The 144179-nt window shown below is 45.8% G+C and overlaps 3 protein-coding genes across 9 annotated transcripts; 2 read left to right on the top strand and 1 right to left on the bottom strand.

The window, feature by feature from the left end:
• Window positions 1-5750: 5750 nt before the first annotated feature.
• LOC120056979 (paired box protein Pax-6) lies at window positions 5751-21219 on the top strand. 7 transcript variants are annotated; one of them, XM_039005311.1, is made up of 13 exons: window positions 5751-5763; window positions 8965-9018; window positions 9910-9933; window positions 12577-12707; window positions 13081-13122; window positions 13213-13428; window positions 13979-14144; window positions 18002-18160; window positions 18309-18391; window positions 18525-18675; window positions 19069-19181; window positions 19556-19691; window positions 21134-21219. In XM_039005311.1, the coding sequence occupies exons 1-13, from the start codon at window positions 5751-5753 to the stop codon at window positions 21217-21219; spliced, it is 1374 nt and encodes a 457-aa protein (XP_038861239.1). The 7 variants fall into 7 exon arrangements, with proteins under 7 accessions (XP_038861239.1, XP_038861246.1, XP_038861254.1 ...); XM_039005318.1 differs by lacking the exon at window positions 9910-9933; XM_039005326.1 differs by lacking the exons at window positions 9910-9933; window positions 13081-13122.
• Window positions 21220-28979: 7760 nt separating this feature from the next.
• On the bottom strand, window positions 28980-120078 carry elp4 (elongator acetyltransferase complex subunit 4). Its single transcript, XM_038995787.1, has 10 exons — window positions 119901-120078; window positions 119086-119121; window positions 112112-112233; window positions 107787-107918; window positions 106392-106540; window positions 102244-102328; window positions 97098-97286; window positions 85162-85270; window positions 81805-81911; window positions 28980-30234 (listed from the first exon to the last, which is right to left on the bottom strand). Exons 1-10 carry the CDS (start codon window positions 120076-120078, stop codon window positions 30103-30105), a joined length of 1239 nt encoding a protein of 412 aa, XP_038851715.1. The 3' UTR covers window positions 28980-30102.
• Window positions 120079-120169: 91 nt separating this feature from the next.
• LOC120056970 (mitochondrial inner membrane protease subunit 1-like) lies at window positions 120170-141740 on the top strand. The gene is made up of 6 exons (XM_039005301.1): window positions 120170-120232; window positions 132288-132400; window positions 132490-132578; window positions 132734-132860; window positions 139133-139243; window positions 141603-141740. The coding sequence occupies exons 2-6, from the start codon at window positions 132296-132298 to the stop codon at window positions 141672-141674; spliced, it is 504 nt and encodes a 167-aa protein (XP_038861229.1). The 5' UTR covers window positions 120170-120232; window positions 132288-132295; the 3' UTR covers window positions 141675-141740.
• Window positions 141741-144179: the final 2439 nt, after the last annotated feature.

Raw genomic sequence — 144179 nt, 5'->3', positions numbered from 1 at the left:
ATTTACACTGCGCTTGACGCGTTGTAATTCCAACAGTTTAGTAGGAGTGATATAAACCATCCAAATGGTAATTGTGCATATTTCTTGAATAACCAAATAGCCTACCAAACCTACACACATTTTAGCCTGATTATCATGAGACTACGTTATATGATTATCACGAGTCTACGTTTTCACGGGTCTACGTTATAGTCTACGTTATATGCTTACTTTTAGCTCAAGTAAGTTATTTGAAAGTTACCCAATTTGAATTGAACTTTTATATAATAATTAAGGCAAATAAAACGATAATGTAGCTTTAAAATTGTTCACCGTTGATTGAAAATGTGGTAGCCTAAGCTTTAGATCTTTAACTGAAATAGGATTTTCAATATATCAGACATGTTCTCGTCTTCAACCCGTTATTTAAAGGCCTCCTCCTGTGCATTTTATAACATGCAATTACAGTGTGATCAACGGTCCATTTCGTTCGAGCTTGTCGTTAATAAGTGGAGTACCGAGCCCTACGCACCAAGGTCAACTTGTCGTGTTAGTTGTTATTGGTGACCGCGTTTCTCCAGCTGCCAGGCCGCCGAGAAGCGCTGTGACACCATCACCTCAGAGCAGACCGTCTTCTGCCAGGAGAGGGCTTCACCGTCCATCCACACTCCAGCCTTCTAGCGTCCTCACGCCACAATCCCTGCCACACGTCAATCAAGGAGCTAAATTAGACAACTGAGATTACGAATTCACCTTGTAGGACTTTTCACTTAAATGCCTCACTCAGTGAACGTTTGTTATACAAGTTGAAGTGATGAGTTCCAGTCTATAACTAACTTTACGCAGAGAAAGCCATTGTAATGTTGAGTACACTTTCAGCATCTTTAGGCCTACGGCTGGTATTTTCACTAAAACAATAATTCCCAAGTCGCTTTAAGAAATTATCATATTATATTAATAGAGCAAAATCTATTTTATATCAAAGTTTATTGGTCCCTTACGCAGACGTTATCGCGGGTCCAGCGAAATGCTTATAAAATGCTTTTTACGCACACATATATAGGCTTACTGTATGTCGTGTTGACATAATTTCCCTTGCAGCCCAGAGCCTGTAATGTCCATTTCAGTTCCCTCAGCTTAGAAGATAATTGTTTTGGGATGAAAGCAAACCATTATTCAACAACAAACTTTAGGTTGATCCTAAAATGTATTGTATTTGTTTGCAGAATTCAGCTGGTTAGTGTGACGTGGGAAGAGGTACAGTGATGCCCTGACAGTAAAAGACAGCTGCATTCCCGACGGCACGAGCTCCACCGCACAATATGTCACAAAAAGTACATTTCTGAATATCTTTGAGCCATGCAGAAACCCGAAGTAGCCTGGAGTTAGTAAAATGGTTGTTGGTTTAAAACCGAATGGTGTGTAGGCCAAATTCGTTTGTTAACTTGCAAAAGCTCTTTTATAATGAATTATACGTTTTAAAATCTAATTTGGTGGAGTGTCTTCGAAGACATTTCGTTTTGTCGAATTTTCTGTGAAATAAAACATACAATGATGTTAAATAATCTTAACACAAATAATAATAATTATTATTGTAACAACACCACATTATTATAGATAGGCTAAATATGTTAGAACAATATATAGCCTAATCTAAATAATGTTATCTCCAATAATATTGGAGTAATTCAGTGCAAATGTTAATGCCAATGTAGGCTATATTTTAATGTCATTAGGCAGTAACTAGAAAATAATTCATATATTAATGAATATCCCTATTAGTATATTTTTCTAATCAAATGTATTTTAACCACAAAGGATAGTTATTAACTTTCGAAAAAATATGAAACAATTGGCAAATGCATTAATTTTCCATTTATTCTACGCTCATTGAATTGTGTCTGCTTGGCTCAGACTTTGTACTGTAATAGGCCTACAGAGGGAAGGGTCAGTGTCCTGCAAAATCACAGAGAATGTGGAGTCGCTGAATGATGACAGCTCCCTCTCATGGAAGACTCGTCCGCCTGCCTGCTCTACAATTAGAGAAGTATTGAGATGATAAAGCACTCTCTGCCGGTCCCAATGGCTCAACGGTCCCCATGTCCCTCAAATCTCGATAAATCAATGGAGGCCAGCGCGCCCCTCTCCGCTTTGTTGATGTTTTCTAATAGACCTCCTTCTCTCTTTCTCTCTCGCTCTCTCTCTCTCTCTCTCTCTCTCTCTCTCTCTCTCTCTCTCTCTCTCTCTCTCTCTCTCTCTCTCTCTCTCTCTCTCTCTCTCTCGTATGACGTCAGCCGTGTTCACCCCTCCTCCCTCCAATGATTTTTTTTCTCCAAAGTTTTTAGAGGGGCCTCAAAGACCACTTTGCCTCAGGGGAAAATAGCGAGCAGATTAGGATTTCTTTTCAGGTCCTTAGGCATTGCTGCTAATCCGAATTGGGCTAATTGCTAGTCTGTATACAGTTACTCGTTTTACTACATTTTCACACTTACCCCGAAGAAGCTTCCCCTTAAACAGAGAAATATATATATTTGCACTTCAACGAGCACATGATCGTTCAAAAGGAATGATTATTTATTGCTCTATTTGATCTGGAACTTCAAGTGAGTCAAGAAAAACGAAACGTTTCGTGAGTAGAAGAATGGAGACAACGCATATAGCACTCGGAGCGGATTTACTTTCCCAAATAAATCAATAATCTATTGGACGTATAGGCTATTGTCTGCAGAGAAAACAACTCGACACACTCATCAGGGACTCTGTCTTTCACTGAAGCGGGTTAGTAGTGAATTTTCGTCAGCTGCAGACTGCTTACAAGGGGATGGCTATTAAATTAGAATTACAATGTGGTGTGGTTACATATAAATGTCACTACTAGCAGTGTCCTTCGTAGAGGCCTATATTTTGCCTATAAATTAGCATAAATGTGATGTTATTCACTTTTGAAAGTTAGATTAGCTTAATCATATTTAAATGCATATACCAACATAATTCATAGTCGGTTAAAACATTTGATTGTTTATTTTTTATGATTCGTTGAAAAACAAACATTAGGTTACACTTTCAACAACACGAATCACGATTGTGTGTGCGGGATTTTGGTGCATTCATTAAATCAAAACAAATATTGTAATTAAATAGGGTTAACAATGTTGTCATGCATTTGGGTTCTAAGTGTTTGTACTGGCACAAAGTGTGCACCTGCTGTAAGTACAACATATTCACTCTATTCTAAAAGTATCAAGTGCAAAGTTTGGCGAATCTGGCGAATCTAACCAATATAGTAGATTGTTTTGCATTCTGCACAGTTTCCACAATGTAATTTCTTGCAACAACGATGTATGTAAACATGTGTGCTGGTGTGTCATCATGTGGCTGTAGTATAAAACTGTTCTACCTTACTAGCTGCACACGCACTTTTAGGTTTATCATAAGCTGCCAATTCCTCTATTATCAGAATAAAGTTTCTCTGAACAAGATACTCATTAGACCATCAGGACTAATCTTCATGTACAAACACACAAACACAAACACACGACCCCAAAACAAAGTCAAACACAGAAACAGAAAAAAATTATCTAGTCGAATAGGCCACCAGCTTCAGTGACTAAACACAGTGGAGGAGAAATGGGACAAAATGGTGGGTTAGTTTACAGCTTGTTTGGGGAGAAAGTTCTGGCCGAAGTGTTGTTCTTGTTCCTCACCGCAGGACTCTGGGTGACAGTTTGTGCTGGTCCTCGCGGCTCATTATCTCGCGCGCCCACTGAGGGCCCCATTCAGCCCCCCCCCCCCCCCCCCCCCCCCCCCCCCCCCCCCCCTCTCCCTTCAGGCAGCGTCGTTTGTCTCCTCATTGAACCCGTAGTTAGGAATGTGATGGTTGTCAGGGAGCCCTCTTTCACCTCCGAGGTAGTTTATTGATGAGCTCTGACTTTTTCACGTCAAAGGAAGTCAAGTGTAGGCCTCCCTCCATTACTTCATTTCATGCTCTGCACTCTCCAAAAAAGAGACCCATCCCATCCCCCTCTCCTCCTCCGTCTCTCCATCTCCCCCTTTTTGTACCCCAATTTTGCTTTGGGTTGGCTCCACACATCCAAACAGCTCGCATCCCCTCCTCCACCGGGCCTGGTCCTTTGGAATAAGCGACGGGGACTCCCAGCACTGAGACTGGTGCTTCGCAAGCTACGAGTGTAAGCTTCAATACGGGCTCGGAGGGGTTGCTTTCGAATGCGCTGAGGTGTGTCGTAATGGCCGATAATTAAACCGGTGCAGTTAGGGAGCGTGTGGTCATTGCTGACCAGTCATTTGCTTCACTTTATTTACGCGTGTTATTTGTCGTCAGGTCATAGGAGTGACATCACCTTGCCTTGCAAATGCGTCCATAACAAGCAGCAGAGCTTGCCTAAAAGCAGGGGCCCTTTACGCATGGTGGGGAACCGTGTGTGTGTCGGTGTGTTTACAATGACCATGACAGGCTGAGCAGTCAGAAGGTGATACCAAACAGTCAACAAAGGCACGTGGGGAAAGTTTGCGTTTGTTTTCAGCGAGTAGGCGACATTAGTGGTAATTTACAAGTGTACTTAATACACAAAGTAAACAGTTTCCCCTTTAAAAGCCACAGCTGTCAATGGGGAGCCCTCCTCAGCTCATTTGTCATTAGTAGTGGCCCTGATCACCAAGGGCCAACTCACTATGCACTCCAGGGAGACACTTCACAACCGTTGCAAACAGCCATGCAGAGCTGTTGACAGAAACTCAGAAACTATTTGTTTTCATGCAGACCCAAAGTAAATATGAAGTTTGTTCCAAGATTGCATTGGAAAAATGAGTACGGAAAATAATAGAGGCTGCACGATAGCAATACGCCTAAAACAAAAGAAAACATTTATCTGTAGGCAAATTTCCCACGGAAATAGGCACAGCCTACGCTCGACAAGGCAAGAACGATTTGAAATCAGCTCCGTGGACAGAATGTTCCATTCATGGAGCTGACTGCTTTAAAATGCGTCCACATCCTCCGTTTCCCCCGCGTCGTGCACTCAGGTTTAGCTGTAAAACATGCCTGAGATTCCCACCACCACGGAACCAACCCGGCCTCTGCAGAGACTCACCAGGCCTTTGCTTTCTATCCAATGGGGATCTCCGAGGCAATCCAGTTTCTTTGCATAGTAGGGCAGGCAATATTCAGATAGCGAGGGAAAGAGAGCGAGAGAGAGGGAGAGAGAGTGTGAGAGAGAGAAAGAGGGGTATTTGCATGTGTCTGCTGATTAGTGGGTTTGGAGACGGGTCTCTCTTCTCTCTCGCTCGGCCCCATTTCCCGCTTTGGTGGAGGGGGAAGTGTTTCCTTGGGGGCCGATGATGACAGAGGTCGAGGCAACGCACAGAGCACAGCAGACCAGAAACACATACAGTAATACACTTGTACCATCACCAATCAGCATAGGTGTGTTCTCTCTTAGCCTCCAACCCCCTCGTCTTCTCCAATTCTTTCCCTCCCTCCCCTTCTCCCGCTCTCCTTCTCTGCCCCACTCTCTCATTCGCTATCTCGCTCACTCACACGAGCGCACATTCTCGCTCACTCCGCGGTCCTGACATCTGAGCTCACTGTCAATCTCTGTCTCCTTCGCAGGGATATCCCTTCCGTCTCCGCTGAAGATCACTGGAAAACTATTGTTTCCTCTTACTGAAAAACCACCACAATAGACGGCCCTGCATTTGTTCTCTTTCTGTGGCACGGAGAACTATTTGACAAGGACTTTTGACAGCGGCGCAGGATGCCTCAAAAAGGTGAGAGTGGATATCTTCCCAGTAAAATATTGTCTGTGCATTTCAACCCAGTCTGCAACCCTGCAAACATGCATAACTTAAAATAGGTTAGATTTAATGCAGAACAATCAATAATTGAAAACGAATATATTATTATTATTGCGCCATATGCATCTCCCAGGCTGCAGACTAGTATCGCTAGGCTATAGGTTGGAGTTTGTGTAGCAAGTGTAGCCCCTACTAGGCTGCTTATATTCTACTCCTACTCTGAAGTTGTAGAGTGCGATTTGAAGCGGCATTCGGGCTGGCTTTCCTGTTTATCTGATGTGCTCTTTAATGATCGGTTGTGTTGGTGTTTACGGATAGCTTAATGCTTATTTATGACAGCAAAGAGTAAAAAGTCACGTTAGGCCGAGACAGTGATCATCGTGGAGAATGGGGAGCAATGACCCGTTGAGGAATGGTGTCAGTTTGATTCATAGACAGCGGAGTCACCCAAGCGCCTTCTCTGAAATGCTCCAAGTATACGGTGGGCCTATTTATTTCTCCTCTTGTTTGCGTACCAAAGAAAATATACCTCAAATGTTACTTTTCTTCTAAGCAAGTGAAGTATTGTGCAGAAATAGTTACAATTATCACTACAGGTATTTAAGCGTGCCTGCAAGTTACTAAAATACTTCAAAACGTTTTAGAATTAGAATACAATAAATCAAAGCATTCATACTAAAAGGCTAAATACATAGCCTATTATAATATTGTCATATTTATGTTTTTATCAACATAGAAAGTATATCTGCACAACTCAAACATTTTTAAGATAGCGTCACGTTCACTGATTCTAAATAAATAAAACTGTCAAACGAAAGTAGCTGAAAGTTAAGCCTATATTTCACTAATAGCCTAATCATAAATGTTATGGTTTCATTTGTGTCGTTAAATTAACATAGGCCTACTACCCCTTACAAAAACGGGCTAATAACCCAGTATTACATTAAAGATAACACTAAGATGCTTAGTACATGTAAATGCATAGTGCTCACAACTTCCTACCGAGCCATTGTTTGAGATCGTAATGTATTTCTGCATGTGAATGTTGTGAACTCAGGATCCAGCTGCCTGAATAAGCATGTTTAATTAAGACGATTGTTGTTGATTGTTGTTACGGATTAGGTACTACTAAAGGAAAATAAATTCAGATTAGACCGTTGTTAACCTCAGCAACAACCGCAGAGTTTTCGACACTAAGTAAATGATTAACTAGGCAGATTATGTCTATACTGCTGAATCGCAGTTCTCCAAATATTTAACAGAAATATTGTTTTTAAGGCAGAGAGGAATTGAGGATTATTTTACCATTCGCCACTTCCGGGGCTGTTGTGTGTATTGTTGAGAGATTTATTTTGCATTGGTGGGTTTGTACTTTTACGTAGTTAAAATATTGGAATGAATGTGGAGGAATCTAAATTAATGAGTTGAGTGCATTTGCATTGTAAAAAATTAAATGCATTGTTTTCAAGACTTTTGGTCTTTTCAGACAGCCTACTTCTAAGAACAGGACTGACGTGAAAAAATATCGGGTAAATTTCCTCAACAAAAAGTATTCCTCCGTTTGCAACACAACAATTGTTACTGTTAACAGTGTTCTGATAAATTACAAAATGGCATTGGAAACACGTTGTTTTTGCAATAGGCTACTTTCTCCAGAAAGTAGGTACTTGTAAGTCTCACTTCTCAAGCCAATTCATGTTTCCAAATCCTAGGTTCGGGTGCAGTACACACATGCCCACAACAGGGTTGTTTTTGCGTAAGGAGACAAAATTAAACTTCAGACTATTCCTTCACCGGCCCCTTTTTAACCGTCCACTTGAATAGGTTCTTTATTGCGTTTGTCTTTTCTGATTGAGCTCCCCACTGAGCTGTTGTATCTTTTTACAACCGCCTAACAACCGGCACCAGCTACACCATTACCTCCAGATATTTAGAACAAGAAATTACTTTTCCATTTCCCAAAACGTAACAAACAAATCCCACATTGGGCTACGGGGACCCGAGGTCACGGTCATCCGCTGTGCCAGTGAGAAGGTGTTGTGTGTATGGTCCCGGAGGGGGGATGCCTTCGGTTCTTTGTATTCTGGAGTTGTTGGTACGTTTAGTGGGAAGATGTGTTGCTAGTTGTGGAGGCCGAGTTGTGCGGCCCCGGGTTTGGGTATGGTGGTAGAAAGGGGTGCATTGTTGGGACTCCGGCAGGCTTTGTATGCGGCCTCTACCCCCTCCTGGTTTGTACTTTTGCAGAGCATTGAGGCGAGGTAGACAGCGTGTGTCACTGTACACATTGGGCGAGAGGGTCTAGATTTTTGTATAACTAGAAACAGCCTCTGTGGCCGTTGCTTTATGTTTAGGCCTGTTTATAAGCCATCAAGTAGAACAAAAAAAACATGTCAAGGAATCAGAAACAGGTGATCAATAAACCACGCACGTGCCAACGAATAGCGATGGTTTTGCCAACGAATAGCAACCATCGCAACTCGACATCATTTATTTATTTTACCTTCTTCAATTAGGCCTAATTTATTTATTTTACCTTCTTCAATTAGGCCTAATTTATTTATTTTACCTTCTTCAATTAGGCCTAATTTATTTATTTTACCATCTTCAATTATGCCCATTAAAGTGCCCGTTTCTTCGAACTTCAGGCTGCACAAAATAAATACAAAAATACAGAAATATAAATGCTCTTATATGAATAACACGCCAAATCGACAGTAGCCTATTTATTAATTACAATTCTAATTCAATAATAATTTTTAGTAGTCTTTACTTGTAAAATGTAACACACAGTCTTCGCTAGGGCTGTACTAATATACTGTTTTGCTTTGTCCTAGGGAGACATTAAGATTGGCTAAATTGTTTTAAGCCGACAGTCAACTCTGTTTCCAGGCAAGTTTAATGCTAAAATATATATACAATGGGGATGTGCCAATTCACATGGATTATGGCTATGTGGAATTTATAATTACAGAGCAACATTATGATTGTATTGCACCAAAGTATCCGCCCTAATCGCCTTGGAATTCGAAGTAACTAAAAGAGAAAAAATACGAAATATTTTTTTAAAAAAGAGAGAACATTTGTGAATTGTAATTCTTAACTTTGAATAGCCATTACATTGTAATTATGCTGATACTAACATTGTTATCATTGTTATTTCCTTATGACGCATAGAATACCACAGCCAAGCCACGTGGGAGTCTGGCGTAGCCTCGATGATGCAGAACAGTAAGTGGATTTGCATATTGTTGTTTTTAAACTTTGATACTAACCGCAACTACCCTTCTGTCTTTATGGTCCCCTTAACATAACTTACCCTTAACATACTCCTTAGCATATAAGCTTTATTTTTACTTTTTTCCCCACAGTTTATGATTTGTTTTTAGTTTCAATATTTTAAATTCTGTGTCGCTCTTGATGTTGTTAATTTAGCCGTATCCTTGTGTTTATATGTAATGCATGTTATATGGCCCCTTCCAGACCGCAGAGCTATTGAACATTGACAGTTATAGTCTAATTATATATCCTCCATTAATCTCCACAGATTGTTTTAGTTTTCTGCTATGTGCACAGAGAGAGAAAGAGAGAAAGAGAGGGAGAGAGAGAGAGAGAGAGAGAGGGAGAGAGAGAGAGAGAGAGAGTAGAGGGGGGAGAATTTTCTTTCCGCTTGAGTTGGTATTAAATAATTGCACAGCCGTCTGCATTAGCTTTAGAGCTGACTGCCAGGCTGCGTACACTATTAGCTGGGGCGGAGAATGGGAAGGCAAAGAAGGACGAATATTGATCATGTCTAATGTAGACTAGTCTCCTCATGAACAGTGCCGGAGTTAGAATGTAGATTCCCACATTATCATAACAACAGAGTAGAACTGTACATATTGGCCTAAACTCACTGCAAAAAAACAACAACATGATAAAACATGATATTGTCTTGCATGGGCGCCATAAAGGAAAGGTGACTGTGTGTTGGCCTCTATTGCTTCCTAGTCTGTAGTGTGTTATTACTTGTCTGGATTGTTTATCATAATGGTCCATATGAGTTGCTGACTGGCGAAATGAACTAAACCATAAAGGATGAAAAGTAACGTTATTTTCTCTCTTGTCTTGCTGCTGGACTAGAGGTCTATGACATCTGTGATGAAGGTGTGTGGAATGATTTCCTCTCTGCTATTCTCCTCACCTTGATGACGTGCATGTGCTGTAACACCTGCCTATATAGTCACATTTTAATCTGTCTGAATTCAATGTACCTATAGCTAGATCACGTGTAGGGCATATTGTTACCTTGTTGTAGGCCTAGGTTATATTTGCAATGCAAGTAGGGAATATGATATTGTTCCCTATAAGGGAAAATGACAACATGCAGAACAAAAGGCTTGAATGTAGGTCAGATTAAGTAGGACAATTGATACAGGAATATTTCATTGAAGACTATTTAATTTGTATCATAGTTTTTTAAACGTCTAAATACATAGTCTATTGGATATTATTTTGAACAATATGGGAAGCCCATTATGCGTCATATAGGCCACCTTGGCATTACCCAGTGCTCTATGCGCTGACAAATGGCTTACTCACAGATGATGTTTGCTTGCCAGTTCCCCTTTATTGAGATGATGTTTTAAACGAGGCGTCGTTAAAGCTATGTACAGCCCCCTCTGCTCCTGCTTTGCCTCAAATTGATGTTAATGGGATGCTCCCCTGGCTTGGCTTGTGATTTCTGGTGCGAATGGCCGAGGAGATATCATTGGGCCCGGTTCTATGTGTTGTTTAAAGGTCGCCGCGGCCTCGGTGGCTTTGTGCTAACAACTCCTGGGTGTATATGGAGGGGAGCGTCCAAATTGACACCATATGTTTTCCTATTAGTCGACTAGTAATAGAATACAAGGCGCATAATCAGCGCCAGCGGGCGAGATCGACGCTGCTCGCCGTGGGGAATTGGGCACATGATTAAGACTTAACCTTTGGAGAGCTGAAATTGTATGTGATATCCTTATTTGACGGCTTTATCGATCCTATGGATGTATATGATGGTTATAAATGTGTTGAGGTGACGGTGCAACCATGTAAACCCACAGCGAACCGCTGCTTAGCGCGGACAGGTTCATTTGAGAGTAAAACGTCTATTAATTCCACTTAATCCTGGAATTACCAAAGAGCCAGAGGGATGATAATGGATTTGCTATTAATCAAGTCCACGTTGGATAAGGATCATTGCACATAGTGGCCTAAGAGCAGTGTTTAATTATGTTAAACAGATTTATTTTCACTCAAAACATGGCTTTTAATTGGCACAAAACGTGCGTAATGCGTATTGTTCCCATTTATAGCGCACATACAACGTATTCCCAAACAGATCGCCCACTGATTGCACACAACAGGATTGTAGTGGCTGGGAGGATTTGTTGCCAAATACAAACAAGAGAAAAAAACCGAGATGTCAGATTTAATATGTTGAGAATCCAAGCGCGCCCTCGTTGTTGTGCCCGCGCGTCGCCCCTGGTCACCTTAAAACGAAGCTTCCCTCGAAGGGTAAACGAGTAGCGTCCAATTTTGTCTGAGTGATATCCAAATCCAGACAGAAAGGGTCGTTTTATCGTGCTACTATTTGTCGTGACGATGCGTTTTTCAAAAGCAGAGCTGTGTCATAAAGTGACATGCCTGCCACAAGTGCTCCAACTGATCTTTTCAATTAGCCTTCCCATGCATGATCCGAGGCGACTTCCGCCTATTTCCAGAAATTAAGCTCAAACTTGACGTGCAGCTAGCTTTATTTTAAAGACAAATGTCAGCCAGCCTCATCACATTTCCCCCCTCTTCTATATTTGGAGCTTATTTATTGCTAAGGAGCCTCTGCTCCCGGAGTCAATGTAGCAGGCGGCAGCGCAAGAGAAGGCAGCGGAGATCTGGAGCACAGTAAGACACTCCGGGGAGGCATCCGTCCCATTTGGCTTCAGGTTTGCTGACTCTTTCCATGCTTTAATCAACCTCCTTATCGACTACAACCTACCTCTTAATTAAGTGTTTTAAAAATACTTATATTTGGATAACATTTATTGAGGTTTGTTATATTTGAGGCTACCTAAATGGGTGGTGTTTTGGTGTGCTTGTGTTGAAGGTACATTGGCGTGTTTGTGTTGAGGGTACATTGGTGTGCTTGTGCGTAATAGCACACTGGAATAGCGGTGAGGAGGATTGGGGGATTTAATTTCGAAGTTTGGGGATTTAAAGACGCTGAATTTGGGGTTGGCTTGCTCACTTGGCGAAATAATGCTGGACAACTCGCGTATGACTGAATTCACCTTTGGATAGCCGATTTCACCTTTAAATAGCTGATTTCACCTTTGGATAGCCGATTTCACCTTTAAATTGCTGATTTCACCTTTGAATAGCTGATTTCATCTCAGTTGGATGGGGATGTTTTGGTCCAGATCATTGGATGCTGTTGACACTTCCCGTGCATGTGTTGATTCAAGGCTATTGCATTACAGTGACCATTGTCTAGAGTGCTGATAACAATGGAACAATAAATAACTATTAGATATTCATTTTGGGGATAATTGTACTATTAGACTATCTGCATGTCCTTCATTCTAAATGTAGCGTTTTGTTAATTCCTCCCTTCAACGTTTATGTTTCACCTTTGCTCTGAAAGCTAGCCATCTGAAAGGAAAAGCATTACCTGACTCACTGCTATTTTGTTATAGAACATATTGTTGTGATCATAACCTTGTTGTTACATTGCAACCGTAGCCTATAATTGGGCTCCCCTTTGTCTCTGTTCAGGTCACAGCGGTGTGAACCAGCTGGGCGGTGTGTTTGTTAATGGTAGACCGCTACCGGACACCACCAGGCAGAAAATCGTCGAACTTGCTCATAGTGGCGCGCGGCCGTGCGACATCTCCAGGATTCTGCAGGTGACCAGGACATTCTTTCTGTCTGGTGCAGGAAACCCTAGCTTTCAGTGTTTCATTTTTTATTTTTTTTAAGCTACCACAAAATAAAACTAAACAATGGGATTTTAAATATAAGAAGATGATGCATGGTGGAACTTTTAGTTTTCCTTACTGTAGCCTTTTTATTTATTTAAAAACGTTTTTCGACAATTGTTGGCTGTAAGAAGGCCAGACAAAGCCTAATTGCTTCTCATTATAATCTATATCCTATTCAAATAACATTAAGGGTAACATATCGTAAGTAGGCCACCACTTTCCCCCCTAAGAATAGTTGCATTTTAGAAAGTGCACACTGTTATCCTATACCATTTAAGGCATATTTTTTTGTTTATAGACCCATGATGACTCAAAAGTCCAAGTGCTGGAAAATGAAAACGTAAGCTTATCATTGTTTGACGTAATCTTCAAAATTTCGCAACTAGTCTTAAATAATGTATGTGAATTGTGTCTATTGTTTTCTATCCAGGTGTCCAACGGGTGCGTGAGTAAGATCCTTGGCAGATACTATGAGACTGGCTCCATAAGACCGAGAGCGATCGGAGGCAGCAAGCCGAGGGTAGCCACTCCAGAGGTGGTGGGGAAGATAGCGCAGTACAAGCGGGAGTGCCCGTCTATTTTCGCCTGGGAGATCCGCGACAGACTGTTGTCGGAGGGGGTCTGCACCAACGACAATATACCCAGTGTAAGTGCAGTGAGTGTAAGTTATGAGCATGATTTTTTTTACCACCTGAAATGATTTCTCAGAGACGGAAAGCATGCATGATTATCAGCCAACCATTTAGTCACGAGATCATGACTGCGTTATATGTGAAAGACATGCATTACGTATTTCCAACAAATGGTTAGTTAACTTGTAGAGACATTCATACATTTCATTATTTATATTTGATTCGTTATTAGCTAATTTTGCACCACATAGGGCCTACATGTAAAATACAATTGACAATTGTTGATGTTTATAACAGGCATATTTTCAATGTTTGGCTAGTTATTAAAATGTATTTTCTCAAATATTATTTGGAAACGCTCTGTTTACATCTTTACTCCCAGCTCACTTGTCAGGATGTGACGTATGTGTGCGCGCGCGCGTGCATGTGTATATGTGTGCACCATAGACATTAATGTTTGCACGCTCACAGTGCTCGCATGCCTACACACTATACCGGCGGTGGCGCGCATTTTTCAATCATGGCTGGCGCTAATCAAACCGTTCCGTTTTGTTTGTCTTTCAGGTGTCGTCGATAAACAGAGTCCTCCGCAACCTGGCTAGCGAGAAGCAACAGATGGGCGCAGATGGCATGTATGACAAGCTGAGAATGCTCAACGGTCAGACAGGAACTTGGGGGACACGGCCCGGCTGGTACCCCGGAACTTCAGTGCCAGGGCAGCCCAACCAAGGTGAACCTCAGTCACTAATAATTTGACAATGAAGAAGCCTATAGATATAATTACATTTGCGGTATTCGTGAAATCATATAATTATCTCACCATTATCCGAATGTAGGCCTAAAGACTAATCACCAAATTGTTTTAATGACCTAAGGGTCATCAGGGATGTAATGCTATATTGCAAATGTTAGGCCTATACCCTGTTAGGCCTATACATTTATTTAACTAGGCAAGTCAGTGAAGAACAAATTCTTATTTACAGTGACAGCCTACACCGGCCAAACCCGGACGACGCTGTGCCAATTGTGCGCCTCCGTATGGGACTCCCAATCACGGCCGGTTGTGATACATCCTGGATTCGAACCAGGGTGTCTGTAGTGACGCCTCTAGCACTGAGATGCAGTACCTTAGACCGCTGCGCCACTCGGGAGCCCAAGCCATAGTTTTCAGTGGATTTTGGGCATTTGCTTATAACACATCAATCATTTAGGATGATTGGATGTCGTTTATGATTGGTCAGCATATCAAGCAGTTATTGTCAACATGCTTTGATGCCTTTGGTGGACAAAATTCCCAATTAATCATAGAGTAGTCGATTAGTGAACGGCCAATTAATCAGCAGTCTCAATGCCCACACTGTCTCCGATGGGGATGTGCGTGACAGAGGCCTGGCCTTTCAGCGGAGGTGTCCATCCAACAACCCGCATTTCCCTCCTCTCCTGGCAGGGAAAAAAAGCCTGAGGATCCGTGTGCGGCATATCAGTACAAAGGAATGTTTTCCTTCACACGCAAGGATTGGTTATGGGAACGGGCTCGCTATGTGTAATTGCTCATTAGAGAGAGCTTCGTCTCTCGTTATGGTGAGGTGAGTCTAGTTGAGGGAGACTGATGGAGAAATGTTCCACAGGAGACCACTGGACACGGGATGACAGGCGGAGCGATTAGCCAGGAAAACATGAACGTTACAAAGATACATGCTTATGTTCTAGTTCTTTTTGTGTGCTCTAATAGACCCTTGTGAAATACAGAGCCTGAAAGAAAACAAAGTCATTGCACCTGCTCAGGGCTGGGTAAGAGAAACAGTGTTATAATTCGATAAGCATCAAGATATGTTTCTGCACAGAATTTAATTTGCTTTGAACATAAAGGCCTTTTGATTTAGTCTTATGTGGTCATAACCTATCTTTTTTCATGTTTATTTTATTTGTATTTTTTATAATGTACAATAAACTATTGGCTTACTTCCAGAACTAGACATAGTTATTCACTATGTTTACACTCTGTTTGATTTAATGTCGTTATTGATACTAATAATAGTAAGCTATTAATAATAGCAATATTATTAACAATATTATTATTAATAATAACAATAGGCCTAATAATAACAATACTGACAATAGGCCTAATAATAATAATACATTTTTATAAGGCTTTGAATGCAATCTTTTTAGGCCCTTAATGCAATATTGCTTTTCAGTTTCTTCGATTGAAAATGAAGTGACATGGGCATTTACCTCCAATTGAATTGGGAATTGTTTCCAGGAGTTCATTTCAGGAGATCCATAAGGTCTAAGCCATACGGGAAGGGTCTCTGAGGAGAACAAATATGGTCCCTGTCAAACAACAGCTACGCAACAGTGGCTAAAATAATGGTTACAAGGAGTCTGACAGGGCTTGAAAGGTGACAACTCTATCTAGAGAGTCTATCTGAATAAAACTCTGTGGCAATTCATTATTTCTTCTCTTTCTCTCATTTCGTTCTGATATGGTACTAAATCCCGTCTGTAGAATTTAGACCACTCACTTTCTCTTTCAGTTTAATCGGTTTCTTAAGTGTTTTTGATCCAGTCTCTGTTGACTGAAAGGTGCCGCTATCTCTTTCGGCTCTTTTTCCGCCCCACTGCCCGAGACACAGTGATACCAAAGAATGAGTTTATTTCCCAGCGCTTTTTTAAAAGAAAACAAATCCCAAACCTAGCGTCAGTGGGTCTGGCGGAGGGATCATGGGCCGCACATTCACTCCTTTTTGTGGATTATCCTTCGAGAAGAAAGACAAAGCGCTGAGTGGACGGACACAAGCTACATGAAGAAAAAAGTTAATTTATTTCAAAACGATTAAGACATTTTAAAAAGAGACATTTTAATAGTCATAATCCTATTAACACATTAATGTCAACCGAAAACAAATCCAGGCAATTATCATTATGTGCTATAATTTAGCACTTGCTAGATGTCTGTGGTAGTATGTCTAATTCATGGGCTATTTAGTCTAGGCTACCACATTGTTATCGGCCTAAATCTAAAATATGACAGGTGCCTTATGGTGAATTTGCTTACATAACATGCAATGTCATGGTAATTTTGTGCGTATTTAAACTGTTGTTATGCAAATAATATTACAACAAATGTTTTATGTAATCTCCCAGGGGGCAACTAGCCTGGGTCCCAGTCTGTTTTGGTAACATTCCACTCCTTGTACTCCGTGTCGTATGCCAAAGATGTTTAGCATGACTGGAGTGGAAAGAGTGGAATGATAGCTACAAAGACTGGTACCCAAACTAGTGGAAAACATTCGATCCTATACATTTGTTTAAATAGGCCTATGGATATGTTAGAGAAGAGTAGCCTGTCGTGACTCCAATGTAAGTAATGTCATGTCCGAGACTACCCAAGCTAAATTGGTAAACTCAGAACATTATCTGTATGCAGGTGCACCTCACGAAACGACTGGTCAAATAGCGTTACACACATAAAACCCGACATTCTCCAAAAGCAGCCCTTCATTTCTTCATTTCATATTCACTTCTCGAAGGGATAATGATGTGCAAAACCAAGACAGGCATTAGTCAATATGCCTGGTCCCAGAACAGAAGCCCATATAGGCCTACCACGGACAACCAGGAGCCGTGAATAGATAGGCCCTATTCAGCTTGTACAGGGGGTTGCATGCTCTCTCCTCACTCATTTGTTTCCAATTTAAGATAGAAATTTTGACTGGCGTTTAGCTGGCCGGGGGACGTGATTAATGATGCTAGTGGATAAGGGTTAACACACTGAACTCAAAGCTCTGTTGACCGGGATCCTCGTGCGCACAATAGTTCACCAAAGCACAGAGAGAATCCTTTTGTCGCCTCGTCCGATTGAGCTGCTCCATTTTCCTCTGGTGATATTCTGCCCACGAAGAGTTCGCTGTAGCCACCTCTCGCTGTGTGCACAGAGTTTAATGGTTTCCCTTACCCCGAATGGCATTGTTTCATTGTGAAAAGCACCTCCTTCTATTCAAGTGTTGGTGGTCACCTCAATGGCTATACGAAAGCCCATATGGGGACGGCCATTGAGGCATCGCAACGCTCCTAAAAGGGGGAGAGAGTTTGGGCCTGAAAGGAGTTCGCCACATCTAGTCACATTTCTCTTAACCCTTTGAGCACATGTGCCATTGTTGAGAGGTGATAAAGGATCTAAGTTTACGCAGCATTGCTGAGCAATGGTCTTTTTCCCACAATATTTTACAAATAACTAGTCGGTCTTTTATGGCTATTGATGTGTCTGAAAACAAGCAGAGATCAATATGTTAGCTAGATCATTCATCCGTCATCATTCAATGTCCGTCCTCAGTCGGTGTTATGCCAGCTAGGCCTACAATGACAGCTTTTCCCTATTCTTCTAACAGGTAGCTTTTAACGGGAACATATATAAATATAACAGAACCGTAGAAATGAATTCCCTATGGGCTATTGCGAGGACGACATGTTATTTTTTGCAGTTTACTTTCAGAACTATAAAATTAAATAAACAATATATTAACGCATGCTTTTGGAGATGTAGTAGGCAGGCCAATTCCTATTTGTTGATTGATTTATTTACAGATGGCTGCCAGCCACAGGACGGTGCTGGAGAGAACACAAACTCCATCAGTTCGAATGGGGAGGATTCTGACGAGACGCAGATGCGACTCCAACTAAAGAGAAAACTCCAGAGGAACCGCACGTCGTTCACACAAGAGCAGATTGAAGCACTGGAAAAAGGTGAACTTGAATTTACAAGATATTCATATTTTAATGTAACGTCTAATTGAACGAATAGCAACATTCACCTCAGTAGCTTACACATAATTCAATTACAACAATATGTTCATAGCCTATACTAAAGATCCGTTTTCATATCCTATTCCAGAATTTGAAAGGACTCATTATCCTGACGTTTTCGCGAGGGAAAGACTGGCAGCGAAAATAGATCTGCCTGAAGCAAGAATACAGGTGAGCGGACACATTTTGAAATATGCATTGCACTGCATCCCATTAACATTTTGCTGCTTGGTCTGAAAAAGACACACAAGAATCCATGAAGAGCCTACATACGCGACTAATGTATGATTGACCTGTTGCGCAGGTGTGGTTCTCAAACAGAAGAGCGAAGTGGAGGCGGGAGGAGAAGCTCCGGAACCAGCGTCGTCAGGCCAGCAACTCCTCCAGTCACATCCCCATCAGCAGCAGCTTCAGCACCAGCGTCTATCAGCCCATGCCTCAGCCCACCACACCGGGTAAGCACGACACTCATATAACATCCATCCATCCACAGTGGGACACTTGTCAACATTAGGAATATTTCAGTAGGCCCACCACTCATTTCAACGTCAGACAGCTTAATTATAGACTAACATAGGTATAAGTGATATTTTTCTTTGATATAAAGTTGAGTTGAATAATAACTCATCATATGCTTCAAATGACAGTTGATTAAATAATTTTTGCTGATATAGGCTACTTTCAATGGTTCATTGGTTAATCATGCATGTAAGCAGTGAAAAACAAAACCCCCTGAGCTACCTGTCAAGGAGGGCGTGGCTTTACTCACACTATGCTCCCTGTCTGCCATCACTGAATGTATGAACCGTAACCCATTTGAACCAAACATTTCTCCCCTTCTTCCTCAGTGTCCTTCACATCTGGGTCTATGTTGGGCAGACCTGACACGGCCCTCACCAACACGTACAGCGCCCTGCCTCCCATGCCCAGCTTCACCATGGCCAACAACCTGCCTATGCAAGTAAGTCAACAACCAGGTACTAACTAACCCTGACCCTGTTCTGTCTGCGTTAACTGTGTCAACAAATGTCTAGGTTGTGCTCTCGTCTGAAATGTGCAAATAGTACAGTTACAATTGTATTTCAAAAGCCAAATACCATTATCGCCAAGCTAGTTGTAATCAACCTTCGTAGGTATAATGATTCTGTTCTCTTCTAATCCTAAAAACAGCTTGAGGAGAAATCAAAGTGTAGTCAGAAACATTTCTAAATGCCTAAAGGAATATAGTAGCCTGCATCCCTAGCTGGGCATTGCTGTAAGGACTGACTGCTGAGCTGAAGAGGGTATATAGTTGGCTAAGCTAATATATAAACGTTATTCTCTCCCTATCTATAGCCCAGCCAGACCTATTCCTGCATGCTGCCTACCAGTCCGTCTGTGAATGGGCGGAGCTACGACACATATACGCCCCCTCATATGCAGGCACATATGAACAGCCAATCAATGATCACTTCTGGTACCACCTCAACAGGTAGGCAGAAAGTCCATTGTTTCCGAAACACGTTTGGCCATTAGCGAAAATGAACAAATCACGTTTAATCTCTTAGCTAACTAACCATCTGCCACCGAACCTTTAAATAGGGGATGCTGCATAGCCATACACACATTCTCTTTCTTAATTCATGCTCTACATTCCCCATAATCCGCCATTTTCTTTTTTCTCTTTGATCAGACTACAGACACGTACTGTACCTCTACGTTACACACCATTTTCTCTCTCCTGACATTCTAATCTTAGTGCATGAACGCACCCCATTCCATTCCAGCTCAACGGCATAATGTCATTTGAACCACGCTAGACGGAGGTTTTAGTTCCAACCCATTACGTTGCTGTGGAGGGCCATATATACTGGTCATAGTCATGAGGGGTTAATGGACCATTGACACATTTCCTCTAAGCTAAATCGCTAATTCATTTGATTAATTTTCTGTTGTACTCTCTGCGAGGCCTCAATCAATCTAGCTAACTTATTACTGATGTCCTGAAGTGTTAAACAATGTGATTCATAAAGCTACTGTTCTGTGTGCTAAACTTCTTATCGCTGAATACTCAAAGGCTTAGTCCTCTGTGCTTAAAGGCCCAGTGCAGTCAAAAATGTGATTTACTGTGTTTTATATATATTTCCACGCTATGTTGGTATAAAACTGTGAAATTGGGAAAATTATGACAATGTCCTTTTCGTGTAAGAACTGTTTGAAAAGACGGCCTGAAATTTCAACCTGTTTTGGTGGGATGGAGTTTTGGCCTGCCTGGTGACATCACCAGGTGGTCAATTAGTTAATAGACCAATAAGAAAGACAGTTCCAAACCTCTTTGCCAATAACAGCTAGTTTTCAGTCCCAGACTGTCCTAGATAAATGATTGCTTGAGAAATTGCTATTTTTGTTTCTTTTTGAACATTGTAATTGAAAACAATCACAGTAAAATACTTCATTGTTACACAGAAAATGAATTGATATTGAGATAAAAATGACTGCATTGTACCTTTAAGCTTTCTAATGACCTATCCTCTATGGCTGTGTGCTCTGTGGTAAAGCATTCATCAACTCAGATGCTATGTGCTACGGGACTTACCTCTCAATGTCCTATTTGGCGTAATGGTTAGTCTCTCAACATGATGGTCATTTCTCAGGCTAAAGAAATGTTGAACTCGAGCTCTCTTTACCAAACACAGTACAGTACAGAGACACTGGGCCATTTGGACTGAACTCAAGCTCTCTTTACCAAACACAGTACAGTACAGAGACACTGGGCCATTTGGACTGAACTCAAGCTCTCTTTACCAAACACAGTACAGTACAGAGACACTGGGCCATTTGGACTGAACTCAAGCTCTCTTTAGCAAACACAGTACAGTACAGAGACACTGGGCCATTTGGACTGATATGTGTCTCTCTTCCCTCTCTCCTCAGGACTCATCTCTCCTGGAGTGTCTGTCCCTGTCCAAGTCCCAGGCGGCGAGCCTGACATGTCTCAGTACTGGTCAAGACTACAATAGAGAGAAGAGCTACTTCACCCTGTAACCGCTCACCCACCGCCCTCCGCTGGGAGCTCACACACACACGGAGAGAAGTGGAGGAGAGAGAGAGACTCTGGGAGTGCCCTAGGACTACAGGGTGTGGTTGTTTCCACTGGGACAGTGTGTTGTTCTGTAGCTCTTGGCACATATGAGGACTGGGGAGAACAACGATGGGAAGAGAGGGGGAAGAAGACAAAATGTGGACCTCTGTAAAGTGCCCGGTGTTTAACATTTTCATGGAACAAAAACTTCATTTTTTTTTCTCACTTTCCAAGTAATTGTTTCTTTTTTTCTGTCTGTCTCTTGTGTTTGTATATGGCCGTGTGTATGTTATGATGAAAAACCCAGATCAAGTACTGATAGATGGACTGCTAGAAAACCATGTTGGTCTCATGTTTGTTTTTGGGGTAAAGGAGAACCCAAGAGATTTCTGCCATGACTATTTTTTGATCTGCTTACATCGAGACTTTCTACCAGACTTTGCATGGTCTGTGGACTCATACGAAACTGTTGCATATCACCCGAGAGGAGAGCTGTGGGGAACAGACTCAGTGTGTTTATTAAACCTATTTATTGGTCATACTCCTTCAAAATGGACGTCAGCAGAGGAGGACCTCCAGTCAATCCACCCACCTCAGCCTTTTGGGTCGGACTCCTGCAATATCACATGAACTGTATAGTTCTGGGGATTTAACTGTGGTCACAGACAACCACATTATCACATGAATTGTACTGGCCTGAATTGTACAGACAACCACCACTAACAGTTTGCAAAGACAGTGGGACATTCAAGACTTGTTCATGGACTTCTGCTGTGGTGGATGGATTGATTCTAGGTTCAAGACTTGTTCATGGACTTCTGCTGTGGTGGATGGATTGATTAACGGTCCAAGTGAAGAGCTATAAATGCAGAGGAGCTGAGTAAAACAGTTGAATCGCTAAATGGTAGACTGTGTCTTCGATATAATCCAATTTGTTCATGCCGAATTGTAAGTATGTCTTCCCTAGAAATCAAAAGATTTCTACAATAAAAGTACATTTACATTTTTATCCCCCCAAGAATATTCTATAAATGTTTTCTACACATTTTCATGCATCATAAAAATACATTTCTTTAGGTCAGGTACAATTAGTCTCTTAGGTATAGTTGTATTATAGTGTCCTATTGTCAAATCATTTTGTGCAACTAGAAATATTTCATTCCTATAATTATGATTAAACATGCTTGACAAAGTTTGAAACATAAGTGTTTGGCAGTTGTTTACAAGTACATATCAGATTTAATCATTGTTGATTGTAAAACAGACCAAAGCCTTTGTATTTCATCTATTACACAATGTTTTTGTTGTTGAAGATATTAGTCTTGTGTTGCATCATTTTGTAAACATGTGATGTTCTATTACAGTGACCCAGAGTATGTTTGACTGTGGACTAATCCAGCAGTCTTATTTATAATTGAAGACTATGGGTGACTGCGGACTAATCCAGCAGTCTTATTTATAATTGAAGACCATGGGTGACTGCGGACTAATCGAGCAGTCTTATTTATAATTGAACACCATGGGTGACTGCGGACTAATCCAGCAGTCTTATTTATAATTGAAGACCATGGGTGGCGTTTTCTAGCGTCGTCTGTCATGCTTTTTTGAGTTCTGCGATGTTTTTCAAATATGTGTACATAGAACGTGGACACGTATACAGGGTCTACGTCTGAGAAATGCTTTTGAGATGAAACGTCTAAACTGTCTCCTAAATATTTCAATTTAATTTGATTTAAAATGGAGCTTTCTAAATGTATTTTGTGAAAACTATAAAAAAAACTATTTTGTACAGTAAATATAGTGAAAGCTTTTTTCGTGTTATTAATTCTTTAGCCAACATCAAATACGATGCACCAGGTGAGAATAGCTACACAGCGTATTACCACATTCCATTTTGAATGGTACAAAGCGTATTTGTTGTACAACTCAACTACAAATGAGTTGATAGAGAATTTCCATACAAACAAACCAAAGTGGGGCCAGTTCCAACCTGATATGTCTTCCAAACAGCCAAGCCCTATCCTATGTGATGCACGGCCCTCACCGGCTCCACACAGAACACACAGTTTAACAACACGCAACAATGGAAAAGGTCACTCAATTCACCACCACTGCCCCTTATTTTGGTAGAGTTGCAACAATGGAGGGGGAAAAAAGAGGGTTACAGAGAGGGAGAGAGGGAGGAAAAAATAGGAATACTCAGAGTGAGGCAGAGGAGAGATTGTGTGGCAGAATGAGTTATTTTGCTTCACTTGCTGCCACAGCAGGGGGTTGTGTGTGTCTGTGTGTTGAGAGGGTTGGGAATAGCTGGAGGGGGAGGGGGACCTGGAGAGAGCTAGGTCAGGTATCACCTCTGAGTTATTGTTGGGTTGTGTTTGTTCTAACACTAACAGGACATGCAGGTGTTCTATTTGTCGCAGAAAATTAAACTTGTGTATTCAAGTTTTAAAAGGCTTTTCAAGTTTGTAATTTCCACTGTAAAATGTCAGACTTCATTTTCCCTTACAAAAAATGTATCAACCCATACAAAAATGTCCATGAATTATAATCCACATAATTATTCACATTTCCTGTTACTGCAGGATTATTTCCCTGCTGTGAGAAACTGTTAAAGAAAAGAAAATACTGTTTTTATTGTCACTTGTACTCGGTAGGTGCAGTGAAATGTGTTGTTTTACAGGGTCACCCATAGTTGTGCCTTGCTCAAGGGCACATCGACAGTTTTTCACCTTGTCGGCTCAGGTATTCAAACTAACAACCTTTCTGTTACTGGCCTATCGCTCTAACCGCTACCTGCTGCAGATCTGTACATTACACACCACATCAGTGGCTTCAGAACAAACTGTTGTTGAAGACCAATAGAAGCAAATGAAGGTCATGTTAATAACAGAGGTTTTGGGGGGAAGGGGAGACAGTCTCTCTATTCAAACCATTGTTCAGGTCTTTATGCAAACTATTACAACACAATACGTTTGCCCCTCTTCAACACAAGGCTGGAGCAGAGATGTCGTGAGGAGGAGACAGAACAGTTTAGACAGCTGCATTGCCAGAGAAAGAACATCAATATTTACAGGCGAGAGAGAGAGAGCAGGCAAGAGGGATGAGGCTTGAGCGATACAGGTACAATAACATGCAAAAAGAAAAAAAGCATAAATTATAAACAGCCACATGGTACATGCAAGAGCGTGAGTCGCCATTCAAACAGGGCCAAGTCAAATAAAATGTTATTGGCCACATACACATATTTAGCAGATGTTATTGGCCACATACACATATTTAGCAGATGTTATTGGCCACATACACATATTTAGCAGATGTTATTGGCCACATACACATATTTAGCAGATGTTATTGGCCACATACACATATTTAGCAGATGTTATTGCGGGAGTAGCGAAATTCTTGTCGTGATAGAAGTGATAAAATCTACATTTTTCTCTGCCATCTTTGGTCCCACTATGTTTGAGCAGTGACACAACGATCATGGCTTGTTTGTATTGAGTTGGTCTGCACACCCACAACGGCAAACATAAGCAGACTCTCACCCATTCAGAGGTGTCAACCGGATCAGTCACTTTCAATGGAGCAGTACCACTCAGACTTAAGGACTCTCTCTCTCTGAAAGGCAGACGTCTCTGCAGCGTGTTCTGTACAGTATCCTATGATAAAAGCACTCCACTGTTTTCCCATCACTATCGAATATAGGAACACCATATGAATATCTAATTAATGAGCACCTAGCATATGCATTCTCATTAGCACAATTTCATTTAACCCCCTATCAGCCTCCTGCATATCAAGCAGCACCATATAATTAAACCCCCTATGAGCCTCCTGTATATCCTGCAGCACCATATAATTTAACCCCATATGAGCCTCTGGTATATCCTGCAGCACCATATCATTAAACCCCCTATGAGCCTCTGGTATATCCAGCAGCACCATATAATTAAACCCCCTATGAGCCTCCTGTATATCCTGCAGCACCATATCATTTAAGCACCCTATGAGCCTCCTACATATCCAGCAGCACCATATAATTAAACCCCCTATGAGCCTCTGGTATATCCAGCAGCACCATATAATTAAACCCCCTATGAGCCTCCTGTATATCCTGCAGCACCATATCATTTAAGCACCCTATGAGCCTCCTACATATCCAGCAGCACCATATAATTAAACCCCCTATGAGCCTCTGGTATATCCAGCAGCACCATATAATTAAACCCCCCTATGAGCCTCCTACATATCCAGCAGCACCATATCATTTAACCCCCTATGAGCCTCTGGTATATCCAGCAGCACCATATCATTTAACCCACTATGAGCCTCTGGTATATCCAGCAGCACCATATCATTTAACCCCCTATGAGCCTCTGGTATATCCAGCAGCACCATATCATTTAACCCACTATGAGCCTCTGGTATATCCAGCAGCACCATATCATTTAACCCACTATGAGCCTCTGGTATATCCAGCAGCACCATATAATTTAACCCCCTATGAGCCTCTGGTATATCCAGCAGCACCATATAATTTAACCCCCTATGAGCCTCTGGTATATCCAGCAGCACCATATCATTTAACCCACTATGAGCCTCTGGTATATCCAGCAGCACCATATCATTTAACCCACTATGAGCCTCTGGTATATCCAGCAGCACCATATCATTTAACCCACTATGAGCCTCTGGTATATCCAGCAGCACCATATAATTAAACCCCCTATGAGCCTCTGGTATATCCAGCAGCACCATATAATTAAACCCCCTATGAGCCTCTGGTATATCCAGCAGCACCATATAATTAAACCCCCTATGAGCCTCCAAAGTTAACCTGCAAAGTTATCAACAGAGAAGGAACAGAAGAGGGACCGTGTCAACAACACTTGTTGTAGTAGACTAGAGGATGGACGAGGAGGTATTTGTCCAGATTCTGGGGCACACCATGTTGACATGTTGAACACACTGAAGTGAGAAAGAGAAAATAAAAGCTGTCGCCCAATAAGAGGACAGGGAGGAGGAGGATCCAAGGAGGTGATGCATGAATCACAATTTTACCTGTTTGAGAAAGATACTGTGTGAACAAAGAGGTTGGACGACCTGAAATGGACAACACAACGTGTGTTCATTAGAACTTCACCCAGATAGGAGATACCAGGTAACATTACACGTCAGCTTAGATTTCATAATAACTTAGATTTCCAGGCAATTTAGATCACCTTATATTTATCACCTTATATTTCATACCATATATTTTACAACGCCTTATATTTCATACCATATATTTTACAACGCCTTAAATTTCATACCACCTTATATTTCATACCATATATTTTACAACGCCTTATATTTCATACCATATATTTTACGCCTTATATTTCATACCACCTTATTTTAACAGCACCTTACATTTTGCCTCTATGGCCCATTTATTGCCTTACCTCCCTAATATTACATTTTTACACACTTCACATAGATTTTTCTATTGTGTTATTGACTGTATGTTTGTTTATTCCATGTGTAACTCTGTGTTGTTGTTTGTGTCGCACTGCTTTGCTTTATTTTGGCCAGGTCGCAGTTGTAAATGAGAACTTGTTCTCAACTGGCCTACCTGGTGTTACCTTGTATTTCCCATTTGGTCTTCCACAAGGTCCAGAGGGCCACAGTGAATATGTGTTATATTTACTCGCTGTCAAAATTGGCACAAAAATCTTCCTCTATCCATCTTTTTCTTAAATGTTTGATGCTGCCTGACTGTCTAGCTTTCATTTGGGTGATCATTAGTGAGCTGGACACAATCCAGAATCTGTGTGAATGTAGGTCCATGATCATTCCTACACACTTTCCATTTGGTTGTAGTCATTTTAAAGTAGTTAGTCTCACCCCGGGATTACAGTACAGGAACACAGTCATGTGACTTTAGTAGGGCAGCTAGATAGAGACACTGTAGTTACTTCACACAGAGAACTACAGTGTCGTGCATTAAAGTAAATGTATGCAGGCAGAGCCAGACGAATCAGCCTCTCCCCCCTCCATAAGGAGATTTACGTAACCCCTAGTATGCATAATGCAGGGCTCACCATTTCTACATTACAATACAATTTCCCCTGGAGTCAAATAAGGTTGTGTCAACTGAAATATGAGCTGGGACAACATGTGTGCATGTTACAGACAGACCTAAACAACAAGCTTAGTGTAATATTTTAGACTACTTGCAAAAGAAGGCCTCCGGGTTCCATTGCTACTATCGATAGCCTTTCAAAAAACTTCACATCTACAAAATCTCTTTTACCAAACACTTCAGAGGCCATGCATCATATTTATTGTGTCACAAATCTCTGACCACCTTGTATGAAGTCATAGCTTGATCTTTAAAGAATGACCTAGTGACCTTACACCAGTAAATGTGAATTGCTTGGGTGAAACACACACACACACACACACACACACACACACACACACACACACACACACACACACACACACACACACACACACACACACACACACACACACACACCTCATTAAGCAAAACATCCACACCAACCGCAGAAGAGAAACACAGTGACATGTTTTATTTTACATGCTGTATATTCAGTCTTTCTCCATGTCACCATCTGACCTCATTTGTTGTTTTGGTCTTGTCATAGCAGAGCCGCCCATCCAGATAACAGACCTGATGAGCTGTGAAGCCTGCGCCCACATCCAACCATTTACTCCTGGTTGCCCCTAACTACAGATCTAGGATCAGCTTCCCCTATCCAAATGCTCACCTCAACCATTAATAGGGAACAAGCCAGACAGAAAAGATCTGTGGAGAATATGGGTGTTACGATAGAAACGTCCAAAGTTCCCAATAAGCCAGGAAAACAGGCTATGAAACATGGAGGTATGGATTTGTACACATTTATTCAACTTATCAAAAAACATATTTTCAAGATGCCTTTGATTGAATGGTGAAATAGCAGGATGGTGAAATAGCAGGATGGTGAAATAGCAGAAAGGTGTGTTTCATTACAGATATCCCGTTGAAATGATCCCCCCACCTCCTCTCTCCCTGAGACAGGCCCAGTCACAACAAGATGACAGAGTTACATAGAGGGACTTGGATGGAGTGTCGCTGCCTCCTTACTTCAATACAGTCGCGCTACACAATAGCATTTACTAAAATATCAAATGTCAAAGTGTCCTAGTAAAGGAAGGAGGGTGCTAGTAAAGGAAGGAGGGTGCTAGTAAAGGAAGGAGGGTGCTAGTAAAGGAAGGAGGGTGCTAGTAAAGGAAGGAGGGTGCTAGTAAAGGAAGGAGGGTGCTAGTAAAGGAAGGAGGGTGCTAGGCCAATTGAAGGGAAAAGATTGGCGGGCGAAAACGGTTGGCAGGGAAACGGTTGACAATGTGACAGTGGTGTAACAGTCTGCAGAGTAACCATGGGTAATGGGTTGCCATGGCGAAAGAGTCCTAGCGGTTCCAGAGGTCCAGGTGTTGGTTGCCTTTGGCGATGATGGTGAGTGGGGTTCTAGAAGTCCAGATGTTTGTTGCCAGCGGTGATAATGGTGAGGGGGGTTCTAGAAGTCCAGATGTTTGTTGCCAGCGGTGATAATGGTGAGGGGGTCCTAGAAGTCCAGGTGTTTGTTGCCAGCGGTGACAATGGTGAGGGGGTTCTAGAAGTCCAGATGTTTGTTGCCAGCGGCGATGATGGTGAGGGGGTTCTAGAAGTCCAGGTGTTTGTTGCCAGCGGTGATAATGGTGAGGGGGTTCTAGAAGTCCAGGTGTTTGTTGCCAGCGGTGATAATGGTGAGGGGGTTCTAGAAGTCCAGGTGTTTGTTGCCAGCGGTGATGATGGTGAGGGGGTTCTAGAAGTCCAGCTGTTTGTTGCCAGCGGTGATAATGGTGAGGGGGTTCTAGAAGTCCAGGTGTTTGCTGCCAGCGGTGATAATGGTGAGTGGGGTTCTAGAAGTCCAGATGTTTGTTGCCAGCGGTGATGATGGTGAGGGGGTTCTAGAAGTCCAGATGTTTGTTTCCAGCGGTGATAATGGTGAGGGGGTTCTAGAAGTCCAGGTGTTTGTTGCCAACGGTGATAATGGTGAGGGGGGTTCTAGAAGTCCAGATGTTTGTTGCCAGCGGTGATAATGGTGAGGGGGGGTCTAGAAATCCAGGTGTTTGTTGCCAGCGGTGATAATGGTGAGGGGGGTTCTAGAAGTCCAGGTGTTTGTTGCCAGCGGTGATAATGGTGAGGGGGTTCTAGAAGTCCAGATGTTTGTTGCCAGCGGTGATAATGGTGAGGGGGGTTCTAGAAGTCCAGGTGTTTGTTGCCAGCGGTGATAATGGTGAGGGGGGTTCTAGAAGTCCAGGTGTTTGTTGCCAGCGGTGATAATGGTGAGGGGGTTCTAGAAGTCCAGGTGTTTGTTGCCAGCGGTGATAATGGTGAGGGGGTTCTAGAAGTCCAGGTGTTTGTTGCCAGCGGTGATAATGGTGAGGGGGTTCCAGAAGTCCAGGTGTTTGTTGCCAGTGGTGATAATGGTGAGGGGGTTCCAGAAGTCCAGGTGTTTGTTGCCAGCGGTGATAATGGTGAGTGGGGTTCTAGAAGTCCAGATGTTTGTTGCCAGCAGTGATAATGTTGAGGGGGTTCTAGAAGTCCAGGTGTTTGTTGCCAGCGGTGATAATGGTGAGGGGGTTCCAGAAGTCCAGATGTTTGTTGCCAGCGGTGATAATGGTGAGGGGGTTCTAGAAGTCCAGATGTTTGTTGCCAGCGGTGATGATGGTGAGGGGGTTCTAGAAGTCCAGATGTTTGTTGCCAGCGGCGATGATGGTGAGGGGGGTTCTAAAAGTCCAGATGTCTGTTGCCAGTGGAGCCGGAGCCACAGCCTGAGGAGCCCACCATGGCTGTCCCTGTCAGCTCTCCCCGGCTCACACGACTCACCGTCTCTGACAGGTCTGGAGGCAGATGTAGTCTCTGTACACAGAGAGAGAGAGAGAGAGAGAGACAGAGACAGAGACAGAGACAGAGAGAGAGAGAGAGAGAGAGAGAGAGAGAGAGAGAGAGAGAGAGAGAGAGAGGAGAGAGAGCGCAACAGACAGAGAGAGAGGGAGGAGAGGAAAAAGAGTGAGAGAGAGTGGGTGAGAGAGAGAGAGAGAGAGACAGAGAGAGAGAGAAAGAGCAAAAAAGTGAGAGGGGAGATGGAGGGGGAAAAAAGAGGGAGAGAGAGATATTATTTAATTTGTTGACAGAAACACATCAACATAGACAGTGGCACTCTCCACTCCAGTGATGTTGTGGTCACAGAGAGCCCATGTTGGGTGTAAATCAGGGCTCTCCAACGCTGTTTCTGGAGAGCTACCGTCCTGCAGGTTTTTTCTACAAACCTAATCTAGCACACCTGATTCTAATAATTAGCTGGTTGGAGAGAAAAGCTCCAGGAGGGTAGCTCTCCAGGAACAGGGTTGAGAGCCCTGGTGTAAGTGGTTTCAGCTGCTTTAGTACTCCCTTCTGCTCAGCACGGCCAGTGTGGAGGAAACCTGCTAGCGTGTCACTAAATACCTCAGAGAGATTTAGCTCTGTGACAGCTCAGGGGGACACGGTGTGTGTGTGTGTGTGTGTGTGTGTGCTTTGTCAAGGTGTGAATAGAGTAATGTGTATGCGTGGGATTGTACGAGTTTGAGAATTTGTGTGGAGAGTGTGTGTGTGAGTGTGTAACACACTTGACTAGGGCTAATACCGGAGTCATTAGAATCAAACTCTTTAGCAGCAAGAGTAACTTGTTCCCCAGCAGGGCTAATCTTTGGAGCTGCTCTGGGCCAACATAACACAAAGACTAACGTAAAGCCTCAACGCTAACAACTCAACAGGCTAAGAAGGGCTGCCCTGGTCCTCTCGGAGGGTCATAACAACACAGACGCTAGGCTAATGATGCCTACTGACGTAAAGCCTCAACACTAACAACTCAACAGGCTAAGAAGGGCTGCCCTGGTCCTCTCGGAGGGTCATAACAACACAGACGCTAGGCTAATGATGCCTACTGACGTAAAGCCTCAACACTAACAACTCAACAGGCTAAGAAGGGCTGCCCTGGTCCTCTCGGAGGGTCATAACAACACAGACGCTAGGCTAATGATGCCTACTGACGTAAAGCCTCAACACTAACAACTCAACAGGCTAAGAAGGGCTGCCCTGGTCCTCTCGGAGGGTCATAACAACACAGACGCTAGGCTAATGATGCCTACTGACGTAAAGCCTCAACACTAACAACTCAACAGGCTAAGAGGGGCTGCCCTGGTCCACCCGAGGGGTCATAAGAGTGGCCGTTAACGGCACTTCAGGAACAATGTGAAGAGGAGGCGATGAGTCGGCCCAGTGTGTGTATGTGGGGTGGAGTGTTTACGGACAGAGGCTGCTTCTGAGTATCTCTGGGCTGTAAGCGATGATCTCTCTAAATTAAGATTGTGTGTGTGTGTTATCAGAGTTGATGTGTGTTGGGGAAATGAGTGTGTGTACTGTATGGTGAGGAAATGTGTGGGATGGCAGTGCTCTGCTCTCCCCAGTAGAACCTAAACCCCTATAATTTACCTCAGGTGGAATCTACTAGACATCCGAAACCCAGTGGTCCACACCTCCACCCACCTCTCTTAACCCCCTGTGCCTGCCCGACCCTCACCCCCTCCAGCCACGCAGCTTAAGGAGAGCCCCTCCCCTCCCAGAGATCCTCATCTGTCCTCTAATGACTATGTGTTTGGGTACGGGGGTTAATAGCATCACTACGTGAGGAGATGACGTCCCACTCCACAAAGCCTCTGGGGGTGGACATGCACATTCCACTTGGCTACAGCATTATCAGGGCTTCTAGATTGGGGCTTTACAGTTTATCTGATATGGCTCATTTTAATATAACTTTTAACAAGCTAGTACCATCGCCGTTGCATTCAACAAAGTTTGTACTGAAATGTTTTATGTCCTTTCTAAATGTCTATTGTAAAGGGTATTGAGATCTCCCAAATACAGGTTTGAATAACATTGGATTGAAAGGGATTCTCAAGCCCCTCCAGCAGCTCCCAGGTCAGCAGTCAGTCTGTCACATGGACAACTGCACCTCTCCTGTCCGGTGAACACGTCTGTGTTGTCACGGTGAAGTATGTCAGACCATAAAGATACACCAATGACCTACGTGTCTGACAGGCAGCAGCAGGAAACAGGAGGAATCAGAGCCCAGAGGTTATCTATGGGCAGGTAAAGCCTGGTTGAGCCTGGAGACTATAGATGATTAGCAAGAGGTTCATCTGGAGATGCTAAAGTCTAGAGAGGATGTTGTTAAGGCTATGCTTAACCTAAGGTGAGAGAGGGTAAGGACAGACGATGCCTTCCGGAGGTGCCTACAGGAATGGGTGAAGGTCATAACCCCTGGTGATTTAGGTCATTTGATACAGACTATATGAAGTGAGCTGGATTTGACTAAGCATCACAGCACAACCATGATAGATACCAGGCTGCCAAAACATCAGTGATGAACTGTCTTTTCTTTTTAGTGGGAAATAAAAAGCACATTCCTACAACACACACCCACATCATGCTACAGGGCCTCCATATGCCCCCTCCACCCCTGCCAAAACTTTGCCTGTGTGACCTTTCGTGTCTCCAGCTCAGTGGAGTGTGATTGAAAAAGAAAAACAATGCATTGATCAGGCCAGGAGTCAGCCCTGCTAAGTGCACAGCAGCGGAAACTGGGTAGAGAGAAAATCAATGACATATACATCGTTCCTCAGTGGGTGAGGACAGAAAACACATCACACCGTTGTCTGGCTGTCAGACACCTACAGACCTCGCTACCTGCCTGGTGTGTGTGTGTGTGTGTGGGTGTGTACTGTATGCACTGTGTGTGCATGTTTGGCTCAGGGATCACAGACCCCACTGAGCATGTGCGAGGCGGAAGGTCAAACCAATCCAGAAGAGCTGCTCAGCTCCCCTAACGTTTGAGTTCAGGGGCAGACCAGAGCAATCGATGGCGACAAGAGAGGGAGAGGCAGCGTACCAACAGCCCTCCCTGGGGCCTCTGTGACAGCAGGTCTGAGAAGACATCTCAGACTATCAGAGAGGTGACAAACCTTCCTTGATCAAAAGTTGAAGTGACCCTAAATCCATGCATTCACATGGCAGTGACAAAGACATTGCTGATACCCATTGGTATGTAGCATATACAGTATTGGTATAGATTGACAGTGGAATTGCAGTGTAGTTACACACATTGTTTCATATAACTCACAGCTGTGATATAACTTCCCATTAAGAGAAGTCTACGTGGTGATATGTTGGTCAGTGGATGAGAGTGTCCCACAGAGACACAGACAGACAGGAAGGCTCTCTCTGAGCCCTTTATGACCGCCACACTCCATGATGGAAACAAGGACATCCAGAAAGCCCTCTCAGACATAGGGCATGTGTGAGGTTGTGTGTGAACTATTTTCCTGTTGCCTGGCAACCCTCAGGGGGTGGAAAAAGAGAAGGGAACAGAGGGATGGGGTGGGAGTGGACAGAGAGAAATAAGACCATTGGCTGAGTTGGGGAACGGGGGACTCTGTGTGTGTGTGTGTGTGTGTGTGTGTGTGTGCGTGTGTGTGTGTGTGTGTGTGTGTTAGATAGAGAATGTGTGTATGTGTGCTAGCTGGTGTATGTTTGCTAGGGTATGTGTGTGTGTGTGTGTGTGTGTGTGTGTGTGTGTGTGTGTGTGTGTGTGTGTGTGTGTGTGTTAGATAGAGAATGTGTGTATGTGTGCTAGCTGGTGTATGTATGCGAGTGTGTGTTAGCTAGGGTATGTGTGTGTGTGTGTGTGTGTGTGTGGGTGTCCACTCCCCGGTGGCACGCAGGGGTAAAGGTCCCTGGCTTGGCGCTGCTCCACAGCCACAGGGGCTGGCTGGGCTGGGGTCGACACTGCCAATGGGGCGAGGGGTGCGACAAAGCCCCAAACGAGCGCTAAGCACTTCAAATGAGCCCTCGGGGTCAGGCCCAGAGACTGGCTTTGCCTAAGAGGGTTACTAATATCCCCCCACAATGGACAAACCCCCACAGCTTATTTACGCCCCTCCTTACACCCTGCCTCACCTCAAGCCTCAGCTACTGATGGGAGATGGCGTTCGACAGTGGGCATAGCTGGTCACTTCAGATAACAAATGGCGGGTAGAAGAGAATCTCATAACAAAGCATCTCAGAGTAGGAGTGCTGATCTAGGATCAGTTTAGCTTCCTTTAGATTATAATGAGACTATATGGACGGGGGGGAGTCTGATCCTAGATCAGTACTCCTACTCTGAGATGCTTTGTGAATGTAGCATTGAACGCAGGGGGCAGAAAAGTTCTCCAACAGAAGGACTTGTTTGGGCTCTAAGTGTGTTTATACCACTGTATGTAAGCACGTTTCTATGATCCATATAGATCTGATTTGCCCCAAACAGAGCTTAGAGGGAACCAACCTGCTCTCACAAAGCAGCCCTCCTTCAAAGACATTCCGCGTGCGGTAACTCGCTGCTAATGACTGCGGTACGAGGTAATCATTTAACAAGTAATTTAGTCCACATTCATTTTAGTCACACTTCTAAAAGGGCCCTGTGTTTTTTATTTATTCACCTATATTTAACCAGGTAGGCTAGTTGAGAACAAGTTCTCATTTACAACTGCAACCTGGCCAAGATAAAGCAAAGCAGTGCGACACAAACAACACAGATTTACACATGGAATAAACAAACATACGTGTGTGTGTGTGTCACTGTACTGCTTACAACTCTGGGAAACCCAACACTTAGTTGGAACACATGACGATTGGTAGATTGGTCAAGCTGATGTAGGAACGTGCTCAGGGAAATTACATATTTACCATAAACACCTACTAAAATGGATAGGGGGCAGCATTTTCACGTTTGGATGAAAAGCGTGCCCAGAGTAAACGGCCTGCTACTCAGTCCCAGTTGCTAATATATGCATATTACTAGTAGATTTGGATAGAACACTCTGAAGTTTCTAAAACTGTTTGAATGATGTCTGTGAGTATAACAGAACTCATATGGCAGGCAAAAACCTGAGAAAAAATCCAACCGGGAAGTGGGAAATCTGAGGTTTGTAGTGTTTCAACTCTTTGCCTATCCAAGATACAGTGGAAATGGGGTAATGTTGCACTTCCTAAGGCTTCCACTAGATGTCAACAGTCTATAGAACCTTGTTTGATGCTTCTACTATAAAGGAGGGGGGAATGAGAGGGGATTGAGTCAGAGGTCTGGCAGATTGCCACGACCTGGTCACGCACATTCACATGAGAGGTAGCTTGCGTTTCATTGCATTTCTGAAGACAAAGGAATTCTCCGGTTGGAACATTATTGAAGATTTATGACAAAAACATCCTAAAGATTGATTCTATACTTAGTTTGACATGTTTCTACTGACTGTAATATGACTTTTCGTCTGAACTTTCTCCTGGACCTGCCCGCGCGTCATCAGTTTGGATTGTGTACTAAACGCGCGAACAAAAGGAGGTGTTTGGACATAAATGATGGACTTTATCGAACAAATCAAACATTTATTGTGGAACTGGGATTCCTGGGAGTGCATTCTGATGAAGATCATCAAAGGTAAGTAAATATTTATAATTCTATTTATGACTTATGTTGACTCCAACATGGCGGATATCTCTTTGGGTCGATTGGGCTCTGAGCGCTGTACTCAGCGGTGGCATTAAGGAGAAGTTTATCTAAAGTTCCATGAATAACACATGTATTTTCATCAACATTTATAATGAGTATTTCTGTAAATTGATGTGGCTTCCTGCAAATTCACGGGATGTTTTGGAAGCAAAACATTACTGAACAATGTAAACTGAGATTTTTGGATATAAATATGAACTTTATCGAACAAAACATACATGTATTGTGTAACATGAAGTCCTATGAGTGTCATCTGATGAAGATCATCAAAGGTTAGTGATTAATTTTATCTCTATTTATGCTTTTTGTGACGCCTCTCTTTGGCTGGAAAAATTGCTGTGTTTTTCTTTGGCTATGTACTGACCTAACATAATCGTTTGATGTGCTTTCGTCGTAAAGCCTTTTTGAAATCTGACACATTGGCTGGATTCACAACAAGTGTAGCTTTAATTTGGTGTATTGCATGTGCGACTTCATGAAAGTTTAATTTTAATAGTAATTTATTTGAATTTGGCCCTCTGCATTTTCACTGGATGTTGGATGCTAGCGTCCCACATATCCCAGAGATGTTAAGAGAACACACATCTTAAGGGACTTAGAAGGTTTGGTTTGTACTTCCAAGAACATATTATTACCATTCGTGTCACTTGCAAATTGCAAAAAGCATTAGGAAACATGGATGATCCTGATCCTAAATCAGCCATTGAAACTATTACTAATGTGAAAACGCAATCTTAAGAATAACCATTTCATCAATTGGAGTCAGGAAAGTTGGAGTTAGGAACTAAGATTAAACCATAAACACACAATATTATTCACAATAACATAAACAAAACATAAACGCATTCCAACAACTCTATATTTGTGGTGTTGGTGGGGTAATTCCACATTCAAGATGGAGGTGATGGACATCAGCCTACAGTATGTGTAGCTTTGTTCAGTATTCATGAAAAACCACACTGCTCATATATCCAAAACCAATTCCCTTCTCCTTTTCAACATTGGGATGCAGTGCAGCCAGTGTAAAAATATTGGCTGTCCATGACACCAGTCCAATATCCCTCCCATTCCACAACCCAATCTGTCCTTTAGGTCAAGGGTCAAAACCGAAAGAGAAAGTCTGCCAGCTGAAAACGTGTAGAAATGTCCCAGTCATTCACCAGACTTGTTCATTCAGCCTACACCACCAAATCACCTCCCAAAACCTTAATCCCCCACTGCTATCGAGTTACACTACATTGTGTGGGAAAGCATTTGTCAAAGTTAGAGGAACTAGTATTAACTCAGACTAACTCAAACCCCACAGAAATCAGGTGACGTTCTTTTCTATTTGAGGGACAAACTGTCGTCACATTGCAATGGCAATTTCAGAGAATACTTCCGCTGGCCAGACAGAAAACGCAGAAGCCGCTTTAAAAAAAATCCCATTACATTGGTAATTCTAGCCCACCTTGGATATAACAAAAGCTGAGGAGAAGCTCTGCCTTCCTCTTCTTTTGTGCTGGGAGAGAGAGTGTAACAGGATCTCCGGCCGGTCGTGACCTCACAATAACCCTACGACTGAGGACCATTTACCTCACTGTGGCTTGGCTCAGAACCCACCTGCTTTTGGGAATTCTAGCATGAATAGAATATGTGTCAATAAAAAAACCTTTGTTGTTGTTTTATTTCTGTTGTAAAATGTTCTGTTCAGCAACGGAGGTGGACATGACAGTGACTAGCTAACTATGAGCTATTGGTATATTTTAGGAGGTGGAGACAGAAACAGAGGGGACAATTAGGATGGATCTCATGTTTCAGTCATGAGAAGATGCCACACCCTTTCTCTAACTGAACTGAATGTCATCTATTCTCTGTGTCACCTGCCTGTCTGAGTGACCCAAGATATCCCTGGAGACAGTCACAGACAGACGGACACAGCAATGTTGTCGTAAACATCACACTATACTTACAGAGAGAAACAAACTAAAAAGGTCCATTATGTTACTCGTAGCACCTTTAATAGTAGACAAGACTTGGATCTGAGCTGGGTCTTTGTCAGGTCCAACAGACAGAGACACAGACACAGCAACAGGCAGAGACACAGACGGAGACGCAGCAACAGACAGAGACACAGATGGAGACGCAGCAACAGACAGAGACACAGATGGAGACGCAGCAACAGACAGAGACACAAACGGAGACGCAGCAACAGACAGAGACACAAACGGAGACACAGCAACTGACAGAGACACAAACGGAGACACAGCAACTGACAGAGACACAAACGGAGACACAGCAACAGACAGAGACACAGCAGGAGACACAGCAACTGACAGAGACATAGATGGAGACGCAGCAACAGACAGAGACACAAACGGAGACGCAGCAACAGACAGAGACACAAACGGAGACACAGCAACTGACAGAGACACAGATGGAGACGCAGCAACAGACAGAGACACAGATGGAGACGCAGCAACAGACAGAGACACAAACCGAGACGCAGCAACAGACAGAGACACAAACGGAGACGCAGCAACAGACAGAGACACAAACGGAGACACAGCAACTGACAGAGACACAAACGGAGACACAGCAACTGACAGAGACACAAACGGAGACACAGCAACAGACAGAGACACAGCAGGAGACACAGCAACTGACAGAGACACAAACGGAGACACAGCAACAGACAGAGACACAGACGGAGACACAGCAACAGACAGAGACACAGACGGAGACACAGCAACAGCATCAGACAGAGACACAGACGGAGACACAGGAGCCATGCCTCTTCTGCTCAGTGGCTAATGCTTCAGACAGACAAGGCAGGAGGACGAGCAAGGAATATTCTGGGGTAATTATAGTCACGAAATTGGAATGAAAGGGATGGGACTAATTCTGAACAAACTATTCCATTGAATTCAACTTGTTAAAACAGGAAACTGATGAGATGCAATTATTTCTAGAGGGTTTTTAATTTCAAATGGAATGTTTGTGTTTCTCTCGAGTAGAGCTCACTCACGCTCCATGCCTCTGAAATGGAAGATGAAAAAATTGCATCGGTTGCAAATTCAGACACATTTGTCCTAAACGGTGATCATGTTCCTGAAATAAGATTCATTAAACATCACAATTGTGTGAAAAACCTGCCTGAAGCAGCATAAAAGATGTAACTACTAGTGCAAGAGGGCAGACGAAGCACAACAGAAGACAATAACATCATCATCACCCTCTCCCCCTACACCATGGATGGACAACTGGCTGCCCGTGGCCCCCTTTTGAAGGCCCTCAAATCAATCTCAGTCTGGGTCTCAACTTCCTTGCCAGTGACAGTAGTAGAATACACAAGCTGTATTCAGAGAGTTGTTTATACAGCAGCATGTTTCTGGTTGAGCCAGAGACTGAAAAGTCAATCAGTTAGCCCATGTCAGGTAACATTTTTACATTGCTAAGTTAGTTTAGCGGCCAGCGATCTAAACGTGTTATCGTGGTTGAATTACCGGCCAGGGGGCCCCCATTGATTTTCTTAGTCAGTCTCACACAGATATATAATAAATTGTAACATTTCTCTACCCCCTATGGCAAAATGAGTAGAATTGCATGAAATTCTATGTATGTGAGTAAGCAAACCCGCGAGCAACTGCAGCCCCTCATGATGAGTTCAGATCTTTTTGTGGCCCCCACCCCCATCAAAGTTACCCATCCCTGCCCTACACTATCTGCTGGGTTCCTCTGGCCAGCCCCGTCAGTAGCCTTGAGGTAGCTAGCTCAGTCAGTAGCTTTAAGGGGGAGCGCAGGGTCGGGCCATTTTTAGCTGCTTTCAGTTTCATTTCCGTTCTTTTTAGAGGGCAGTGCTAGCTTTGACCTTGGGCAAAATAGTGTTAGGGAGCAATGGGTGAGAGTATGATGACCCCAGTGGGGGAAGAGGAGGGGGTGACGTTGGCGTTATGGATTGGGGCACAGTCAGCGGGTGGCCAGGCAGACATTGGACCCTGGGGTGACATGGAGCCCAGGGACGGTGCAAGACGGGGTGGAAGGGGGTAGAGGGCGCGGGGTACAAACACGTTTAAGTGTTGCCTTCACTTCCAATAGGCCCATAGCAGAGTACATGGCTGCATAGGTTATGACAGCATATCTGGGAGACCTCTAGCCCCAAATACACATTTTAACACTCAAACCATGACTTTGATACCATAGTACTGTATAACAACGAAGAGTAACACACACATCTGGTATGCACATATTTCCCTCTGTAGTCTAGGAATGTCAGACACTGAAATCAGTACTAAGGTTTAAAATGGCTCTGTATAAAAGGATAAAGCGAAGACTGAAAAAGCTTGGACATCCTCGTCTATCCTTCACATCAGGTCAGTCAGCAAGCCTGTGGATATCTTAGTCTCAAACACCACTGTTGGACCATAAACAATGTAACCAGTTTCTCTGTTATCAGTTACAAAGTCTTTTGGCCTTGTAGGTGAATTCACATGGATCATGCTAACATTCCATAGAACTCAATCTCCCACAATGCATCATCCCAGGTTGTGGGTTCAGGAAGCCTCTGCCCTCTGATTCTCTCTCACAGCATCAGTCACCATGAATGAAATACAGGGCAGATTTACTAGGGTTGTTTTATCATGGCTTATTAATGCGTTTCAGTGCACACACACACACACACTGACCTCAGATGTGACAGAGTGATATTTACAATGTGAATTCACTGAGCTGACTCAGGCAACTTGGCCTTCCTAAAAAACATAATTCCTCTCCTCTCCTCTCCTCTCCTCTCCTCTCCTCTCCTCTCCTCTCCTCTCCTCTCCTCGTTCACAAACAGTTTACAGGTATTACGTTTGACAAGTAAAAGGTGATAGTGACTTTACAGTGTCAGATTGGGTAAGACGTTGACCCCTCAGAAGGGGAGAGGACGGCTCTCAGAAAAACACTTATGTGGCACTGATTAAGGACTGGGAAGAGAAGCAGAGAGAATGAGGGAGAGAACGAGGGAAGAGAAGGGGAGAGGGGAGAACGAGGGAAGAGAAGGGGAGAACGAGGGAAGAGAAGGGGAGAGGGGAGAACGAGGGAAGAGAAGGGGAGAGGGGAGAACGAGGGAAGAGAAGGGGAGAGGGGAGAACGAGGGAAGAGAAGGGGAGAGGGGAGAACGAGGGAAGAGAAGGGGAGAGGGGAGAACGAGGGAAGAGAAGGGGAGAGAACGAGGGAAGAGAAGGGGAGAGGAGAGAACGAGGGAAGAGAAGGGGAGAGGAGGAGAGAGGGAGAGAACAAGGGAAGAGGAGGAGAGAGGGAGAGAACAAGGGAAGAGAAGGGGAGAGGAGAGGAGGAGAGAGGGAGAGAAGGGGTGAGGAGAGGAGAGGGAGAGAACGAGGGAAGAGAAGGTGAGAGGAGGAGAGAGGGAGAGAACGAGGGAAGGGGAGAGAACGAGGGAAGGGGAGAGAACGAGGGAAGGGGAGAGGAGAGGAGATGAATGGAGAGAGCAGGAAAGGAGAGGTGAGATGAGGAAAGGATAAGAAAGGGACCAGAGGTGCAGAAAGGTGAGTGTGAAGAGAGGCTAGTTTTCCACAGTAAGTGTGTTCCCTACCCCCTTCCCTCATTGACTCCAAATTGATTTGCATCTATTGAGCCGATATTTTATCCATCGAGCCGATATTTCATCCATCGAGCTGATATTTCATCCATCGAGCCGATATTTCATCTATAGAGACGATATTTCATCCATAGAGACGATATTTCATCCATAGGGTAACCGCTGTCAGAGAGCATCCCAAGGCATTGAGTGCTCTCTGTGTGTGTGTGTGTGTGTGTGTGTGTGTGTGTGTGTGTGTGTGTGTGTGTGTGTGTGTGTGTGTGTGTGTGTGTGTGTGTGTGTGTGTGTGTGTGTGTGTGTGTGTGTGTGTGAGTGTGTGTGTGTGTGTGTGTGTGTAAGTAGCAGTCCACACTCCTGTCCTTTATCCATGCTCAGAAGCGTGATAACCAGCCTAATGAGGCAGCAGCTAGTTCAGCTGTCTAGACAACAGCAGAGGAGGAGAGGAACAGAGGAGGAGGGCATGGGGGGATGAGTAGGTGAGAGGAGGTAAAGATGAAGGGATGGGGTAGAAAGCTGAGGAGAATGAGTGGGAAAGGGGGAAGAGGGTAAGTGGAGGACAAGAGGGGGGAAGATGGCAGAGGCGGGAGAGAGAGGTTGTTCTAAGAGGGATGAGGAATAGAAGGAATGTTCCGGTCCGGAGGAGCAGAAGTAGAGAACAGCAGACAGCTCCTTTCTGGAGAAGACATGTGGAGGAGGCAGGAGATCAGGATATAAAGGGGTTGAGTGTGTGTGTGTGTGTGTGTGTGGTACCGTCTCTTGGAGTGTCTGTTTATGGGATGAATGTCTAAGACCAAGTGTGTGGTCAGTGTGTGTGTGGTCAGTGTGTATGTGGTCAGTGTGTGTGTGCGCGTGTCTATGTGATTGACTGTGGCGTGAATAAAAATGGCTGGGCGCAATCTATCACCAGTTGATAGTCCCCATAAAAAAAGGAGCCCCTTTTGGCTGAGAGGACAGCCCTTGTGGGAACAAAGACCAGCATACTGGGGACTTCATAGGGCTGGCTGAAAAGGTGTTGCCCAGAGCAACCCCATTCACAGCAACAGGCATGCAGGCCACGGTCAGTCATTGGTGCTGACTTGGACCAGCCGGCCCACAGAGACACATTGACCAGGGTGATATTCAGACCAGTAGGCCCACAGAGACACATTGACCAGGGTGGTATTTAGACCAGTAGGCCCACAGAGACACATTGACCAGGGTGGTATTCAGACCAGTAGGCCCACAGAGACACATTGACCAGGGTGGTATTCAGACCAGTAGGCCCACAGAGACATTGACCAGGGTGGTATTCAGACCAGTAGGCCCACAGAGACACATTGACCAGGGTGGTATTCAGACCAGTAGACCCACAGAGACACATTGACCAGGGTGGTATTTAGACCAGTAGGCCCACAGAGACACATTGACCAGGGTGGTATTCAGACCAGTAGGTACAGAGACACTTTCTGTTGCAAAATATTTTTCTACAGTGTGCACTAATGAATGCATCCCAGCATAGAGCCTATGAAGGACAGTGAAGCTAACAGGTTGATAGTGTGAACTCTGGCTTTGAAGAAAGACATTCAGGCTATCAGGCTGACAGTGTGAACTCTGCATCTGTATTGTACCCACTTCAATCTGGCTCAGTTAGTAGAGCACGGTCCTCTGTAGCTCAGTTAGTAGAGCACGGTCCTCTGTAGCTCAGTTAGTAGAGCACGGTCCTCTGTAGCTCAGTTAGCAGAGCACGGTCCTCTGTAGCTCAGTTAGTAGAGCACGGTCCTCTGTAGCTCAGTTAGCAGAGCACGGTCCTCTGTAGCTCAGTTAGCAGAGCACGGTCCTCTGTAGCTCAGTTAGTAGAGCACGGTCCTCTGTAGCTCAGTTAGTAGAGCACGGTCCTCTGTAGCTCAGTTAGCAGAGCACGGTCCTCTGTAGCTCAGTTAGCAGAGCACGGTCCTCTGTAGCTCAGTTAGCAGAGCACGGTCCTCTGTAGCTCAGTTAGTAGAGCACGGTCCTCTGTAGCTCAGTTAGTAGAGCACGGTCCTCTGTAGCTCAGTTAGTAGAGCACGGTCCTCTGTAGCTCAGTTAGCAGAGCACGGTCCTCTGTAGCTCAGTTAGCAGAGCACGGTCCTCTGTAGCTCAGTTAGTAGAGCACGGTCCTCTGTAGGTCAGTTAGTAGAGCACGGTCCTCTGTAGGTCAGTTAGTAGAGCACGGTCCTCTGTAGCTCAGTTAGTAGAGCACGGTCCTCTGTAGCTCAGTTAGTAGAGCACGGTCCTCTGTAGCTCAGTTAGTAGAGCACGGTCCTCTGTAGCTCAGTTAGCAGAGCACGGTCCTCTGTAGCTCAGTTAGCAGAGCACGGTCCTCTGTAGCTCAGTTAGTAGAGCACGGTCCTCTGTAGCTCAGTTAGCAGAGCACGGTCCTCTGTAGCTCAGTTAGCAGAGCACGGTCCTCTGTAGCTCAGTTAGTAGAGCACGGTCCTCTGTAGCTCAGTTAGCAGAGCACGGTCCTCTGTAGCTCAGTTAGCAGAGCACGGTCCTCTGTAGCTCAGTTAGTAGAGCACGGTCCTCTGTAGGTCAGTTAGTAGAGCACGGTCCTCTGTAGCTCAGTTAGTAGAGCACGGTCCTCTGTAGCTCAGTTAGTAGAGCACGGTCCTCTGTAGCTCAGTTAGTAGAGCACGGTCCTCTGTAGCTCAGTTAGTAGAGCACGGTCCTCTGTAGCTCAGTTAGCAGAGCACGGTCCTCTGTAGCTCAGTTAGCAGAGCACGGTCCTCTGTAGCTCAGTTAGTAGAGCACGGTCCTCTGTAGCTCAGTTAGCAGAGCACGGTCCTCTGTAGCTCAGTTAGCAGAGCACGGTCCTCTGTAGCTCAGTTAGTAGAGCACAGTCCTCTGTAGGTCAGTTAGTAGAGCACGGTCCTCTGTAGCTCAGTTAGTAGAGCACGGTCCTCTGTAGCTCAGTTAGTAGAGCACGGTCCTCTGTAGCTCAGTTAGTAGAGCACAGTCCTCTGTAGCTCAGTTAGTAGAGCACGGTCCTCTGTAGCTCAGTTAGTAGAGCACGGTCCTCTGTAGCTCAGTTAGTAGAGCACGGTCCTCTGTAGCTCAGTTAGTAGAGCACGGTCCTCTGTAGCTCAGTTAGTAGAGCACGGTCCTCTGTAGCTCAGTTAGTAGAGCATGACTCTTGCAATGCCAGGACAGTCTGTTCGATTCCCGGGACCAGCCATAAGTATGCCCACCTGACTTTAAGTGTCTTTGGATAAAATGGTCTGCTAAATGGGATATATTGTATTAGAAATACAGCTCCTCTGTGTCTTTCTTAGAAGATTGAATCTATAGATTTGACATGAAAGTGTTGAACATGACAATTACAGATGTATCTTAAACTATGCAGCTACAGTACCCAACGATATGTATGACCCAACAAATAAAGTGATGATACATGTAATGGGGATGATGCATTCATGTGTAGTTAGTTACAGCAATCCAGCCTATGTACTACTGCTAATACTGCTACAGTACTACTCAGTCAGTTCACATATGGCCAAAACACATTACACACAATGGTTGATAGGGGAAACCCTGTTACCATAAAAGAGAGACAGACATCACGTGGGACCTTCCACAGCACAGAGTGCCTTGAGTCTGACTCCACCCTACTCCTCTGGGTAGTGACACTGAAAGGGGAGGTCATGTCTTTAACAGTTCCAGTGAGCTGTGGGAGAGAGGAGAGCTATGAGAAGAGAGATATTAGTCTCGTAGTAGAGTTCCACTGGGATGACTGGGAGCTGGGCTTGCTGTGCTCTACTAACCCACTACACCCTGATCACACTCAGCTAGGGAGACGGCATCCAGTCCATTTATCATCACTACTGTCAGTGATATCAACACACTACCACACGGGATGGAGTTACAGGGTGTAAACTAAGGCAGGGCGGAGTTAAAGGGCGTAAAATAAGGCAGGGCGGAGTTAAAGGGCGTAAACTAAGGCAGGGCGGAGTTAAAGGGCGTAAACTAAGGCAGGGCGGAGTTAAAGGGCGTAAACTAAGGCAGGGCGGAGTTACAGGGCGTAAACTAAGGCAGGGCGGAGTTACAGGGTGTAAACTAAGGCAGGGCGGAGTTACAGGGTGTAAACTAACGCAGGACGGAGTTACAGGGTGTAAACTAACGCAGGACGGAGTTACAGGGTGTAAACTAAGGCAGGACGGAGTTACAGGGTGTAAACTAAGGCAGGACGGAGATACAGTGTGTAAACTAAGGCAGGGCGGAGTTACAGGGTGTAAACTAACGCAGGACGGAGTTACAGGTTGTAAACTAACGCAGGACGGAGTTACAGGGTGTAAACTAACGCAGGACGGAGTTACAGGGTGTAAAATAAGGCAGGGCGGAGTTACAGGGCGTAAACTAAGGCAGGGCGGAGTTACAGGGCGTAAACTAAGGCAGGGCGGAGTTACAGGGCGTAAACTAAGGCAGGGCGGAGTTACAGAGCGTAAACTAAGGCAGGGCGGAGTTACAGGGCGTAAACTAAGGCAGGGCGGAGTTACAGGGCGTAAACTAACGCAGGACGGAGTTACAGGTTGTAAACTAACGCAGGACGGAGTTACAGGGTGTAAACTAACGCAGGACGGAGTTACAGGTTGTAAACTAACGCAGGACGGAGTTACAGGTTGTAAACTAACGCAGGACGGAGTTACAGGGTGTAAACTAACGCAGGATGGAGTTACAGGGTGTAAACTAACGCAGGATGGAGTTACAGGTTGTAAACTAACGCAGGACGGAGTTACAGGGTGTAAAATAACGCAGGATGGAGTTACAGGGTGTAAACTAAGGCAGGGCGGAGTTACAGGGTGTAAAATAACGCAGGATGGAGTTACAGGATGTAAACGAATGCAGAAAGAGAGATGGAAAATAGTTCCAAAGGTGCAATGATACATATGTGGAAATTGAATAATTTCCAGATTTAAGTCATGAAATTGTTGTTAACAGCAAGGCTCCACCTAACACAGGAATAGCTAGACGAGGTTTACCTTGCTGTAAACTACAACACTTCCCAGACAAACAGAATAATACACTCTGAAAACCAGACAGTATAACCCTGTTTTACCCTTCCCCCTGAGCCTCCAAATCGCTCCATCTCTACACCTCCCTTCCTCCATCCATCCTCTCTACCTCCCTCCCTATGGGCAGGTGGCTGGGCTGTGTAAATTTAACCACAGCTAGGAGAGGTGCACCCTGGGTAGATGCTGGACACATCCAGTCACCTTTAGGGTGTACAACGATGTCAGAGGGAATGAGGCATCACCTCGGCCACCTTGTCAAAAAATTCACTGCCTTCCATTCTCGCCACACCCCCCAGCTCCTGAAACCGCCATACATGGTGTTGAGTGGTTTTCCCTTCCCACATTTAGCCTGAAACACACCTGCTATCGTCTGACCCACAGCACTGGCTGGGTGTTAATTGTGAAGCATTATTATGGTAATTAAAACATTGAGACGGAGCCATGGGCAAGTAACCTACTTACTAAAGTTTAAATCAGACAGACAGTGTTAAATGTATGATGTACCCTCTCTGGTCATGACACCTACAGTAGCTGTATGAGGTACCCTCTCTGGTCATGACACCTACAGTAGCTGTATGAGGTACCCTCTCTGGTCATGACACCTACAGTAGCTGTATGAGGTACCCTCTCTGGTCATGACACCTACAGTAGCTGTATGAGGTACCCTCTCTGGTCATGACACCTACAGTAGCTGTATGAGGTACCCTCTCTGGTCATGACACCTACAGTAGCTGTATGAGGTACCCTCTCTGGTCATGACACTTACAGTAGCTGTATGAGGTACCCTCTCTGGTCATGACACTTACAGTAGCTGTATGAGGTACCCTCTCTGGTCATGACACCTACAGTAGCTGTATGAGGTACCCTCTCTGGTCATGACACCTACAGTAGCTGTATGAGGTACCCTCTCTGGTCATGACACCTACAGTAGCTGTATGAGGTACCCTCTCTGGTCATGACACCTACAGTAGCTGTATGAGGTACCCTCTCTGGTCATGACACTTACAGTAGCTGTATGAGGTACCCTCTCTGGTCATGACACCTACAGTAGCTGTATGAGGTACCCTCTCTGGTCATGACACCTACAGTAGCTGTATGAGGTACCCTCTCTGGTCATGACACCTACAGTAGCTGTATGAGGTACCCTCTCTGGTCATGACACCTACAGTAGCTGTATGAGGTACCCTCTCTGGTCATGACACTTACAGTAGCTGTATGAGGTACCCTCTCTGGTCATGACACTTACAGTAGCTGTATGAGGTACCCTCTCTGGTCATGACACCTACAGTAGCTGTATGAGGTACCCTCTCTGGTCATGACACCTACAGTAGCTGTATGAGGTACCCTCTCTGGTCATGACACCTACAGTAGCTGTATGAGGTGGCCATTTGAAGGGTGTGGCTGTTTGGGATTAATAATCTCATAATAACTGAACAGGTCTTTATGTCATGCTTATGAGGCTTCATACAGAGGTTTTGAGTACATGTAATCCCCTGTGAATGACCTTGGTCTCAAACAGATGTTTTTTACAGTAGCCCCAGTTCCAGGTAGCTGTGTTCTCAGCATGTATGGGATCCCATCTGAAGGTCAGAGTAAGTCATAGAGGAGCTGGAGGGGTGTTCAGTGTCAGGCTGGGGGGGGGGGGTAGTTTAGACAGAGGGGGTGGTACTGCAGGTGCTGTCACAGAGGGTTTGTCAGACTGTACTGTATGTACAGGTGAGCAGTACATTATATATTGTAACATATGACACACCAACACACCGGGAACCTAAAGCAGGCCAAGGTCTAGCTCTGGTGTGTTTGGTATGAGTGCTGATTACAATCCACAATCAAAAACAGGACTGACTCTCTACTGTCCAAATGATCAAATCAAACATTGACTTGGAACAGGTGGAATAAACCTGTGTATCACATTGAGATGTACTCCAGATCTGAGATGCCTCCTCTTCTTTCTCCTGACAGATGCTGAGGCAGAGTGTTTTGCTGGGAGATGGGCTTGTTGCCAGGCTGGGACTGAGGCAGAGTGTTTTGCTGGGAGATGGGCTTGTTGCCAGGCTGGGACTGAGGCAGAGTGTTTTGCTGGGAGATGGGCTTGTTGCCAGGCTGGGACTGAGTCAGAGTGTTTTGCTGGGAGATGGGCTTGTTGCCAGGCTGGGACTGAGTCAGAGTGTTTTGCTGGGAGATGGGCTTGTTGCCAGGCTGGGACTGAGGCAGAGTGTTTTGCTGGGAGATGGGCTTGTTGCCAGGCTGGGACTGAGTCAGAGTGTTTTGCTGGGAGATGGGCTTGTTGCCAGGCTGGGACTGAGTCAGAGTGTTTTGCTGGGAGATGGGCTTGTTGCCAGGCTGGGACTGAGGCAGAGTTGTTGGGGAATTACAGTTCTGCCATGGTCACCACAGGGGGTGCGGAGTGGGCCTCAATTACCCAACAGCGGCCCGTTTGATTCAGCCAGGTGGTTTCTGGGACAAACCAGATGAATAACGCCACCATTAGCAACTCAAAGTCTGCCTCTAAAATGAGTCCTGCTACTCCTCTCATACAGGGACTGTCTCAAGGGTGAGTCCACATGAATTATGCTGGAACAAAATGACACGTGCATAACATTAACACCCTAAACCCCTGTGGACAGTTCCCCCATTTCCATTCAAAATGTCCCAGATACATACTGCAGTACTACTGAATGATCTATTATCATTAAGCAGCTTCATTTTCAGGAGGTGGGAAAGAGAGAGAGAGAGAGAGAGGGGGAGGGAGAGGGAGAGGGAGAGGGAGAGGGAGAGGGAGAGGGAGAGGGAGGAGAGAGGCTTCAGTGTGAGCTGTGCAATTGAATTTCATAGGATATGAGGCAGCAAATGGCATGTAATAAATGGGAGGCAGGCAGCAGACTGGAGGCAGGAGACTGGAGGCAGGAGACAGCAGACTGGAGGCAGGAGATAGCAGACTGCAGGTGCTCCGTGGTCCAGACAGATAAGGAAGGTGGTGTAAGTGAAATCATTAGGTACTCTGGAGGGCTAGGTCTGGGGTGGCAGGGAGGGCACCGGGGATAGGTCTGGGGTGGTAGGGGGGGGGGGGGGCACCGGGGACAGGTCTGGGGTGGTAGGGGGGCACCGGAGATAGGTCTGGGGTGGCAGGGAGGGCACCGGAGATAGGTCTGGGGTGGTAGGGAGGGCACCGGAGATAGGTCTGGGGTGGCAGGGAGGGCACCGGGGATAGGTCTGGGGTGGCAGGGAGGGCACCGGGGATAGGTCTGGGGTGGCAGGGAGGGCACCGGGGATAGGTCTGGGGTGGCAGGGAGGGCACCGGAGATAGGTCTGGGGTGGCAGGGAGGGCACCGGGGATAGGTCTGGGGTGGCAGGGAGGGCACCGGGGATAGGTCTGGGGTGGCAGGGAGGGCACCGGAGATAGGTCTGGGGTGGCAGGGAGGGCACCGGGGATAGGTCTGGGGTGGTAGGGAGGGCACCGGAGATAGGTCTGGGGTGGCAGGGAGGGCACCGGGGATAGGTCTGGGGTGGCAGGGAGGGCACCGGGGATAGGTCTGGGGTGGCAGGGAGGGCACCGGAGATAGGTCTGGGGTGGTAGGGAGGGCACCGGAGATAGGTCTGGGGTGGTAGGGAGGGCACCGGAGATAGGTCTGGGGTGGTAGGGAGGGCACCGGGGATAGGTCTGGGGTGGCAGGGAGGGCACCGGGGATAGGTCTGGGGTGGTAGGGAGGGGAGAAGGTACTAGATGAGAGGGTGTATCTACTGAGGAGAAGAGGAGAGGAGGAGGTACTAGAGGTGAGGGTGTATCTACTGAGGAGAAGAGGAGAGTAGAAGGTACTAGATGAGAGGGTGTATCTACTGAGGAGAAGAGGAGAGGAGGAGGTACTAGAGGTGAGGGTGTATCTACTGAGGAGAAGAGAAGATACTAGAGGTGAGGGTGTATCTACTGAGGAGAAGAGGAGAGGAGAAGGTACTAGAGGTGAGGGTGTATCTACTGAGGAGAAGAGGAGAGGAGAAGGTACTAGAGGTGAGGGTGTATCTACTGAGGAGAAGAGGAGAGGAAAAGATACTAGATGAGAGGGTGTATCTACTGAGGAAAAGAGGAGAGGAGGAGGTACTAGAGGTGAGGGTGTATCTACTGAGGAGAAGAGGAGAGGAGAAGGTACTAGATGAGAGGGTGTATCTACTGACGAAAAGAGGAGAGGAGGAGATACTAGAGGTGAGGGTGTATCTACTGAGGAGAAGAGGAGAGTAGACGGTACTAGATGAGAGGGTGTATCTACTGAGGAAAAGAGGAGAGGAGGAGATACTAGAGGTGAGGGTGTATCTACTGAGGAGAAGAGGAGAGGAGAAGGTACTAGAGGTGAGGGTGTATCTACTGAGGAGAAGAGGAGAGGAGAATGTACTAGATGAGAGGGTGTATCTACTGAGGAGAAGAGGAGAGGAGGAGGTACTAGAGGTGAGGGTGTATCTACTGAGGAGAAGAGAAGATACTAGAGGTGAGGGTGTATCTACTGAGGAGAAGAGGAGAGGAGAAGGTACTAGAGGTGAGGGTGTATCTACTGAGGAGAAGAGGAGAGGAGAAGGTACTAGAGGTGAGGGTGTATCTACTGAGGAGAAGAGGAGAGGAGAAGATACTAGATGAGAGGGTGTATCTACTGAGGAAAAGAGGAGAGGAGGAGGTACTAGAGGTGAGGGTGTATCTACTGAGGAGAAGAGGAGAGGAGAAGGTACTAGATGAGAGGGTGTATCTACTGACGAAAAGAGGAGAGGAGGAGATACTAGAGGTGAGGGTGTATCTACTGAGGAGAAGAGGAGAGTAGACGGTACTAGATGAGAGGGTGTATCTACTGAGGAAAAGAGGAGAGGAGGAGATACTAGAGGTGAGGGTGTATCTACTGAGGAGAAGAGGAGAGGAGAAGGTACTAGAGGTGAGGGTGTATCTACTGAGGAGAAGAGGAGAGGAGAAGGTACTAGATGAGAGGGTGTATCTACTGAGGAGAAGAGGAGAGGAGAAGGTACTAGAGGTGAGGGTGTATCTACTGAGGAGAAGAGGAGAGGAGGAGGTACTAGAGGTGAGGGTGTATCTACTGAGGAGAAGAGGAGAGGAGGAGATACTAGAGGTGAGGGTGTATCTACTGAGGAGAAGAGGAGAGGAGGAGGTACTAGAGGTGAGGGTGTATCTACTGAGGAGAAGAGGAGAGGAGGAGATACTAGAGGTGAGGGTGTATCTACTGAGGAGAAGAGGAGAGGAGAAGGTACTAGATGAGAGGGTGTATCTACTGAGGATAAGAGGAGAGTAGATGGTACTAGAGGAGAGGGTGTATCTACTGAGGAGAAGAGGAGAGTAGATGGTACTAGAGGAGAGGGTGTATCTACTGAGGAGAAGAGGAGAGTAGATGGTACTAGAGGAGAGGGTGTATCTACTGAGGAGAAGAGGAGAGTAGATGGTACTAGAGGAGAGGGTGTATCTACTGAGGAGAAGAGGAGAGTAGATGGTACTAGAGGAGAGGGTGTATCTACTGAGGAGAAGAGGAGAGTAGATGGTACTAGAGGAGAGGGTGTATCTACTGAGGAGAAGAGGAGAGGAGGAGATACTAGAGGAGAGGGTGTATCTACTGAGGAGAAGAGGAGAGTAGATGGTACTAGAGGAGAGGGTGTATCTACTGAGGAGAAGAGGAGAGTAGAAGGTACTAGATGAGAGGGTGTATCTACTGAGGAAAAGAGGAGAGGAGGAGGTACTAGAGGTGAGGGTGTATCTACTGAGGAGAAGAGGAGAGGAGAAGGTACTAGATGAGAGGGTGTATCTACTGAGGAAAAGAGGAGAGGAGGAGATACTAGAGGTGAGGGTGTATCTACTGAGGAGAAGAGGAGAGTAGACGGTACTAGATGAGAGGGTGTATCTACTGAGGAAAAGATGAGAGGAGGAGATACTAGAGGTGAGGGTGTATCTACTGAGGAGAAGAGGAGAGGAGAAGGTACTAGAGGTGAGGGTGTATCTACTGAGGAGAAGAGGAGAGGAGAAGGTACTAGATGAGAGGGTGTATCTACTGAGGAGAAGAGGAGAGGAGAAGGTACTAGAGGTGAGGGTGTATCTACTGAGGAGAAGAGGAGAGGAGGAGGTACTAGAGGTGAGGGTGTATCTACTGAGGAGAAGAGGAGAGGAGGAGATACTAGAGGTGAGGGTGTATCTACTGAGGAGAAGAGGAGAGGAGGAGGTACTAGAGGTGAGGGTGTATCTACTGAGGAGAAGAGGAGAGGAGGAGATACTAGAGGTGAGGGTGTATCTACTGAGGAGAAGAGGAGAGGAGGAGATACTAGAGGTGAGGGTGTATCTACTGAGGAGAAGAGGAGAGGAGAAGGTACTAGATGAGAGGGTGTATCTACTGAGGATAAGAGGAGAGTAGATGGTACTAGAGGAGAGGGTGTATCTACTGAGGAGAAGAGGAGAGTAGATGGTACTAGAGGAGAGGGTGTATCTACTGAGGAGAAGAGGAGAGTAGATGGTACTAGAGGAGAGGGTGTATCTACTGAGGAGAAGAGGAGAGTAGAAGGTACTAGAGGAGAGGGTGTATCTACTGAGGAGAAGAGGAGAGTAGATGGTACTAGAGGAGAGGGTGTATCTACTGAGGAGAAGAGGAGAGTAGATGGTACTAGAGGAGAGGGTGTATCTACTGAGGAGAAGGTACTAGAGGAGAGGGTGTATCTACTGAGGAGAAGAGGAGAGTAGAAGGTACTAGAGGTGAGGGTGTATCTACTGAGGAGAAGAGGAGAGGAGGAGGTACTAGAGGTGAGGGTGTATCTACTGAGGAGAAGAGGAGAAGGTACTAGAGGTGAGGGTGTATCTACTGAGGAGAAGAGGAGAGTAGAAGGTACTAGAGGTGAGGGTGTATCTACTGAGGAGAAGAGGAGAGGAGAAGGTACTAGAGGTGAGGGTGTATCTACTGAGGAGAAGAGGAGAGTAGATGGTACTAGAGGAGAGGGTGTATCTACTGAGGAGAAGGTACTAAAGGTGAGGGTGTATCTACTGAGGAGAAGAGGAGAGGAGAAGGTACTAGAGGTGAGGGTGTATCTACTGAGGAGAAGAGGAGAGTAGACGGTACTAGAGGTGAGGGTGTATCTACTGAGGAGAAGAGGAGAGGAGAAGGTACTAGAGGTGAGGGTGTATCTACTGAGGAGAAGAGGAGAAGGTACTAGAGGTGAGGGTGTATCTACTGAGGAGAAGAGGAGAGGAGAAGGTACTAGAGGTGAGGGTGTATCTACTGAGGAGAAGAGGAGAAGGTACTAGAGGTGAGGGTGTATCTACTGAGGAGAAGAGGAGAAGGTACTAGAGGTGAGGGTGTATCTACTGAGGAGAAGAGGAGAGGAGAAGGTACTAGAGGTGAGGGTGTATCTACTGAGGAGAAGAGAAGGTACTAGAGGTGAGGGTGTATCTACTGAGGAGAAGAGGAGGTACTAGAGGTGAGGGTGTATCTACTGAGGAGAAGAGGAGAAGGTACTAGAGGTGAGGGTGTATCTACTGAGGAGAAGAGGAGGTACTAGAGGTGAGGGTGTATCTACTGAGGAGAAGGTACTAGAGGTGAGGGTGTATCTACTGAGGAGAAGAGGAGAGTAGAAGGTTACTAGAGGTGAGGGTGTATCTACTGAGGAGAAGAGAAGGTACTAGAGGTGAGGGTGTATCTACTGAGGAGAAGAGGAGGTACTAGAGGTGAGGGTGTATCTACTGAGGAGAAGAGGAGAAGGTACTAGAGGTGCGGGTGTATCTACTGAGGAGAAGGTACTAGAGGTGAGGGTGTATCTACTGAGGAGAAGAGGAGGTACTAGAGGTGAGGGTGTATCTACTGAGGAGAAGAGGAGAGGAGAAGGTACTAGAGGTGAGGGTGTATCTACTGAGGAGAAGAGGAGGTACTAGAGGTGAGGGTGTATCTACTGAGGAGAAGAGGAGAGGAGAAGGTACTAGAGGTGAGGGTGTATCTACTGAGGAGAAGAGGAGAAGGTACTAGAGGTGAGGGTGTATCTACTGAGGAGAAGAGAAGGTACTAGAGGTGAGGGTGTATCTACTGAGGAGAGGAGAAGGTACTAGAGGTGAGGGTGTATCTACTGAGGAGAAGAGGAGAAGGTACTAGAGGTGAGGGTGTATCTACTGAGGAGAAGAGGAGAGGAGATGGTACTAGAGGTGAGGGTGTATCTACTGAGGAGAAGAGGAGAAGGTACTAGAGGTGAGGGTGTATCTACTGAGGAGAAGAGGAGAGGAGATGGTACTAAAGGTGAGGGTGTATCTACTGAGGAGGAGAGGAGAAGGTACTAAAGGTGAGGGTGTATCTACTGAGGAGAAGAGGAGAGGAGAAGATACTAGAGGTGAGGGTGTATCTACTGAGGAGAAGAGGAGAGGAGATGGTACTAAAGGTGAGGGTGTATCTACTGAGGAGGAGAGGAGAGGAGAAGATACTAGAGGTGAGGGTGTATCTACTGAGGAGAAGAGGAGAGGAGATGGTACTAAAGGTGAGGGTGTATCTACTGAGGAGAAGAGGAGAGGAGAAGGTACTAGAGGTGAGGGTGTATCTACTGAGGAGAAGAGGAGAGGAGATGGTACTAAAGGTGAGGGTGTATCTACTGAGGAGGAGAGGAGAGGAGAAGATACTAGAGGTGAGGGTGTATCTACTGAGGAGAAGAGGAGAGGAGAAGATACTAGAGGTGAGGGTGTATCTACTGAGGAGAAGAGGAGAGGAGAAGGTACTAGAGGTGAGGGTGTATCTACTGAGGAGAAGAGGAGAGGAGATGGTACTAAAGGTGAGGGTGTATCTACTGAGGAGGAGAGGAGAGGAGAAGATACTAGAGGTGAGGGTGTATCTACTGAGGAGAAGAGGAGAGGAGAAGATACTAGAGGTGAGGGTGTATTTACTGAGGAGAAGAGGAGAGGAGAAGATACTAGAGGTGAGGGTGTATCTACTGAGGAGAAGAGGAGAGGAGAAGATACTAGAGGTGAGGGTGTATCTACTGAGGAAAAGAGGAGAGGAGAAGATACTAGAGGTGAGGGTGTATCTACTGAGGAGAAGAGGAGAGGAGAAGATACTAGAGGTGAGGGTGTATCTACTGAGGAGAAGAGGAGAGGAGAAGGTACTATAGCTACTATATTTACAGGACTAAAAGCTAACCTTGGACACATGCACAACTCAAACTTCTGTTCTCATACTGTAGAGAGAAGACAGGGACAAAGCTATTGCAGTGGAGGGTGTGTGAGTAGGGGAGGAGTGAGAAAGGGGGAAAGAGAGGGGAGGAGTGAGAAGGGGGAAACTCAGAGGAGAGGTGATGTTGGGCGAGTGAGGAGGAGGTTTTTTCCCCAACCACGCCCCCCTCATGGGGTGATGTGAGGGGTGGGGCAGGAAGGAGAGGCCAGAGCAGAGCGATCCCTGGATACCCTGCAGGGGTTTGGACAGAGTGCCAGGCACACACCCCCTTTGGCACCTGCTAGACACACCCTCCTCTCTGATACCCATAGCAGTGACATCAGCAGCACTCGTCTCCACTAACCATCCAAGCACACACCCACTGATGTTTGTCAGGTAGGATGTGAATGATTATGGTTCAGCAAATCAGTTGAACGTGACACTACAGTCACAACAAATGAGAACAGACATTTTGTTACAAACTGTTACTATAATTTCTTACGGAAAGACAAAAGGCCAACTAAAAAAAAGCTCACTATGGTGATAGATGGAGCGAGAAGAATGAGAAAGGGGGAGAAGAGAGAGAAATGCAGAGAGCCCTCCTGTACACACAGGAAACTTGCTGAAACTCAGCCTGCTCTAATATTCACTGCTACACATGCTTTAGTGCTCCACTCCTCGCTCGCCTCAGCATGCAAGGCCCCCTTCCACTCTCACACACTTATAACACAATCTCACCACACAAAGTTCTGAGCCACACAGAGAAATGCTAATACAGTTGAATTCGGAAGCTCACATACACCTTTGCCCTATACATTTAAACTGAGTTTTTCACAATTCCTGACTTTTAATCTTAGTAGAAATTCCCTGTCTTAGGTCAGTTAGGATCACCACTTTATTTTAAGAATGTGAAATGTCAGAATAATAGTAGAGAGAATGATTTATTTCAGCTTTTATTTCTTTCATCACATTCCCAGTGGGTCAGAAGTTTACATACACAAATTTTGTATTTGGTAGCATTGCCTTTAAATTGTTTAACTTGGGTCAAACGTTTTGGGTAGCCTTCCACAAGCTTCCCACAATAAGTTGGGTGAATTTTGGCCCATTCCTCCTGACAGAGCTGGTGTAACTGAGTCAGGTTTGTAGGCCTCCTTGCTCGCACATGCTTTTTCAGTTCTGCCCACACATTTTCTATGGGATTGAGGTCAGGGCTTTGTGATGGCCACTCCAATACGTTGACTTTGTTGTCCTTAAGCCATTTTGCCACAACTTTGGAAGTATGCTTGGGGTCATTGTCCATTTGGAAGACCCATTTGCGACCAAGCTTTAACTTCCTGACTGATGTCTTGAGATGTTGCTTCAATATATCCACATAATTTTCCTACCTCATGATGCCATCTATTTTGTGAAGTGCACCAGTCCCTCCTGCAGCAAAGCACCCCCACAACATGATGCTGCCACCCCCGTGCTTCACGGTTTGGATGGTGTTCATCGGCTTGCAAGCCGCCCCCTTTTTCCTCCAAACATAACGATGGTCATTAATGCCAAACAGTTCTAATTTTTGTTTTATCAGACCAGAGGACATTTTTCCAAAATGTACAATCTTTGTCCCCATTTGCAGTTGCAAACCGTAGTCTGGCTTTTTATGGCGGTTTTGGAGCAGTGGCTTCTTCCTTGCTGAGTGTAACGGATGTGAAATGGCTAGCTAGTTAGCGGGTACGCGCTACTAGCATTTCAATCAGTTACGTCCCTTGCTCTGAGACTTAAGTAGGGTTTCCCCTTGCTCTGCAAGGGCCGTGGCCTTTGTGGAGCGATGGGTAACGATGCTTCGTGGGTGTCAGTTGTTGATGTGTGCAGAGGGTCCCTGGTTCGCGCCCGTGTCGGGGCGAGGGGACGGTTTAAAGTTATACTGTTACATGAGCGGCCTTTCAGGTTATGTAGATATAGGATTCATATTACTGTGGATATAGATACTTTTGTACCTGTTTCCTCCAGCATCTTCACAAGGTCCTTTGCTGTTGTTCTGGGAATGATGTGCACTTTCCGCACCAAAGTACATTCATCTCTAGGAGACAGAACTCCTTCCTGAGCGGTATGACGGCTGCGTGGTCCCATGGTGTTTATACTTGCGTACTATAGTTTGTACAGATGAACATGGTACCTTCAAGTGTTTGGAAATTGCTCCCAAGGATGAACCAGACTTGTGGAGGACTAAAATATCTTGGTGTCAAGCAAAGATGCACTGAGTTTGAAGGTAGACCTTGAAATACATCCACAGGTACACCTCCAATTGACTCAAATGATGTCAATTACTCTATCAGAAGCTTCAATAGGCTAATTGACATAATTTGAATCAATCAGAAGCTTCTAAAGCCATGACATCATTTTCTGGAATTTTCCAAGCTGTTTAAAGGCACAGTCAACTTAGTGTATGTAAACTTCTGACCCACTGGAATTGTGATAAAGTGAATTATAAGTGAAATAATATATCTGTAAACAATTGCTGGAAAAATTACTTGTGTCATGCACAAAGTAGATGTCCTAACTGACTTGCCAAAACTATAGTTTGTTAACAAGAAATTTATAGAGTGGTTGAAAAACGAGTTTTAATGACTCCAACATAAGTGTATGTAAACTTCCGACTTCAACTGTACATGCATGAACACACACTCACACACTCTCTCTGACATGTCTTCAGAGGGGTACAGGAAACTCACTTCACTGATTTAAACATAACTCTGTACATTACAGATCTACTCACTCTCTGTGTGATATTTCTGGTGACGACAACAGCTGAGAGGACAAGGGATGAATATGACAGTGGTTTTAAAAAGGTTTTAGAGCCGAGTGTCAAGGGAAGCTGTTTAACTTCCAATGTCCTCAGAGCTTTGCATGCCACGGTGGAAGACAAGGACGCTGGGCTCTGAGATCTCTAAAATACATCAAAGACTCACAGATCTCAAAGACAGAGACTCTGAGAGAAGTCTGATTTCTGACGCTGCGAGTTAAAATCCTTGAATACAATCCGACACGAAAGATCTCGGTTCACAACTAAAAGTCAATCTGATCTAACTTTAACACTTACTTTTGTTGCATTACACTTGTGCTTTGGCAATACACATATGACCTTCATGTCTTAAAGTAATTATACATTAATATATACACACACAGTAGCAGTCAAAAGTTTGGATACACCTACTCATTCAAGTGTTTTTATTTTTACTATTTTCTACATTGTACAATAATAGTGAAGACATCAAAACTATGAAATAACATATGGAATCATGTAGTTACCAAAAAAGTGTTAAACTAATTCTTCAAAGTAGCCACCCATTTCCTTGATGACAGCTTTGCACACTCTTGGCATTCTCTCAACCGTATCACTGCAGAATGCTGTGGTAGCCATGCTGGTTAAGAGTGCCTTGAATTCTAAATAAATCAATGACAGTGTCACCAGCAAAGCACCCCCCACACCTCCTCCTCCTAGCTTCACAGTGGGAACCACACATGCAGAGATCATCTGTTCACCTACTCTGCGTCTCACAAAGACACAGAGGTTCGAACCAAAAATCTCAAATTTGGACTCATCAGACCAAAGGACAGATTTCCACTGGTCTAACATCCATTGCTCGTCTTTCTTGGCCCAAGCAAGTATTTTCTTCTGTATATGGTTTAAAGCTGCACTATGCAGAAATCACTCCATTTCCTGATTGCTAAAATTCTAATAGTTCGCCTAATTTTTGTTTATGTGAAAAAACAAGCAAGTATAGAGTAGAGAATCATTATACCATCTAAACCGCTGTGAAATATATTTTCCATAAGCAAAAATATTGTATTTTCAGCTGTTTGAAGTTGGTGTACAAAACCGAAAGTAAAAGACACAAAAACTAAAGTTAAGAACGGGAAGCAAAGAAATAGCGCCCATAGAACATATTTATGGCTTCTTGACTTGCTTTCAATGAGAATGACGGATCGCCTATTGTTACCTATTGCAGCTTTAAATATGCTACATTTCAGAGACTAATACCTTTGGTCATACCGTTAGTATGCACAGACTCATGCATGCACAAGCACACTAATGTACAGGGTCTCTCCCAACATCAGGCTGTCAGATGGCCATCCCAGCCGAACGTCAGATGGCCGTCCCCGCCCAACGTCAGATGGCCGTCCCCGCCCAACGTCAGATGGCCGTCCCCGCCCAACGTCAGATGGCCGTCCCCGCCCAACGTCAGATGGCCGTCCCCGCCCAACGTCAGATGGCCGTCCCCGCCCAACGTCAGATGGCCGTCCCCGCCCAACGTCAGATGGCCGTCCCCGCCCAACGTCAGATGGCCGTCCCCGCCCAACGTCAGATGGCCGTCCCCGCCCAACGTCAGATGGCCGTCCTCTCCAAACATGAAGACTTTAATAGATGTGACACTCTGGGATGTTTTCACACCATAGTCAGGAAACAGGAAACAGAGGACGACGAAGCAAAACAACTTATACAGAACCAGGGTACAAAGTGGATGAGAGGGCTACACACACTCCTGACTAAAGGTCTCAAGAAACCCCCCCACCCCCAAAAAAATACAAATCTAAAAAACATCCTGTGACTAAGATATGAAGTAACCTTGGTAGTACCAAGTTGGTCCCCTTCCGGGGCTTGGGGCCTGTGTGGGCGGTCTGTCCGCTCTGAGGACTGTAGGCATGGCAGGGAGAGGTGAGCTGTCACCCACCATTAGCATCACCGCAGCCGCTCCGAGAGAGAGGGAGGGAGGAAAAGCTGGATCCTCGCTAACCGCCATCCAGAGCCCATCCCCAGGCCTCAGAACCCTCACGCCTCCAGGGACTGGCTCGCACGCTAACACACAAACACTCCCTCCTCAGCAATTGTTAGTAGTATCAAAGGGTTGTGTGTGAGGGAAGTGAGAGTGTTGGTGTGGAGGAGTGTGTGTGTGTGGCAGGGCTGAGAAGCAGAATGGGGAAGATGTGGAAATGAACAGGAGGGGAGGATAGTTTAGGAGAGGTGTTGCCAACAGTAGGCAACAGCCACACACAGAGTGCTGTGATGATTAAAGTTTAATGTGGGGAGGGTTAGAGGAGGCTTAGATAATGCATTACTGTTGTATTGGAGGTCTAACATAACCTACACTGATTATTATTCAGCTCAGTGGTACACTACCACACATGCACACAGAGTACTAAAGACCCAGATACAGTTCAACCCTCCTACACAGCCACCCTAACCCGCTGACGGGGATTCCAGGGTCACCACTAAATGGAAAGAGGGAACAGTTAACACTCAGTCCATGATTCATAGAAAAGACAGGCATGTCTTCCATATTTAATAATTCACCTTCCTCATGAATGTGTTTACATCTGTATATTCCATCTATATATTCCACCTGTAGATTTAAGCAATAAGGCCAAAGGGGGTGTGGTATATGGCCAATATACAACAGCAAAAGACTGATCATATGCACAACGCATCGCCTGGATACAGCCCTTAGCCGTGGTATATTGGCCATATACCACAAACCCCAGAGGTGCCTTATTGCTATTATAAACTGGTTACCAACGTAATTAGAGCAGTAAAAATAAATGTTTTTTCATACCCGCGCTATACAGTCTGATATACCACGGCTGTCAGCCAATCAGCATTTAGGGCTCGAACAACCCAGTTTATAATCCAGCTGTATATTCTAGGACTACAGACAAACTCCTCATAGAACAGTGGATGATAAACCATGTTAGGATATGAGGAGGAGATGTCACGGTATCAAACTCATTGACTCATGTGTCGGCCATCCACCTCCACTCAAACAATACAACAGAGGAGGAACAACTGCATGTTCTACCTGACAAGTTGAAAACAGTCCTTTTAGAGCCACGGCCTCATAACAGCTTGGGTACCAGTCTGTTTAGCCATCATTCCTCATAGAGTACAAGGACTGGAATGTAGTCACAAAACAGGTTCTGGATTTCAGGCATCATAATAATACTCTAGTCTGACAATCAGGTCATAATATGTCGTCACGCAGCCTAGATATACTACAGATTGTCCTTTCCCCGATTCCTAAATGACATCATCATTATGAATCATTCTATAAAGGAATCATAACACTATGCCAGGAAATACACACTCCTCTACTGAACTGGTTGTGATGTTCATGTGTGTGAAGCTCCACTCCTCTACTGAACTGGTTGTGATGTTCATGTGTGTGAAGCTCCAGTCCTCTACTGAACTGGTTGTGATGTTCATGTGTGTGAAGCTCCAGTCCTCTACTGAACTGGCTGTGATGTTCATGTGTGTGAAGCTCCAGTCCTCTACTGAACTGGTTGTGATGTTCATGTGTGTGAAGCTCCAGTCCTCTACTGAACTGGTTGTGATGTTCATGTGTGTGAAGCTCCAGTCCTCTACTGAACTGGTTGTGATGTTCATGTGTGTGAAGCTCCAGTCCTCTACTGAACTGGTTGTGATGTTCATGTGTGTGAAGCTCCAGTCCTCTACTAAAACTGGTTGTGATGTTCATGTGTGTGAAGCTCCAGTCCTCTACTGAACTGGTTGTGCTGTTCATGTGTGTGAAGCTCCAGTCCTCTACTGAACTGGTTGTGATGTTCATGTGTGTGAAGCTCCAGTCCTCTACTGAACTGGTTGTGATGTTCATGTGTGTGAGGCTCCAGTCCTCTACTGAACTGGTTGTGATGTTCATGTGTGTGAAGGCTCCAGTCCTCTACTGAACTGGCTGTGATGTTCATGTGTGTGAAGCTCCAGTCCTCTACTGAACTGGTTGTGATGTTCATGTGTGTGAAGCTCCAGTCCTCTACTAAAACTGGTTGTGATGTTCATGTGTGTGAAGCTCCAGTCCTCTACTGAACTGGCTGTGATGTTCATGTGTGTGAAGCTCCAGTCCTCTACTGAACTGGTTGTGATGTTCATGTGTGTGAAGCTCCAGTCCTCTACTGAACTGGTTGTGATGTTCATGTGTGTGAGGCTCCAGTCCTCTACTGAACTGGCTGTGATGTTCATGTGTGTGAAGCTCCAGTCCTCTACTGAACTGGTTGTGATGTTCATGTGTGTGAAGCTCCAGTCCTCTACTGAACTGGTTGTGATGTTCATGTGTGTGAGGCTCCAGTCCTCTACTGAACTGGCTGTGATGTTCATGTGTGTGAAGCTCCAGTCCTCTACTCCAGCACACTGTCCTCCTCTCGTCCCAGGACCAACATCCTGTCACTCATCATCACTCACTCTCATATGGGACAAAAGGAGAGTTTGTCTAAGGGAAACACATGGGAGATCACTGCACCACTCCGCAACCCCCCCCCCCCCCCCCAAAAAAAACCTTTCCTTTTGAAGTTTGGGGGGCTGTCCCATTCTATCTGAATAATATAGTGTCTGTAATTAAAGTCCATTCAGGGCTCATCTAGTGGTGTCCTAACTGTCCCCCGTCATCTGCTCTGGCCCTTTCAATGGCCACCTGTGACCTCGGAGAGACGGGGAGACAGAGTGCCATAAAATTCACAGCCACTAAGACGTTCTGGTCAACAGTCAGTCTGCCTGTTCAATCACACTCAATGAGCACTGTTTTATACAGCCAACTCATCTTTAAGATGTTAAGAGACGTTCTTTCTAAATAGACCTTCCTACAGCCAAGCGTATTGAGCCTGGTAGGGGTTAAGAGACTGTCATGATTAAGCAGACAGCAATGTCTCTGTGGTCTCTTTCACTTCTCTTTCTGGAAGACAATGAAACAATGGACCAGCTGGGTTTCTTTAGCCAATGAGGCCAGCACATTGTGGTATTGACTGGGCCTCATTGGATAGCGATAGTACTGAGCTATTGATGATGCAATACAATACAGGATGGAATGCAATCTGTCTCATTGAAACTATACATGTTTATATTGAAGTATAATAATAACTGTTTACAGTAGCTATCAACATTTCCTGAGGTAAAGTTCTACTGTAGTATTTATTATTTTTGTGTGCGAGTTAAACCTGGTGTTCACAACACGATTTGGGCCTTGATTTAGCGGTCCCAGACATGTCGTTGCCTACACGGGGTACGCGGCAGTCACCGACGCTCATTTAATGTGAGCGGGACGGAGACACACTCTGAGGGCTACCAATCCCGTCTTTAAGCACTCCCAGACATCGCAATATTTTCAAACGATTGATTTTGTCGCCACAAAATCCGCAATGCTCTTGTAGTGTGAGATGTGTCACGACAAGTTCTGAGAACGGTGATCAGCAATAGCCAATGAGAGCTTGCCAGAGAAGAAGCCAGCGAGTATCGCATCACCCAGAATGTGTACTCTCGAGCAGGAGCGATGACTACTACTAGAATGGGTTTGTACTTGCCATAGTGTCAAATCGCTACGGCTCTGACAAGCTCTTTACACGCAATGTTATTCAATTCAAAATGTATTGGCTAGATATTTCAACTCTTTATGGCAAGCGTGAATGTCTGCCTGAAAACCTGTATGAGGCTGCCTTGAGCCACAGCTCGTGGTCAAGTGAAGAATCTTGTAGTGTGTGACACATCCATGCCACACGGTTTAGGGTGCCACATGGTTTAGTGTGCCACATGGTTTAGTGTGCCACATGGTTTAGTGTGCCACATGGTTTAGTGTGCCACATGGTTTAGTGTGCCACATGGTTTAGTGTGTCACATGGTTTAGTGTGCCACATGGTTTAGTGTGCCACATGGTTTAGTGTGCCACATGGTTTAGTGTGCCACATGGTTTAGTGTGTCACATGGTTTAGTGTGCCACATGGTTTAGTGTGCCACATGGTTTAGTGTGCCACATGGTTTAGTGTGCCACATGGTTTAGTGTGTCACATGGTTTAGTGTGCCACATGGTTTAGTGTGCCACATGGTTTAGTGTGCCACATGGTTTAGTGTGCCACACGGTTTAGTGTGTCACACGGTTTAGGGTGCCACACGGTTTAGTGTGCCACACGGTTTAGTGTGCCACACGGTTTAGTGTGCCACACGGTTTAGTGTGCCACACGGTTTAGGGTGCCACACGGTTTAGGGTGCCACACGGTTTAGTGTGTCACACGGTTTAGTGTGCCCACCACTACGTTGGCAAGACAAAACAACTACAGGAAAGACGGTTGTTTAATGTGAGAGGCTCAGCGATGTTAGGATTTTAAAAGTAGTGGAGTGTCTGCCCAGAATTAGCCTATCCAAGTCCAGCTAACCTTTGGCTGAGGAGATGGGTCACACTGTCCTCCAGTCAGCTAAAGACAAAGCTCTGTTATGAAGGTTCCAAACTAGACGTTATTTTAGCCACATCTTTTCCGGCCGGCTGAATACGACCAAACTAAACAGAAACCTCTGAATTGTGTGTCTCTCACACACACACACACACACACACACACACACACACACACACACACACACACACACACACACACACACACACACACACACACACACACACACACACACACACACACACACACACACACACACACACACACACACACCTGACCCCCCCAGGACACAGCAGTGAGAGTGTGGGAAAGTTATTTTTAGGGCAGAAGCGGAGAGCGTTCCTGGGCTTTGACTCTCCTGCTCCAGATCAACATTCCACCTTTGAACCGCTCCGACTTCGGCCGTTTGTGCCCATGATGACAATTTCTCCTTTCCTCTTAGGAGGGAAAACTATTAGGGGGCGGGCACAGGGGTGGAGGGGATCACTTTTTTGGCAAGTTCCATTCTCTCCGCTAACGTGTTAATTAGGCACAACTTAAAAACACAGACAACGTAACTTACTCCAGTTGTAATAGATGGATTCATTGGTTTGTTCATATTCTGCATTGGAAGTCCAGTTACCCAGCAGACGTAACAGCCCACGTTACCCAGCAGACGTAACAGCCCACGTTACCCAGCAGACGTAACAGCCCACGTTACCCTAACAGACGTAACAGCCCACGTTACCCTAACAGACGTAACAGCCCACGTTACCCTAACAGACGTAACAGCCCACGTTACCCAAACAGACGTAACAGCCCACGTTACCCTAACAGCCCACGTTACCCAGCAGACGTAACAGCCCACGTTACCCTAACAGACGTAACAGCCCACGTTACCCTAACAGATGTAACAGCCCACGTTACCCTAACAGACGTAACAGCCCACGTTACCCAGCAGACGTAACAGCCCACGTTACCCAAACAGACGTAACAGCCCACGTTACCCAAACAGACGTAACAGCCCACGTTACCCAAACAGACGTAACAGCCCACGTTACCCTAACAGATGTAACAGCCCACGTTACCCTAACAGCCCACGTTACCCTAACAGATGTAACAGCCCACGTTACCCTAACAGACGTAACAGCCCACGTTACCCTAACAGCCCACGTTACCCAGCAGACGTAACAGCCCACGTTACCCAGCAGACGTAACAGCCCACGTTACCCAAACAGACGTAACAGCCCACGTTACCCAAACAGACGTAACAGCCCACGTTACCCAAACAGATGTAACAGCCCACGTTACCCAAACAGACGTAACAGCCCACGTTACCCGAACAGACGTAACAGCCCACGTTACCCAAACAGATGTAACAGCCCACGTTACCCTAACAGACGTAACAGCCCACGTTACCCTAACAGCCCACGTTACCCAGCAGACGTAACAGCCCACGTTACCCAGCAGACGTAACAGCCCACGTTACCCTAACAGACGTAACAGCCCACGTTACCCAGCAGACGTAACAGCACACGTTACCCAGCAAACCACAGACCAGGGGACTCAAACAGGTCGTTCGCCAGCTACCACGCAGCCCACATATGAGTAGCTCACCAAACAATTCTCAAAGTACATGCAATTATCACATGTTCCACTGCAAATTGTTATAAATAAAAGCTCCCAGCTACTATCTAATCAACGCAACAATGACATTATCCCACCCCTGGTTAGCCACTATTGGCTTAAAAAGCCAAACCTAACAATATTTGCCAATCAATTTCCAGCCCGTCTGTCTGGGTGGTGCGCGTGCTTGTCCATCACTCCGTGTGTAGCCTGTCGATGTGACAACCATCTTGTGGGTTGACAGAAATACTTCCCCCAAAACCGTCTCAATTAAATGTTAACTGCAAAGTAGGCTTACCTGGCAGAAGTAGATCATGAGGAAGTAAACTTTGCCATGAAATGAGCAGCAGCAGTACAGAACCATCACATTAGACTCACATTCCTCACTCTATAGATGCACAATTAAAAGGGCCAGAGGTGCGATTAAAGGGTTATTACACCATAAAAATGTTAGTTTTCTTCCAGACCTAAAAAATAATAAAGGTCTTCAGATGTGATGTAAACATTCACATGGACTCAGAAAATCACATTTAGTTGTTTCTCTATGAACAATTGTAATTTTGAAAGTGAAAAACCAAACAAATCTAAAACCAGGAAAAATAAAACAGAGAACATAATTATGGAAAAAAAACAGAACTTTGGTGGGGAAAAAATATATGAACCATTATTTTAACAGGTATATTGACAGAAAACATAGTGCACTACTTTCTCTTGTACACTAATGACCCAGGGAAGAGTTGCAGAGGAGAGAAGAAAGGTTTTTTTTTTTGCCTTAGAAAATAGTAATAAACCTTTCCATTTCCCAAAGACACTTAGACACAATGTAAAAGCACCAGCAGGGTTCTACAGTAGCTACTAGTCACTACCATTATGCTAATTTAGGGGTCTTTATGAGATAGCCTCATCCCCTGTCTCCCAGCATCACTACACCACACACACAACCCCCCCCCAATCAACCAACCACCCTCCCTGGTTGTTGTACTTGTACTCTCATCCTAATCCGAGTTGAAGATCGCTATGATCGTTTAATCTGGTCTGAATCGGGCTAGCCCAATGTAATGTAATGGATGGTGCGCACTAGACGCGCCCTGTTAAGGGTTCACTGCTCACCGCTGCAACAGCTTCACTTCCAGGGCCAGCTCAGGCAGACCACAGCCTTACACAGTCTGGCAGGAGGGCAGCACATACGTCTTACTAGGTTATTATCCCACCATCTTGTTTTCATATCTGCTGCTCGTGAGAAGTTTGTTTTGTGTTGGAGGCTGGATGTAGGGTAGCATGTCTGGCAACATTCCTGTCTCATCCTCTATCTGGAGTTTGACTGGTCTAGACTACAACAAACACTAATACTGCTGCTCCCTTGTCGGGGGAAGACGGTAAGTGATGTACACTACCATCCAAAAGTTTGGACACCTATTCATTCAAGTCTTTTTAATTTTTTAAAACTATTTTCTACATTGTAGAATAATAGTGAAGACATCAAAACTATGAAATAACACATACGGAATCATGTAGTAACCACTAAAAGTGTTAAATAAATCTAAATATATTTTATATTTGAGATTCTTCAAAGTAGCCACCCTTCGCCTTGATGACAGCTTTGCACACTCTTGAAATGCTCAACCAGCTGTCTTCAAGGTAAAGGGTGGCTACTTTGAAAAATCTAAAATATAACATATTTTGATTTGTTTGACACTTTTTTGGTTACTACATGATTCCATATGTGTTATTTCATAGTTTTGATGTCTTCACTGTTATTCTACAATGTAGAAAATAGTAAAAATAAATAAAAACCCTTGAATGAGTAGGTGTGTCCAAACTTTTGACTGGTACTGTAGATAAAAGAGTTGTGTTCTACCCAATGTCATCGCTCTCAATGTCACCTCTAAACTTGAAAATGTTCCCTGACAGGATCAACAACCCTCCCCCCTCCCCATCAGTCTATCCATAATCCAAATATCCATCATGTACATCTAATGTGTTTTTGGTCAATTAGAGCCCTCTAGCCATACTGACTTCCTGGAATGTTGGGATTCCAAAGACTCACCCACTTAGCAGAGGACTTAGAGCTGATGGCCATTTCACTTCACTGTCCTAGTCAGCAGACACATTACATGCTACTCAGGAAGTGTTACATGTAGACACTCTTACACAGTCTTACCTAAACCCTGTAAGGCACAGTCTCTCTCATGCAAACACAATGGCAGAATACTGTACATAAAAACCTCATATACACGGACATGGACAGACAGATATTACACACATACACACTGCATTCAGAAAGTATTCAGACCACTTTCTACACATTTTGTTATGTTACAACTTTATCTGAACATTTTCTTAAAACAATTTCATAAATCGACACACAATACCCCATAATGACAAAGCAAAAACAGGTCCTGACTAGTCTCCCAGTCCCCGCCGCTGAAAAACATCCCCACAGCATGATGCTGCCACCACCATGCTTCACTGTAGGGATGGTACCAGGTTTCCTCCAGAAGTGACGCTTGGCATTCAGGCCAAAGAGTTCCATCTTGGTTTCATCAGACCAGAGAATCTTGTTTCTCATGGTCAGAGTCCTTTAGGTGCCTTTTGGCAAACTCCAAGCGGGCTGTCCTGCCTTTTATTGAGGAGTGGCTTCCGTCTGGCCACTCTACCATAAAGGTCTGATTGGTGGAGTACTGCAGAGATGGTTGTCCTTCTGGAAGGTTCTCCCATCTCCACAGAGGAACTCTGGAGCTCTGTCAGAGTGACCATTGGGTTCTTGGTCACCTCCCTGACCAAGATCCTTCTCCCTCGATTGCTCAGTTTGGCCGGGCGGCCAGCTCTAAGAAGAGTCTTGGTGGTTCCAAACTTCTTCCGTTTAAGAATGATGGAGGCCACTGTGTTCTTGGGGACCTTTAATGCTGCATAAATATTTTGTTACCCTTCCCCAGATCTGTGCATCGACACAACCCTGTCTCGGAGATCTACGGACAATTCCTTTGACCTCATGGCTTGGTTTTTGCTCTGACATGCACTGTCAACTGTGAGACCATATATAGACAGGTGTGTTTCTTTCTAAATCATGCCCAATCAATTGAATGTACCACAGGTGGACAACAATCAAGTTGTAGAAACATCTCAAGTATGATCAATGGAAACAGGATGCACCTGAGCTCAATTTCGAGTATCATAGTAAAGGGTCTGAATACTTATGCAAATAAGGTATCTGTTTTTTATTGTTAATACATTTGCAAAAATGTCTAAAAAACTGTTTTTGCTTTGTCATTATGGGGTATTGTGTGGAGATTGATATTGAAATATTTTGTTATTTAATCAATTTTAGAATAAGGCTGTAACGTAACAAAATGTGGAAAAGGGGAAGGGGTCTGAACACTTTTCGAATGCACTGTATATCAGAATACTGTATATAAAAACCTACTGCATAATAAAAGCAGATGGGAGAATATTCACACCATACATCCAATTGGTAAGTATTCAGCTGAGGGGTCCGATCGCGTGCCACGGACTCACCTACAACACGACAGGGCCTGTGTGCTTCGAGGTAGAGGAAGAGTATGAATTATTTATGTGGACTATTTTTCAAGGAGTCCGTTCCGATCCGATTGTGACTCCCAAGACAGGCTATAGTTCCTTTGGCAGATGTGTTGGCCATGTGACGAGTCCTTGTAGTTTTCATGTAGGGTATTGTAGTTTTAAATAGTCTGGCTACTGCGATTTTGATCACTAACCACGTGTCCATCCACAGTTTCTATGTAAAATCATCACGTATATAAAATCAAATCACGACAGCTGTGATGGAAACAGGAAGTTTCGGTACAATTTTATAAATGCAGACAGATCATTTTTTTGTTCGACATGGTGGGATCTTTTTGTGTCTGTGAACTTAATTATGCGTGGAATGGCGGTGGAAACGCCTTTATGAGCAAATATTGATCCAATAACCATCATATCGAAGTAAACTTGGAGTCACACGATTATATGGTGTGTGGTCCTCCCATTACGACTGGGGAACCCATGCAGTTTATTAGGCTACAGATGAAACTCACAGGCTGGTGAAAGAGCACGATGATCTTGATACTCCTTTTCAATACATATCAAGAGTCTTATTCTGGTGACATGATGATCAATGCTTGACTGCCGCTTGACAAATAAAAATATTCTCGCTATTATCCAGAATAATCTCATCACGTAGACTAGCCTACCCAAACTGTATCTGCTGGCTAGAGCGCTTGTGCCAAGACCAGAGTGGGTACATTGGCTATTTAACGCAACAGGTTTTGTGACAAAACTATCCGTAGAGTTCAAAATGGATGGAAATGCATTGAACTTTAGATTTGAATTCGGTAGATGAAAACTTGGGCGATAAAGTACATGTTATGTGCACTACGTCATCCTGCACAGCCTTTTATCTACCAGAAGTCAATTTGATGGAAACATCTCTGGTGGGAAAATGCCCATATTGTTTTCATGCAGATTTTTAGAATATCTACATGAAAATGTGTAATCAATTGGATGGAAACCTAGCTGGTGTTTTATTTACTTCCTGTGTCTTGGCTGGACTACATTGTACTGTAAATGTCATACAGTGTGTACTCTATTGGAGTCAATATTGAATGACCCAGTTCTACAGTACAGTCTATAAGGCTCAGCTCTCCTCAATGGGAGCTTTACTACTACCACCATGCATAACCTAACACACATGCATAGAAACACACAGATAGGTACTCAGACATGGAATACAAACAAACTCAAACATTCACTAAGTCTCCCTCCCTCTCTCTGTTTAGAGCCTCTGAGGAGCCCTCATTTTTAATTAGACCTGACCTCAAAATCACTTAACAGCTCCTCTCTGTTTCCACCTCACCCCCCTCTTCTCCATCCCCATCCCTCACCCCCTCTTCTCCTCCCCCATCCCTCAGCTCCGCCCATCACATATGTCCATTAACACTCCTCCCTCGGCACCCACAGCCTTATACAGGGGGGCGGGGGTAGAGGGGTGGGGGGCAGAGCATGTGAGCGGAGCAGAGCAAGGAGCAGAGCGTGCCCAATTTGACTGGAGTGTGGAGGGAGTTTCCCCAAAGGCTGGAGCGTAGGCCATTAGCGCTCACTTCCTCAAGGCATGCCCAGGCCCAGCATGCATTTGTAGTCTACTTGTGTGCTGCTATAGCCTCTTGCTTTAGCTACTGTCATGGAGTTCACTAAATATTTTCATTAAGAAACTGATAAAACACACAGGTGCTAAAACAAGGTGACTTACAAACATGAGGACCAAGAGCAAGAGAGGGAGTGTGGTGATGTAGTGTCCACAACTAAAGAATCATTGTGGAATCTGAAAAGACACATCCAAAAAGCATGATGGTGTACTTACTACGTAGACATGCTAACAGAAAGGAAGGAGGTGGGTAGCTAGCTAAGTGTCATTGTAGCAAAGTATTTATAAACACAAAATCAGATCTCTTAAAAGTTTCGTTCATTTTCGTTTTATTATCTATTCAATAGGCCATCATTGATTTTGGTCCAATAGGCCTGGCATATTACCTCTTTCAAGGAGCTTTCCGTTTTGATAGGGTTATTTGACCTAAAATCCTTTAGGCCTACCTACAGAAAGAAAACGAACAACTACGCATCCTTCCCAGCCCGACAAGAGCGGCCCGAAGGGTGTTTAGCATCCCCTGCTCTAAAAATTCATTCAAAAGGCACTGAGCAAAATAAGATATTTTTTTGTTTAATTTCTATTTCATTTTAAGTAAGTCACAGGCTATATGGGCAATTTATAGACTATAATGATTTAATACAACAAAATGTTTAAATGTTGAGAGCTTAATGTCCCTGCCAGTCTATTGTGTCACACTTGTAAATGCTTCATAATGTATTTATTTTGTAGGCTAACGCCTTGAAATAACATAGCCTAAATAATTCATTTTCGTTCCTTCGTAGACTTCATGTCTGGCTCCTGACCTATTAGAGTGTTTATATGCTGTTTAATATGACATGTAGCCTATTTGAAATGATGAGAGTCACCTTTTCCTGTTGTTTATTAAAATACTTTTCATTCAAATCATATGGTTTGGTTTCAATACCTCAAAACCAAACGGTATGTCCAGGTAGTCACAACAGATGGGTGTTGGTTAAACTGTGATTTTAATGGAGCTATTTGGAGCGTCAGTTTGGTTTCCTGTGAGTGAGGAGAGGTTGGAAAGGACGTGGAGCGTCAGTTTGGTTTCCTGTGAGTGAGGAGAGGTTGGAAAGGACGTGGAGCATCAGTTTAGTTTCCTGTGAGTGAGGAGAGGTTGGAAAGGACGTGGAGCGTCAGTTTGGTTTCCTGTGAGTGAGGAGAGGTTGGAAAGGACGTGGAGCGTCAGTTTGGTTTCCTGTGAGTGAGGAGAGGTTGGAAAGGACGTGGAGCGTCAGTTTGGTTTCCTGTGAGTGAGGAGAGGTTGGAAAGGACGTGGAGCGTCAGTTTGGTTTCCTGTGAGTGAGGAGAGGTTGGAAAGGACGTGGAGCGTCAGTTTGGTTTCCTCTGAGTGAGGAGAGGTTGGAAAGGACGTGGAGCGCCAGTTTGGTTTCCTGTGAGTGAGGAGAGGTTGGAAAGGACGTGGAGCGTCAGTTTGGTTTCCTGTGAGTGAGGAGAGGTTGGAAAGGACGTGGAGCGTCAGTTTGGTTTCCTGTGAGTGAGGAGAGGTTGGAAAGGACGTGGAGCGCCAGTTTGGTTTCCTGTGAGTGAGGAGAGGTTGGAAAGGACGTGGAGCGTCAGTTTGGTTTCCTGTGAGTGAGGAGAGGTTGGAAAGGACGTGGAGCGTCAGTTTGGTTTCCTGTGAGTGAGGAGAGGTTGGAAAGGACGTGGAGCGTCAGTTTGGTTTCCTGTGAGTGAGGAGAGGTTGGAAAGGACGTGGAGCGTCAGTTTGGTTTCCTGTGAGTGAGGAGAGGTTGGAAAGGACGTGGAGCGTCAGTTTGGTTTCCTGTGAGTGAGGAGAGGTTGGAAAGGACGTGGAGCGTCAGTTTGGTTTCCTGTGAGTGAGGAGAGGTTGGAAAGGACGTGGAGCTCCGGAGTGGTATGCAACCACCGCTCCATGAGCTGGATTTCCGAACGCTCAACGCCGCTCACATACTCTGGTGAGGTACTCTGGTGCGGGGTAGACCAATAAGGCGTTGTCTTGAAGACGTTTTGAGGACACGCTATGAGACATTAGCCTGCTCTCCCACACCTCTGGGGTCCACCGTCTCATCTTCAGCTTCCTCTCATCACCACTCCACTTATTACTCCTCATCCCTTTCTGTCCTCTCTGCTCTCGTCTTCCACCCTCATCCCTTTCTGTCATCTCTGTCCTCTCGTCTTCCACCCTCATCCCTTTCTGTCCTCTCATCTTCCATTCCTGGACATTAACCCACATCTTCCTCCTTTACTTTCCCTTTCATCCTCTTCTTTCTCAACTTCAATTTTTCCTCTGGTTCCCCGTAATCTCCCCCTCTCCTCTCGCTCACTTCCTTCTATAGTCTGGAAAATAACCAAACTAAAACTAAAAAACCCTCTTCCACTGTTACTCCTCCACACCTAGCTGACAGACAGACATCACAGAGGATCTGCCTGTCTCACCTCTCTAAGAGGGGACTCATTTGACACAAATCCCCTAGTCTCATACTACAGCTGACCCCTGACCTCTTACCCCGCCATGGCACCCCAGTACCCCACCGGGGGGTTATCCATCAGTCTGAGGGGTCACAGCAGGGTAAGAGGACTTCATTGGGTAAGTCTCACATTCTACAGAGCTTCGTCAGGTGAGGTGAGCAGCCTTCATTGTGAAACTGAATGACTGACAAGTGTGTGAGCGTGTGTCTAGTATGAGTAAAGTATGACTGAGAATGCACACTATTTGTAGGTGTGTTTGTTTTTGTCTGTGTCAGTGTGTAAATATGTATCTGCATGTCACACCACAAGTGTGTGTGAGTGCGTGTGTCAATCTGGTCTTAACACCTAGCCATCTACCTGCTCAGACATGGGTTAATTCTGCCCTAAGGCATTGTGGGTAATGACCGTTCGTCAACTGACACCTGAACTTTTCAGGACTACAATGGAAGCCACGGCAACCTTATCACGGAACCTGTCTCTCCACCATGACAACGAGTGTCTGTCAGTCTGTCCAGACTAGGGGTTATGTTTCAGTTCATATAGGGTTTAGCTATAGGGTCGACATCAGGGCTGGGGTCAATTGCTTTCAATTCACTCAATTTAGGTAGTAAACTAAAATCCAGTTTACTTACTGAATTGAAATACAATTGATCCCAACTCTACATAGGGTTTAGGAAGTACTGGACTAATAGACCCAGTCACAGAGGTTAGCAGGTCCACTCATATAAAGACAATGGTATGGTAAAGACGGCAGGATCTTGTCTTGGTATACAAGGGATCATTGTTTGGCATGGTGGTGTACTGTATCTCTCTGTGTGAACATAAAACCACATTTCCGCGTTCCTGAAGTGCAAGCTGGTTGAAACGTGAGTTGCGGTTTCTAACGTTACTCAGAGCTCCTTTGCTTTGTGAGGTCGTTATGACGTGTCGCTGTTGCTATCCTGTCTGATCTAGAGCTGTCAATCACCTGTCAGCGTTGTCCATCAGAAACTAAGAGCGAGAGAAAAATAGAAAGGAAAGAGAGAAGGACAGCATGAGAGAGAGACACCACTAGAGAGAGACACCACTAGAGAGAGACAGATGAATAGTTGAAGGTAGAGAAGGAGAGACACCACTAGAGAGATAGACAGATGAATAGTTGAAGGTAGAGAAGGAGAGACACCACTAGAGAGATAGACAGATGAATAGTTGAAGGTAGAGAAGGAGACACCACTAGAGAGATAGACAGATGAATAGGTGAAGGTAGAGAAGGAGAGACACCACTAGAGATATAGACAGATGAATAGTTGAAGGTAGAGAAGGAGAGACACCACTAGAGAGATAGACAGATGAATAGTTGAAGGTAGAAAAGGAGAGACACCACTAGAGAGATAGACAGATGAATAGTTGAAGGTAGAGAAGGAGAGACACCACTAGAGAGAGACAGATGAATAGTTGAAGGTAGAGAAGGAGACACCACTAGAGAGATAGACAGATGAATAGTTGAAGGTAGAGAAGGAGAGACACCACTAGAGAGATAGACAGATGAATAGTTGAAGGTAGAGAAGGAGAGACCACTAGAGAGAGAGACAGATGAATAGTTGAAGGTAGAGAAGGAGAGACACCACTAGAGAGATAGACAGATGAATAGTTGAAGGTAGAGAAGGAGAGACACCACTAGAGAGATAGACAGATGAATAGGTGAAGGTAGAGAAGGAGAGACACCACTAGAGAGATAGACAGATGAATAGTTGAAGGTAGAGAAGGAGAGACACCACTAGAGAGATAGACAGATGAATAGTTGAAGGTAGAGAAGGAGAGACACCACTAGAGATAGACAGATGAATAGTTGAAGGTAGAGAAGGAGAGACACCACTAGAGAGATAGACAGATGAATAGTTGAAGGTAGAGAAGGAGAGACACCACTAGAGAGATAGACAGATGAATAGTTGAAGGTAGAGAAGGAGACACCACTAGAGATAGACAGATGAATAGTTGAAGGTAGAGAAGGAGAGACACAGATGAATAGTTGAAGGTAGAGAAGGAGAGACGCCACTAGAGATATAGACAGATGAATAGTTGAAGGTAGAGAAGGAGAGACACCACTAGAGAGATAGACAGATGAATAGTTGAAGGTAGAAAAGGAGAGACACCACTAGAGAGATAGACAGATGAATAGTTGAAGGTAGAGAAGGAGAGACGCCACTTGAGAGATAGACAGATGAATTGTTGAAGGTAGAGAAGGAGAGACACCACTTGAGAGATAGACAGATGAATAATTGAAGGAGAGTGACGGAGGGAGAGAGAGACACAGATGAATAGTTGAAGGAGAGTGACGGAGGGAGAGAGAGACAGAGATGCAGGTAGAGAAAGAGGCTGAGCTGCCGCCCGGGGCGGACGTGTTCTGGAGTGATTAGTTGGCTTGGTGTGGGACGTCACACAGGGCTGGGAGGGAATCTCATCGCTATCTCACATGCCAATCAACATCCCTCTGGGACAGTTGTCCAACGGGTCACAGCCACGCCGAGACACGCAGACGGAACGCAAAGGTAAACACACACACGCACACACCTGGGGTGAGGCAGTGACTCAGCAGAAATAACCACCGCACTCCCACCATGCATTACCCAGAATGCCAAGCGCCAATCACAGCATGGAGAGCGTGCAGAGCATTACGTAACAATGGGACAACGGCTGATTGCATGTGAGGTCCAGGCTGTATCACAACCGGCTGTGATTGGGAGGCGCACAATTGTCCCAGTGTCGTACTTGTTTGGCCGGTGTAGGCCGTCATTGTAAATAAGAATTTGTTCTTAACTGACTTGCCTATTTAAATAAAAGTTAAATAAATGTTTGATTGGTTTGATGGGCGACTGGTGACGTCATGAGAGATACTCTGGAAATTCCCTCCACACACAATACAGATCACCACCAGGGAATTTGATTGGCATTTCATATCGTGTGCTCACTTATGTCAACATGTGTTGTAGCCAGTTTGACCTGACCTCTTTCCTCTCCCTCTCTTTTCTACTCCATGTCTTACTTTTATTAAGAGTGCTGCCTGTCATTCCCAAGACAACCCCACACAAAGCCTGTCCCTCAGACAGCATGCAGCAGTACAACACCAGTCCCACGACGCTCAGGGAGGAGCCCAGCAGACATACAGATCCACTAAGGAGGGGAATTAAAAGCCTGTCCCTCAGACAGTATACAGCAGTACAACACCAGTCCCACGACGCTCAGGGAGGAGCCCAGCAGACATACAGATCCACTAAGGAGGGGAATTAAAAGGCTGTCCCTCAGACAGTATGCAGCAGTACAACACCAGTCCCACGACGCTCAGGGAGGAGCCCAGCAGACATACAGATCCACTAAGGAGGGGAATTAAAAGGCTGTCCCTCAGACAGCATGCAGCAGTACAACACCAGTCCCACGACGCTCAGGGAGGAGCCCAGCAGACATACAGATCCACTAAGGAGGGGAATTAAAAGGCTGTCCCTCAGACAGTATGCAGCAGTACAACACCAGTCCCACGACGCTTAGGGAGGAGCCCAGCAGACATACAGATCCACTAAGGAGGGGAATTAAAAGGCTGTCCCTCAGACAGTATGCAGCAGTACAACACCAGTCCCACGACGCTCAGGGAGGAGCCCAGCAGACATACAGATCCACTAAGGAGGGGAATTAAAAGGCTGTCCCTCAGACAGCATGCAGCAGTACAACACCAGTCCCACGACGCTCAGGGAGGAGCCCAGCAGACATACAGATCCACTAAGGAGGGGAATTAAAAGGCTGTCCCTCAGACAGTATACAGCAGTACAACACCAGTCCCACGACGCTCAGGGAGGAGCCCAGCAGACATACAGATCCACTAAGGAGGGGAATTAAAAGCCTGTCCCTCAGACAGCATGCAGCAGTACAACACCAGTCCCACGACGCTCAGGGAGGAGCCCAGCAGACATACAGATCCACTAAGGAGGGGAATTAAAAGCCTGTCCCTCAGACAGCATGCAGCAGTACAACACCAGTCCCACGACGCTCAGGGAGGAGCCCAGCAGACATACAGATCCACTAAGGAGGGGAATTAAAAGCCTGTCCCTCAGACAGCATGCAGCAGTACAACACCAGTCCCACGACGCTCAGGGAGGAGCCCAGCAGACATACAGATCCACTAAGGAGGGGAATTAAAAGCCTGTCCCTCAGACAGCATGCAGCAGTACAACACCAGTCCCACGACGCTCAGGGAGGAGCCCAGCAGACATACAGATCCACTAAGGAGGGGAATTAAAAGGCTGTCCCTCAGACAGCATGCAGCAGTACAACACCAGTCCCACGACGCTCAGGGAGGAGCCCAGCAGACATACAGATCCACTAAGGAGGGGAATTAAAAGGCTGTCCCTCAGACAGCATGCAGCAGTACAACACCAGTCCCACGACGCTCAGGGAGGAGCCCAGCAGACATACAGATCCACTAAGGAGGGGAATTAAAAGGCCGTTCAGAATAACCACCGTGTCTTTTATGGACCTTATCAATCTACAATGGAGAGGAGAGGAGAGAGGGAGGTGAGGGGAGGAGAGGGCTTTCAGAGGGAGGAGAGGAGAGGAGAGGGGGAGGTGAGGGGAGGAGAGAGGGAGGTGAGGGGAGGAGAGAGGGCTTTCAGAGGGAGGAGAGGGGAGGTGAGGGGAGGAAGAGGGGGTGAGGGGAGGAGAGAGGGCTTTCAGAGGGAGGAGAGGAGAGGAGAGGGGGAGGTGAGGGGAGGAGAGAGGGAGGTGAGGGGAGGAGAGAGGGCTTTCAGAGGGAGGAGAGGGGAGGTGAGGGGAGGAAGAGGGGGTGAGGGGAGGAGAGAGGGCTTTCAGAGGGAGGAGAGGAGAGGAGAGGGGGAGGTGAGGGGAGGAGAGAGGGAGGTGAGGGGAGGAGAGAGGGCTTTCAGAGGGAGGAGAGGGGAGGAGAGGGGGAGGTGAGGGGAGGAGAGAGGGAGGTGAGGGGAGGAGAGAGGGCTTTCAGAGGGAGGAGAGGGGGAGGTGAGGGGAGGAGAGAGGGCTTTCAGAGGGAGGAGAGAGGAGGAGAGGGGGAGGTGAGGGGAGGAAGAGGGGGTGAGGGGAGGAGAGAGGGAGGTGAGGGGAGGAGAGAGGGAGGTGAGGGGAGGAGAGAGGGAGAAGAGGGGAGGAGAGAGGGAGAAGAGGGGAGGAGAGAGGGAGAAGAGGGGAGGAAGAGGGGGTGAGGGGAGGAGAGAGGGAGGTGAGGGGAGGAGAGAGGGAGGTGAGGGGAGGAGAGGGGGAGGTGAGGGGAGGAGAGAGGGAGAAGAGGGGAGGAGAGGGGGAGGTGAGGGGAGGAAGAGGGGGTGAGGGGAGGAGAGAGGGAGGTGAGGGGAGGAGAGAGGGAGGTGAGGGGAGGAGAGGGGGAGGTGAGGGGAGGAGAGAGGGAGAAGAGGGGAGGAGAGGGGGAGGTGAGGGGAGGAAGAGGGGGTGAGGGGAGGAGAGAGGGAGGTGAGGGGAGGAGAGAGGGAGGTGAGGGGAGGAGAGGGGGAGGTGAGGGGAGGAGAGAGGGAGAAGAGGGGAGGAGAGGGGGAGGTGAGGGGAGGAAGAGGGGGTGAGGGGAGGAGAGAGGGAGGTGAGGGGAGGAGAGAGGGAGGTGAGAGGAGGAGAGAGGGAGGTGAGGGGAGGAGAGAGGGAGGTGAGAGGAGGAGAGGGGGAGGTGAGGGGAGGAGAGAGGGAGAAGAGGGGAGGAGAGAGGGAGGTGAGAGGAAGAGAGGGAGGTGAGAGGAAGAGAGGGAGGTGAGAGGAGGAGAGAGGGTGATAAAGAGTACAGGGGTGATAAAGGGTAAGTATAAAGAGTGGAAGTCCCTCCTCTCCCGCTCTCCTCCTATCAGAGACGATAACTCCCTGATTAACCACTATAAGGCCAGAGTATGATAAGTTAATAATAAGATAATGATACAGTAATGAGGGACAATGATGAGTTTGACAGAGGAGAGGCCCTTCATCTGGAGAGAAGAGCCACAGAGATGGATTACAGTAAAGGAGAGTGAATCTGTGTGTGTATGTGTGTGTGTGTGTATGTGTGTGTGTGCGTGTGTGTGTGCGCGTGCGGCGGATAAAGGCAAGGGCAAGAGGGGAGGGCAGCTGCACTCGAGTACTTGGATTGGGGGGGTCTGAGGAGGGAGAAAAGCGAGGGAGGAGACAGACACAGAGGGCCTTAATGGAGGGGCTGGCTAGAGAGGCCAGAGGGTCAGGGAGGGGTTGAATTAGCATAGTCAAACCTCTAATGTCAGGAGAGCTCAGTCAGGACCACTGAATATCTACAATAGAGACTGAAAATGACAGATTCTGTACTAGGTCAGTCTAGTGACGGTGGTGTGGTGTGTACCAAAGAGCCATCGCAGTGCTTGACAGAGTCCCAAGATTTAACTTAACACCTGCCAGACCCTGGTATAATTATCTCATCAGATGTACAGGCGTATACACTGCACTATCCACACATTCCATACTATAGTAACAAAAGTAGTCAACAATAACAGGAAGTAGGTGTCATAGGGGCCTGATAAAGGTCCATAGTAACTAAAGTACTCAACAATAACAGGAAGTAGGTGTCATAGGGGCCTGATAAAGGTCCATAGTAACTAAAGTACTCAACAATAACAGGAAGTAGGTGTCATAGGGGCGTGATAAAGGTCCATAGTAACTAAAGTACTCAACAATAACAGGAAGTAGGTGTCATAGGGGCGTGATAAAGGTCCATAGTAACTAAAGTACTCAACAATAACAGGAAGTAGGTGTCACAGGGGCGTGATACAGGTCCATAGTAACTAAAGTACTCAACAATAACAGGAAGTAGGTGTCACAGGGGCGTGATACAGGTCCATAGTAACTAAAGTACTCAACAATAACAGGAAGTAGGTGTCACAGGGGCGTGATACAGGTCCATAGTAACTAAAGTACTCAACAATAACAGGAAGTAGGTGTCATAGGGTCCTGATAAAGGTCCATAGTAACTAAAGTACTCCAGAACACAATAGTCTTTCCTCATCTCCTGTTCATGAGCTGTTTCTTCTCTGGTACCTTTGAAGTTGCTCGGCAGTAGGTGTGACAACACTGGTGTATAATCCATAGTTTCACCTTTCTCATTGCCAACCGATAGCTGGAGAAAGTTAACAGAGACTAGTGAAGCGAGGCTAACGCCAGAGACAATTCAAAATAACCATCAGCACTTACTGTGAGCCATGCTGTGGACAGGAAGAATGCAGAAGAAATGTAATGCAAAAGGTTTTAAATAAATCATTACTTCTGTTCTCAATGGAGATCTGTAATAAGTTAACGCTTTCATTAAATGATAATATGATTTGGCTGTTGAGATAATGTGCTTTTTCTCTGCGTGTATGAGTATGTGCCTGAATGTGTATATTTGAAAGACAGCGTGTGTGAAAGACAGCGTGTGTGAAAGACAGCGTGTGTGAAAGACAGCATGTGTGAAAGACAGCATGTGTGTGTGAAAGATAAAGTGTGTGTGTGAAAGACAGAGTGTGTGTGTGAAAGACAGAGTGTGTGTGTGAAAGACAGAGTGTGAAAGAGTATGAGAGAAAGCGTGTGAAAAGATAACAGGATATGACACTTGTTTGTTTGCTAGATTACGTAACCACACGCTCCAGCGGGTTGTTGTGGCGGCAGAGGCCTACCTCAATGGTGAACTGCTTCCTCTTGAGTTTGAAGGCCAGGTCCTTGTTGTCGGGCAGATCACACACCAGGCAGTTCAGATAGGGCAGCTGACGTACATCTAGCAGACCTGGGAGAGAGGAGGACAGAGGGAAACCAATTTGGATAAAGGACAAAGTACACATCATCCATGGGTGCATCTCAATAGTCAAAGTGGCTTCCTCAATTGTCTCCTTTCCTTTCTCTGCACTGATGTGGAAACAAAGTGGATTGTGAACAGGTTATACCTGGAAGGCATTCACCACCTTCCTTAAACCTATCTTATATTTTCAGATCAGATGTGGACATGGGAAGAGGAAGTCACTATAGACTATTGAGATGCACCCCTCATGCACCAAAGGAGTTGTAATTGCCAGTTATGTGCCAGGCCCTCATAGACCTCCTATTAGGAGGGAGCTCAGGAGACAGGTTCCTTCGCCCTCCATGTTTCCCTCTCTCCTTTCTCCCTCCCTCACTCTATCCTCCCATCCAATCAGGAGCTGCAAGATTCAGCACTTGAAGCACTCAGGCAAAATGTTGTGATTATACTCAAGTAATGAGGCAGAACAAGATAAACAGGGACTTCTATTCCAGGGGACAAACTAATTGAGTTCTTATTTCAGGAAGGAAGACCGGCAGGCTGGAATGACTGTGTGTGTGTGTGTATGTGTGTGTGTGTGTGTGTGTATGTGTGTGTGCTGTAGGGCTTGCTATACATAATGTTGTAGATGGGAGGGGTGGTGGGCGAGAGGAATAAATAAGGTCTCTTCCTATGAAAAGTGAACCTAAGAAATTCTCCCTCCCTCCGTCCGTAAAGTGACATTTCATAAAACTGGTAAGCAGAGGCAGGGATGGTACAAAAGGAGAGGAGAGAATGAGAGCAAGAGAGAAAGTGAGAGAGAAAGAGAGAGAGAGGGGGGAATAGATGGAGAAAGAGAGGGGGATGGTGAGTTCTCTCCTCCGTGCACTTGGGTGATTTCCTATCGCCTGATTCGCTGTGACAGCCATCCCAGCATGCTTTGAGCAGCCCTGAACTGCTGCTACAAAACGCACACACACAAACACACAATGAACACACATTTGCGAATTCTTAAACAGAGGATGTATATTTTGATATAGGTCAAATACTGCCAGTATAGTTAAATATCAGATCAACATCTTTCTAACAGAGATTCAATCCTCAGCTGTGTATTATATAGCTGTGTATTATATTGAAGTGTATTATTGTGCGGTGGGTGAACACAAAGCAAAACAATAGCGGTCAGTGGGACAGGTTAGGGACGTGGGACGTGGCAGCATGTAAATAATACATTGTGTTGGAGGAGAAACTAAAAGATGCCATTTAATCACTCTTCATCTGTCTCAACTAGGGTTGACTAACCAGACTGAGAGGAAAGGAGGAATAAACCAAAGGAAATTAGGAATAAACCAGAAGAGAGGAGGAGAGGAGAAGGGGAATAAACCAGAAGAGAGGAGGAGAGGAGAAGGGGAATAAACCAGAGGAAAGGAGGAGAGGAGAAGGGGAATAAACCAGAGGAAAGGGGGAGAGGAGAAGGGGAATAAACCAGAGGAAAGGAGGAGAGGAGAAGGGGAATGAACCAGAGGAAAGGAGAGGAGGAATAAACCAGAGGAAAGGAGGAGAGGAGAAGGGGAATAAACCAGAGGAAAGGAGAGGAGGAGAAGGGAAATAAACCAGAGGAAAGGAGGAGAGGAGAAGGGGAATGACCCAGAGGAAAGGAGAGGAGGAGAAGGGGAATAAACCAGAGGAAAGTAGGAGAGGAATAAACCAGAAGAAAAGAGCAAGAGAGAAAGAGAGGCATGACTAAAAATACCTCCATCTCTTAAACTGACCTTTATGTGTGAGAGAGAGAGACTGAGGGAGTGATGGAGAGAGGGAAAGTGTGTATGAGGGAGGGAGGGAGAGAGAGTGTGAGGGAGTGATGGAGAGAGGGAAAGTGTGTATGAGGGAGGGAGGGAGAGAGAGTGTGAGGGAGTGATGGAGAGAGGGAAAGTGTGTATGAGGGAGGGAGGGAGAGAGAGAGTGAGGGAGTGATGGAGAGAGGGAAAGTGTGTATGAGGGAGGGAGGGAGAGAGAGACTGAGGGAGTGATGGAGAGGGAAAGTGTGTATGAGGGAAGGAGGGAGAGAGAGAGTGAGGGAGAGATGGAGAGAGGGAAAGTGTGTATGAGGGAGGGAGGGAGGGAGGGAGGGAGGGAGGGAGGGAGGGAGGGAGGGAGGGAGGGAGGGAGGGAGGGAGGGAGAGAGTGTGAGGGAGTGATGGAGAGAGGGAAAGTGTGTATGAGGGAGGGAGGGAGGGAGAGAGAGTGTGAGGGAGTGATGGAGAGAGGGAAAGTGTGTATGAGGGAGGGAGGGAGAGAGAGACTGAGGGAGTGATGGAGAGGGAAAGTGTGTATGAGGGAGGGAGGGAGAGAGAGAGTGAGGGAGAGATGGAGAGAGGGAATGTGTGTATGAGGGAGGGAGGGAGAGAGAGAGTGAGGGAGAGAGTGTGAGAGAGTGAGGGAGAGAGGGAATGTGTGTATGAGAGAGGGAGAGAGAGAGTGTGAGGGAGTGATGGAGAGAGGGAATGTGTGACAGAGAGGGAGAGAGAGAGTGTGAGGGAGTGATGGAGAGAGGGAATGTGTGACAGAGAGGGAGAGAGAGAGTGTGAGGGAGTGATGGAGGGAGGGAATGTGTGACAGAGAGGGAGAGAGAGAGTGTGAGGGAGTGATGGAGGGAGAGAATGTGTGTATGAGAGAGAGAGAGGGGGATGCTTAAATATATATCTCCTTCCTCTTCCCCCTCACAGACTGTCATCCTCCATGTCAGAGCAGACTATACCATCTATGGAGAGAGGAATGGACAGAGAAAAAGATGGAGAGAGGAATGGACAGAGAAAAAGATGGAGAGGGTGATGGTGAAGAATATGGATTCCCCAGCATTGGTCCACTCTGCTCTACACCAGGCCTCAGGGGTATATGGGACTGGGGTTGTATGTGTGTGGAGGGAAGGCGGGAGAGAGGAGCTCTGCTGGGGGGTGAGAGGGGCGAGGGGGAGAGTGCGGCGTGGCAGCTGAATCCCCCCCGGCCTGTCTAGTGAGGAGCACGTCTGATTGAGCAGCAGCCCACTAACAGGCCCTGACAGCCTGGGCTGCCCTGTGAGGGGCCTGCCTGCCTAGCCGACCAGCCTCCACAATCGCACGCACGCACGCACGCACGCACGCACGCACGCACGCACGCACGCTCACACACACACACACACACACACACACACACACACACACACACACACACACACCTCTTGTCCTTATGCACTGGCCCTGTGTGTGTGTGGGGGGGGGGTTACCGTGGTAATCTTTGTACAGGGGGTTGGTCTCTCTCTCTGAGCCTCTGAAGGACTCTAGAGCAATGGCCGTGTCACACAACCTGGTTACATTGCCCATCAGAGCTCTGTTCTGTAGGAGAGAGAGAGATGGAGATGGAGAGTGAGGGTGAGGGAAAGAGAGAGAGAGAGAGATGGAGAGTGAGGGTGAGGGAAAGAGACAGAGAGAGAGGAGAGAGAAAAATGAGTGATCACAGGTAATTGAAAACCTACTGACGTCAGCGCTGAAATTAAATTAGGTCATCATTACCCGACGTCAGGACTTCACTACCTGCCGATCGAGTGAGAGGCGATGTGGAGGGAGGGGCAGTTGTTGAAGTTACATGGAGAAAGGTGTGGGGGGGGGCAGTTGTTGAAGTTACATGGAGAAAGGTGTGGGGGGGGCAGTTGCTGAGGTTACATGGAGAAAGGTGTGGGGGGGGCAGTTGCTGAGGTCACATGGAGAATGGTGGGGGGGGGCAGTTGCTGAGGTTACATGGAGAAAGGTGTGGGGGGTGGCAGTTGTTGAGGTCACATGGAGAAAGGTGTGGGGGGGCAGTTGTTGAGGTCACATGGAGAAAGGTGTGGGGGGGGCAGTTGTTGAGGTCACATGGAGAAAGGTGCAGGGGGGGCAGATATTGAAGTTACATGGAGAAAGGTGTGGGGGGGCAGTTGTTGAGGTCAGATGGAGAAAGGTGTGGGGGGGCAGTTGTTGTCACATGGAGAATGGTGTGGGGGGGCAGTTGTTGAGGTCACATGGAGAATGGTGTGGGGGGGGGCAGTTGCTGAGGTCACATGGAGAAAGGTGTGGGGGGTGGCAGTTGCTGAGGTCACATGGAGAAAGGTGCAGGGGGGGCAGATATTGAAGTTACATGGAGAAAGGTGTGGGGGGGGGCAGTTGTTGAGGTCAGATGGAGAAAGGTGTGGGGGGGCAGTTGTTGAGGTCACATGGAGAATGGTGTGGGGGGGCAGTTGTTGAGGTCACATGGAGAATGGTGTGGGGGGGCAGTTGCTGAGGTCACATGGAGAAAGGTGTGGGGGGTGGCAGTTGCTGAGGTCACATGGAGAATGGTGTGGGGGGGGGCAGTTGCTGAGGTTACATGGAGAATGGTGTGGGGGGGGCAGTTGCTGAGGTTACATGGAGAATGGTGTGGGGGGGGCAGTTTCTGAGGTTACATGGAGAATGGTGTGGGGGGTAAAGGTAAACATTAGGAGCAGCAAGGAGGAGATGCTGCATAATATCTTTGTACCACATAACACACAAGTAGAGAGATGTGTATATGTACACTCATGCACAAAGACAAACACACACGCAACATGCACACAAGAACACAAACACAGTTGAAGGAGTGAAGGGGAGAGGATCGCTCGAGGAGGAGGGCTCCCCCTGCTGGTCAGATCTCCCTCTGATGTGACAGCAGAGAACAAGGAAGAGAGATAGAGAGGATTGCAGGGAGAGGGGGAGAAGAATGCAGGGAGAGAGAGGGAGGGAGGGAGAGAGGAAGATGGAGAGAGAGGGACGCAGGGAGAGAGGAAGATGGAGAGAGGGAAGCAGGGAGAGAGGGACACAGGAAGAGAGGAAGAGAGGGACGCAGGGAGTGAGGAAGAGGGGGACAGAGGGAGTGAGGAAGAGGGGGGCACAGGGATGGCGGGAGTCTTCTATTATTCATCTCCTCAGCCTCTTAAATCATTAACGTCCTCCTCTCTGTGTTGGCTGCCTGCCACTGCCTGATGCAGTTTTCATGCCTTCCTGTCTTATCATCCTTTCTTGTTCTCCATCCTTTTCACTTGTGTTCTACTTTTAAAGTATGCATGTCCCCCCAGTCAGGCCTCAGAGCACTTAGAGGCTGAGGTCAGTCACACACAGAAATTAAACCCGGGGTGAGCGAAATTATTTAGCACACATTTTAATTGTACTGTTTAGAAGGGTGGGCCACCAATAGTGTGTGTGTGGTCTGTGATTTTAGGATGGCCAACTGAATGAACATCCTGTCTGTCTCCTCCCTGTCTGATCCGCCGCGTCGGCTTCTCACACCAACATAAACTGTCTCAATAGGGCGTTGGACCACCAAGACCCACCAGAACAGCTTCAAGGAGCCGTGGTATAGATTCTACAAGTGTCTGGAAGTCTATTGGAGGGATGTGACTACATTCTTTCGGGATCAATTTCATAATTTGGTGTTTTGGTGATGGAAAATACAGTCTCAGGCGCCGCTCCAGAATCTCCCATAAGCGTTGAATTGTGTTGAGATCTGGTGACTGAGACACACACCCTTTAAACCCCCTATGCTCCTTAGAGACCTCTCTTTCAGTCACTGATCTCTTCTTCTAGCCACGGTAGCCAAAAAAACAGGCAACTGGGAATTTTTATACATGACCCTAAGCATGATGGGATGTTAATTGCTTAATTAACTCAATAACCACATCTGTGTGGAAGCACCTGCTTCAATATACTATGTATGCCTCATTTACTCAAGTTTTTCCCTGATTTTGGCAGTTACCTGTAGGTCATCAGACAACAAATCACAATCAATAAACCAAATGCCGATTTATTGTCGCTTCAATGCAGTTATCCTTTCCCCTATATGCAGTCGTGGCCAAAAGTTTTGAGAATGACACAAATATTAATTTCCACAAAGTTTGCTGCTTCAGTGTCTTTAGATATTTTGTCAGATGTTACTATGGAATACTGAAGTATAATTACAAGCATTTCATACGTGTCAAATGCTTTTATTGACAATTACATGAAGTTGATGCAAAGAGTCAATATTTGCAGTGTTGACCCTTCTTTTTCAAGACCTCTGCAATCCGCCCTGGCATGCTGTCAATTAACTTCTGGGCCACATCCTGACTGATGGCAGCCCATTCTTGCATAATCAATGCTTGGAGTTTGTCAGAATTTGTGGGTTTTTGTTTGTCCACCCGCATCTTGAGAATTGACCACAAGTTCTCAATGGGATTAAGGTCTGGGGAGTTGCCTGGCCATGGACCCAAAATATCAATGTTTTGTTCCCCGAGCCACTTAGTTATCACTTTTGTCTTATGGCAAGGTGCTCCATCATGCTGGAAAAGGCATTGTTCGTCACCAAAATGTTCCTGGATGGTTGGGAGAAGTTGCTCTCGGAGGATGTGTTGGTACCATTCTTTATTCACGGCTGTGTTCTTAGGCAAAATTGTGAGTGAGCCCACTCCCTTGACTGAGAAGTAACCCCACACATGAATGGTCTCAGGATGCTTTACTGTTGGCATGACACAGGACTGATGGTAGCGCTCACCTTGTCTTCTCCGAACAAGCTTTCTTCCGGATGCCCCAAACAATCGAAAGGGGGATTCATCAGAGAAAATGACTTTACCCCAGTCCTCAGCATTCCAATCCCTGTACCTTTTGCAAAATATCAGTATGTCCCTGATGTTTTTCCTGGGGAGAAGTGGCTTCTTTGCTGCCCTTCTTGACACCAGGCCATCCTCCAAAAGTCTTCGCCTCACTGTGCAAGCAGATGCACTCACACCTGCCTGCTGCCATTCCTGAGCAAGCTCCGTACTGGTGGTGCTCCGATCCCGCAGCTGAATCAACTTTAGGAGACGGTCCTGGCGCTTGCTGGACTTTCTTGGGCGCCCTGAAGCCTTCTTCACAACAATTGAACCGCTCTCCTTGAAGTTCTTGATGATCCGATAAATGGTTGATTTAGGTGCAATCTTACTGGAAGCAATATCTTTGCCTGTGAAGCCCTTTTTGTGCAAAGCAATGATGACGGCACGTGTTTCCTTGCAGGTAACCATGGTTGACAGAGGAAGAACAATGATTCCAAGCACCACCCTCCTTTTGAAGCTTCCAGTCTGTTATTCGAACTCAATCAGGATGAAAGAGTGATCTCCAGCCTTGTCCTCGTCAACACTCACACCTGTGTTAACGACAGAATCACTGACATGATGTCAGCTGGTCCTTTTGTGGCAGGGCTGAAATGCAGTGGAAATCTTTTTTGGGGATTCAGTTCACTTGCATGGCAAAGAGGGACTTTGCAATTAATTGCAATTCATCTGATCACTCTTCATAACATTCTGAGAGAGAATGATTTATTTCAGCTTTTATTTCTTTCATCACATTCCCAGTGGGTCAGAAGTTTACATACACTCAATTAGCATTTGGTTGCATTGCCTTTAAATTGTTTAACTTAGTCAAACGTTTTGGGTAGCCTTCCACAAGCTTCCCACAATAAGTTGGGTGAATTTTGGCCCATTCCTCCTGACAAAGCTGGTGTAACTGAGTCAGGTTTGTAGTCCTCCTTGCTCGCACACGCTTTTTCAGTTCTGCCCACAAATGTTCTATAGGATTGAGGTCAGGGCTTTGTGATGGCCACTCCAATACGTTGACTTTGTTGTCCTTAAGCCATTTTGTACAACTTTGGAAGTATGCTTGGGGTCATTGTCCCTTTGGAAGACCCATTTGCGACCAAGCTTTAACTTCCTGACTGATGTCTTGAGATGCTGCTTCAATATATTCACATAATTTCCCTCGCCCATGATGCCATCTATTTTGTGAAGTGCATCAGTCCCCCCTGCAGCAAAGCACCCCCACAATATGATGTTGCCACCCCCGTGCTTCACGGTTGGGATGGTGTTATTCAGCTTGCAAGCCTCCCTCTTTTTCCTCCAAACATAACGATGGTCATTATGGCCAAACAGTTCTATTTTTGTTTCATCAGACCAGAGGACATTTCTTCAAAAAGTACGATATTTGTCCCCATGTGCAGTTGCAAACCGTAGTCTGGCGTAGTCCTTGCTGAGCGGCCTTTCAGGTTATGTCGATATAGGACTCGTTTTACTGTTAATATAGATACTTATGTACCCGTTTCCTCCAGCATCTTCACAAGGTCCTTTGCTGTTGATCTGGGATTGATTTGCACTTTTCACACCAAAGTACGTTCATCTCTAGGAGACAGAACGAGTCTCCTTCCTGAGCGGTATGATGGCTGCGTGGTCCAATGGTGTTAATACTTGCATACTATTGTTTGTACAGATAAATGTGGTACCTTCAGGCATTTGGAAATTGCTCCCAAGGATAACCCAGACTTGTGGAGGTCTACAATGATTTTTTCTGAGGTCTTGGATTATTTATTTTGATTTTCCCATTATGTCAAGCAAAGAGGCACTGAGTTTGAAGTTAGGCCTTGAAATACATCCACAGGTACACCTCCAATTGACTCAAACAATGTCAATTAGCCTATAAGAAGCTTCTAACGCCATGACATAATTTTCTGGAATTTTCCCAGCTGTTTAAAGGCACAGTCAACTTAGTGTATGTAAACTTCTGACCCACTGAAATTGTGATACAGTGAATTATAAGTGAAATAATCTGTCTGTAAACAATTGTTGGAAAAATTACTTGTGTCATGCACAAAGTAGATGTACTAACCGACTTGCCAAAACTATAGTTTGTTAACAAGAAATTTGTGGTGGTTGAAAAACGAGTTTTAATGACTCCAACCTAAGTGTATGTAAACTTTCGACTTCAACTGTATGTGATTTGACATAATTTTATCTGTGGCCAATGACCTTGAATCTTCTTGGATGGGCACTTCTAATGTAACTCTCAGGCAGCACCCAAGGGGCTTGAATTTCGAGCTCTACCCTTAGATTTGGCGGTGACGTAGTGTCCCCATGAGTGACAGAACACTGAGGAAATCACAGCGCAAATAGAGAACATTACCAACCCCTATGTTCTGTATTTTCCACTGGCTGCCCCTCCACCACAAAAAGCACGGAGCTAGGCTGAAACACCTGCATTTTGGAGCTGCCTTACTCAAGAAAGCAAAAAAGAGACCAAGTTTGTATGCGGATTTATTAACTCAATAATTATTTTTTTTAAATGTACATTGTTTCCAAACTGATATGTGACACGTATTAATGTCAACATTACATGCAAAACATGCATCCCCCCCAAAATAATATATATTATTATTTTTAGCTAGAAAGGTAGGGATCAAAACTAGTGGGGCTCTGAATGACCGGTGTGTGTGATGAGCAAGGGGACCAAGGTCCTGATTAAAGTTTCAGGTGGACTGTGGCACTGGGCGGTGTAAGGAGGCTTTCTGTGCATCACTCTTCCTCCCTGGGTGTGGGTGTTTAATAATGGATAGAGCGGCCAGTGTAGCCCAACTAGCCCCACTGCTGCCAGTCTAGACTGTCTGTGGCTGAGAGAGACCAGACTAACCAACTAGCTAAATACAGCTTCCTCTATCACAGTCACATGTTGCTATACCTCCAAAATCATGTGGTTGTTACAGGGTGGAGGGGGGTAGAGAATCAGATATGAAGGGTTTAGTATTCAGGCCAGAGAGGGACAGTCAGTGGTCACTCCCATCAGAGAAGGCATCGTTGTCCATACTACCTCTCAGGACAGGGTTAGGGGTACTGGGTAGGGCCTGGGAACATACCAGTATCGCGATTCTTGTTAATATTGTGGCAAGGAAACAAAACACATAGCGGATTTAACTTCTTTAGGAAAACAGCCCAAATGTTGGAAACAAAACCTCATTATGATGTCATCTAGAGTACCATGTATTTATGTTCCAAGCAATAGCATACAATAAAGGTTAAATTATATTGATCCAAAATTTAAATTATTAGTGGGTCTTATGGTTGCGGAAGGCTTATATTTAGCCTAGATATAATTTGATAAGCCCTGAATTCATTAGATTATTGCTGACTGTTTGAAATGCAGTGTATTTGTCCTGAAATTGTGCAACAAAGCTTATTTAGAGAAAACGTTAAAAAATATATACTGTATATCATGAAATCGCCCATAAATTAGAAAAATAAATAATTCAAGATATGATTTTTAGGCCATATCGCCCAGCCCTACATCAGATTGGTCTGGATGTCTGTTCTAGCGAGTGTGTTTCTGTGGCTGAGTTTCTGGGAGAGAGCCACCGTCTGCCATATGCCCCTACTTACTCCACACTGAGGGTCCAGAGTAAGGACAAACACACACACACACACACACACACACACACACACACACACACACACACACACACACACACACACACACACACACACACACACACACACACACACACACACACACACACACACACACACACACACACACACACAAATAAAGTAGTCAAACTTAGGCAGGAAATGCAAACAACGAACAGTGAGCAATTGTATAAAAAAACGAATAATGAAAGATGAGCATTGTAAGTTTGAAGTGTGGGAGAGGTGAAAAAATGATTGTTATCGATCAATAATGACAAACCTCCTGACACTGAGAATGGTAGCTGACTCTATAGCCACTCCTATCTGTCATGTATTTAATCTGAGCCTAGAAGAAAGTCTTTGTCCTCAGGCCTGGAGGGAAGCCAAAGTCATTCCACTACCCAAGAGTGGTAAAGTGGCCTTTACTTGTTCTAACAGCAGACCTATCAGCTTGCTGCCAGCTCTTAACAAACTGTTGGAATAAATTATGTTTGACCAAATACAATGCTATTTCTCTGTAAACAAATTAACAACAGACTTTCAGCATGCTTATAGAGAAGGGCACTCAAAATGTACTGCACTGACTCAAATGACTGACGATTGGTCAAAATAAATTATAAATTGATAATAAGAAGATTGTGAGAGCTGTACTGTTAGATTTCAGTGCAGCCTTTGATATTATTGACCATTACCTGTTGTTGAGAAAGCTCTAAAAAAAGTTATCTAATAGAACTCAATGGGTTTTCTTTAATGGAAGCTTCTCTAATATCAAACATGTAAAGTGTGGTGTTCCGCAGGGCAGCTCTCTAGGCCCTTTACTCTTATCAATTTTTACAAAAGACCTGCCACTGGCATTAAACAAAGCATGTGTGTCCATGTATGCTGATGATTCAACCATATACGCGTCAGCAACCACAGCTAATGAAGTCATTGAAACACTTAACAAAGAGTTGCAGTCAGTTTTGGAATGGGTAGTCAGTAATAAACTGGTCCTGAACATCTCTAAAACTAAATTCAATGGTTGTAAAGATGGGGAGAGGTCTGTCCGTAATAAAGAGACGCTCTGCTTTTTTGACACCACACTCCACAAAGCAAGTCCTGCAGGCTCTAGTTTTATCTTGGTTATTGTCCAGTCATATGGTCAAGTACTGCAAAGAAGGACCTAGTTAAGCTGCAGCTGGTCCAGAACAGAGCGGAACGTCTTGCTCTTCATTGTAATCAGAGGGCTAATATTAACACTGTGCTTGACAGTCTGTCTTGGCTAAGAGTTGAGGAAAGATAATGCATCACTTCTTGTTTTTATAAGAAACAATGTGTTGTACGTTCCACATTATTTGAAGAGTCAATTTACACACATTTACCCCACTAGACATGCAACCAGGGGTCTTTTCACAGTCCCCAAGTCCAGAACAAATTCAAAGAAACGTACAGTATTATACAGAGCCATGAGTGCATGGATCTCCTATCTCATATAGCGCAAGTGAACAGCAAACCTGGTTTCAAAAAACAAATAAAGCAACACCTCACGGGGTGACGCCTCTCCCCCATGTGACCTACTTGTTGTGTGTATGTACTGACATGTGTAACTGATAGATGAACACACACACACACTACATGTTAATGTTTTAAATATATGTAAATTGTAAATTCTTGTCTTTTCGTTATGTGTCGGACCCCATATAAGAATAGCTGTCGCCATTGGCATCGGCTAATGGGGATCCTAATAAATCTAATCTAATCAAATAGAACACACAGAATATGTAAAGATGCATGTAATTACTGCAACAACAACCAACAAAGAGGTTCAAATCAAATGTGTATATGTCACATGCTTCGTAAACAACAGGTGTAGACTAACAGTGAAACAGTCCTCTGAATGCACTGACCAGTCCATTAGAGCCTAAGCCACATGCCATCCCTGCTTGTCGAATGGATGAATGGCTGAGGACTCCCAGAATAAGAGTCCAACATCGAGCCTTGTCCCATTGAGAGACTGGGTAGCTAAGCCAACATAGAGCCTTGTCCCATTGAGAGACTGGGTGGCTAAGCCAACATAGAGCCTTGTCCCATTGAGAGACTGGGTGGCTAAGCCAACATAGAGCCTTGTCCCATTGAGAGACTGGGTGGCTAAGCCAACATAGAGCCTTGTCCCATTGAGAGACTGGGTGGCTAAGCCAACATAGAGCCTTGTCCCATTGAGAGACTGGGTGGCTAAGCCAACATAGAGCCTTGTCCAATTGAGAGACTGGGTGGCTTAGCCAACATAGAGCCTTGTCCCATTGAGAGACTGGGTGGTTAAGCCAACTTAGAGCCTTGTCCCATTGAGAGACTGGGTGGCTAAGCCAACTTAGAGCCTTGTCCCATTGAGAGACTGGGTGGGTAAGCCAACTTAGAGCCTTGTCCCATTGAGAGACTGGGTGGGTAAGCCAACATAGAGCCTTGTACCATTGAGAGACTGGGTGGTTAAGCCAACATAGAGCCTTGTCACATTGAGAGACTGGGTGGTTAAGCCAACATAGAGCCTTGTCCCATTGAGAGACTGGGTGGCTTAGCCAACATAGAGCCTTGTCCCATTGAGAGACTGGGTGGCTAAGCCAACATAGAGCCTTGTCCCATTGAGAGACTGGGTGGTTAAGCCAACATAGAGCCTTGTCCCATTGAGAGACTGGGTGGCTTAGCCAACATAGAGCCTTGTCCCATTGAGAGACTGGGTGGCTAAGCCAACATATAGCCTTGTCCCATTGAGAGACTGGGTGGTTAAGCCAACATAGAGCCTAGTTCCATTGAGAGACTGGGTGGCTTAGCCAACATAGAGCCTTGTCCCATTGAGAGACTGGGTGGCTAAGCCAACATAGAGCCTTGTCCCATTGAGAGACTGGGTGGTTAAGCCAACATAGAGCCTTGTCCCATTGAGAGACTGGGTGGCTAAGCCAACATAGAGCCTTGTCCCATTGAGAAACTGGGTGGCTAAGCCAACATAGAGCCTTGTCCCATTGAGAGACTGGGTGGTTAAGCCAACATAGAGCCTTGTCCCATTGAGAGACTGGGTGGTTAAGCCAACATAGAGCCTTGTCCCATTGAGAGACTGGGTGGTTAAGCCAACATAGAGCCTTGTCCCATTGAGAGACTGGGTGGCTAAGCCAACATAGAGCCTTGTCCCATTGAGAGACTGGGTGGCTAAGCCAACATAGAGCCTTGTCCCATTGAGAGACTGGGTGGTTAAGCCAACATAGAGCCTTGTCCCATTGAGAGACTGGGTGGCTAAGCCAACATAGAGCCTTGTCCCATTGAGAGACTGGGTGGCTAAGCCAACATAGAGCCTTGTCCCATTGAGAGACTGGGTGGCTTAGCCAACATAGAGCCTTGTCCCATTGAGAGACTGGGTGGCTAAGCCAACATAGAGCCTTGTCCCATTGAGAGACTGGGTGGCATTGCCCACAAGGTCAAGAGGCCCAGTCAAAACAAAAGGGGGCAATGTAGCAGCCCACTGAGGACAGGGCAGAGCAGCCTTCAGTTGGCCCAACACACACACTCACACGGGCGGACGGACGGACGTGTACACACAAACGGATGGACGTGCACACACACACACGCACGCAGACAGCAAAGTGGACCCCTCTTTCAATTCTGAAACAGTGAGACCCACTGGCTTCATATGACCACATACTGTAGTCTAACCCTGGTGACGCTGCGCTCCAGGGTGTTGACCATACACATACTGTAGTCTAACCCTGGTGACGCTGTGCTCCAGGGTGTTGACCATACACATACTGTAGTCTAACCCTGGTGACGCTGTGCTCCAGGGTGTTGACCATACACATACTGTAGTCTAACCCTGGTGACACAGTGCTCCAGGGTGTTGACCATACACATACTGTAGTCTAACCCTGGTGACGCTGTGCTCCAGGGTGTTGACCATACACATACTGTAGTCTAACCCTGGTGACGCTGTGCTCCAGGGTGTTGACCATACACATACTGTAGTCTAACCCTGGTGGCACAGTGCTCCAGGGTGTTGACCATACACATACTGTAGTCTAACCCTGGTGACGCTGTGCTCCAGGGTGTTGACCATACACATACTGTAGTCTAACCCTGGTGACACAGTGCTCCAGGGTGTTGACGATACACATAGTGTAGTCTAACCCTGGTGACGCTGTGCTCCAGGGTGTTGACCATACACATACTGTAGTCTAACCCTGGTGACACAGTGCTCCAGGGTGTTGACCATACACATACTGTAGTCTAACCCTGGTGACGCTGTGCTCCAGGGTGTTGACCATACACATACTGTAGTCTAACCCTGGTGACACAGTGCTCCAGGGTGTTGACCATACACATACTGTAGTCTAACCCTGGTGACGCCGTGCTCCAGGGTGTTGACCATACACATACTGTAGTCTAACCCTGGTGACGCTGTGCTCCAGGGTGTTGACCATACACATACTGTAGTCTAACCCTGGTGACACAGTGCTCCAGGGTGTTGACCATACACATACTGTAGTCTAACCCTGGTGACGCTGTGCTCCAGGGTGTTGACCATACACATACTGTAGTCTAACCCTGGTGACGCTGTGCTCCAGGGTGTTGACCATACACATACTGTAGTCTAACCCTGGTGACACAGTGCTCCAGGGTGTTGACCATACACATACTGTAGTCTAACCCTGGTGACACAGTGCTCCAGGGTGTTGACCATACACATACTGTAGTCTAACCCTGGTGGCACAGTGCTCCAGGGTGTTGACCATACTCATACTGTAGTCTAACCCTGGTGACACAGTGCTCCAGGGTGTTGATTCTTGTTAACAGCACTACTGATAATCCATAGAACAAATGTTACAATGTGAAAGGTGATGAACATGAATTGAAAATGCTGGGGTGCATGTGACACCTATGTGCCCTTTGTGACACTCTTAGTGCACGGCACATACTCTTACCTGGATGAGGTGTGAGGGCACGGTAACCACGGCGACAGAGAGCGATGACCTCAGCATGGCCCGGAGGCCGTAAAGGAAGGTGGTGAGGGCGTGGCCGTGGCTTGGGTTTTCACGGCAACACAGGTCGTCACCCCACAGGGCGGAGCCGAGGGAGTGCAGCCCGATCCGCAGGATGTTCCGTGACTTGGTCTGTGAGAGAGAAGAACACAGAGAGAAACACACAGAGAGAAACACACAGAGAGAAACACAGAGAGAGAAACACACAGAGAGAAACACAGAGAGAGAAACACAGAGAGAGAGAAACACAGAGAGAGAGAGAAACACAGAGAGAGAGAGAGAAACACAGAGAGAGAAACACAGAGAGAAACACAGAGAGAGAAACACAGAGAGAGAGAGAGAAACAGAGAGAAACACAGAGAGAGAGAGAGAGAGAGAGAAATACAGAGAGAGAAACACAGAGAGAGAAACACAGAGAGAGAGATACTGAGAGTCTTGATATATACAGTGCATGTAAGGAATTGTCATGGAGTTCCATGCCTCATATGTTGTTGAAATGACACATTATCATTACGTTTTTAACTAAAATATTGGACATGTGTCTATGACCGTAGAGAAGACTTATTATATTTCTGTTGGTAATTAAAACCCCTCACGTTGTGGTAGTAAACAAAACAGTGGAGAGTTTACAGACACTAGCAGCCCAACAGGACAGGAGAGTCTGCTCACCAGCACAGACCATCGGAACACAGCCGCCAAACGTGATTGGACACAACTGCCCAATCACAGAGGCCATCTGACAGGGGCACAATGGACCTGTCAGACAGGATTCCAATATGGCTGCCACCCAGAAATGCCGGCACATTCTTGGCACCAGAACGAGGGTCGCCGGCCAAGGGGGGCCGTGGGGAGGGGTGGTGGACGGAGGGGTAGAGTGTTACCCTCAAAGTCTTGTCCACCCTCACAAAACACCCTAAGACTATAGAACAAAGTTTCTCCCTGCTTTGGTGTTTCCCTTTTTCCTCAGTCTCTCGCTTTTCCTTATGTCCCAGCATGCTTTTCTCTATTCTCTCATCCCTCTTACCCTGCTTCTTTCTATGCCCTCTCCAATCTCTCTTTCTCTCTTCTCGTCCATTGATCTAGGGCCTTTTTCAGCATTGGTGCTATCTAAGATAAATAAACCTCATTGTTACTGGGAGTTTCCACTGTTGGCCTTGCACAATCCCAAGAGAGGGGTATCACTCTTCTGTCGTCTTCCCGCTCCCTCTCTCTCCTCCTCTTCCTGACCAACTTAGTCAGTCACTCAGTCATTCCTGTTGTCTTTCTCCTTTTCTATTCTCTCACACGTTTATCACTGACTCACTTCCTGTCTGCTTGTATGTGTGTCAGAGACATCCCACCACAGTTTATCAGACCCCTGGGCCCCAGTGGGAAGGGAACTGTGGTAACATGCCTGTTGCTGTGGCAACATCATGAAGAGAGGTCAACATTTCCTCCTATAGGGAGAAGCTGTTTAGTACTCCTATAGGGAGAAGGTGTTTAGTACTCCTATAGGGAGAAGCTGTTTAGTACTCCTATAGAGAGAAGGTGTTTAGTACTCCTATAGGGAGAAGGTGTTTAGTACTCCTATAGGGAGAAGCTGTTTAGTACTCCTATAGGGAGAAGCTGTTTAGTACTCCTATAGGGAGAAGCTGTTTAGTACTCCTATAGGGAGAAGCTGTTTAGTACTCCTATAGGGAGAAGCTGTTTAGTACTCCTATAGGGAGAAGCTGTTTAGTACTCCTATAGGGAGAAGCTGTTTAGTACTCCTATAGAGAGAAGCTGTTTAGTACTCCTATAGAGAGAAGCTGTTTAGTACTCCTATAGAGAGAAGCTGTTTAGTACTCCTATAGGGAGAAGGTGTTTAGTACTCCTATAGGGAGAAGGTGTTTAGTACTCCTATAGAGAGAAGGTGTTTAGTACTCCTATAGAGAGAAGCTGTTTAGTACTCCTATAGGGAGAAGCTGTTTAGTACTCCTATAGAGAGAAGGTGTTTAGTACTCCTATAGGGAGAAGCTGTTTAGTACTCCTATAGGGAGAAGGTGTTTAGTACTCCTATAGGGAGAAGCTGTTTAGTACTCCTATAGGGAGAAGGTGTTTAGTACTCCTATAGGGAGAAGGTGTTTAGTACTCCTATAGGGAGAAGCTGTTTAGTACTCCTATAGGGAGAAGCTGTTTAGTACTCCTATAGGGAGAAGGTGTTTAGTACTCCTATAGAGAGAAGCTGTTTAGTACTCCTATAGGGAGAAGCTGTTTAGTACTCCTATAGGGAGAAGCTGTTTAGTACTCATATAGGGAGAAGGTGTTTAGTACTCCTATAGGGAGAAGGTGTTTAGTACTCCTATAGGGAGAAGGTGTTTAGTACTCCTATAGGGAGAAGCTGTTTAGTACTCCTATAGGGAGAAGGTGTTTAGTACTCCTATAGAGAGAAGCTGTTTAGTACTCCTATAGAGAGAAGCTGTTTAGTACTCCTATAGGGAGAAGCTGTTTAGTACTCATATAGGGAGAAGCTGTTTAGTACTCATATAGGGAGTCGGGGAACAGGGCCAAAACACAGCCCAAACCCACCAACCAGAGCCCCACCATACAGCCAAGCCAAGCCGTACTACCCAGAACAAAAGACACCTGACAGTCAAGCCAGAAAACACCAAAATATAGCAAAGGAGTAGTAACATCTAGGGCCTAAATAGACTACATTATGAAGTGATAATATTATGCCTGGTGTCTGTAGCCAACATCCAAGACAAACAGTATGAGCAGGGGTGGAAACACACACAGTCTTGCCTATACTGGAAATTCTTGTGACGGTGCCCACGTCCATCTGTGCCTGTCTGCATTCCTCTGCTCTGCCAAAAGCGCTTTGATTATGTCAGCGCTTAATCTGGCGAATGATTGACAGCGCTGGGTCAGGGGGGGTAATCCTGTGTGTGAGTGACAGGGGGAGAGGAGGGGAGGGGGCTCCAGGTGAGGAGCAGAGGGGTCACAGAATCTAGGTGACCCCCCCCCTCTCCACAGGTCCACACACCTCAGTGGAAAAACTCAAATAGAAACACAGAGAGAGACAGATGGCATTTCTGACATTCTGAAGAGGATTGATAATCATTAAAAACAAAGATATGTTTCAAAGATGACACACACACACACACACACACACACACACACACACACACACACACACACACACACACACACACACACACACACACACACACACACACACACACACACACACACACACACACACACCTGTCTGCTCTGCTGCCAGCATCACCATAACACTGATGAAGTCATTCTAGTCAGGTGAGAGGAATTAACATGGTAACTTGAAGAGGGGTGTTTGGAAGGGCAATTATTTGATATGGATGAGAGTATAGCTAACAGTGGAGAGGAGCAGGTTAGAGTATAGCAGGTTAGAGTATAGCAGGTTAGAGTATAGCTAACAGTGGAGAGGAGCAGGTTAGAGTATAGCTAACAGTAGAGAAAAGCAGGTTAGAGTATAGCTAACAGTAGAGAGGAGCAGGTTAGAGTATAGCTAACAGTAGAGAGGAGCAGGTTAGAGTATAGCTAACAGTAGAGAGGAGCAGGTTAGAGTATAGCTAACAGTAGAGAGAAGCAGGTTAGAGTATAGCTAACAGTAGAGAAGAGCAGGTTAGAGTATAGCTAACAGTAGAGAGGAGCAGGTTAGAGTATATCTAACAGTAGAGAGGAGCAGGTTAGAGTATAGCTAACAGTAGAGAGGAGCAGGTTAGAGTATAGCTAACAGTAGAGAAGAGCAGGTTAGAGTATAGCTAACAGTAGAGAGGAGCAGGTTAGAGTATAGCTAACAGTAGAGAAAAGCAGGTTAGAGTATAGCTAACAGTAGAGAGGAGCAGGTTAGAGTATATCTAACAGTAGAGAGGAGCAGGTTAGAGTATAGCTAACAGTAGAGAAAAGCAGGTTAGAGTATAGCTAACAGTAGAGAGGAGCAGGTTAGAGTATATCTAACAGTAGAGAGGAGCAGGTTAGAGTATAGCTAACAGTAGAGAGGAGCAGGTTAGAGTATAGCTAACAGTAGAGAGGAGCAGGTTAGAGTATAGCTAACAGTAGAGAGAAGCAGGTTAGAGTATAGCTAACAGTAGAGAAGAGCAGGTTAGAGTATAGCTAACAGTAGAGAGGAGCAGGTTAGAGTATAGCTAACAGTAGAGAAAAGCAGGTTAGAGTATAGCTAACAGTAGAGAGGAGCAGGTTAGAGTATAGCTAACAGTAGAGAAAAGCAGGTTAGAGTATAGCTAACAGTAGAGAGGAGCAGGTTAGAGTATATCTAACAGTAGAGAGGAGCAGGTTAGAGTATAGCTAACAGTAGAGAGGAGCAGGTTAGAGTATAGCTAACAGTAGAGAGGAGCAGGTTAGAGTATAGCTAACAGTAGAGAGGAGCAGGTTAGAGTATAGCTAACAGTAGAGAGGAGCAGGTTAGAGTATAGCTAACAGTAGAGAGGAGCAGGTTAGAGTATAGCTAACAGTAGAGAGGAGCAGGTTAGAGTATAGCTAACAGTAGAGAGGAGCATGTTAGAGTATAGCTAACAGTAGAGAGGAGCAGGTTAGAGTATAGCTAACAGTAGAGAGGAGCAGGTTAGAGTATAGCTAACAGTAGAGAGGAGCAGGTTAGAGTATAGCTAACAGTAGAGAGGAGCAGGTTAGAGTATAGTTAACAGTGGAGAGGAGCAGGTTAGAGTATAGCTAACAGTAGAGAGGAGCAGGTTAGAGTATAGCTAACAGTAGAGAGGAGCAGGTTAGAGTATAGCTAACAGTAGAGAGGAGCAGGTTAGAGTATAGCTAACAGTAGAGAGGAGCAGGTTAGAGTATAGCTAACCGTGGAGAGGAGCAGGTTAGAGTATAGCTAACAGTAGAGAGGAGCAGGTTAGAGTATAGCTAACAGTAGAGAGGAGCAGGTTAGAGTATAGCTAACAGTAATGTGTGCCCGGGCGGACTGGGATATATGGTCAGTGTAAGGGGCAGGAGGTCTTTGGGACCCCTATATGGGGAACTCTTTGGGTAGAGGATAGCTGTAGTATGGGTTGGGAGTATAGGGGTAGTGACAGGACTATGGATGTGTGAGAGTGAGTGTACCTACCTGGGGGACGGATCCATCAAAGCCTTCCCTGTGGACGACCTCCTGGAGATTGTTCAGCAGAGAGGAGTAGGTCTCTGGCATAGGGCTGGAGAGAGGGTGAAGAGGAGAGGTAAAGAGAGTGTGAAGAGGAGAGGTAAAGAGAGGGTGAAGAGGAGAGGTAAAGAGAGGGAAGAGGGAAGGTAAAGAGAGGGTGAAGAGGGGAGGTAAAGAGAGGGTGAGGAGGAGAGGTAAAGAGAGGGTGAAGAGGAGAGGTAAAGAGAGGGAAGAGGAGAGGTAAAGAGAGGGAAGAGGAGAGGTAAAGAGAGGGAAGAGGAGAGGTAAAGAGAGGGTGAAGAGGAGAGGTAAAGAGAGGGTGAAGAGGAGAGGTAAAGAGAGGGAAGAGGAGAGGTAAAGAGAGGGTGAAGAGAAGAGGTAAAGAGAGGGAAGAGGAGAGGTAAAGAGAGGGAAGAGGAGAGGTAAAGAGAGGGTGAAGAGAAGAGGTAAAGAGAGGGTGAAGAGGAGAGGTAAAGAGAGGGTGAAGAGGAGAGGTAAAGAGAGGGAAGAGGAGAGGTAAAGAGAGGGAAGAGGAGAGGTAAAGAGAGGGTGAAGAGGAGAGGTAAAGAGAGGGAAGAGGAGAGGTAAAGAGAGGGTGAAGAGGAGAGGTAAAGAGAGGGTGAAGAGAAGAGGTAAAGAGAGTGAAGAGGAGAGGTAAAGAGAGGGAAGAGGAGAGGTAAAGAGAGGGTGAAGAGGAGAGGTAAAGAGAGGGTGAAGAGGGAAGGTAAAGAGAGGGTGAAGAGGGAAGGTAAAGAGAGGGTGAAGAGGAGAGGTAAAGAGAGGGTGAAGAGAAGAGGTAAAGAGAGGGAAGAGGAGAGGTAAAGAGAGGGAAGAGGAGAGGTAAAGAGAGGGTGAAGAGGAGAGGTAGAGGGTGAAGAGGAGAGGTAAAGAGAGGGTGAAGAGGAGAGGTGAAGAGAGGGTGAAGAGGAGAGGTAAAGAGAGGGTGAAGAGGAGAGGTAGAGAGAGGGTGAAGAGGGGAGGTAAAGAGAGGGTGAAGAGGGGAGGTGAAGAGAGGGTGAAGAGGGGAGGTAAAGAGAGGGTGAAGAGGGGAGGTGAAGAGAGGGTGAAGAGGGGAGGTAAAGAGAGGGTGAAGAGGAGAGGTAAAGAGAGGGTGAAGAGGAGAGGTAAAGAGAGGGTGAAGAGGAGAGGTAAAGAGAGGGAAGAGGAGAGGTAAAGAGAGGGTGAAGAGGAGAGGTAAAGAGAGGGAAGAGGAGAGGTAAAGAGAGGGAAGGAGGAGGAGCGGTAAAGAGAGGGAAGAGGAGAGGTAAAGAGAGGGAAGGAGGAGGAGCGGTAAAGAGAGGGAAGAGGAGAGGTAAAGAGAGGGAAGGAGGAGGAGCGGTAAAGAGAGGGTGAAGAGGAGAGGTAAAGAGATGGTGAAGAGGAGAGGTAAAGAGAGGGAAGAGGGAAGGTAAAGAGAGGGTGAAGAGGAGAGGTGAAGAGAGGGTGAAGAGGAGAGGTAAAGAGAGGGTGACGAGGAGAGGTAAAGAGAGGGAAGAGGAGAGGTAAAGAGAGGGAAGAGGAGAGGTAAAGAGAGGGTGACGAGCAGAGGTAGAGAGAGGGGAGGATGGAGCAGAGGAGAAAGAGGGAAGAGGAGAGGTGAAGAGAGGGTGAAGAGGAGAGGTAAAGAGAGGGTGAAGAGGAGAGGTAAAGAGAGGGTGAAGAGGAGAGGTAAAGAGAGGGTGAAGAGGAGAGGTAAAGAGAGGGAAGAGGAGAGGTAAAGAGAGGGAAGAGGAGAGGTGAAGAGAGGGTGAAGAGGAGAGGTAAAGAGAGGGTGACGAGCAGAGGTAGAGAGAGGGGAGGATGGAGCAGAGGAGAAAGAGGGAAGAGAACATGAGGTTATTGCAGGACAGGTATCAAGTCTCAACAGACGAAGTCAAATGCTCCTTATCCCCCATGACAGGGCTTTACAATGACCACTAGAGCAGATGAATATAATGGAGGAGCCTTATCAAGAGTTTCAATTCATTTATTCAGGTAATCTAATTAAAACCTGGTCGCCTGTCAGCTCCCTGAGGGTCCGATTAGAGGTGTAGTGACACACACACACTAGCTGAGAAGGGTTATTTAATGGGTTGCTGGTTACGATTGGATGGGCACAGTGTTTGAATGGTTAATGAAGGGTAAGATGTGCACCGTTGACAAGGAACACAAGTCACTCACAATAGATCTGTGCCTCTCCCTAATAACCACAAACCACCCTGACATAACCTCCTGCCAAGTCAACCATGTGCCAACATCATGGCCAGGGTAAAGTTAACCCTGTCATTTTACACAGAAATCCTTCCTTAAGATCAGCTGGCTATAGTAACAACCACTGTCCATTGAGTCTTACAGTAGGTCGTTACACTAGCCAGCAATTACAGGCTAACAGAACATTCTTACCCACAGGGGAACAGACAGACACACACCTTCTGCCAGACAGCAGGCACATATACGTATGCCTAAACAAACACCAGGCACACACAGTACACACTTCCTCATATAGCTACACATAGAACAAACACATTGCCTCCGATTGTTCATCATTAACAAAAACAATGGTGCCTTCTGACCCTGCAGGGGTTCATAGCAGAACCATTCCACCAGCTTTCCTTCCCTCCTCCTGGAGCCAGAGGCAGCCCCGGGCTGGCTTCCTCCACTTGGTGGCCATTGTGTTTGAGGGCATTGTGCTTCGTCCGCCCCCACTGAGCACCCTCCATTCAGGTGGTGCTGAGGGCTAGGTGCTTAGCCACGGGGGCTAGCGCATGTGCTAATTAGTATCATACTCAGGGAGGCCACATTAGCTCAATGCTACCTCCCTCCCCCTCCACTCTAAGGAGAAAGGAGAGAGAGGGGAGGCATGGTCTTCAACAACAGGGGCTGTATCACCTAGAGAGCAATTTGTGCCAATTATGCCAGCGAGTGAAACGGAGCAATTTAACAGCCAGGGTAGCAACATGGGGTGGTGGCCACGTGCAAGAGGAGAGGCTAGGGAGTGTGTGTATGTCTGTATGTGTGTGTGTGTGTATGTCTGTATGTGTGTGTGTGTGTGTGTGAGCAGTGCAGGTATAGTTTCCTGCTGACTAGCTGTCATGTTGTCTGGCAGATCAGTGTCCTATTCAGAAAACCTGATGGGCAGTGCCACTATGATGGCAATGCCACTGTCAGACTTAATTACTAACCCACAGAACAACAGGAGAAGGATGGATTCTGTCAAACAACGTAAAGGACAAAATAAAAAAGATTTCCTATGACAATGATTTACTCAACACTGCTCAGTGATAGTAAATATGATTCAACTGAAATTAGCCAGACACACTCACTCACTCACGTTTGCATGGTCCAGAGTTAAAGACTGTCTGTTTGCAGATATGAAAGCAGAGGGGTTCTATAAAACCTCATCTCCGCTCCAGATTGGCCTGTTTGCCAAGCGTGTCTGACTCGGTGTCTGACTGTGTGTGTGTATGCGCTTGTATTGGTCTCGCCGCTCTCTCTAATGTAAATAGTGTGCCTGACCTCTGAACCCTAAGCACACTCAACGTTGAACAAAACAAACTCACAGCAAACGGTCCCTCTACATTCACCACCAACGCCCTTTACTCTGCTGAATGTCTCGTGTCAGCCTACTAGCCTACCTACCTAGAGACTGACCCTGTTTTATACAGGCTTTATTAGCTGGTTATAAGCTTTATTAGCTGGTTATAAACGTCAGGAAACTGACCATAATAGACCATCCTGATCTGATGGGGGGTGGGGGGGTTTAGAGTAACTATCTAAGCACTGCCCATCTACAATTACTCTTCAGACTGTAGGTTAATCCCAACCTAATCCAAAAGCTTCTCTAAGATATGACAATAGTGTCTCTTAGATGCTTCCAAAACGTGATAAGTATACTACTAAATATGTGTGTTACGGTCATAGCACGGTTGGCTCCTCAGGTTGTAGGGTGAGCTTCTCAGGTTGTAGGGTGAGCTCCTCAGGTTGTAGGGTGAGCTCCTCAGGTTGTAGGGTGAGCTCCTCAGGTTTTGACTAAGTTCTCTTAGACATACAGTACACTTGCATTATATATTGTGTAAATAATACTGAGCACCATGAAGAGATAAGGGTGGGGTAGTGTTCAGGGGTTGCCGGGTTACCTCTGCCCGGTGGCGGTGGGTGATGTCACAGCGGTGGAGTGTTCTGGAAGGTAGAAGCCGTGGCACCTGGCCGCCTGGCAGATCTCAGGGTCCATTGTCTTGGAGACGTCGTAGTAGTGTCCGAACCTCGACGAGGACGCCAGGGCCGTCTGAGGGTCAACAGTTAGTGTTGAGAGAAAAGCCGTGTATATCCATTTGACACTGCTGTTGATCACATTGCAACTAGGGTAGATAATCCTACTTCGTAAGTGTGAAACGTTCTCACTTTCAACAAGTAGAGTATGATACATTTAAATGAATGACCTGCTCATAGTTCATACAAGTGTTTCAAAATCCTGTTTGATCAAATAAAAACTTGCAGAGAAGTTAAACTACTACAACCACCATATTAATCATGTCTCCACGTAACCGTCCACTTGTGGCTGTGAAAACAGCCGTGTCTGGGTCTGAGGGAGAGTAGGAGGATGTTTTCTCCTGGGTGAAAGGGAAAGTTCTGTAGCCCTGCTCTCCCCAGTGAAAACAGCCAGGGGCCCCATTGTCAGATGGGCTCTTAAATCTACCACTAATCTGGATTAGGGCCCCCGGTGTGCCCCTCTCCTGACAGGATGGGCGAGTCAGAGGGGGAGGGGTCAGGGGCTCATCTTCTCTTTGTAAGCAAGGGGAGAACCGCTTAGTGTTCGAGGCCCGTCCCGGCCGCCTCACCTTTGATCTGATGTCTTCATTGGACAGGGCGACTCGGAGAGGGTTGGCAGGAGAGGTGTGTAGGGGGAATGGGGGTAGAGGGGGACTCGGGGAGTGAATTTGGGATGTAAATCCTCTGGCTGGGGCTTATTGGTAGTTTGGTTTGTAAAGTCTGGTTTGGGAGGGTGGGGAAGGGGGAGAGGTGAGGGAAAGACACAGAGATAAAGACGTTTCCAGAGAGACAGAGAAAGAGAGATCTCCAGGGACTTGCTGTGTGCTGTTAATCCACATAGCGATGTGGATTATAGCCTGGGCAGGGGAGAGAGGGGAGGACAGGAGGATGGAGGGGGTCACCATTCCTTAGAGTGGAAGAAAGAGTGCATTGCCAGCGCCCCTGGTAAGGGGATAGACAGGGATTTAAGAGGGGACAGAGGAACAGATCTGGGTTATGAGGGTTAAGGCGGGTGGCGTGCCATTAGATGGGCTGCAGGTACCCTGGTTTCCCAGGCTAGGCAGGGTGTGTATGTATGTGTGGGTGTGTCGACAGGGCCCACCTAGCAGCAGCTAAGTGTGAGTAATCTCCACCAGCTCTGAATGGACAGGCTAGGAGTTTAGGAGCTGATGGATTTAGTGGTGAAGACAATCGTCACGCCCATAGAACCAAGAGCTAGACCTGTGACCCCATGCCCTGACTGCCTACACACACACGTTTACCTGTACTTTTGGCAGGTGCTGGTAGCGCCAGGCGATCTTCATGGCGTCCTGACTCTCAGGGTCACATGACTTTGCCTGGTCCTCCACTGTTTTGGGGCTGGCGATGTCATCCAGGATGGGGGCGGGGAGCTCCTACAGATAATAACAGAATTGTATTGTTTATACACTATTGTATTTTATTCAGTCTTCAAGCTGTATGGTGTGGAATTCAGCATGATGGCAAATAATATGAATCAAGACATACATTTTGTGTTACTATGTGAAACAAGAGTCCTTGTCATGTAGTAGACTAGGAAGCTGGTGTATATGAGGTGTCATGTTGTTTTCTCATTAACAGTGGCATGTCCCTCCAGACAGAGACACAGAGGTTAAATCAATTAGTAGACACTGACTAGACAGGTCTCGGAGCACATCTCTCAGAGAGCTGACTGAGTCTGTTACAAATGGGATGGAACCTGAGAGGAGGGGGACTGTCTAACACACACACACACCTGAGTAGACAGGTTTAATAAGCCACGGAGAGGGGGGAATGGAGAGAGAGATGGAAATAGATTGCGAAAGAGAATGAGAGATAGAGACAGAGGGAGAGAGAGAATAGAACCCATATTTATGTTTATTTATTTCCCCTTTTGTACATAATGACATTTGAAATTCTTTATTATTTTGGAACTTGTGTGAGTGTAATGTTTACTGTTCATTTTTTCATTGTTTATTTCACTTTTGTTTATCCATTTCACTTGCTTTGGCAATGTAAACAATATGTTTCCCATGCAAATAAAGCCCTTAAATTGAAATGAGAGACAGAGACAGAGAGAGAGCTAGATAGAGAGACTGACATGGAAAACACAGGACTGAGCAACCTGCCCTTCAGAGTTCAGACACAGACAGTCCCCTCAGACACCTCTAACACGAACTTCACTGTAATATACACACACACACACACACACACACACACACACACACACACACACACACACTTGACCTTGATTCATACACATCTCACACACGTCAGACACATAGCTATGACGTAGGCTCCACCAAGAGTCTGGTAAATCAACGTGGAGCCCAGAAGCACAGTGTAGGGTTACCAACACCACAAATATGACCAGTTCACACCAAAGCTTCTAAATCACATATCACTGTATTTACCAACACCACCAATATGACCAGCTCACACCAAAGCTTCTAAATCACATATCACTGTATTTACCAACACCGCCAATATGACCAGTTCACACCAAAGCTTCTAAATCACATATCACTGTATTTACCAACACCGCCAATATGACCAGTTCACACCAAAGCTTCTAAATCACATATCACTGTATTTACCAACACCGCCAATATGACCAGTTCACACCAAAGCTTCTAAATCACATATCACTGTATTTACCAACACCGCCAATATGACCAGTTCACACCAAAGCTTCTAAATCACATATAACTGTATTTACCAACACCGCCAATATGACCAGTTCACACCAAAGCTTCTAAATCACATATTACTGTATTTACCAACACCACCAATATGACCAGTTCACACCAAAGCTTCTAAATCACATATCACTGTATTTACCAACACCGCCAATATGACCAGTTCACACCAAAGCTTCTAAATCACATATCACTGTATTTACCAACACCACCAATATGACCAGTTCACACCAAAGCTTCTAAATCACATATCACTGTATTTACCAACACCGCCAATATGACCAGTTCACACCAAAGCTTCTAAATCACATATTACTGTATTTACCAACACCACCAATATGACCAGTTCACACCAAAGCTTCTAAATCACATATTACTGTATTTACCAACACCGCCAATATGACCAGTTCACACCAAAGCTTCTAAATCACATATCACTGTATTTACCAACACCACCAATATGACCAGTTCACACCAAAGCTTCTAAATCACATATCACTGTATTTACCAACACCGCCAATATGACCAGTTCACACCAAAGCTTCTAAATCACATATTACTGTATTTACCAACACCACCAATATGACCAGTTCACACCAAAGCTTCTAAATCACATATTACTGTATTTACCAACACCACCAATATGACCAGTTCACACCAAAGCTTCTAAATCACATATCACTGTATTCATCACATGCGCTGAATACAGCTGGTGTAGACTTAACATTGAAATGCATGTTTACAAGCCTTTCCCAACAATGCAGAGTTAAACAATAAAAAACATCTAACAGTAACAGGGATCAAATAAAATACACAGGAATGGATCTACCGTGCATCAGAAAGTATTCAGACCCCTTCACTTTTTCCACTTTTTGTTACGTTACAGCCTTATTCTAAAATTGATTCAATTGTTTATTTTCCTAATTAATCTACACACAATACCCCAAAATGACAAAGCAAAAACAGGTTTGAAACTGAAATATCACATTTACAAACAGTACCAGTTGAAAGTTGACACACCTACTAATTCAATTTTCTACATTGTAGAATAATAGTGGAGACATCTAAACTATGAAATAACACATATGGAATCATGTAGTAACCAAAAAGGTGTTAAACAAATCAAAATATATTTTATATTTGAGATTCTTCAAAACTAGCCACCCTTTGCCTTGATGACAGCTTCGCACACTCTTGGCATTCTCTCAACCAGCTTCATGAGGTAGTCACCTGGAATGCATTTCAATTAACATGTGTGCCTTAAGTTAATTTGTGGAATTTCTTTCCTTCTTAATGTGCTTGAGCCAATCAGTTGTATTGTGACAAGGTAGGTGTGGTATACAGAATATAGACATATTTAGTAAAAGACCAAGTCCATATTATGGCAAGAACAGCTCAAATAAGCAAAGAGAAACGACAGTCCATTACTTTAAGACACATAGGTCAGTCAATCCGGAAAATTTCAAGAACTTTGAAAGTTTCTTCAAGTGCAGTCGCAAAACACATCAAGCGCTATGATGAAACTGGCTCTCATGAGGACCGCCACAGGAAAGGAAGACCCAGAGTTACCTCTGCTGCAGAGGATAAGTTCATTAGAGTAACCATGCTTCACAGAGTTCATGTAACAGTCACATCTCAACATCAACTGTTCAGAGGAGACTGTGTGAATCAGGCCTTCATGGTTGAATTGTCTTGTCTAGTGAGTTTGTGTACATAGTCTAGTGAGTGTGTATATATAGTCTAGTGAGTGTGTATAGGGTGTGTGAATATATAGTCTAGTGTGTATATATAGTCTAGTGAGTGTGTATACGGTGTGTGTGTATATATAGTCTAGTGTGTTTATATATTCTAGTGAGTGTGTATAGGGTGTATGTACAGTGGGGCAAAAAAGTATTTAGTCAGCCACCAATTGTGCAAGTTCTCCCACGTAAAAAGATGAGAGAGGCCTGTAATTTTCATCATAGGTACACTTCAACTATGACAGACAAAATTAGAAAAAAAAATCCAGAAAATCACATTGTAGGATTTTTAATGAATTGATTTGCAAATGATGGTGGAAAATAAGTATTTGGTCAATAACAAAAGTTTATCTCAATACTTTGTTATATACCCTTTGTTGGCAATGACAGAGGTCAAAAGTCTTCACAAGGTTTTCACACACTGTTGCTGGTATTTTGGCCCATTCCTTCTGCATAGTGTCATCATCCAGCCACGTTTCAGTAAGACATAACATTGCAGCATCTCCCGCGTTTACACCTGCGGCGTAGGAATAGGAATAGGGTCCGGTACGATCAGTGGAAAAGCTGAGTCGGAGTTGAAGTCGTGTTTGAAGTTAAATCGAGGTCAGTAACTGTGGATCTGATGTCCAGAAGTACTTGGTGGTCGTATGTGATAATAGTATGAACTTTCTGGACAAAAAAGTCAAGATAAACACAATAAAAGTGACTATATAGCAAAGTTGGGTTGGAACTTCTCCATTGGCACCATCTTTCTAAGGACGCAGTTCAATCAATCCCAGAGAAAAGAAACTGCCGGACAGTTCCTGGCTCAGCAATTTTCCTTTTCTGCAATTGATTGAATTGGGGACCAATATGATTTGATTATGCCAGACCAGGGGCCTCCCTCCTCTCTTACTCTCCTCCTCTAAACCCTTTGATATGAAAAGAGGGGGTTAAGTTGTGACCCCTCCCACTATCAATCAGTATGGGAGTTCCCCTCCTCCTGCGGTGCCGAGCGGGAAACAGCTTTAGGAGCTCCGCTCCCCTTCAGAGTGATGTATCCGGAAACATCTCAACACCCCCCCCCCCAACACACACCACCCTCGAAGTCTGTCCACCCAGTGGGACAGACTGACAGTATGAACGCACGCACGCATGCACACACACACGCACCTGTAGGATGTCATTGGGGTGGTCCAGGGCAGACGCCACGTAGAGTTCATGTCCACACACCACCCCCTCTGCCAGGAAGTACTTGAGTAGCATACGAGAGTAGCTGTCATATCGGTCCTCCTCTGAGAGACAACACACATAATGTAACGTTAGGTCCCACTGTCATAGTGTCCTCCTACCTACACAGAGAACAGCGTCATTGACACAGATCACTGCCACTTTAGTCTCAAAAAGGGAAGAAACAAATGACATTATAAACACATCATGTACACAGCATAGAGGTGATGAAGTTTAAATGTTTATATACATTGACAGTAAAAGACGGGATTCGCTGTTCACATAAAGCCACAGTGTTTCCCTGGCTGAGCCTAATTACAACACAACAGAGGAGGATCTGTCACACTGCCTGTCTGGAATGGATGTAATGACCAGTCACTCTTAGTGAGGGAGGTGGGGAGAATGGACACGACACAGGGACACAGGTGTCATCTCCTGAACCAGAGCTTCCAATCATATGAGACGACAGCCACACCTCTCACAGAAAGGGGTGAGCCACACATCATCTCCTCCACCATCTTGAAGAGGGGATAGGACATCCTGTGTGGAGGATTCACCAGAGTTCTCATGGAGGTATAAGCCCCCTGTCAGCTAAATGACATAGGGATGTGGAATTCAACCATGCATTCAGAGTCGGGAGTGTTTCTTCACGCCAATGAAATGACTGTTGTGTGTTTATTTTGTTGATGTGTGAGTCTAGTTAACTCATTTCAATGGTAGCCAATTTCTTGACATCCAGCTCACTTTAATTCACTGTTGTTCTCTCAGGATTATGATGGTGATGATGGCTTTTCATATGGCCTTGTGTTTGTTGGTGTAATTCATATGAACACTATTCAATTCAGAAGATAATGCTGGTTTAGGTGTGTATAAAAAGGCATCAGGTGACATTTACATCCAAAAAGACGTGCAGTCTAAATGTCAAACACAACACAACAGTGAGACACCAGGCCTAATTCTAGTGGAACTCCGAGAGCTGTGTTTGCAGCTTCAGGACAAAAGAGGCTAACACTTGGAAGAGCTTACATTCTGGTCTTATTTACGTCTGTATTGAAGTCCTGAGTGACAGTGAGGACTACCTCAGACCACACAAAGCACCCACCACCCAACCACAGAACCACAACGTAGGCCCACTTCCTACTTCCTTATTCTATGCCCCCACATACCACTACCCAGCATGCCATTGCTGCTTCTTGTCACAGCCCCAAACCACCATTTTGTAAAGCAGTCTCTGGCCTCTACACACAATGGCAGACAGTGGGCACACACACAAAGGACAGTGACAGTTAAAGGTGACAGCCATACAGCTGACATCACATCCGACAGCTCGGGAATAACGCAGAGCCATCCAGAAACACCTGGAGAATGTTCTTCCCTCCCCGCCCCCCGACGTTCCTGGCCTGTCTCCTCATTCCTCACCCATGATGGGACAGCTCCCGGGATGGCCCAGGAAATTCCCTGCCTCTTCAATTTGTCGTCGGTAGGGCTCCCTGTCCTCTTATTGATGGCTTTCTAGGTCAGCAGGACCTTTGTGGCTTTCAGCAGGGCCCACAAAGCCTCCCAGATGGGCCCTCTCCAGATGAGGCCCATTGTGCCCTGCCTTTCTATGGGAGCCCTTCCAAATAGAACCTGAGGGAGTCATTAGGCTGCTGAGGAGGAGGGGGTTGAGAAAAGAAGAGAGAGAGTGGGGAGTGATGGGGGGGGGGTGTATGGAGGGATGAGGCGGCAGAGTCACCTCTTGGCGGGTCGTGACCACAGGACCCCAGGACAGATCAGTCACTCTCTGAACAGTCAGAGGGGGAATTCCTTTTTGTCTTAACAGGTTTTCCTTTTTTGGTGCTCTAATTTTGCTCATTTTGACGTGGGATTGTAAAGGGGAGTGAACTCTAGGATTTGGCTTTTAACATGGAGATGGAATGGCCCTGTCTCACGTAGCTGAAGGGGGTAGAAATGGTGGAGATGGTGGAGGAGGGGGGGTGGAGATGGTTAGCCACACTTCAGGATTGTTTTGATCACGTGGACTGGGATATGCTCCGGGTAGCTTGCGAAAATAATCTAGACGCATACATGGATACGGTGACTGAGTTCATAAGGAAGTTTATAGGAGATGTAGTACCCACTGTGACTATTAAAACCTACACTAACCAGAAACCGTGGATAGATGGTAGCATTTGCACGAAACTGAAAGAGTGAACCACCGCATTTAACCAGAGCAAGGCGCCTGGTTATATGGCAGAATATAAACAGTGTAGTTATTCACTCCGCATGGAAATCAAACAAGCTAAACGTCAGTATAGAGATAAAGTGAAGTCGCAATTCAACGGCTCAGACACGAGACGTATGTGGCAGGGTCTACAGACAATCACGGACTACAAAAGGAAAACCAGCCACATCGCCGAGACCGATGTCTTGCTTCCGGACAGGCTAAACACATTCACTGCACGATTTGAGGATAACACAGTACCACCGACGCGGCCCGCTACCAAGGACTGTGGGATCTCCTCCTCCGTGGCCAACGTAAAACATTTAAACGTGTTAACCCTCGCAAGGCTGTCGGCCCAGACGGCATCCCGAGCTGCGTCCTCAGAGCATGCGCATACCAGCTGGCTGGTGTGTTTACAGGCATATTCAATCTCTCCCTATCCCAGTCTGCTGTCCCCACATGCTTCAAGATGGCCACCATTGTTCCTGTACCCAAGAAGACAAAGATAACTGAACTTAATGAATATCGCCCCGTAGCACTCACCTCTGTCATCATGAAGTGCTTTGAGAGACTAGTCAAGGTCCATGTCACCTCTACCTTACCTGCCACCCTATATCCACTTCAATTGGCTTACCGCCCCAATAGATCCACAGACGATGCAATCACCATCACTCTGCACACTGCTCTATCCCATCTGGACAATAGGAATACATATGTAAGAATATTGTTTATTGACTGTGTGGCCAAGCACGCCTCCAGCTCAGCATTCAACACCATAGTACCCTCCAAGCTCATCATTAAGTTCGAGGCACTGGGTCTGAACCCCGCCCCGTGCAATTGGGTCCAGAACTTCCTGACAGGCTGCCCCCAGGTAGTGATCCTCAACACTGGGACCCCACAAGGGTGTGTGCTCAGCCCCCTCCTGTACTCCCTGTTCACCGACGACTGCGTGGCCAAGCACGCCTCCAACTCAATCATCAAGTTTGCAGACAACACAACAGTAGTAGGCTTGATTACCAAAGATGACGAGACAGCCTAGAGGGAGGAGGTGAGGGCCCTGGGAGTGTGGTGCCTGGAAAACAACCTCTCACTCAACGTCAACAAAAAAAAGAAGATGATCGTGGACTTCAGGAAACAGCAAAGGGTGCACCCCCATATCTACATCGACGGGACCGCAGTGGAGAAGGTGGAAAGCTTCAAGATCCTTGGCGTACACATCACTGACAAACTGAAATGGACCACCACCAGTGTGGTGAAGAAGGCGCAACAGAGCCTCTTCAACCTCAGGAGGCTAAAGAAATGTGGCTTGTCACCTAAAACCCTCACAAATCTTTAGATGCACAATTGAAAGCATCCTGTTGGGCTGTATCACCGCCTGGTTCGGAAACTGCCCCGCCCGCAACTTCAAGGCTCTCCAGAGGGTGGTGTGGTCTGCCCAACACATTACCGGGGGCAAACTACCCACCCTCCAGGACACCTACTGTAATCACTGCCACACACATCAATTGGGGGGATAAATTGAAGGGCAAAGCAATATAGGCCTAATATCAGTTGATACACACAAATGACAGCTTCAAGGAGATACCAGCCAGGCTACTTCACCTCACCAGCTAGCAAAAATACTGTACAGCCTGTAATACTTGATAATAATAATAACACATACAGCAGAAAACTCTCTTATCCCAATCAACCCACATGGCTTTGAATTGAACACAGCTTCCATGAATGCAGCTGAGGTATGGACGGATGAAGTCAGGGTCAGTGACTTGCTCTATGGCAGAGTGGCAGTTTGTCTACCTGGGACTGGAACCAGCTGCTCATTAGTCCATCTCCATGATTGTTATTATTTCATACCAAAGCTAATGGAAGTCTGAGATAAGTAATATTATACAGTTGAAGTTGGAAGTTTACATACACTTAGGTTGGAGTCATTAAAACTCGTTTTTCAACCACTCCACAAATTTGTTGTTAACAAACAACATTTTTGGCAAGTCGGTTAGGACATCTACTTTGTGCATGACACAAGCAATTTTTCCAACAATTGTTTACAGACAGATTTTTAAACGTATAATTCACTGTATCACAATTCCAGTGGGTCAGAAGTTTACATACACTAAGTTGACTGTGCCTTTAAACAGCTTGGAAAATTCCAGAAAATTATGTCATGGCTTTAGAAGCTTCTGATAGAGTAATTGACATCATTTGAGTCAATTGGAGGTGTACCTGTGGATGTATTTCAAGGCATAACTTCAAACTCAGTGCCTCTTTGCTTGACATCATGGGAAAATCAAAGGAAATCAGCCAAGAACTACGAAAAAAAAGCCACTGCCCCAAAACAGCCATAAAAAAGCCAGACTACAGTTTGCAACTGCACATGGGGACAAAGATCGTACTTTTTGGAGAAATGTCCTCTGGTCTGATGAAACAAAAATAGAACCGTTTGGCAATAATGACCATTGTTGTGTTTGGAGGAAAAAGGGGGATGCTTGCAAGCCAAAGAACACCATCCCAACCGTGAAGCACGGGGGTGGCAGCATCGTGTTGTGGGTGTGCTTTGCTGCAGGAGGGACTGGTGCACTTCACAAAATAGATGGCATTATGAGGGAGGAAAATTATGTGGATATATTGAAGCAGCATCTCAAGACATCAGTCAGGAAGTTAAAGCTTGGTCGTAAATGGGTCTTCCAAATGGACAATGACCCCAAGCATACTTCCAAAGTTGTGGCAAAATGGCTTAAGTAAAACAAAGTCAAGGTATTGGAGTGGCCATCACAAAGCCCTGACCTCAATCCTATAGAACAGGCAGAACTGACAAGGCGTGTGCAACCAAGGAGGCCTTACAAACCTGACTCAGTTACACCAGCTTTGTCAGGAGGAATGGGCCAAAACTCACCCAACTTATTGTGGGAAGCTTGTGGAAGGCTACCTGAAATGTTTGACCCAAGTTATACAATTTAAAGGCAATGCTACCAAATACTAATTGAGTATATGTAAACTTCTGACACACTGGAAATGTGATGAAAGAAATAAAAGCTGAAATAAATCACTCTCTACTATTATTCTGACACCTCACATTCTTAAAATAAAGTGGTGATCCTAACACACCTAAGACATTTAATCCAAGTAAAAATGTTATATCAGGAATTGTGAAAAACTGAGTTTAAATGTATTTGGCTAAGGTGTATGTAAACTTCAGACTTCAACTGTATACACCTAGGGAGCCCGAGACCAGTAATATTATATACACCTAGGGAGCCCGAGACCAGTATTATTATATACACCTAGGGAGCCCAAGACCAGTACTATTATATACACCTAGGGAGCCCGAAACAAGTAATATTATATACACCTAGGGAGCCCGAGACCAGTAATATTATATACACCTAGGGAGCCCGAGACCAGTAATATTATATACACCTAGGGAGCCCAAGACCAGTACTATTATATACACCTAGGGAGCCCGAAACAAGTAATATTATATACACCTAGGGAGCCCGAGACCAGTAATATTATATATACCTAGGGAGCCCGAGACCCGTAATATTATATACACCTAGGGAGCCCGAGACCAGTAATATTATACACACCTAGGGAGCCCGAGACCAGTAATATCATATACACCTAGGGAGCCCGAGACCAGTAATATCATATACACCTAGGGAGCCCGAGACCAGTAATATTATATACACCTAGGGAGCCCGAGACCAGTAATATTATATACACACCACCCTAAATTGCTCTAAAATGTATTTTTATTTTATCTGCAAAAGGGGAATAAATTATCACACAAAATAAAAAAGGTGGGTAAAATGCATTTACCCTCCATTACACTACTGTTTGCCATGCCAAACATGATGGGGGAGTTGGCTTAAGAACAAACACATCTGACTGCCAGGCTAGGTTATACACACCTCAACCAATGAGGGCCAGATCATTCGCTTTCTGGGTGATCGGAAGGAACACAACTTATCTACCGGTTATCAACAACTTATCTACAAGGCTGTATTGTTTTAAGGGACTTGGATAGCAGGTGTCAGGCAAAACAGCTTTCTGCTTGTTGGTCAAAAACAAGCAGTGCCCTCTGCTGAACCCACTAAAGCAAGTGAGAAGCACAGATGAAAGGTCATCTAAGTGATAAGGACAATCTAATGCCATAGCATTGCCTTACACCAGTCTCGGGTACTTTCAGGTGGAGATAGTGACTGCAATAATCCCTGGGTTCTCATTGGAAACATTGACGACGGCGCGGCCAATGTGTATAACAGTCCTGACGCTCTGCCTACACATTAATAGTCTTAGCTTGGAACTTTACTAGGTTTTGGAAACTTTTGGAACTTTACTTTCATATCATCGAAAAATATTAAATTACTATACACCTTTTTAACACGATTAAAAAGTTCATGTTACGGCTTGTTTACGGGAAGAGAGAGGCGAACACCAGTTCTAATGAGCTATTTAGCTTCTCCAATCACCAGTGTGTAACGGAAGAGGGACACCCATAGAGTGCCTTATAGAACCGTATCGCAATTGAGAATCGATTCCCGTTTAGATAGAGTATTTGTCTGATTTGGCTGCCAGTTTATGTCTGAACATAAGGTTCTTGGATATTAAAAGGAGTAGGTTACCTAGGCTAGTACATCTTGGACAAGGTACAGTAGTACCTCTACTCAGAAATTGTCTAAATGTACAATGGAAAATGTAGAATTAGACTTACCTATGAGGAGAAGGGTTCCAACTGCTAAACCACCACCTTTTCAAGAATAAAAAAATATTACAAATAGTTCGATTTTTGTTCATGACAACACCATATAATTTACAGATAACCAAGTGTAGCATAGGTCTGACATGCAGGGTGATACCTCACGAAAGCAGGAGAAAAAAGACCATGATTTGGGGGGATTTTCACAACATTTCATCCATAGAATGGCTCTTTGGAGGAAGGATTGTTGAAATATATTTGACAAAACATAGATAATTAATATTAGCATATTTCACATTTTGTCCTTAGATAGGCCTGTTTTAAGACTGTTTCATATAAAGGTGTTAAAAAGCAAAAAATTACTACTTGCTCTGAAACACGACTCGTATTTTCATTTTAAAATGTGGTGCTGGGAACCCACTGGGAGTGCAGGCTTTTGATCCAGCTCTAACTAATCAAGTTCATTGTTGAATAAGTGTTGGACTGGAACAAAAACCTGCAAACTAGTTACGAGTGCCCAGTACCATGACCGACGAATACTCCAGAGACAGCTGACAACCTTTACTATGGCGTGAAGGTGTGCCGGTTGTTTCAAATGGGGCACACGAATTATTGTTGACGTTACATGAATGTTATAGTAAATAACGTGAAGCTAGCCGGCTACCTTCATGCGACTCTGTGGTTGAGGACATGCAGTCGAATAGTGACAGCGATAACATTCCTTTAAAACTAACCAATTTAAAACAATGATTATTGTTATAGTTTAATCAATCAGAAATAGCAAAACAACTTGCGTTAGTTAGCTGTCAACACATTCGTGGCAGACTGACCAATCACGTAGTCGAGAGATGTGACACCAGTCGAAACAATAAGTTGCCCATTTTGAATCGAAGGTCTTGTGCCAGGTATTGAAACTAGTTTGCTTCGTGATTTCTTCTGAAAACTGGTGGTATTGCACGGTAAACGGTCCGCGGTAGGTTTACCCACGCTCATATTGGGGGCCGCCATGCTTTTTTCCCCCCGTGGTGACGAATGTTGACGTTTTGAATTACATCAACCCAATCAGAGCTGGGATTGCTCAATCGCTACCAATCACAGAAGCGGGTGTTAGGTAGCGTGTCTGTGTGAGGGCAGCTTCCGTAGCTGTCGACGCTGGATAGCGGTGAGTTGATTGTCCAAGAAGACAAATACATGTTTTGAATGTCTATTACCATTTAGTGAACGTATTTTGTCTGAATAGAAAGCTGCGATTCTGTGAAATAAAGACATAAGTCTGATTTACAACAAACTGCTGGTTAGGAAACTCGAACATGCAGATGGGGTTCTGTTTGTGAGCTGCCTTTGTTTTGCCCTAATCTTTAGATTAGGGTTTATTTGGAATAAAAGATCCCAGCCTGCCAGCCCATTTGCATTCTAGATAATACGGTCATCGGTCTGCAATGTGGGTAGACACTTAGCTTTCAAATGACACACATGTAGACTAACACTTGTAGACTAGAAAGTAGCAGGCTATGCCCTTCAAACGTAGGCTTTTATAGATCTATAATATTTGATTTGCATAAATATTGCATATAGCCTAGGGCTCTCCAACCCTGTTTCAGGAGAACTACGTCCTTTAGGTTTTCGCTCCAACTCTAATTTAGCGCAACTGATTCTAATAATTGGCAGCTTAATAAACCAGGTTAGTTGCAACTGGGGTTTAAACAAAAACCTACAGGATGGTAGTTCTCCAGGAACAGGGTTGGAGAGTCCTGATCTAGCCTAACAAAGATTTAGATCTATGTTTTATCATATGTGTTATGAAATCAGCCACATGCATGTTGCAATCATGTTGTTCTAATCATCAGAAAGAATCCCCTTTGTCATCTTTCATCAATCTTTCATCTTGGCTATATTTGAAAGAAAACCAAAAGTCCCCCCTTTCAGACCTAAAGCCAACTAGTATTTTGTGATACATAAGCTAGTACAGTTTTTTCTTTTTCAACCTTTGCAAGGTTTCCCTCACTGATGCCTGGACAGCAGTCAATAACCTAAAATTACATGAAGTTAAATACATGCATGTGTAACATCACAACCTTCCTTATACCCCCAAATTATTAATCTTAAAGTGATTATTTGAACTATTGGACATTATGTTTATCATGTTCACAACCACTTTACTACTTATAGATACTGTAGTAGGCAGCAAGCAGAGGGCCACATCAGCCAGCAAATGAGATTAGTTTCTGGTCATGTGACCTTAATTAGTGGGGTGCAACATCTACACATATAAATGCAGTCTAATGTGTAGAACTGACACAATTTCCTATTCTACATGACATAAAAAATCATGCCTGTGACAAGACACTAATTTGCTGAGCAGGGGTGGGTGGAAGGGGTTAAATCTAGCATGAAGGGGGTGGGGTTGGGAGGAGTGGCTATATGTATCCAGTCGGCCACAGTTTGAACTGAAGTTTTGGGGATTGTAACATTAGTCTTCAAATTAGCCTTTGTCTCTCAGTCTGCTTTCCTAATTAGACTCAGTGTTGTCAAAACAAGGAGCTGTTGGACAGTCTGATGGAGACTAGTCTCTGTTAACCTCTGTCTCTCTCATACTGTGACTTCAGTCATCTCAGGTCAGGGTCTGACCCCTTGCAGAGGGAACGCAGACTGAGTCTCAGCTAACTTTCCCTGTCACACAGACCCAATACTATAAAACAGAGGTACACTAGCTCCTGGTAGAATTTGTCCTTAGACACCGATCTGGAATCAGCTGACCTTCCCAAATCGTAACCATACCCATTAGGAGGGAAAACGTAAAACTGTAGACCAGTGTCTATGGGAAACGTCATCCTACTCCAGAGAGCTCTATGAGCACTGCAAGAGAAGAGGCATGCCTCTCATAGGGAGCTGTATGTGTGGTGAGTTAAGATGAGAGAGACTTACAGCTCAGTAAGGATGCTGATATGCTCTAGACTAGAAGTGATGGCCCAACTGCTCACTTTACAAAATGCTCTTAGCAGAGGCAATCCTGTTGTTGTGACAGCGCTTTGAGGTAAACATGGGCTGACAGGAGACCCGGGGAATATAGCCAGGCCTTCTACTGACAACACAGGGCATTGTGCAAGACCCACAAGAGGTAGGCTGGATCTAAGAGACATCTAAAAATGAAAATAAAATAATTGACTGTTTAATGCATAATAATTATAAGGGTATTACCAGGGGTTAGGATATAGTGTCAAGTTTCATCACTATTGAATTGTAGGAGAGGACAATGTCAGTGGGAAAATCAACCCTTATTATTATATTTATTTTTACCCCCTTTTTATCTTGTCTCTTCACTGCAACTCCCCAACGAGCTCGGGAGGCGAAGGTCGAGTCATGCGTCCTCCGAAACATGACCTGCCAAACTGCGCTTCTTAACACCCGCCTGCCAGCCGCACCAATGTGTTGGAAGAAACACAGTTCAACAGACTACCGAGGTCAGCCTGCAGGCGCCCGGCCCGCCATAAGGAGTCGCTAGAGCGCGATGAGCCAAGTAAAGCTCCCCTCCCCTCCGTCCAAACCCTCCCCTAACCCGGACGACACTGGGCCAATTGTGTGCTGCCCTATGGGAGTCCTGATCACGGCCAGTTGTGATACAGCCCGAAATCGAACCCGTGTCTGTAGTGACGCTTCTAGCACTGCGATGCATTGCCTTAGACCGCTGCTCCACTCGGGAGGCCTAAATCAACCCATTTTTGAAGTGAATAATTCCACCACGTCTAAATTCCCAATTCAACCCCGGGGCCTACTGTATGTGGCCTTACAGGTCAATGTGTGGCAGTAGTATCAACATGACCGCCAGTATTTCTAAAATAACATCTCTTTCCCTCCATTTTGAATGTCATCCGTCCCTGTGTATTATTTAAATTATATCAGTTTTATCCATCAGTGTATCTGATTGTGCCATATAATGCAGGCAGTCATAACATGTCAGCCTCTTCCGCTGTATATTGTTCTGGTTTCTCCAGTCTTATTCCGCTATAGCGCTAGCTGTGTGTCACTGGGAGAGGGAATAGAATGGCTGTGACTAGAGGGGAAGTCAGATCTCCATCAATGTACTCCATGTTTGTTTGAGTAGCGTTGAAAGGAAAGTAATGCTCTTAGGGTACATGGACAATTAGTGGGGCTAGGGTTTTTCTTCAGGACGTTGTATTTTTTAACTTTTTTCCAATAGCAATTTTTTCAAAATGTCTATATTTTTGGCTTTCTTTGAATTTCCAACAGCTGCCGAGTGAAACATTTATAATGACTAGTTCTATATTAGTGAATGTTTAGGCTATATTGAAAATCATACGTCTATAAATACAGTACATGTCCAGCTCACAATATGGTCTGATATGCATAGACCTATTCTTCTCACATGATGGGGGGGACGTCAGCTGGTGGTGAGGGGGGGTGGCGGGTGCTCTGTTGAGGTGTCTGAGTCATTGGCATGAACACCGACCTAATTGTGAAAGCAATACAAGACCCTGATAAGATCAGTCCACTCTCTCAACACCGGCCCAGCACTGCACACACCAGCCAGCGGCCAATACAATAAAGATTAGTCACTAGTATTCTATTCCGTGTCATTGTATGGGGACATGGGCCCAGCAGCCCCAGACACGTCCGTTTCAATTCAAAGCAGTCGTATTCATATCACTAGACTGTTATTTGCTCTGGGCTGACCCATTGATTGCTGGCTCTAAGCCTCCGACTCCTCAAATAGGCACCCTGCTCAGCTGTTTGGCGGCTGGGTTGCTGCTAGCAACAATGAAAAGAGCAATGTGGAGATCAGTCTGTTGAATCATCTCTGTGTTCAGGAACAGGGGAGAGGGGGGCTAGATGGCTACATTGTAAGGCTGTGACTTGTGATTTGTTTTGCATCTGTCACTCTCGGTCCCAGACAGGTGTCTGTTTCTAAATCAGTAGGATTAGCTCTGATTGGGCTGATAGTTGCACACAGATCCCTGGTCAGTCCCCCTTTAAAACTCACATTAAGATCAAATCGAGCTTTAGCACCCACCCTTCCGCTGCCTTCTGCTGCCCAGAGAGGGGACATCAGAGGTGGGCTTCATTCCCTCCCCATCTGGGGTCCACAGGGAGAAGCACCATCTCTGACATGGGGTCTGTAAGCCTCTTAGCCCTCCAGTGGCCCAGCCCTCTTTCAGCCCATGTTTTCCTAATGTAGGCTTGTAAAGAGAGCAAGGGCCTTGTAGACTGTTTGAATTGGGACTCCCTTTGTGCTCCTAATAGACTGGTCATGTTTGATAATGACTACCTTCTTAGAGTGAAACCTTTTTCTATGATTTTATTAGATCCCCATTAGAGACAGCTAGTCTTCCTGGGGTCTGACACATAGGCCTAACGAAAAATACATTACAGACAAAAATACTTTACAATTGACATACATTTAAAACATTAACATAGACATGACATACTTTTATATAAAAACACTTTTGGAGACCAGGGGCAGTGATTCCAATGAGGAACCTACTGCAGTCCCGTGTGGATCAGTTGGTTGAGCATGGCGCTTGCAACGACAGGGTTGTGGGTTTGATTCCCACGGGGGACCAGTAGGAAAATGTATTATGTACTCACTACTGTAAGTCGCTCTGCAAAAGAACGTCTGCTAAAGGACAAAATATGTAAATAGAGCTTCAGCCAGCTGGTTCTGATATCCCTATTCTCTCTGTTAGAAGCCCCCTTCTTACTGACTGGTAATGACGATATAGGCCTTGGCCTATTTAGGCCTAGTTTTGGTTGTATGATTGTTTTTAGTGTCACACTGTGCTCCATGTTGACTCTTGTATCCAGTCATACAGTTGACAAATGTAATTAAGTTGAATGTAAATTCAGCTGCTTGTGATTCCTGAACTATTGTCTGAATGTTGTCCCCCAGTCAATGATCATAGAGGTAAAAGACACCCAACAGGGCTTTTCTATTGACTGGTGGATTTGGGATCCCCTGTAGTTGCGTGCCTGCTGTCGCTGGGAGCCTGTGACTGTAGGAGGCCGGCGGGTGACTGTAGGAGGCCGGCGGGTGACTGTAGGAGGCCGGCGGGTGACTGTAGGAGGCCGGCGGCTCTGTGAGCCTGTGACTGTAGGAGGCCGGCGGGTGACTGTAGGAGGCCGGCGGGTGACTGTAGGAGGCCGGCGGGTGACTGTAGGAGGCCGGCGGGTGACTGTAGGAGGCCGGCGGCTCTGTGAGCCTGTGACTGTAGGAGGCCGGCGGGTGACTGTAGGAGGCCGGCGGCTCTGTGAGCCTGTGACTGTAGGAGGCCGGCGGGTGACTGTAGGAGGCCGGTGGCTCTGTGAGCCTGTGACTGTAGGATGCCAGCGGGTGACTGTAGGAGGCCAGCGGGTGACTGTAGGAGGCCAGCGGGTGACTGTAGGAGGCCAGCGGGTGACTGTAGGAGGCCGGCGGCTCTGTGAGCCTGTAGGAGGCCGGCGGCTCTGGGAGCCATGTGACTGTAGGAGTCCGGCGGCTCTGGGAGCCATGTGACTGTAGGAGTCCGGTGGCTCTGGGAGCCATGTGACTGTAGGAGTCCGGCGGCTCTGGGAGCCATGTGACTGTAGGAGGCCGGCGGCTCTGGGAGCCATGTGACTGTAGGAGGCCGGCGGCTCTGGGAGCCATGTGACTGTAGGAGGCCGGCGGCTCTGGGAGCCATGTGACTGTAGGAGGCCGGCGGCTCTGGGAGCCATGTGACTGTAGGAGGCCGGCGGCTCTGGGAGCCATGTGACTGTAGGAGGCCGGCGGCTCTGGGAGCCATGTGACTGTAGGAGTCCTGCTGACACAGATGGTTCCACTCAGATGCCGCTACCACTCTTTGTTTTTCCAGGAACATGTTTGGTGTGTAATCCTGGATTAACAGACAGAGATTTAGTGTTTAATTTCCAGCTGAATGTCAACAGCGACCCCAAAGACACAGGCAGGGTATTATGGAGGAGATCGCCTAGTGGGGTTTGTTCTAGACCCACAGCCAGGGGGATCGGGGGTAGAGATCCTATCAGACGTCTCTGGTGGTGTGTCCCAACTCATTCTCAATCCCAATTTGAGTTCCTTGTGTAATGTAACACACACACCCCATGGGTGACAGAGGCTGCCAGATAAAACCAGGTGGCTGCATGTGGCCTCTCTCTTGATATCAGTCACTGGCCGTGTGATCTTATTATGTTAAGACCCTAATCCCTACCTATGATGAATGCACACCGGAATGGAGGGATGAAATGGAGAGATAATGAAGGATATAGGGGATTGTCCACTGGTTTGGGGGATACTGTAGGGATATGGCTGTGTGATGTTGAGTGGTTGTGATAGTCCTAAATGTTCTCTGATCCTTGATACTCCATGATAGGTGTTCAGAGGGCCCTCTGTAAAGGCCCTTGATTTAGTCTGTTGTGGTGGGATTCAGTTCTACGCTAGGTTCCTGGTAGGACTGGACTGACCTGTGGGATTCAGTTCTACTCTAGGTTCCTGGTAGGACTGGACTGACCTGTAGGATTCAGTTCTACTCTAGGTTCCTGGTAGGACTGGACTGACCTGTAGGATTCAGTTCTACTCTAGGTTCCTGGTAGGACTGGATTGACCTGTAGGATTCAGTTCTACTCTAGGTTCCTGGTAGGACTGGACAGACCTGTGGGATTCAGTTCTACTCTAGGTTCCTGGTAGGACTGGACTGACCTGTAGGATTCAGTTCTACTCTAGGTTCCTGGTAGGACTGGACTGACCTGTGGGACAAGGGGGCTGCTATGATCAGAGAAGTGCACACAAACTGGGTTCACTGCTGTTTGTCAGGCTTTTTCTCTTTCCTCCAATAAGAGCGTATCTTCACAGTGACACACATCGAGAGACAGTCACACACATTCACCACAGATTATTCCAGGGTGTAGAGGTAAAGACATGGCAGGGTGGAGAGATGAAGCATGACCAGGATGTAGGGATAGAGACAGTGGTATATGAGCAGGATATAGGGATAGAGGCAGGGGTATATGCAGCAGGATGTAGGGATACAGGCAGGGGTATATGAGCAGGATGTAGGGGTAGAGTCAGGGGTATATGCAGCAGGATGTAGGGGTAGAGTCAGGGGTATATGAGCAGGATGTAGGGATAGAGGCAGGGGTATATGCAGCAGGATGTAGGGATACAGGCAGGGGTATATGAGCAGGATGTAGGGATAGAGGCAGGGGTATATGCAGCAGGATATAGGGATACAGGCAGGGGTATATGAGCAGGATGTAGGGATAGAGGCAGGGGTATATGCAGCAGGATATAGGGATAGAGGCAGGGGTATATGAGCAGGATGTAGGGATAGAGGCAGGGGTATATGCAGCAGGATATAGGGATAGAGGCAGGGGTATATGCAGCAGGATGTAGGGATAGAGGCAGGGGTATATGAGCAGGATGTAGGGATAGAGGCAGGGGTATATGCGGCAGGATGTAGGGGTAGAGGCAGGGGTATATGCAGCAGGATGTAGGGGTATATGCAGCAGGGGTATATGCAGTAGGCATGAAAGGTGCAGCAATATCAGCAACAGGATATGGATTCAGTTTTGTATTTTGGGTGAGAGGTGGGAGAAGAGTATCTTGTAGTGGCCTGGCTGGGAGTATGACTTTGAAGGTGTGTGTGTGTGTGTGTGTGTGTGTGTGTGTGTGTGTGTGTGTGTGTGTGTGTGTGTGTGTGTGTGTGTGTGTGTGTGTGTGTGTGTGTGTGTGTGTGTGTGTGTGTGTGTGTGTGTGTGTGTGTGTTGAAAGGGACAGAGGGGTAATGGGATTAGGGGTAACGCCTTTCGCGGGCACAGGGAGAGCCACCTGACACTCGGTCTGTTGGGGACCTGGGGATTGTGGGGGACAGAGGGAGGGACGGGGTACAGGACGCGGGGGTCTAATCCGTGTCCATCTTTGGGAAGTCATTCCCAGAGCTCTGAGGATTTGGGGCTTTGGTTTCCGCTCTGCTAGCTTTGGTTAATAATGCTTTTGGTGGGATGTGAGACATGGAGAGAAAGAGGGATGAATAGAGAGAAAGGGAGGTATTCATTACCCCGTGGTGGTCTTGCAGGACAGAGTCCTAAGCCAAAAGCATGGTGTCTGAATATAGCCAGTTGTGATATGATCTATAATGTAGCCTACACCTCTAGACCCTCCCCAGAACACCTACACCTCTACACCCTCCCCAGAACACATACACCTCTACACCCTCCCCAGAACACCCACACCTCTAAACCCTCCCCAGAACACATACACCTCTACACCCTCCCCAGAACACATACACCTCTACACCCTCCCCAGAACACATACACCTCTACACCCTCCCCAGAACACCCACACCTCTAAACCCTCCCCAGAACACATACACCTCTACACCCTCCCCAGAACACATACACCTCTACACCCTCCCCAGAACACATACACCTCTAAACCCTCCCCAGAACACATACACCTCTAAACCCTCCCCAGAACACATACACCTCTAAACCCTCCCCAGAACACATACACCTCTAAACCCTCCCCAGAACACATACACCTCTAAACCCTCCCCAGAACACATACACCTCTACACCCTCCCCAGAACACATACACCTCTACACCCTCCCCAGAACACATACACCTCTAAACCCTCCCCAGAACACATACACCTCTAAACCCTCCCCAGAACACATACACCTCTAAACCCTCCCCAGAACACATACACCTCTAAACCCTCCCCAGAACACATACACCTCTAAACCCTCCCCAGAACACATACACCTCTAAACCCTCCCCAGAACACATACACCTCTAAACCCTCCCCAGAACACATACACCTCTAAACCCTCCCCAGAACGCGTACACCTCTAAACCCTCCCCAGAACGCGTACACCTCTACACCCTCCCCAGAACACGTACACCTCTACACCCTCCCCAGAACACATACACCTCTAAACCCTCCCCAGAACACCCACACCTCTAAACCCTCCCCAGAACACATAGACCTCTACACCCTCCCAGAACACCTACACCTCTAGACCCTCCCCAGAACACCCACACCTCTAAACCCTCCCCAGAACACATACACCTCTACACCCTCCCCAGAACACATACACCTCTAGACCCTCCCCAGAACACATACACCTCTAGACCCTCCCCAGAACACGTACACCTCTACACCCTCCCCAGAACACGTACACCTCTAAACCCTCCCCAGAACACATAGTCTACTGGCTGTGTAGCCTACTTTGTAATCCCTCCATCAGGATGAACACTACCGTTCAATAGTTTGGGGTCACATAGAAATGTCCTTGTTTTTGAAAGAAAAGCAAATTTTTTGTCCATTGAAATAACATCAAATTGCTCAGAAATACATTGTAGACATTGATAATGTTCTAAATGACTATTGTAGCTGGAAGCGGCAGAGTTTTAATGGAATATCTACATAGGAGTACAGAGGCCCATTATCAGCAACCATCACTCCTGTGTTCCAATGGCCCGTTGTGTTAGCTAAGTTTATCATTTTAAAAGGCTAATTGATCACTAGAAAACCCTTTTGCAATTATGTTAGCACAGCTGAAAACTGTTCTGATTAAAGAAGCAAAACAACTGTTCTTTAGACGAGCTGAGTATCTGAGCTTTTCAGCACAGAAAGAAATGTGCTTTTCTTTCAAAGACAATGACATCTCTCCGTGACCCCAGGCTGTTGAACGGTAGTGTATGTGGAAGTCATTCTCACCAGGGATACAGATCTAGGCTATATTTTTGGGGGGAAACATTAGATGTATATTATCTCTACCATACCTTTTATCATGCAGTTGTTGTTTCCTTTGAAATGTCCCTTAAGTTGGAAAAAAAAGGGTATTTCAGGTTTTTTGCATGTGTGTTTTAACCGTGTGTGTAAAGATTGAGTCACTCTCTCCCCATCCGGCAGGTTGCGTTCTGAGTAAAAGTCAATACCCTGAGTGGTGCTGCGGTGTTTGTTCAGACGACACACTGCTATCTCTGTGTGTGTGTGTGGCAGTCAACAAAGACTACGCGTTCCATTTCCATGGCTCCCACAGAACTGGATAACTGTCCTGAAGACCCTGGTCAGCATGGCTGATGCAGTGTTAGGGACTGATGCTAGTATGAAGCTGTACTGAAGACCCTGGTCAGCATGGCTGATGCAGGGAGGGCAGTGATAGGGACTGATGCTAGTATGAAGCTGTCCTGAAGACTCTCCGTGACCCCAGGCTGTTGAACGGTAGTGTATGTGGAAGTCATTCTCACCAGGGATACAGATCTAGGCTATATTTTTGGGGGGAAACATTAGATGTATATTATCTCTACCATACCTTTTATCATGCAGTTGTTGTTTCCTTTGAAATGTCCCTTAAGTTGGAAAAAAAAGGGTATTTCAGGTTTTTTGCATGTGTGTTTTAACCGTGTGTGTAAAGATTGAGTCACTCTCTCCCCATCCGGCAGGTTGCGTTCTGAGTAAAAGTCAATACCCTGAGTGGTGCTGCGGTGTTTGTTCAGACGACACACTGCTATCTCTGTGTGTGTGTGTGGCAGTCAACAAAGACTACGCGTTCCATTTCCATGGCTCCCACAGAACTGGATAACTGTCCTGAAGACCCTGGTCAGCATGGCTGATGCAGTGTTAGAGACTGATGCTAGTATGAAGCTGTACTGAAGACCCTGGTCAGCATGGCTGATGCAGGGAGGGCAGTGATAGGGACTGATGCTAGTATGAAGCTGTCCTGAAGACCCTGGTCAGCATGGCTGATGCAGGGAGGGCAGTGTTAGGGACTGATGCTAGTATGAAGCTGTCCTGAAAACCCTGGTCAGCATGGCTGATGCAGGGAGGGCAGTGATAGGGACTGATGCTAGTATGAAGCTATACTGAAGACCCTGGTCAGCATGGCTGATGCAGGGAGGGCAGTGTTGGGGACTGATGCTAGTATGAAGCTGTCCTGAAGACCCTGGTCAGCATGGCTGATGCAGGGAGGGCAGTGATAGGGACTGATGCTAGTATGAAGCTATACTGAAGACCCTGGTCAGCATGGCTGATGCAGGGAGGGCAGTGTTAGGGACTGATGCTAGTATGAAGCTGTCCTGAAGACCCTGGCCAGCATGGCTGATGCAGGGAGGGCAGTGTTGGGGACTGATGCTAGTATGAAGCTGTACTGAAGACCCTGGTCAGCATGGCTGATGCAGGGAGGGCAGTGTTGGGGACTGATGCTAGTATGAAGCTGTCCTGAAGACCCTGGTCAGCATGGCTGATGCAGGGAGGGCAGTGTTGGGGACTGATGCTAGTATGAAGCTGTACTGAAGACCCTGGTCAGCATGGCTGATGCAGGGAGGGCAGTGTTGGGGACTGATGCTAGTATGAAGCTGTCCTGAAGACCCTGGTCAGCATGGCTGATGCAGGGAGGGCAGTGTTGGGGACTGATGCTAGTATGAAGCTGTCCTGAAGACCCTGGTCAGCATGGCTGATGCAGGGAGGGCAGTGATAGGGACTGATGCTAGTATGAAGCTGTCCTGAAGACCCTGGTCAGCATGGCTGATGCAGGGAGGGCAGTGATAGGGACTGATGCTAGTATGAAGCTGTCCTGAAGACCCTGGTCAGCATGGCTGATGCAGTGTTGGGGACTGATGCTAGTATGAAGCTGTCCTGAAGACCCTGGTCAGCATGGCTGATGCAGTGTTGGGGACTGATGCTAGTATGAAGCTGTACTGAAGACCCTGGTCAGCATGGCTGATGCAGGGAGGGCAGTGTTAGGGACTGATGCTAGTATGAAGCTGTCCTGAAGACCCTGGTCAGCATGGCTGATGCAGGGAGGGCAGTGATAGGGACTGATGCTAGTATGAAGCTGTCCTGAAGACCCTGGTCAGCATGGCTGATGCAGTGTTGGGGACTGATGCTAGTATGAAGCTGTACTGAAGACCCTGGTCAGCATGGCTGATGCAGGGAGGGCAGTGTTAGGGACTGATGCTAGTATGAAGCTGCTAGGCTGGTATGTTTGTCCGTCCCCTGCAAGGTGTCGATTGGTCAATCTCACACAGGGTCAAAGGTTAGGCTGGTTCTGTGGTGTCAACGGGCTGTAGAGCCCCTGAGAATGAAACACCAGGGAGTGTGACACTAGTCTGCACTGCACACTGCTCCTAGAGCTGCTAATAGACTAGCTGCTGTGACAGCTCACCCCTCACCTCTCTGTCCCCTGAATGAAGCGCTGTAATGATGTGTGTTGTGTTTGTGTAGGTGGTGAGATGTTCCGCAGTGCGCTGGGGAAGACCCTGGGCTTCGTGGGATACACCATCCAGTACGGCTGCGTCGCCCACTGTGCCTTTGAGTACATCGGAGAGTTTGTTGCGGTATGTAGGATACTTTTCCCCTCTGTTGCCATGGTGTGTGAATTCCAGAGTAACAACTTCAGTGTTAATGTCTGTGAATTTACCCACAGTGCTCTGGTCCTTCTATGGAGCCCACCATCACAAGCCACGACGTTGTCTTCTCAGAACGGTTGAGTCGCCATCTCTGCAGAATCGAGAAGTGAGTTTTAGTTTTCAATTTGAAATTCTCAGAGTTGGTAAAGCGAAACGTAGCTTACCCTAAGTGGTGTCGTTTTGCACCGTAACCCCTTGATGTTCTCCCTAATGTCTGTCAATGACATCACACCCCATGGATCCTGTCTTCTCTGTCTTCAGTGGTGATATAGTCATCGCTAAGAGTCCATTTGATCCACATATGAACATCTGTAAAAGAGTCATCGGTTTGGAGGGAGACAAAGTCTGCACCAGTGGCCCCTCGGATATCTTCAAGACCCACCAATACGTAAGTATTCATCAACAGTCAACAGTCAGGCCTCAGGACTCTCCAGGTCTCTCAGCCACATGTACAGTATTCTACCTTTAGTTTACCAGGTAAGAGTATTGAGAGCACATGTACAGTATTCTACCTTTAGTTTACCAGGTAAGAGTATTGAGAGCACATGTACAGTATTCTACCTTTAGTTTACCAGGTAAGAGTATTGAGAGCACATGTACAGTATTCTACCTTTAGTTTACCAGGTAAGAGTATTGAGAGCACATGTACAGTATTCTACCTTTAGTTTACCAGGTAAGAGTATTGAGAGCACATGTACAGTATTCTACCTTTAGTTTACCAGGTAAGAGTATTGAGAGCACATGTACAGTATTCTACCTTTAGTTTACCAGGTAAGAGTATTGAGAGCACATGTACAGTATTCTACCTTTAGTTTACCAGGTAAGAGTATTGAGAGCACATGTACAGTATTCTACCTTTAGTTTACCAGGTAAGAGTATTGAGAGCACATGTACAGTATTCTACCTTTAGTTTACCAGGTAAGAGTATTGAGAGCACATGTACAGTATTCTACCTTTAGTTTACCAGGTAAGAGTATTGAGAGCACATGTACAGTATTCTACCTTTAGTTTACCAGGTAAGAGTATTGAGAGCACATTTACAACAACAGCCTGGAGAAGAGTTTCAGACGAGGGCTTGAAATGAGCCAGTAAAGCAATACATTCTGGATGAACCATTAAGCCTTGGCAAGACACTTCATGTTGTGTTTCAGATAGTCTCTCATTTCAGTAAATCATCTTCATAAGTAGCCAAACCCCTGTGTCTTCAACTCAATCCCAGTGTGTTCTGGGTGTTTAGATTCTAGACCATGCACATCCATCTTGTGTCGTCAGTCCAAATATCATCCTTTGACAGCAACTGCATTTCCTCAGAGCCGTGGTTGTGGTGGAACCACTGTCATTGCATTCTTATTACTGCTCTCCCCGGCCACGCCGCCCTCAGCCGCCGCCCTCAGCCACCGCTCAGCCACCGCTCAGCCTGCCAATCTCTCTGAAGCCTGTTAGAGTTAGTGCCAACCGAGAGGACAGGTTGATGGGTGGGCTGAGGTGTTTGTGTTGTGTGTGTGTGTACACACACTCTCACATGAAGAGTGGAGGTATAGGGGAATGTAACCACACACAGGATGTGCTGGTGTCATCCAGGAAATGAAAGAAACTAATTTTCCTCTGGGAACAGGTTTCATCTCTACACACAGGCAGTAAAGCTATATTGAACAGGTTACTGCAGAACAGGTTTAATCTCTACACATGTCTTGGTCAAAGGTCTCAGCCTACAGATGTACTCTCTTAATTGGATCACTCTGTTGTTGTGTATTCAAGTTTTAAAACGTATTCTAATGTTTGTAATTCACACTTTAAAATGTCAGACTTGATTTACCCTTACGTAAAATGTATCAACCCATACAAAAATGTCCATTCATTTTAATCCACATAATAATTCACATTTCCTGTTACTGCAGGATTATTTCCCTGCTGTGAGAAACTGGTCAAATTACGGTGGCAGATCGGTACCTCTGAAATGTGTCTCAGTGCAAGACATAGGTCAACAATAAATAAGACCAGACCAACCTCTGTAGGATTTCCCCCGTCAAAACACACACCAAAATGTCTGTCAACACAGTTGGTTGTGGTGTTAATGAAATAGAAGCCTTGTGTGACATAAGGCATCCCACCATGCACCTAGACGTTAGGCGTGTGTGTTTTTGTTTGTGTGCTATACGAGAGCCTGTCCTCACCTCTTTCTTCTGACAGGCTGGCAGGTTCTTTCCTCCCACATTGATGATGAGGAGATGGACAAATTGGCTTGTCACCTCTTAGGAGTCTTTCCTACAGTATGTCTGATGCATTGTCACAACAAAGACATTTGATCCATGACATGATGGTGGGTGTCTTTGATAGAGACAGAGGGGGAGTGAGAGAGAGAGAGAGCCTTCAGAGTCTAAAGCTATTCCCTCCATGTTAGACAAAACACTGTACCTCAATAATATTAGTCAAATGATCAGAGCAGGGTGAGGCCTTAAACAGCACTGTACCTCAATCAAGTTAGCTTAATGAGCGAAGCAGGGTGAGGCCTTAAACAGCACTGTACCTCAATCAAGTTAGCTTAATGAGTGAAGCAGGGTGAGGCCTTAAACAGCACTGTACCTCAATCAAGTTAGCTTAATGAGCGAAGCAGGGTGAGGCCTTAAACAGCACTGTACCTCAATCAAGTTAGCTTAATGAGCGAAGCAGGGTGAGGCCTTAAACAGCACTGTACCTCAATCAAGTTAGCTTAATGAGTGAAGCAGGGTGAGGCCTTAAACAGCACTGTACCTCAATCAAGTTAGCTTAATGAGCGAAGCAGGGTGAGGCCTTAAACAGCACTGTACCTCAATCAAGTTAGCTTAATGAGCGAAGCAGGGTGAGGCCTTAAACAGCACTGTACCTCAATCAAGTTAGCTTAATGAGCGAAGTATGGTGAGGCCTTAAACAGCACTGTACCTCAATCAAGTTAGCTTAATGAGCGAAGCAGGGTGAGGCCTTAAACAGCACTGTACCTCAATCAAGTTAGCTTAATGAGCGAAGCAGAGTGAGGCCAGACCAGGCTGTTGAACGGCAGACTTCACTATCCAGGTGAACTCAGCTTTCCCACCTTGACACGTCTCTGACAGGTACACATAGCCTCGCCCCCACCCCTTCAACCACCCAACCACAGAACAGGTTCCATCACTCCCTCTGAGTCCCATCACAACACAGCCGCCAGGTTGAGCTGAGATATGCCACTCAACCCTAAACCCTAGCTGGGCACACAGCCTGACTGGATGGAAGTGTGTTGTGGAAAGTAACAATGTCTGTTGATTATGGTTTGGAGCGCTCTCATTCTGTTCTGGTGACTCAGTGTAGGGAGTTGGGAGAGGGCATGTCAGACTCGGGGCTTAGTGTCATGGAGAAGTAGGTAAACAGTTCATGAGGAGTGTTTGCTTCTCTGCCTGTCAATCATGCAGGTGCTTATCCTTGACATCCTCCTCTCTACCTTCACTCAACACTGGTGTGTGATCCATGAATTAGTTTTCAGAGACTGCTGTGGTTATGATGGCCTGCGGTGAGCTTGCAGGTGTTTAGTCAGGGAAGAAGAGTTCCACCAACTATGATGGGGGACAGAATTTCAACATGTCTACTTCCTTCCACTACCTCCAGTATCATACCCCTAGGTAATAACAAGGATCCATTTGAACATCCGGTGCAGGTAAAATGAAAGGGGAGGTTAGTTCTACCCTCTGGTTAAGTTAGGGTTCAAGAGGAGAACGTCAGGGATATCCGTTTCTACAAATGATGGAGTCTGGCCTCTCTTTACACCATCTCATTCATAATGAAGTGTACGTTTCTGACATGTGTTAACCTGCAAGGTGATGTGTAAACCCTCTGTCTTTCACCACTTCATAATATACTGGAATAATAAAATATGTCATTTAGCAGACGCTTTTATCCAAAGCGGCTGACAGTCATGCATGCATTTAACGTATGGGTGTCCCAGGGAATCGAACCCACAACCCTGGCTATGCCATCACCATGCTCTACCAACTGAGCCATACATGGCAGATCAACTAACAGGCCAATAACCAATGAATTACCAGTTCATTAGTGGTAAATAAATCTAACTCTAGATTTCAGAGGAGTTACTTTGCGATGCCCTGTCTGTGGCTGGAGACTCAGTGTGGAATGTTCTCTACAGGGTCATTGGTTTGATGCTCTGAATCAATCAGAGCTTTAGTGTTTGTGTGTCTGTGTATTTGTTGATCACTCTTGATTGACCCGCAACAGATCTATCTAAATTGATTGACCTTGTTAGTAGTGGACAGAATGGAGTCTAGATCCTGAATAGAGTTGACCTATACCTTGATGTTGGATTAGTTAGGTAGTTCCTTCACTCCGTGGGCCCTAAGCTTTGACCACCACTAATGTATCCTACCTAGTATTGAAGTGTTTGCTAAACTCTGAGGCAGTGTAATGGACTCAGATTAGACCTTCTGCTAGTCTAAATAGCACTTTCAATAACGACATTGTCATGTGTTTCTATGGAGACTTGAACCTGCTTTGAACCCAGAAGTAGTCTGAACCTGTGTTCAAGCAGCCGCCCCTTTTGTGTCTCCTAAAACATAGATGAGCGTGTCTACCGACAGGGTCGTGTTGATGATATCACACCCCTGACCTTTCTGAGCAGGACAAAGGCAGTGAGTCAGTCTAAGATGGAGGCTGAGGCTGGAGCATAGCAGGGGCTTATGGTCCAGCAGATGACAAATGGCGCCGGCGTTCCTCTCTGGTCCCCGTGTGCTTGGGAGCGACCATATGTTGCCATGCTACTGAGGAGTAATGGTGGGAAGGCAGCAGGCTGACATATGCTTCTCAGATGACTCCTTTAATGACATTCGTTTGTGTCGTCGTTGTTCTCGGGGGCCGAGTTGTTTACCTCGTGTTAGGTCAATATGTCACTGCATCACGATTAGTGTCAGCTCATCTGGCTCATCTATGGAATATGAAACGCAACACAATGCATAGGTTAATACTGCATAATGATTCTGGATGTTGGGACGATTGCGATACGATGGACGCGCACAATTGGAATCAAGACATCAGTGTTTGCGTCTCCCCCCCACCCTCTGTTCTGATAATATTCTCATCTGATTTCATCTCCCTCTCCTTTTCTCCCCAAGACTTTGTTCATTAAAAAGTTAGGCAACACAAACATAGTTGCAGATTGTGATGCCCATTATGACAATATAATGTGTTGTTGATCCTGTCTTCACATATAGGAGGGACGAGGAACTTAATTAGGGCCTTGACAATATTACTCTAGTAAAGTGATGAGATTAATCATAATTGGTGTCACTGTGGATTAGCGCTCGCTCCGATTGGCCGCCCCACTGGCAGCTTGGGCCTCACTAGTGGAGACCCGTGGACGATTCTGACTGAAAAGCTTCAGCCCTGGCCCCTCTCTCTCTCCCCCTCTATATCTCCCTTGGTAAGAGGGGGTTAGATCTCAGCCAACAGCCTAATGGCCCCTTTTGAAGTCCCACTAAATCCCCCTGACCCTTCCCCGTTACCCATGACCCCTTGCTCCTATGACCGTCCGGGGTTAAAGGAGGACAGACCAGGGGTTGACGTTAAGTTGGGGTGAGGGAAGGTAGGGGGGATGTTCAGTTGGGTGAGGGAAGGTAGGGGGGATGTTCAGTTGGGTGAGGGAAGGTAGGGGGGATGTTCAGTTGGGTGAGGGAAGGTAGGGGGGATGTTCAGTTGGTTGAGGGAAGATAGGGGGGATGTTCAGTTGGGTGAGGGAAGGGAAGGGGGGATGTTCAGTTGGGTGAGGGATGGTAGGGGGGATGTTCAGTTGGGTGAGGGAAGGTAAGGGGGGATGTTCAGTTGGGTGAGGGAAGGTAAGGGGGGGATGTTCAGTTGGGGTGAGGGATGGTAGGGGGGATATTCAGTTGGGTGAGGGATGGTAGGGGGGATATTCAGTTGGGTGAGGGATGGTAGGGGGGGGATGTTCAGTTGGGTGAGGGAAGGTAGGGGGGGATGTTCAGTTGGGTGAGGGATGGTAGGGGGGGGATATTCAGTTGGGTGAGGGAAGGTAGGGGGGGATATTCAGTTGGGTGAGGGAAGGTAAGGGGGGATATTCAGTTGGGTGAGGGAAGGTAGGGGGGGATGTTCAGTTGGGTGAGGGAAGGTAAGGGGGATGTTCAGTTGGGTGAGGGATGGTAGGGGGGAGATGTTCAGTTGGGTGAGGGAAGGTAGGGGGTGAGGGAAGGTAAGGGGGATGTGAGGCGGCTGAGGTGGGCTCTCTTTACATAATGGTGGGTGGAGGGTGCTAGCGCTGTAGTGTCTCACTCCTTCATGTAAACAAAGTTTAAAAGCTAGGTCAGGGAATGGTGTTGTTTACAGTATAACTGGCTGTTGCAGTCGTTGTGGAACAAATTCAATATTTTCTATCGTTGTGTTTTTTCCCGTGTCATCACGTGGGTGTGTGTCTTGCTGTGGGTGTGTGTCTTGCTGTGGGTGTGTGTCTTGATGTGGGTGTGTGTCTTGCCGTGGGTGTGTGTCTTGCCGTGGGTGTGTGTCTTGCCGTGGGTGTGTGTCTTGCCGTGGGTGTGTGTCTTGCCGTGGGTGTGTGTCTTGCTGTGGGTGTGTGTCTTGATGTGGGTGTGTGTCTTGATGTGGGTGTGTGTCTTGCCGTGGGTGTGTGTCTAGGTTCCAAAAGGGCACGTGTGGCTGGAAGGGGATAATCTTAGGAATTCCACAGACTCCAGGAGCTACGGCCCAGTTCCCTATGCTCTGATTCGAGGCCGTGTCTGCTTAAAGGTAAGGAGGGGAACATCGCCCGACCCATCTCACATTAATTTGAAGCTTTAGAGTTAGTATAATGGTCTGTATAAAGAGTTAGTTTAATGGTCTGGTCTGTATAAAGAGTTAGTAGAATGGTCTGTATAAAGAGTTAGTATAATGGTCTGTATAAAGAGTTAGTATAATGGTCTGTATAAAGAGTTAGTAGAATGGTCTGGTCTGTATAAAGAGTTAGTATAATGGTCTGTATAAAGAGTTAGTATAATGGTCTGGTCTGTATAAAGAGTTAGTATAATGGTCTGGTCTGTATAAAGAGTTAGTTTAATGGTCTGGTCTGCATAAAGAGTTAGTAGAATGGTCTGGTCTGTATAAAGAGTTAGTTTAATGGTCTGGTCTGTATAAAGAGTTAGTTTAATGGTCTGGTCTGTATAAAGAGTTAGTATAATGGTCTGTATAAAGAGTTAGTAGAATGGTCTGGTCTGTATAAAGAGTTAGTTTAATGGTCTGGTCTGTATAAAGAGTTAGTAGAATGGTCTGTATAAAGAGTTAGTAGAATGGTCTGTATAAATAGTTAGTTTAATGGTCTGGTCTGTATAAAGAGTTAGTATAATGGTCTGGTCTGTATAAAGAGTTAGTAGAATGGTCTGGTCTGTATAAAGAGTTAGTAGAATGGTCTGGTCTGTATAAAGAGTTAGTAGAATGGTCTGGTCTGTATAAAGAGTTAGTAGAATGGTCTGGTCTGTATAAAGAGTTAGTAGAATGGTCTGGTCTGTATAAAGAGTTAGTAGAATGGTCTGTATAAAGAGTTAGTATAATGGTCTGTATAAAGAGTTAGTTTAATGGTCTGGTCTGTGTAAAGAGTTAGTAGAATGGTCTGGTCTGTATAAAGAGTTAGTAGAATGGTCTGTATAAAGAGTTAGTTTAATGGTCTGGTCTGTATAAAGAGTTAGTTTAATGGTCTGGTCTGTATAAAGAGTTAGTAGAATGGTCTGGTCTGTATAAAGAGTTAGTAGAATGGTCTGGTCTGTATAAAGAGTTAGTAGAATGGTCTGTATAAAGAGTTAGTTTAATGGTCTGGTCTGTATAAAGAGTTAGTATAATGGTCTGGTCTGTATAAAGAGTTAGTATAATGGTCTGGTCTGTATAAAGAGTTAGTAGAATGGTCTGGTCTGTATAAAGAGTTAGTAGAATGGTCTGTATAAAGAGTTAGTATAATGGTCTGGTCTGTATAAAGAGTTAGTATAATGGTCTGTGTAAAGAGTTAGTATAATGCTCTGGTCTGTGTAAAGAGTTAGTTTAATGGTCTGTGTAAAGAGTTAGTAGAATGGTCTGTATAAAGAGTTAGTAGAATGGTCTGTATAAAGAGTTAGTAGAATGGTCTGTATAAAGAGTTAGTATAATGGTCTGGTCTGTATAAAGAGTTAGTTTAATGGTCTGGTCTGTATAAAGAGTTAGTATAATGGTCTGTATGAAGAGTTAGTTTAATGGTCTGGTCTGTATAAAGAGTTAGTTTAATGGTCTGGTCTGTATAAAGAGTTAGTAGAATGGTCTGGTCTGTATAAAGAGTTAGTAGAATGGTCTGTATAAAGAGTTAGTTTAATGGTCTGGTCTGTATAAAGAGTTAGTATAATGGTCTGTGTAAAGAGTTAGTATAATGCTCTGGTCTGTGTAAAGAGTTAGTTTAATGGTCTGTATGAAGAGTTAGTTTAATGGTCTGTGTAAAGAGTTAGTATAAAGGTCTGGTCTGTATAAAGAGTTAGTAGAATGGTCTGTATAAAGAGTTAGTAGAATGGTCTGTATAAAGAGTTAGTATAATGGTCTGGTCTGTATAAAGAGTTAGTTTAATGGTCTGGTCTGTATAAAGAGTTAGTATAATGGTCTGTATAAAGAGTTAGTTTAATGGTCTATATAAAGAGTTAGTTTAATGGTCTGGTCTGTATAAAGAGTTAGTATAATGGTCTGTATGAAGAGTTAGTTTAATGGTCTGCATAAAGAGTTAGTATAATAGTCTGGTCTGTATAAAGAGAAATCTGTGCCACTTTTACGATATCACAGCCTCCTTTTGATTTTGCCCATGCCCATAGCTGTCCATTCTGCTGTGTTGTCATGTCACTGGATGTCATAGCAACCATGACCCTGGAAACAGGTCAGCCAACCTGACCTGACGACAGTTTTATGAAGTCGCATACATCATTAAAATCCACGTTACCAAGCGTATCCAGGAAGTGAGGATGTTGGAATAGTCATGATAAACACATTATGTAATGGATAAATGTTGTTTGTTCTTCTTTTATGAGAGCCCTATTACCCTTTTAACCCAACGTCTTCTGTCTTCTCCTTCTCCTTTGTTTGTTTTGGTGTTTTTCTCTCTTTCCAGCTCTGGCCTCTACATCATGTTGGTGCCATCAACCAAAGTCCCACAGGACGAGTCGTAAAAAGGAGTGACTGAATCTACTGATCTGTGCACATGCATCATTTTGTCATATTTTCCAATTAAAGGCATATTTATCATGAAGAATTTTGTCCCTCTCAATTTGACTGACAATTTTTGAGTTAATTTGGGTTGAATTGTAGGGTATGTTTGAGTCAAATGTGAAAATCCATGGATAGTTGATCTGCAGGTTGATAACGTACCAGGCATAGTACTCTGGGGGTTCCAGTGTGTTGGCAGGAGCAGCACCCTGCTCTGTAGGAACAGCATCGTGTGAGGAGGGAGTTAAACTGTTCCTCTCTGGAGCTGCTAGTGGTAGAGGAGGGGAGGAGCAGCACCCTGCTCTGTAGGAACAGCATCGTGTGAGGAGGGAGTTAAACTGTGCCTCTCTGGAGCTGCTAGTGGTAGAGGAGGGGAGGAGCATCACCCTGCTCTGTAGGAACAGCATCATGTGAGGAGGGAGTTAAACTGTGCCTCTCTGGAGCTGCTAGTGGTAGAGGAGGGGAGGAGTGTTACGTTCCCCAGTTTCTGTGTTCTGTTTTGTATTTGAGTGTGTGTGTTTCAGGAGATGGCTTCCTGAAATACTCCCCAACCAGCTGATTGGTCGACCCCAGGCTAATTGGTGATTGGAGCTGACTAATTAACATTGCCACCTGAAGATATAAAAACCAGTGTTCTGTTCAGTAGAGAGGAGATTGGAGAGAGAGGAGAGGAGATGAGATAAGGAGTAGAGATTTGGAGATTGAGAGAGAGAAAAATTCGATTGTGATATAGTGTTGGTTGTGTATCAGAAAGTGTGGTATGTACTGTTGTTGTTGGTAGCAGTTTTGCTATGTCCTGTGTTTGTGAGTGTTTGTGAAATCGTTAATAATTACTCTGTTTCATTTGTTTCCAGGGGGGAAGGAGAAGGCACTTTGGGAGTGCTTAGGCAAGAGGCCCGCGGGCATACATATACCCGTAGTATATTTACTGTCTAGGCACACTAGGTAAGACCTGGGCGGACCACCCCCTGTATTTTGGTTAGGGCACCAGGTGGTGCTAAGTTAGGTAAGTTAAGTGGGTAGGCAGGTTAGATAGGAGAGGGGGAACTTTGATATTTACTTTCTTTGCTTTGGTTCCGTCCAGCCCCTTTTCCCCATATTACCGTGTATGAAAATAAATCCTAGTAACGGTAAATTCTGCTTTTGTGTCATCCTTGCTCGCACCTACAGTCCATACCTCTTGCACTTCAGAGAGTTGAGTTGTAGCAGGGAGTTGCGTTCCCTCTTCTCAGAGGCGTGCGTAACAAGGAGCAGCACCCTGCTCTGTAGGAACAGCATCGTGTGAGGAGGGAGTTAAACTGTTCCTCTCTGGAGCTGCTAGTGGTAGAGGAGGGGAGGAGCAGCACCCTGCTCTGTAGGAACAGCATCGTGTGAGGAGGGAGTTAAACTGTGCCTCTCTGGAGCTGCTAGTGGTAGAGGAGGGGAGGAGCAGCACCCTGCTCTGTAGGAACAGCAGCATGTGAGGAGGGAGTTAAACTGTTCCTCTCTGGAGCTGCTAGTGGTAGAGGAGGGGAGGAGCAGCACCCTGCTCTGTAGGAACAGCAGCATGTGAGGAGGGAGTTAAACTGTTCCTCTCTGGAGCTGCTAGTGGTAGAGGAGGGGAGGAGCAGCACCCTGCTCTGTAGGAACAGCATCGTGTGAGGAGGGAGTTAAACTGTGCCTCTCTGGAGCTGCTAGTGGTAGAGGAGGGGAGGAGCAGCACCCTGCTCTGTAGGAACAGCATCGTGTGAGGAGGGAGTTAAACTGTTCCTCTCTGGAGCTGCTAGTGGTAGAGGAGGGGAGGAGCAGCACCCTGCTCTGTAGGAACAGCATCGTGTGAGGAGGGAGTTAAACTGTTCCTCTCTGGAGATGCTAGTGGTAGAGGAGGGGAGGAGCAGCACCCTGCTCTGTAGGAACAGCATCGTGTGAGGAGGGAGTTAAACTGTTCCTCTCTGGAGCTGCTAGTGGTAGAGGAGGGGAGGAGCAGCACCCTGCTCTGTAGGAACAGCATCATGTGAGGAGGGAGTTAAACTGTTCCTCTCTGGAGCTGCTAGTGGTAGAGGAGGGGAGGAGCAGCACCCTGCTCTGTAGGAACAGCATCGTGTGAGGAGGGAGTTAAACTGTTCCTCTCTGGAGATGCTAGTGGTAGAGGAGGGGAGGAGCAGCACCCTGCTCTGTAGGAACAGCATCGTGTGAGGAGGGAGTTAAACTGTTCCTCTCTGGAGCTGCTAGTGGTAGAGGAGGGGAGGAGCAGCACCCTGCTCTGTAGGAACAGCATCGTGTGAGGAGGGAGTTAAACTGTGCCTCTGGAGCTGCTAGTGGTAGAGGAGGGGAGGAGCAGCACCCTGCTCTGTAGGAACAGCATCGTGTGAGGAGGGAGTTAAACTGTTCCTCTCTGGAGCTGCTAGTGGTAGAGGAGGGGAGGAGCAGCACCCTGCTCTGTAGGAACAGCAGCATGTGAGGAGGGAGTTAAACTGTTCCTCTCTGGAGCTGCTAGTGGTAG

The sequence above is a fragment of the Salvelinus namaycush genome, chromosome 1 (genome assembly GCF_016432855.1).
Source record: "Salvelinus namaycush isolate Seneca chromosome 1, SaNama_1.0, whole genome shotgun sequence".
Lineage (NCBI taxonomy): Eukaryota > Metazoa > Chordata > Actinopteri > Salmoniformes > Salmonidae > Salvelinus > Salvelinus namaycush.
The sequence above is the reverse complement of the archived record's forward strand: the minus strand, read 5'-3'. Positions and strand labels throughout refer to the sequence as shown.

What these genes read in the sequence shown, in the direction of transcription:
- LOC120056970 (XM_039005301.1), top strand. Translation starts at nt 132,296, where the DNA reads ATGTTCCGCAGTGCGCTGGGGAAGACCCTGGGCTTCGTGGGATACACC. An exon ending in TCTTCAAGACCCACCAATAC is followed by an intron (nt 132,861 to 139,132) that starts GTAAGTATTCAT and finishes GTGTGTGTCTAG; the next exon opens with GTTCCAAAAGGGCACGTGTG. An exon ending in GAGGCCGTGTCTGCTTAAAG is followed by an intron (nt 139,244 to 141,602) that starts GTAAGGAGGGGA and finishes CTCTCTTTCCAG; the next exon opens with CTCTGGCCTCTACATCATGT.
- LOC120056979 (XM_039005311.1), top strand. An exon ending in TGCCTGAAGCAAGAATACAG is followed by an intron (nt 18,392 to 18,524) that starts GTGAGCGGACAC and finishes CCTGTTGCGCAG; the next exon opens with GTGTGGTTCTCAAACAGAAG. An exon ending in CCAACAACCTGCCTATGCAA is followed by an intron (nt 19,182 to 19,555) that starts GTAAGTCAACAA and finishes CCCTATCTATAG; the next exon opens with CCCAGCCAGACCTATTCCTG.
- elp4 (XM_038995787.1), bottom strand. Translation starts at nt 120,078, where the DNA reads ATGGCGGCCCCCAATATGAGCGTGGGTAAACCTACCGCGGACCGTTTA. An exon ending in TGGAACCCTTCTCCTCATAG is followed by an intron (nt 112,234 to 119,085) that starts GTAAGTCTAATT and finishes GTTGTCTCTCAG; the next exon opens with AGGAGGACCGATATGACAGC. An exon ending in CCCACCGCCACCGGGCAGAG is followed by an intron (nt 102,329 to 106,391) that starts GTAACCCGGCAA and finishes CCCTCTCTCCAG; the next exon opens with CCCTATGCCAGAGACCTACT.